The 125,167-nt window shown below is 42.8% G+C and overlaps 2 protein-coding genes and 2 long non-coding RNA genes across 15 annotated transcripts in view; 2 read left to right on the top strand and 2 right to left on the bottom strand.

Annotated features, from left to right (window-relative positions):
• Positions 1 to 11,197: 11,197 nt before the first annotated feature.
• LOC120760917 (protoheme IX farnesyltransferase, mitochondrial) lies at positions 11,198 to 104,147 on the bottom strand. 3 transcript variants are annotated; one of them, XM_040081684.2, is made up of 7 exons: positions 103,915 to 104,147; positions 102,694 to 102,818; positions 100,925 to 101,249; positions 92,492 to 92,616; positions 42,149 to 42,219; positions 26,574 to 26,806; positions 11,198 to 13,455 (listed from the first exon to the last, which is right to left on the bottom strand). In XM_040081684.2, the coding sequence occupies exons 1-7, from the start codon at positions 103,955 to 103,957 to the stop codon at positions 13,013 to 13,015; spliced, it is 1,365 nt and encodes a 454-aa protein (XP_039937618.1). In that variant the 5' UTR covers positions 103,958 to 104,147; the 3' UTR covers positions 11,198 to 13,012. The 3 variants fall into 3 exon arrangements, with proteins under 3 accessions (XP_039937618.1, XP_039937617.1, XP_039937619.1); XM_040081683.2 differs by having other exon boundaries at positions 102,694 to 102,821; positions 103,915 to 104,113; XM_040081685.2 differs by lacking the exon at positions 103,915 to 104,147 and adding an exon at positions 103,622 to 103,811.
• Positions 104,029 to 111,029, top strand: LOC120760920 (uncharacterized). Of its 7 annotated transcripts, XR_005703508.2 has the most exons (5): positions 104,029 to 104,464; positions 106,889 to 106,971; positions 108,270 to 108,599; positions 109,751 to 109,886; positions 110,903 to 111,020. It is a non-coding gene; the product is annotated as an uncharacterized LOC120760920 (long non-coding RNA). The 7 variants fall into 7 exon arrangements; XR_009208418.1 differs by lacking the exon at positions 109,751 to 109,886 and having other exon boundaries at positions 110,903 to 111,029; XR_005703503.2 differs by lacking the exon at positions 109,751 to 109,886 and having other exon boundaries at positions 108,270 to 109,188; positions 110,903 to 110,995.
• A 797-nt stretch (positions 111,030 to 111,826) lies between these two features.
• On the top strand, positions 111,827 to 119,670 carry LOC120760919 (uncharacterized). Of its 3 annotated transcripts, none has more exons than XR_005703500.2 (6): positions 111,827 to 112,532; positions 113,343 to 115,877; positions 115,984 to 116,025; positions 116,116 to 116,251; positions 116,366 to 116,445; positions 116,523 to 119,670. It is a non-coding gene; the product is annotated as an uncharacterized LOC120760919 (long non-coding RNA). The 3 variants fall into 3 exon arrangements; XR_005703499.2 differs by having other exon boundaries at positions 116,362 to 116,445; XR_009208417.1 differs by having other exon boundaries at positions 113,343 to 115,900.
• A 4,925-nt stretch (positions 119,671 to 124,595) lies between these two features.
• Positions 124,596 to 125,167, bottom strand: part of LOC120760997 (uncharacterized) — a 1,656-nt gene continuing 1,084 nt past the window's right edge. The window contains exon 2 of one of the 2 annotated variants that reach the window (XM_058422934.1): positions 124,596 to 124,908. The gene's annotated coding sequence lies outside the window, so the exon portion shown is untranslated. The remainder of the gene's footprint in view (positions 124,909 to 125,167) is intronic. The other variant, XM_040081808.1, reaches the window with a different exon arrangement.

The raw sequence follows: 125,167 nt of genomic DNA, 5'->3' as shown, positions 1-125,167 counted from the left end.
AAGACAAACTAAGAGTACCTGTCTGAGGAGACGTTTCCCACAATACCATTAGCGGTGGGACCCTCCTTTCCAGGACCAGATCACTCCAGCATTCTCCAGGGATGGGGATTTTGCACATTCCATGGAAGTGCTTTAGCCAGTATTCTCCCAGCAATCACATAACTTACAGCTCCAATGCATTTGGGCAGCTTTTCTATCATGTTTTTATTAAAAGATGCATAAACATTTGTACAAAATTTGCTGCTTTCAGAGCACTTTTACTTTGAGAGGAAGTGAGGTCTTGCTGAGACCACTTTATCTTTACATTTTCCTCCAAACAAGAGGAGAATCTTTTTAACCATGAAGAGCCTTAATTTTTTGTGTCAGAAGCAACAGCATTGTCCTTATTCATATTATCAACTGTACATCAATTCCTGGACTGTTATGCAAAAGTGAACTGTTTCCATCACACTGGCTGTGGTGTGAGAATCTTGTAAAATAATCTGAAACTACAAACGAGTTTACAAACTAATTAAACCAAGCAGATTGAAGAGGGAAAATAATCCCAGAGAGGTGTATGACTTCTCTAAAAGCTGCACAGTGGCCTGACACAGAGCTTGGGCCACCCAAATCTCCATCAGTAACAGTGTCACTCATCCCCATTCTCCCCAGGACCAGGTATTGGCAAAGCAGTTTTTGGGATGACACAAGGAGAACTTTTGTACTTCAGCTACAGAGTCAACAGCAAAGAGTTTCAATGTTTCTCTTCTGTGAGATGGAATAGGTGGCACTGCTGGGCTCTGTGGTATGAAGGGTGATCCCAAACCAAGCAGAGATGGAGATGCCAAGCTGTGGCAGGAGGAAGGAGGAATTGCTTTCCAGTTCCCCTCTGTGTTCTGGCAAAGCTCTGCCAGCTGGCCTAGATGGGCAGTTGGGAGGAGAATCAAAGAGGACAGTTCCCAACAATGTATGAATCACAGCTGTGGGCAGAAATTATTCCACGTGTGCCTCTCCAGCACTCACATTTACTCACCTGTGTACTTGGTGTTTTGTACAATTCTGAACAGAAAATCTGCTGCTTCCACACATGGGTTGCTCCACTGCACATTCCCACACCCATGAGCTAACAGGGAAACCCTTCAGATGGAATAATTCTCCTTGTTCCTTACATCCACCAGCACCAGCCAGGATAACACCAAAAATGTCACAGAGATTGCTTTAAGCCTTTAATATTTGTCAGCTGTAGCTTGTAAAAGTTGGCTTGGCTTTTTAAGAAAAATAGCCTCAAGATAGGTTTTACCGGAATCATATCTTCAACAGGTGGATGCCAGGTGTCTTCCCTCTAGGAGCGGCAAACAGGTAGGTGATTAGAAACGGCATCCAATGCAGAAGTACGTCAGGAAGAGGCTCTCCCTGGAACACGGAGTGTGGGTGAGAGAGGTTTCGACCACTGGATTGGGAAGCAATTGTGGCTCCATCCTCCAGACTGACCCACTGGATACAGCAGGAGCCCACACTGCTGCTTGGCAGGACACAGGTAGTCTCCATTCCTGCTGCTATCTCAACAGCAGGGCTCCAGCTGGGCTCAATACTTGCTCTTGGCTCCTGGAATTTGCTTAACATGCCCCAGGCAGCAGTTGTGGCAGAAGCATGTGTCCTGTGGCCCCACATGGGGGCATAGGACAAGAAAAATTTTGAAGAAACAGAGCTGGAAAGTAATGGGCACAACCAGAAATGCACATCTGGGTTTGCTCCGTGCCCTAGAATCGGAGGAGTGGTTGTCTTGCTGGCTGGTTAATCAATTGAAGTGCATCAGTACAGTCTCCATACCCTATTTCCTGGTGATTATTGATTAAACAGAAGGTGCAGCTCCTAACAAGGGGTTACAGTAGCACTTAGTGGAGCACTGCTGAGATGGGCCTGGAGAGTGCCCAGCTCTGCAAAATGCACTTCTTAAACCAGGGCAGAAAGCAGAGGACCCAGTGGGCCTTTAAGCCAATATGACGGCTGCCCAGAGAAGCTGTGGATGTCCCAGTTCTGGAAGTGTTCAAGGCTGAATGGGGCTTAGAGCAATCTGGTCTGGTGGAAGGAAGGTGTCCCTGCCCATGGCAGGGGGCTGGAATGTGATGATCTTTAATGTCCTTTCTAATCCAAACTGTTCTGTGATTTTGTGGTCAAATCCACAGTGAGGAGAGAGGAAGGGTGGGGTCTGTTGGCTCACTTCATCAACATCTACCCTGAGTGACTCTTCCCAGGCCATGTGTCCTACAGATGCAGCCATGTGCTTTCCAGCATTCTCTTGGAGTCTTGACACAAGGCAGCAGTTTCCAGTGCTTCTCCTGCCCTGTCTGGATGCTGAGTCTCACCTTGTTGCTTTATCTCTTTCTAGTCAGAGTGTCTGTACGTCCTTTTAGCAAATGTATTTTTCTGACACTGAAGAGGCCATTTCTGAAATGCTCTGGAAATCTCCTTCTTCGGAAAGATGTAGGTTTCACACCCATCTCTTAGGATATCTGCAGGAATAAGCCCTGATGGAGTGATAAATAGGAGCAGGTACCCAAAATCAAGTCAGTGTGGTTTTGGTCCCAATCCAAACAGGATGCACTTTTCCTGACATGGTCAAAGTTCTGTTTTGAGAAAAGTAATTCACCATTTTCATTATGCTAATCAAGTGCATGGTCATGGGAAAATGAGACATTCTAGAGCATGTAACCCTGGAGTGCTCTGCTGTACAGTGACCTGGCCGGAGAGGAGGTGACTAGCCAACACCACCTCCTTTTTGGGAACATACAGCACCCAGAACACTGAGGTGAAGGTCTTTAGTGCGAGACTTCTACATTCCTCATCCACCCATATGTATCTAAAATGGTATTTTGTCCTTATTGCAATACTCTGAGATGTTCTTCAGTCACAGAACCATCTCAGCCCTCTCCCCCTTGCAGGGTCCCAGGAAGAGAAGTCCTGCACTTCTTTATTCACTTTTTCCCACCCTAGGAAATCCTTATTGCTGTCTCCTCTCAGCACCTCTGCCACGTCCTGTACAGTGCACCCTGTGCTGTTCCAGAGAATACAGGAGCTGAGGATCACTGACGGATAAATCTTGTGCGTCTGTCAACAACCCTCTCTCCACCACTGCACACATTTTCTGGTCTTGTCCTAACATCACAATAGTGAGGTAAGAGCTGGAGGAAAGGCATGAGGACATTTGGGACTCTGTCCTGAAAAACCCATGTACTTTAACCCACAGAGGTGCAGCTTGCAGTGAGTGTTCTTGGATCAGGATTGCTCGACCAGCAGGCAGTGGCCATCTCAGCTAGCGGAGATACAGGCCACAGTACCACAGACTGTGGGTACCATCACTGGGACTCAAAACAGCTCAGCCACTGGCAAGGAAAATGCCCAGGACTTTATGCAACCCCTCTGCACCCAAGTCCAATAGCCACGTAATGCCTTAGAGCCTTAGCTGTGGTTTCATAACCCCACTACTGACCAGAGATCCCAGGAGCATCCTAGGGAGACCCCAGGGACATTGTAGCCTCTCCCAATGTCCCACTGCATTCTCCTGGGCATGCTCCCACCAGGACCATGGGCAGCACTGCCATACAGATGTAAGAGGAGATTTTGTTTCTCTTAACCTGAAACCATTTCCTTTTCCCCACTGCCCTCCCTCCCCTTGCTCCCTAATTCGTCCCTGGGGTTTTAATATCTATTTCTCCAAGTGCCACAAGCCAGATTTACTGCTCACATAACTGCACTGACTTCAATGGAGTAGAGCGTTTAGGGTGCTCCAAGGAGGCATAAGTAGGAGTGATGTGATGGAATTGAGTAAAGGAAATCATAGTCTGACTGTCAAGAAGAGTTTCCTACCACTGAAATCTATAGACTGTGGAAGTTTCCCATGGGAACAAGCAGAAACCAAGTTGCTGAAGTCATTTTAAACCAGCACAAGAGAATAGGAAATCAGCCTGGTAACTGGCCAGAAGGAAAGGAGAGATGACATAACAACTATTTCTCCCATCTCTAATTTCTGTGGCTGCATTGCTTTGTCCAAGAAATTATTTTAATGCAGCTGGATTTCTCCTTCTTTTGGGTGATGCGATGGCCCTTGCTGTTTTTGGAGAAGTTTCAGTTCCTCTGCCCTGGATTAAATTCTGCCCTGGATTAAAGCAATAACCACTGCAGTCCCCATTAGGTTTCCTCTTATTTCTGCTGCTTGCAAACCCCTTCTGGGGTCTTCCCAGGCTTTTTCCCTGAGTTACCTGAGCCTCTGGCTCCAGTCCTGTACTTACTGAGCTGTATAGAGTGGACCAGTCACTGGGAATAGTGGGAGGGCTCATCCAGGCCAACAACGCCATGTGGGGCTATGGAAGGTATCAGACATGGAGCTGTAACTCACTGGCAAGCAGGAGGGAGCCCACAGATGGAAATTTTCCTGCCTTCAGGGATTCTTCAGGTAGATTCCTTGTAGATAATTTGCTGGAAAATCATTAAGGAATGATTTTCATCACTACATATTTCCATCATTCTATATTATTTTCACCATTCTCTATTTTCATCATAAAGGAATGAATTTCATGCTGCTTTCCCTGGTGACCTCTGGCTCTGGTAACCCCATGCCTGCCTAATTTGGCTCCGTGAATAAAACCAGGGCTGCAGATGCAGCGGCCATGCCCTGCTACCACCCAGTGGCTTTGGCAACCTCTTGCCCACAGAACTTCCTAATGTATTTTTGAATGACTTAACATTTGCTCACAGTCTCAGCAAAGCTCTAGTATGAGCAACCTCCTGCCTCGCACAGTTCCCAGATAATTACAGATTAGAACTGGCTAATTTTTATTTTTATAAAGCTGTCAGAGATCTATGTTTGTTATTATTGTCTCCTAGGTTGACAGTTGCACAAATACAAATGTAAAACTCCCTTTGATCTCTAAGTATAATGACACAGATTTATCAAATGTTTGCCTTTTCCTGTCTCTTTGAAAAGGCTGATTTACGGAGTGCAGTCCCTACCTCCCTTCCTCTCTTGAAATATGAAGTGTTTGTGATCAGTCAAGGTAATATTTAATATCCTGCCAAGAATCCTTTGCACTTCTTAACAAATGAACTACAACCTAACCAAATGGTTCACATCTGTTCAGCCTCTCCTTTTTAACTAAACAAATTAGCATTAGAATACCTGGGATGAACCCAAGATCCCTTTCTAGATGACAGAACACACAATTATTAGCAAGGGGAGTGATTGTACTGAAAGGAGCAGGCATGGACCTAGCAGATGTTTTCACATCTCCTGTAGTGTTCATGAATGACCTGCACCACAGTGGACACACTGCCATGGCCTTTTGAAGTGGGTGAGGAGTCCATTCACAGTCACCTTCTGAATGAAATTAAAGGCACCAGCCACAGTGAGTTAAGTGTTCCATTCAAACCACTTACAGCAAAGATGGGTTTTGCTGGGAGCTGTGGTTTCCCCCATAAATGGCTAAAATAAAGAGCATCACTCCACTCCTCCCCACCCATAGGCTCAGAATGTTCAGTACGCAACAGCTCTGGTTTTATTTCTGTATTCACTAGTGCTTTCTCATCCCCAAAACATCAAACCATCCAGCCTCACCACCCTTCCTCACTGGGAAATAAGGTGTGATGGGTTATTTGGGGTTTAGGAGAATGCAAAACACAAACGAACATCTGCAAAATATAGTTGGGATTATTACAGCCTTCTGCAGTCTGCACATGGGCAATTACAAGCTCACACTCCTCCAATCACACCGTGCCTTTCAAGCACTCTTATTCTCACTGGGGTCCCAAACACCTTTTAATCAGAGGTTCAGGAGAAGCCCCGGGGAGGAGGCAGGACAGGACCGGGTGAGACGGGCTCTCCACAGAGCACGCAGCTAATTGTATTCATCGCTGGAGGAGGCAGCCAAAGGAAACAGATGTGTTATTAGGGCTAACACTTAGCTTTTATTGTAAATGTTTTGAAAAAGAAAACACTCTAAAGCTTCACAGAGATACTGCTATTAATATATCATCCAAATAACAAGTGATTAAAACCAACAACAGTTACTATGAAAATGTGGCTTTGCAGCACTGGACTGCGTGGGATGCAGCAGGGAAAATCATTATGAACAGATCAGCGGGGTGCAATTATAAATAAAAACAGCTCTGCAAAGGCTACAAAAGCAGCAATAATCAGTCTGCTCTGTGGTTTATTGAGGGCTACAGACTTACAGAAGGCGCTGTTTATTACCGGAGCCAGGGACACCGCTGAATGAACGGATGCAACTTCGGGAGAAGTCAACAGAGGGAGTTCCCACCACCGCAGACAAACGAGACTGGGCCCGCACATCCCGGCAATCCCCGTCCCTCTGGCCGTCCGTCCAGCGCGGCATTCCGGCAGTCCCCACGCTAAGAAAGGCACACGAGCGGCGGGCGGCGCTGGACCGTCTCCAGAGCTCTGAGCTGTGTGGTCCGACGGCGTCTCTGGCGTGGTCACGGCTCCAGAGACAGACGCCACCAAGGCTCAGGTCTACAGGTATCTCGTTCAGCTGCACCTCCTCCAGCCCGGTGGCTCCTCACCTCGCCCACGGGCACCTCCCAAACACCCCCACGGAACAATCCCTGCAGGAAGCAGTCGCTCCCGGCAGGAGAGTGGGACGCAGTGCTGGGTGACTCCTGGGGACCTGCCGGGCAGCAGTTACACCACAGAGAACAGACACCCTCCCACCCTACAACACAGGCATTCGTCATCAATTGACAGCCCTAGAGGCACTGCCTGGACTGGCAGGGGTCCCACAGGGTGTAGGACTGACCTACACCCTGTACAGAGCTCTGAGTAGCTCAGGGAAGAGATGGCGTGGGAACATCTGCCTGCAGGTGTTTCCACTACACTCCCCTCAATGCTCATTTTTGAAGTAAGAAGGGTTAATAAGCCTCACTCCCAACATATTAACAGTTCCTGCCAGTCCTTGCTCCCGTTGAAAGCCAAGTGCAAGTAACAACCAGGCCAGAGCAGTCAGACGAGGGAGAAGAGACCTAAACAATATTCCTCTCTGCTGCTGAATGACTATGTGACCCCAGCCATCCTGCTTCCCCCTGGCATGCCTGAATTTCCCTTTAGTGCTGCTGGGAGTGGTTCAGTGCAGGGATGGCCTTGGCAGCTTTGCAGCACAAATATCCATCCAAACCTTGGAATGCAGCTGATAAACCCAGGCTGCTCCTTTCCCCAGTCTGGACGCAGTCCAGCAGCTCTCCAGGAAGCACTGCGGAAATGCCTTAATTACTTTATTTGCATCGCTGTTTCAACTTTAATTTGATACAGTGTTTCCTCTCCACGGAGGAAAAAAAAAAACAACCAAAAAACCCAAACCCACACCAAATACCTCTCAGCCTTTCTCAGCAGCAAAAATCTTGATCTTTCTCTGCGATTAAAAAAACCCAAAAGATGGGTCTCTGAACCACACACTTCTTTGCAAATGAGCTTTGAGTGCCATGTGTCCAATCCTGCACCAGAAGTTCAGTGCTGGAGCCCATCCTGTCAGGCTGGGAGATCCCATGGCAGCAACTCCTCACCAGCTCCCCAGTACAATCCATGTCCACCACAGGCAAAGCATCTCTTACGAACGCTCAGCAATGCTCAAACAAGCATTCGGGAGCCACAACCTTTCAGGCACCAGGAGAAACACTCAGCACCTTCCCAGAATGGTTTAATGTGCCAACCTGAGGCCGCTGCCAAATCGTCAGTTCTCGCTCCAGGGCCTGGGGGTGCCAGAACTGGTTAGGAACGGTAGGAAAACATCTCCACAATGTGGGAAAACAGCTTGTTTTGCCCACCCTGTTCTGTGAAACAGATGAACTGTACTTTTTTGAAATACTGGAAAGTAGCCCAAGGTGCTGAGCCAGGCTGTAAAATCTTCAGCACAAACAGGTGAAGTCTGGAAGCAGAAAACAGAGGTGACAAACGACGGTGCCAGACTCTTCAAGTGGAGCCTAGTGACAGCACAAGGAGCAGTGGCCATAAACTAAAACACAAGAAGTTCCACTTCAATATGAGAAAGAATTTACTTCCACTGAGGGGTGGCAGAGCACTGGAATTTCCAAGGAGGGTATGGACTCTCCCTGTCTCCCTTCCAATTCCACCTGGACACATTTCTGTATCACCTGCTGCTCTGGGTGACCCTGCCTTGGCAGAGCATTGGATGAGGTGATCTCCAGAGGACCCTTCCAACCTCAGCTATTCTGGGATTCTGTGAACAGAAGGGTTCAGAAGGCAACTCTGAAACTCACTAAACCTCCTGCTGGAGACGCAGAAGCCTGTAGTACTTTTATTTCAGGGGTCTAAAAAACATCGAGGGAATCACCCAGAAGGGCACAGTCTGAGGGATCTCAGGGAGGAGGGTTGTCACAGATGACTCTTCTGAACTCACAACACAGTTGTGACCTTTGACTCCAAACTAACCCCACGCTGTTTGGGAGATAATGAACATTAGAAGCAGACTCTGACTTACCTTGGGCGAGACCAAATGCTGGGCATGTACCCCTGGGGGACAAGCCCTGCCCTGCAGCACTGACCTTGCCACGATGGGAAGAAGGAATTGCAGCACCAAGAGGCAAATAACTGACTCAAGGTCCCACGGGCAGCACAAGCTGCATCCTGCATCCCATTGAGCCCTCACCAGGACCGACTCTTTGCCTGGTTAAGAAATTCCGTGACTCAAAATGCCACTGGAGACATACAGCAATGGACCATATAGAATTACCATCTCCAGCAGAGCTGCTTGCAGGAAACAGTGCTGGTATCTCTGTTTTAATAGTAAAGTGGTCTGTAGACACCCTGCATTTCCAAGGAAGAGGGAATATCTAATCACCTCTGCAGAGCAACCAGGACATGCTTTCTATCTGTAACGGTAATGATTTCTAACAGTATCACCGTTTCCATTCCTATTCTCCTGGGACTGTTAGAACTGAAAAGGACGTTTTGTCTAAGCCTTGAAATGCCATGGCCTGGCTGAGTGGGGAGTGCTGCTGAAGCCAGGAGAGTGTGAATGTGTGACTCTGCTGGGCCAGATTATACCAGAGACTGATACAGGGAGTGAGAAAAAAAAAAAAAAGCCCAGTGGGGGAAAAAAGAAGGGAAGTGCTGTGAGCACAGGGACTGGGTTTCTTCGCTCATGCTGGAAAAAAGAGCAGAGCGTTTTTTTCCATCAAGTGCCTACCGTGCTGGGATGCCTGCTGTGCCAGGACGCCTCTCTGGCAGGGGCACCAGGATGCCTGCTCTGCTGAGGTACCACAGACAGCTCACAAGGCCTGGGGCTCCTTGTGAACCTGAGGGCTCAGGGCAGCTTCCAGTCACATAGCTCAGCTCCCCACACCACCCTGTCAGGCCAGTGCTGTGCTCCGTGATCTGCTGAATGCCAGGGCAAGGGAGAGAGGAAGGGACACAGTCTCCCTGCAACTCCTCAAAGCCTTACCCAGAGCTCATCTTGCAGGGCTGTTCAGAACAATGGGCTGACAGAGACATGAGCTGTTCCCTCCTCCAACAAGAGGTACCTCCATCCCTATTTTACAGCTGGAGCGCATTTCTTCTACAGAGATCTAGAAAGGATGAAGATCTCCTGAGCCTCATGGTTACTGTTTTATCAACAAAACCACATAAAAGATTTAAAGTTCAAATAGACAAAATCCAGCTTCATCCTCTTGAGTCACTGGTTCAGATTCCTCCATGAGCTCCAGTGCAGGCTTCTGGTGATGCAGAGCTGCCTCCTGCGACAGCAACACTGAGATGGGACCCTCTCAGCTACCAGCAGACCCAGGGCTAGGAGGGACACAGCACACCACTCCTGTTTTTTTTCAGTACCACATAAAGAACAGGTATGCCACAGCTGGGGGTTGGAACAAGATGGTCTTTAAGGCTCCTTTCAACCCAAACCATTCTGTGATTCTGCAGGACCAGCTCATGGGGAGTTCTGAGTAACCAAGAGAGAGTGACAACCAACCATACTTGAGTTATCCAAATGGGATAAGAGAAAAACAACATTGTATTCCCATGCAGGAACTGCTGTTTCAAGTTCAAGCCCTCAAAACCTGATGTTTGCCCAGCCCAGCATAGAGATGCAGAAAGCCCAGGTTTATACACTGTGCAAAGCCATCCCAGCAAGGCACCTCATACACCTCACCTCATGCCTCTTTCCTTGCAGAATTTGGGCAGCAATATCAGCGGTGCTGGAGGGGGGGGATGGCTGGCATTAGTCCTCCCTGGAGGGTCACAGGGACCACAAACATCCTTGGGTGATGGCAGACAGTTCAGGAATTTTCATTTTCCATAGCGACACCAGCAATATTGAAAAAGAGACCTCGGAGCACCTACTGCAATATCTGTCTCCTGCTAAGTCTTCAGTTTGGCAAGGTGTCTATTTGCAAAGCACATGCAACAGCAAAACTTCCTCAAGACAGTAAAATGGCAGCATATAGTTTCATCCACACCTGACACATGGTCAACGTGCAGCACAGCTGAGAACACTTCCTAGGTAAAGAAAGTGTTTCTTTTTAAATAAGAAATTTAAATAAGGTGTAGTCTTACATTTAAATCCCAGATCCACTGATTCTAAACCCACACCTTCCCTCAAGGCCAGACCCACTGGGTGTGGAGATGTTGGTGCAACCCAGTGACCTGCATTTTGCAGACATTCAGTGATGATTACAAAGCTCCTGTCCAGCCCTAAACTCTGTGAATGTTACACATTTTGGTCCAAGAAATTAAGATGACTCTTCAGAACACAACCACAGGCATGTCCTTGAGACCTTTAATCAGAATGGAATTCCTCAGCAGCACGCAGGAATTGCAGGCCTCTGAAACGTGGCTCTATAATGACTTAGGAGAAACCCACAACCCTCCTGTCTCAGCACCACTTTGACCCTCTGGGAGGAAAATCTGTGGTTTTCTGTGAGCCATCTGCTCTTTTCAGGTTTGTCTCCCACCTAAAGGTTGACCAAATTCTTTGGTTTTGCACAAGCCCTTTCCACTCACATGTGATTTAGTTTCAGTGCGCTGCTTACCCAATAAATCAGTATTTCACAAGCTGTCCTTATTCTTGCAGTGGTCAAGAGCATTGTTGCTGTGAGAAGTGCCCCAAAACTACCAAATACCTTCGCAATTAACTGAATCCGACCAGAGTTTCAACAAGAAGTGAATAGTTTCAAACATATTTGGAGCACTCATCTCTTTTTGGACAATATGCACTTTATTGCAGAGAAGACAGGACACATTTTTAAAACAAATTCAGGAGTAGCACAGTTCCCATACAATTCCATGAAGTGTCACCCACAGTAACTTGAGCGAAGTGGAGTCTATCAGACAGTGAGGGAGCGCCATCTTGTCACCTGCAATCACTCAAGTCACCAAATCTTGCAGGCAGTTATTTAAGAGCCACAGAAACAGGTGGCCCTGCTCCTGCAAGCACCACTGCCAGAAAACAGAGGTTAAACTGTGTCACTCCTAATTTACACCAGCATAACTGAGACCAGGAGCCAGGCTTGGATCATGACAGCAGCCAGGGAAGGTTTTATGTCAGTGTGATACACGGGTGGTGGCAGATTTGTGATATTTCCTGAGGGGCCTTATGTGAGATCAAGCTCGACAGTGTGTTCCTTTTCAGGTATTGCTGTATCTTTGTATCAGTGATCATCCTTCTGCCGAGGATGGGAAAGAAATTTTGGCATAAAAATACACCAAGACATAACAGGCACCACCACAATAAACTATCGCTGTCTCTGTCTGCCCCCGATACTGCTGTGTTTGGGACCACACCAGGAGGTCACAGACAGCTCCAGGCAAGATGAGGGTGAGCCACAGCTGAGCAGCAGGATCACAAGCATGTTAAACTGTGACCAGAAATGTTCTTCAGCATATCATTTAACAGAGATAATGCATTCTTCTCAGGAGACCATCCACAATAATTGCTTTGGAGAGACACTGGCTGCATCAGCAAGCGAACATTCTGTTAGATCAAAATCCCCAGCCCTTTTTCTGTAAAATCTATTAATTACCCCCAAAGTGAAACCTTTCTGAGCCACCACCTATACTGTGACATTAAACACAGCTCAAGCTCTTGATGCCAGTCCAGAGCATGTCTAAGGATGCCGAGACTTAATGGGCTGGCATAAGACACATTAACATGGAAAAGCCTTACAACCACCTGGCTCTGGGATACGCTTCTCACATACTCTACAATTCACAGCCTCTCTGCCATAAACAATAATGGTAATTTTTACCAGCTGAAGATCTGACACACAGGGCTCAAACACTGACGTAAAACCACACGGGAGTCAGAAGTTCCCTGTGATGGAAATAGAGTAGAATGGCTCAGTGTGTCCAAGGGATGTGCTGTAGGAGAGCTGTTTAAATGCTCATGTGTGTTGTGCTGAAAGACAATTTTCTTCGCTCCTTTAGCACTGTGCCAGATGTATGAGAGCTAAAAATCTACAGACGTGAATGGGAACCTTGGGAAGAGCAGCTGATTGAAAAAAGCCCCCTAAACGGACGGCTTTGGTGTAATACCAGTGCAGGGATGGCACAGATTCAGAGAAGAGTTCACCCTCTCATGTGCCTCAAAGCTTAAATTAAAGAAAAGGGTGCTTGGGAAGAAGGGTGAGAAATCATTCATGGTCACCTCCTGATGACTTCACCAAGGCTGCCAGGGCTGATGGCGGCACATGTGCACATGTGACTCCCTAGCTTTAACTACCTCAACAGGACAGAGACCATGACTCACAGGGACTTTGGAAGGCCGTCCCAAAGTGACGCGCTTCTGGCACATGAACCATAGGCTAAATCAACCTGTGATGAGTTAAGGGGCCTAAGGCCCTGAATGCTTTAAGCTCTCCTGACTATTCCCTTTCAAAAGAAAACAGAAAATTATCACATGAAGTGGTTGCTAGGCAAAAATGATTCCTCTTCTAACAGATTACCACAGGATTTCCCCTTGCAATTACTAAAATATACTACCTGATGTGTCACGAGGATGACAGGTATTGACATTTAAGGCAATCTGATTTCCATAGCTGTCTCATGACTTCCCCCAGGTAGATCGCCTTTGTCTTCCTTCTCCAGAACAGATTTCTTGCAGGTAAACATGACAAGCAGCAGCATTGGCAAGTGCCACAGACTGCAGAAGAAGAGCTTCCTGGAGCTGCTGCGGTCAGCATCCCTGTAGAACCGAAAGCCGAGGTAGGAGATGTAGAGGTTGATAGGGAGCGAAACGATGGGGAAAGTCCACGTGGTGATGTCGAGGACAGGAGCCACCGTTGAGAGTCCAATTAAGGCCAAGGAGTGACGCAGAGCCACCCGCCTGCACAGCCCTGGGTGAGTGACAGACATCATACAGTATCCTCCTCGGGAGTAATCTTCCCGCAGACCCCAGCTCAGGGCATTGAAGTGAGGGAACTGCCAGGAATAGAGGATCCCTCCTAACAGTAATGCACCTGCAGTGGGAGAGAGAGTGTTAGAGGGTCCCCAAAGGAAGTGTCACACACAGACCTCAGCTGTCACACCCTGTTTGCTACCACCTGTGACACCAGTGACACTGCACACCGGTGGCACTGCTCTCTACAGAGACAGGGCAGCCCCATAAGGAACCTCTGGTTTTCATGGCATTCACACAGGGTTTGGAGCATGGTGGTTTGTCTGGTTCTGGAGCACTTAATTTGAAAAGCATTTCAGCAAGTCACTTCTTTCTAAAGAACTACTGCTAAATGGTTCCTGCACCAACTGTCTCTACCTGAGGGAAGATTGGTGGGAATTAAGCGAAATTGGGCAAGAGACTGTATTCCTGGGAGCCTCTAGATTCTACTCTCAGGTTCCTGAGTTGGTGTGTCCAGGGAAGAAAAAAGTCAGTGGGCAGAGCAGTGGTTGCACTGACCAGACACAGGGAGCCCGGCTCAGTGACAGAGGAAAAGGAAGACAAGCTGCTGCTCCTGAGACCTGGGGAAACACCACATCCTGGTAGGCTGGAGCAAGGCCAAGCCCTCTGTCTGCCCACTGCATGAGGAAGGGAACTGCTCCTGGCACAGGACAAGCTCCATCATGGACCTGGGCAGGGGGCAGAACTGGCAGAAGCTGTTAATGAACTAACAGGAGATGGAGAACTTACTCCTTCAAACCAAGTGCAGAAACTTCTAACCAGTTTGATGAAGTAACTCTATACAAACTAATTAACTACTTTCACATTTAAAAAGAATCTGTGGAAGCGCCTCATTTCCACAGCTCTTCCTAGGACACAGTGCAGGGTTTATCAAAGCAGAAGCAGCTCATGTGCTAATTTCAGTGAGCCTCCAGGAGGCCCTTACACCAAGCTCCCTTCACTAATTTTATCTGAAGACACAAAAAATCCCCCAAGGCTCTTGCAATGTTATAGGCATTCTTGGGTTTTATTGTTGTTTCTCCAGCTCCCAAACCCTCTGCTCTCACATTAAAATACTTTATTTGCAACTCCCTGCCTCCATGAGCTCATTCTCTATGGAAACTTCTCCAAATGGAGCCACGCAGACAGCATTTTCCTAATGACCTGAGAAAAGCAGCAACAATTATCTGCAAACAGGTTAAGGTATTCAAATTCTTCCCCAGCAACTCCCCAAGTCACTGTGACCTCTGAACAGCTTCATGGTTCAGATCTCTTCTCCATCTATTCCTTGGAGCTGAGCACACCTAGTTCTTGTCTCTAACAGCACAACTCGCACTGGTGCTGTCATGCAAATAATCCTGGTTTGCAAAATTGCCTTTCTTCCCCCTACCTTATCACCAGTGAAGGAACTCTCCATTAGACTTCATGCAGGTTTCCAGCAGCTTATAAATCCAGTAGTGGTGAAAAAGACACATCTCACTGCTTTTTTCAACAAAGAACAATACTCCGTGAGGTGTGTACCTCTGGAAGTCGATTACATGAAGCACAGAGGTAGACACACATACTTTGGGTGTGCAGCTTTCAAAACAACATTGTCTGCCACGATTTCCAGGTGATGTAATGGGAATCACAGGATGGTTTGGAAGGGACCTTAAAGGTCCTCTCATTCTACTCCCTGCCATGAGCAGGGACACCTTCTACTACACCAGGCTGCTTCAAGCCCTGTCCATCCTGGCCTTGGACATTTCCAGGGATGAGGCAGTTACAGCTTCTCTGGGCACCCTGTGCCAGAGCCTCCGCACCCTCACAGGGAAGAATTTCTCCCTCGCATCTAATCTAAACCTGCTCTCTGTCAGTGTGAAGCCATTCCCCCTTGTGACTCCAGACCTGTGTAAATCGTCTCTCTCCATGTTTCTTTCAGGCCCCTTCTGGTACTGGAAGGCCACAATTAGGTCACTCCATTTCCTGATTTATGGCCCAAAATGCTTCAAATCCAGCTACTCAATCCTTCTTAAATCAATTTTTTGGATGTGGATGTTAGAACCTTTTCTCAACTGGAACCTTCTGAGACAGTTGAAAATGGTGTACCCCAAAATTACCAATAATTTCAGAATATCATAGCCAGAAAAACCATTTTGGCCCTAACAGAACAGTGTTTGATTCAGTTCTGCTGAAACCTGAGGGAGCAGCTCTGCTGAAATAAACCAGAATTAAACTTACTGAAGGAGCAGTTCTCCCTACATCAGAAGAAACAACAGGGAAAATGTTCTTGTCATAAGTCACTCTTTAGCTTTTTCCTATTCTTGTAAAACACATGAACGGAGGCAATATCCTCAATATGCTACACCTAAGAGAGCAGTATTTTTCAAGTATCACATCTGAAGTGCTTTAGAGACACTAGCCTGTCACTGTTCAGAACTTAGGTAAAGGTAAGCCACAATTATCCATCAGCTGAAGACTCTTAAGCAAATGAAGCCAGGGCCTGTCCCTGCTTCCCACGGCTCCAGACCTGTGTCTGCATCCCTGTGTTTCAACTCTAACGCAGGTTTTGCTTATTCAGTTGTTCAAATGTTGTGCGCAGCCAAGCTTGAAACACACCCTAAACCTCAAACACAGAAAGCCCTTTAACAGTTCTCTAATGATGACACCATTAAAAAAAAGTCATCTGGAGAAACTTTTAAACACAAACAGACCAACTAAAATACTTGAGGCTGGATTCCCATTTACAGAGCTCTGGTTTTTACATGCAAGCCTTTGGAATTTAATTACTTTGATTACATTACAACCATTGAGATAATTGATATTTTACAGAGAAGTTGAACAGTGAAACAATTTAACAGCCTATTATGAGGACTTTAACTGACCCAATCTTTTTGTTCAGTTCCCATGTGCCTGGACATCCTGTAATTTCCTTGGCTTAGGCAGAGATTGCCAGGTTGTCAGAGACTTTTAAGTGTCATGTAAGACTGATGACTTGCAAAGCACAGTACACGGTACAGTCCAATTCAGCATCAAATGAGCTCACAGTCAGAAACCTGTCAAGCCCAGAGCAGACATTGTAACACTCATTAATTACCAGATGAATATTAACTATGTCATAATAGAGTCAGCAGTGTTTTTAAGCAATATTACAGTGAGACAAGCTCGGGAGACTAATCTGCTTCCAAACACAGCTGAGTCTACTCTACGGCCTCTGTGCCATTCCCAACAGTTTGGGAACTCAGCTTAATCATTGCAAATCTCCCTTTTCTCTACAGAGTTTATAATTAAGTGAACATCAGACAAGGCTGTTCCCAACTGGAACACTTGGACCTGGCTCAGAGTTCACAAAAGCAAAGCCACTGCTTGGGCAGTGAGAGACAGCCAGCACCCAAGGACACCCAGGGACATCCAGCACCTTTGGGTCTCTTGGGTCCTCCACAGCTTGTGGAAATCTGAGAACAGGCAGACTGACAGGAACTCAGATCTCTCTTTTTTGCAACAGTTCATAAACTGCAGGACCACAAGGACCTGGCTGGCTTGTGGATATCCCAAATTCCTTAGTCTTTTTGGCCAAATTTTTAATTGCTGCAATTGAGCCCATTTATGACTAATTCTTCTCTCCAAGTGTGAGAACCTGGGACTGATTCAGCAGACACTTAGAAATCCCAATAATGTGTCAGATCAGTCCTGTCTGATTTTGGAAAAAAATGAAATCACCTAAAGAAAACAAGGGCCAGGTCTCCAGAACTCTTTCACTCTTGTATGCGAAACAGGAATAAAATATTTTCTTCCTGAGTTCCTATTCTTCCATCTCTTTTCACTGTGTTAAATCATCTCAAAATTTCAGCGATCACAGAGAACCAGGTAGGTCTTAAAGCACCCACAGAGCTCAAGATAAATAACAGGTTTTATTATTCCTCATGAATTTTAAGTTTAAACTATTATTTATTTTCTTAAACACTTTGTGATTTATTTAAATAGTAATAGACCTCCTTTTTAATAATCAAGAACAAGCTGAGATTTTTTATTTTAATATCTAAGATAAGGCAAAAATGTCAACTGGCATTCAAGAAGATAGAAAATGGTTCTTTCTGTAAATATATTTTTATCTAGTGAAATACTGAAGCTTTATAAATTGCACTTGTCCTAAAACAAACAGGATACTAAATTTCACAGTCATTCAGCAACTGCTTGGATGTTTTACAGTTCAATAAATTTGGGTAAGATTTGGAAATATGTGTGAGATGAGACTTCCAAAAGCAGCTAGTGACTTTGAGTTTGCAAACTGCAGCAGCTGACAGTCTAATTTTCAGAATTAAAAGAGCAAGAAGCACACCCTTCTGAAGTTCTGCTCTTTAAAGTGTCAAGAAGGCCATGCGGCTCTTCATAAATCTTTATTAAAATTTCATGGTTTGCTCCTTCTAGAGCATTTTATGATGATCTCATTTGATGGATGGTCCAAATCTCGGGTGATAGAGCAATATCAATGCAGGAGCCAGACTAAGTCCTTGGGCAGGAAGAGCCCCTAAGAACAGGCGGCCAGAAAATGGCTTTTAGGGTTTAAGTCCTTGCAGGCCATGAGCTCTGACCACTAGTTAACATGAGAGGAGAGGAGAGGAGAGGAGAGGAGAGGAGAGGAGAGGAGAGGAGAGGAGAGGAGAGGAGAGGAGAGGAGAGGAGAGGAGAGGAGAGGAGAGGAGAGGAGAGGAGAGGAGAGGAGAGGAGAGGAGAGGAGAGGAGAGGAGAGGAGAGGAGAGGAGAGGAGAGCTAACCTGTAGCATCAGTTCAAGAACAGACTTGCTGCTTCTCTCTTTGCTTTGGTGCTACATATGCATAACTGGGAAGCGGCCAACCAGGCATTAAAATAAACATGGAATAGTTAAATATCAGCTCCAAAACAGATGTTGAAATCTTAACTGCATTTCCCAAAGCTGGTGTTTACTGCCTTGGCAACCTAAGAATGCTGTTTTGCTTAAAGCACAATTTTAGTAATTCCTCTGCCTTGAATAACGTGAAGGAATTTTAAAATCATTTCCAGACATTGGTAGCTGTGATTTAGGAGAGGAAAGCACCGGCCTTTTGTCTCTAGGAAACGGGTACGAGTTTGGCTGCTGTAGGGAGGGAAAGGCTTTGGCAGTGTAAACTCAGCCTCGTAATGGATCATAGTTAGGAAACAACCACACACCGTTTTACTTGATAGCGCACAACTGGCTTTCTTCCCTTAAGAGACGTTGAACAAATTACTCTTCTTTAATCCACACAAGGTAGATTAGAGCTCAGAGATTTGACTTGGTCAGCTGTATCCACCTGTTTGTGTGCACCCGTGCTGTCTCAGGCTGCCTTTTCCACCTTTTCTACAAGAAATTTTCACACAACCAGTCCCAAACTCTTCACCACAGTCCTACATAAATTTTACAGGATATTACATTCACGAGAAACGTAGAAAATAGACTCCAAAACCTTTATTTTCTCTCTTTTCTTTATGTTCATTCACAAGTTTAACACAGTAGTTTTCCCTGGAGATTTCCAACTATGAGCAATTCTGGGGGTAAAGAAAGAAAGATTTTAAAATCTTGTCAAAGTCTAGTTGCCCACTTCAGATTTAACCCAATCTTAAAGGATTATTTGGGGCTATTGGCACAAAGATTCACGGTGGTTTGGAGAGCCATGGCCAGAACACACTGTGATGTCCTGATTCATCAGGACTGGTTTGTTCAGCTCTTGGCTGCATTTTTTGTTAGTGAAGGAGAGCTAGAAGGAACAATCATTACTGCCTTTGCTTCAGCTTGTTTTGGTGATGGAAAATGATTGTTAAATCAACTGACCTCCAGTTACGAGTTTTTTTACAAGATACTGTCCTAATATCATCCCTCCTGAAGAGAAATGTTACCAGCTACTTAATTCTTCCCACTGTCTTTGGAATTAGGAACGGGATTAGCTAGTCAAAATTTACACCCTAATTTGCAATTATGAAGCCTTCTCAAACACAAAGACATTCGGGAATTACCTAGACACTAATTTTAACCAAACTGATGCAATTACCCTCCTTTTTGCCCACATCAGCACCATAGCAAGACAACAAACAGCACTTCTGCTCCCACTGGAAAACAAAAGCAGATGCTACAGCTTGTGCTGGATGGCACGAGAGCGGCAAAGCAGCCTTGAGAGGAAAAAGGGAAAATATCACTTGTAAAGCTCCACACAAGGTCCCTGGGCTGGGACAATGGTCCCGGCTATCAGTGTGGGATGCATGGCCCAGCTCGCATTGTGCCCCTCCAAGGTTACACCGTCATGGAAACCAAGGGCGATGAGAGGAAAACACTGGAAAACTCAAAAGCTTCAAGGTCAGGGGTTTCAATAGCTGTTTCTTTTGAAGAATGGCACAAAAGGCCTGTGGAACAGGAACATCTAGGGGCTGCAATAGACTCCTCTGCAGCAGCACTGAAAGGGAAGGGGATGCTGGCCATGTGTTTGGCTTGTCTGCAAAACAAAAGCATCCTCAGCATCCACCAGGAATAGGAAATGAAGTTGGCTGTGGGATTTTTCACCTTGAGAGAGTGTTTCTGGCTTCTGCCTTTAACAGAAGGAAGCCAGGTGTCCTCAGGTACGCTCACCACATGGAAAAAAGCTCTGTGTGTACGGATACGTACAGGCATGCACACTTCTTGTGTGACACACAACAGGTTATTGCAGCCAAAAACCTCGCAGGGCAACACCTTTCATTACACAGGCAAGGCTGGGGAAACAACACCATATATAACTCTCTTTAGCTAACCCCAGCAACAGATGCTATTAAAGAGCCTGTTGGGTAAGATGAAAATACAGTCTTCTGCAAATATGTTTAGGAAGCATTTACCAAAGGACGAGACCCAGCAGAAGACTGCAAGCCTGCAGAGCCATGCAGTGGCTCCTAATCGGCCATCTCTTTCAGGCTCTGGCATGGCTACCACTAGCCCAGGAGTAGGAGTCCCCCCATCCTGATTTCTCTGTGGGTGTTGTGTTTCACACCCAGGGGCAAGGGGCTCCCCCATCAGCTACACATGGGTTAGAGAACCAGGCAAAGGGCACGCTGCCTGTGAACTTGTGGGGTCAGCTCCCAGGTGCCCCAGCAGTGGAACTGCCATTTCTTTTGTCTCTTATGAAGATGGAAGGGAAGAAAAAAACAGCCCACTGGCTTTTGTCCTAAATTCAGACCAGCTGCTCACTAGTATTGTCCCTCTGCCTCATTTTTTACAGTTTTTACCCCCACAAAGCATACTACTGGGCCCCCAGCTCCAAGTCTCATATGTCAGTGACATGAATATCTCAGTTTCCTCTGCAACAGACCACAAATTCTGCTCTTTCATCTGGGAAGCGAAACCCTTGAAAAGCTGAGTTTACCAGTGGGAGTTTATAGCCAGAGCCTCCTCTCCTCCAGCAGCAGGACACTGGAATTGCCCTGCTCTGGCAGCTGGCTCCCAGACCTGTTCCCACTTCAAGGGGCTTTGAAAGCTCCAAGTTCTTAACTGGAAGGGACACAAAGATATCCAAGCTTGTTTTGCATGCAATTAAGCTGTTGTTTTGCTCTCCCTCCTACTGTCAGACAAGTGCTACACCAGGGAAGGTGTGAGAGACTCCAGCCTTTGGCAGGTTGGGCAAAGGCCCCCCTCTTTCCTATTCTCCTTTTTTGGTTACTGAAACCATCCATCTGCCAAATGTCACTAGCTGATAAGAACTGCCCGTTTTTAAGTCCCCTTTTGTAAATAGATGCTGGCTGACATAATTAATGTCTACCATACAACACAATTTGAATTACAAAGTAAAGGCAATTTAAAAATCAGCCTCCACATGATTACAGTTGATACTGAGTCTAAAAATTCCATACCCTGAGGAATTATTGAAATTTCTGAAAATGAATGAAAATCAGTACAAGATGTCTTTCAGGGAAATGAGACCAAGAGTGAAGCATCTGATAAACTAAACAGTCTCTTGAGATAAACATTCTTTGGTGCAGTAATACCTATGGCTCCTGAGCCACTACGGCTCTGCAATGTCTGCCCCACTGTCACGGCCCTTATCTGCTCTGCCACCACCTACTCAGAATAAATCCCTTTAACTGATAAGCACATTATGTTGAGGAGCCCTGCTTGTCACTTGCATCTCACTGGGTGGTTTGTATGAACTCTGTGGCACTGATCCTGCTTGCCAGCGGGATCCAGCCTTCAGCAGAGAAGAGCACGGTCAGTGGAAGAAGTACGTAAGTTCTTGGTCCCCTAGGGTAAGAAGGACATGGGACTGTTGGAGCAAATCCAAAGGAGCCCACAAAGTTGATAAGGAGACTGAAGCATCTTCCTTATGGGGACAGGCTGAGAGAATTGGGGCTGTTCACCCTGGAGGAGGAGAAGGTTGTATGGAGAACTCACAGCACCTTCCAGGATCTGAATGGGCTACAAGGAAGCCTGAGAACAACATCTGCAGGATAATGTAGTGACAGGACAAGGGGGAACGGGCTTAAATTGAGAGGGGAAATTTAAATGTGATATTAGGAAGAAATTGGCTGTGAGGGTGGTGAGGCCCTGGCACAGGTTGCACAGAGAAGCTGCTGCTGCCCCATCCCTGAAAGTATCCAAGGCCAGGCTGGACGGGGCTGGAGCAACCTGGTCTAACGGAAGGTGACCCTGCCCATGGCAGGGGGCTGGAATGGGATAATCTGTAAGGTCCCTTCCAATCCAAACCATTCTATGATTCTACGAAATGCAAGGCAAAAAATGGGCTGTGGTATTTGGAGACATTTACTCCAGATTCAGTTATCTGTTAACTAGAAATAACAAATTTAAGTGGACATTAGTCCGGGGAGAAAGAACAGCAGTGCAAGGGTAATTTAAGGTATGAATGCAGTGTGCCTCTTTCACACCAAAATAAATAGCTCTGTTTCTTTCTAAGGATCCCCGTGCACAAGCTCAGCAGCATTGTGGCACAGCCAGGAGTTCTTCTGCTTGTGGATCCCATGCAGGAGGGGGATCTGGCACAGAACAGGAGACACTGCCAAGTTTGATCTGTCTTCATGTCTCTCTGCTATCACTTAAGGTTTTAAGCGAATGTCATTATTTTCCTGCTAGTCATTTCCTTGTAAAATAATTTGAAGCTATCTTTATTTACTAGAAAAACAGATCTCTTCAGAAACAAATAGTCCCACGAAGGAGCAATGAAATCTGCTTTCAAGGAAGCAAACATGTTACTGCAAATCACAGGCTGGCAGTTAAGTTCTGCATAAATACCCCGAATACATGGCAGTGATATCCATGTGATAAATCACATTTATCATGCACTTCTGACCATCTCACCTGTACTCACTCCCCCAGCAAGGATATATTACCATTCCCCATCTTTCATCAGTTTCAAACAGCAGCCATTAAAAAAACACCCCACCCCCCCGCCCCAAACCCACAATAAGGAATTCCACATCTTCTCAGAGATAACCTTATCTTTTGCTTTTGAAATGGGAGGTTTTCCCTAAATTACATTGGCACAAAATCCAGGGTTGGGGGAAGGAGGCTCAATCAGGCTCAAGAGCATATAATTAAAGTTACCTGTCAGGGCAGAAATGGAACCCAGCATTCCTGGGAAGTACCATGAGATCTGCAAAGATGTATAGTATAAGAAATTTCTCAGAGGGCAGTGAGGCCCTGGCACAGGCTGCCCAGCGCAGCTGCGGCTACCCCATCACTGGGAGTGTCCAAGGCCAGGTTGGATGAATCTTGGAGCAACCTGGTATAGTGGAAGGTGTCCCTGCCCATGGCAGGGGGTTGGAACAGGATGGTCCTTAAGGTTCCTTGCGAACTCAAGCCACTCTATGATTCTATGATTATTCTATAAATTACAGTAAGTGCTTGCATCACTGGAAATATGAGGGTCCAAGATTTCTATCGATAAATACACAGTATTAGTTTCTTGTGCAAGAAACTGCCAAGGTATTAATCTTTGAAAGCCACCAACAAAATGAAGACAAATTAAAACAAGGCTTCTCCACTCTGAGATACTTTGTTATTAGCTCTGAAACTGGAAATAAGGAACCATCTTGAACTCTCTAAGGAACCATCTCCAGCTCTCACAAAGGACAAAATATCTCAGAGCATCCGTGCCATGGAATTCCTGAAGGAAGCAGACATAGCCGTCCCAACTGTTATACAAAACAGTTTAACACTTAGCTTCCCCCACAAATGGTAATAAAAGGGCTTAAATATCGTTTTCCCTATAACCAGCAACACGTACAACAATGTGGCTGCTGTGAGATGATTACAAGGAAGGAAAATCCACAGGAAAATGTAAACTCAAAAACCCACCACTTTAGTGGTGAGAACTTTCCTTCTCATTAGTTTCCTGCCTCCCTTCTTTCACATTTTTTGTTATCGGGTAGAATGATTTTTTTAAAATGAGGTGCAAAGGCATTTTCACACCTCTACCTAAAACTAGGTTAAGTCTCCCCACTAATTGCACATTATTAATGAGTTCAACAACCGAGATCAGGCTGGTTAGGGAAGGGATGCAGGCCTGCACGTTGTGTATGGATGCCTGCCTATATTCTGCATGGATGCGATGCTGCCAGGGACTGAACTCTCCTATTTGCAAAAGCAGAATGTTTAATGCTGAAAATCACAGTCTAAAATGCCATCCTTTTCTTCTAGTTACTTCTTTTTTCTGTCAAAGTGTTTGTAGGGTTTGTGTTGGGGATTTTCTTTGTTTTCATTTAATACTGAAATGTACTAAAATATTACATTCCAGTCCCTGTTTTCAAGAATCTCCCCAGGTGTGATCCATTACAAGCACTAGTATCAGCTTAATAACATTTCTTTCTCTATTAAATAAGCCACCTAGCCTCCCTGACGCAGATTGGGAGGTGATTATAAGAAGTTTTACCTACACAGAACACACTAGTTATGCACCAGACTATCATGTTCTGACAAAGTCTGCTTGGGTGGCTTAAAGTTATCTTCTACTGACGGCATCATTGCCAGGGATCATTCCCTCCACAGCAGAGCTAGCATAGGGACACATAACCACATTTTAGTTGCAAGTTAGAGAGGAAGCGCTTACTTGGGCACCAGTGGGGCTGCCTGCTGCCCTGTCTGATGCTGTACTGGGACAGCTTTGCTCTTTGCGAAATAGGTCTCAAAGGACAAGTTGACAAATTAAACCTAAGGACGATCAGTGTCAGTTTAACATGCTGGGCTTTCACTGGCCTCTACAGCAAGGGCTTTTGGAGACATGCAGCCCTGCACTCTAGCTCCTCAGGCTGAACTGTGCAGGTGAAGCACAGGCACACGAGAGTCATCCTCAGACACTAACTCTATAATAGTGTTAAAACCAACACATTAAGCCCCAAACAATGTTAGAGTCAAGGTCTAAGTATCTGCAGCCAGAATTACAAGGATCTTAAAAATATATATTTTGGCTTTAATTAATTCTGTAGAATCACAGAATCGTTAAAGTTGGAAATGTCCTTTCAGATCAAGTCCATCCATCACCCCAGCACCATGTTCACTATTAAACCATGTCCTCAAGTACAACATCCACACATTTTTTCACTTCCAGGAATGGTGATTCCATCACTATCATGGGCAGTCCGTTCCAATCCCTGACCACCCGTTCTGTGAAGGAAATTTTTTCCCTAATATCCAGTCCAAACTTCTCCTGGCACAACTCAAGGCTGTTTCCTCTCATCCTGTCTCTTGCTCCCTGGGAGCAGAGCCTAACCCCCACCTGGCTGCCCCCTCCTGTCAGGGAGTTGTGCAGAGCCAGAAGGTCCCCTCTGAGCCCCCATTTCTACAGTTTGAGCCATCCCTGCCAGCTCCCTCCCGCTGCTCCAGCCCCTCTCCCAGCTCCATTCCCTTCCCTGGATATGCTCCAGCACCTCAGTGCCTTTTTTATCATGTCCCCTCTTCTCCTCTAAAGTACAGCGCTGCTAACAATGTCTGTTATGCACTCCTTAACACAAAACACTATAAATATTCTCACATTTAATTTCTAGGTCTAAGTAAATTTCAGAGAAGCAAACATTTGCATTGAAGCAGTGCACAATGAAAAAAAAAAAACCAACCCCACACCACCTTCCATCCTTGGTCTGGTTTAGATCTGTGTGGGAACATGTGGACACAAAGCCAACTCAGATGGACTTTCATTAGGAAGTGCATAAAGAACAGATTTCACACAAATTCTGATAATTTCTAGTTAAAAGCCTTGTTGTTGAAAGTATTATTCAGCCTTAAATATGCCCTCCTGTGGGATGAGTGTGCGCTAAACCAATTCTTAACAGACCTATTAATTGCACTTCATTAGTTGCTTCAGACTGTAAGTTTGTAGAGCCACTTTGATTCTTGAGTTTCTAGCTGGCAGGAAAAACAAGGCCTGATTGTGCCAGAGTTGAGCTGCTGAAGAGATCAGTGTTTTACAAGGGATGTAAAAACGGTTCACAGTTACTAAAACAGAAATCTTCGTTTGCTTTTCAAGGAGGGAGGAAGGAGCATTTATAACTTACAGTTCAGCAATGGGTAATTAAGAAATATACCAATAAATTAATCTTCTCAGGATATTTTATTGCTTGTGGAAACACAGTGAAACACATCTGGGAATTTTCCAGCTGCAAGTTCCTTGCAAGTTGGATCTTACTGGATATGGTTTTAATCCTGAATACAGTTTGAATCCTGAAATTATGTAACATTTTCTCCTATGTGAACAGCAAAGATACTGTTTTCCTTCTGTTTTTTGTTGTTGTTGTTGTTGTTGTTTGTTTGTTTGTTTGTTTTGGGGTTTTTTTGGTGGGTTTTTTTTTGGTTTTTTTTTTTTTTTTTGTTTTTGTTTTTTTTGTTTTTTTTTTTTTTTTTTTTTTTTTTTTGTTTTTGTTTTTTTTTGGTTTAAGATGGTCAAAACATATATTCAATAGGACATGATGCAGGTTTGCCCTGAAATACCTGTGTAAGGAGAATGTTACCAAAATTAGCTGCTTTCGAAGCTTACCACAGGATTACAGAATGGTTTGGGTTGGAGGGGACCTTAAAGATCATCTCTTTCCACCCTCTGCCATGGGTAGGGACACCTTCAACTAAACCAGGCTGCTGCAAGCTGTGTCCAACATGGCCTGGTCAGGTCAACAAGCATAAAGAACAAAGTTTACTGCCTTTTGTGTAGGTTCTTTAGCTACCCTGGCAACCACTCGCCCTGATGAAAGGGTTTTATACTCACCAGCATCCAGACTCCCGGTAGCTGCAGTCCAGCCCATCACGGGGGGAATGGCCCCGACAACAGCTCCCACCCATGTGTTGACAATGCTCATTCTCTTCAGTGGTGTGTAACAGCACGTGTAGAGGAAGATGTTGAAGGCTCCCAGGGCCCCAGTGAGAGGGTTCACTCCCAGAGTGAGCAGGGCAATTCCCGGGATTCCGCAGGAGGCAGCAAAGCAGACAGCAAGCAAGGGGCTGTGGGGAGACATGTGGCACATGCTGAGCAGGAGCTGGCCTTGGAGAACAGCTGTTGTCCCTTTCCTTTGGTCTCCCCCTCAAAACTAAGATTGAATTTTTGTTACTGTTTTACTCAGCAGCCCTACATTTTCCTGTTTGAGCCCCCATCCTAAGAAAAGCCTTTCCAAAATGTTAAGACAATCTTGCTACAGCTCTGCAATGGAAGTGACTCTCAATCTTGTGATCCCTGTGTTTACCAAATAAATCCAAGCTCTGCAGGTAATGGAGAATCCTTCTCCCTTATGGAGAACTGCTGCTGATCTTCCTCCTTCATTTTTATTTTAGTAAATTTAAACCTCTGGAAAAAGCACTCAGAGTTTAGAGTAAATTAAAATGGTTGCAGTTTGTCAGATTTTTAACTGACTGCAGTTAGGTACCCTTCAAAGTGCAACAGGGTTAGACATAAAATTAGGAAGCACTTATGAGAAGAAAAGTACATTCAATCATTTTGAAATTACATCAATAAGAATAAAGTACTCTTTGACTTTACTGAAAAAAAGCCTGAATGTTCTACACCTCCATTTATCTGATGCACTGGACTAAGCAGAGGGAACACACCAAACAATGCCGGCAGCAGAATCAAAACTGGTTATCTTGTAAGCATGGCGGGAATTAACTGAAGATATTTTATGTTTGGTCAAAAGCAGCAAACAACAGAGATGCAAATTATCTCTGTGCATTTCTACTGCCCATCAGCTGAGAGCTCAGGAAAGGTTGGAAACATATTAAAATCTGTCAGAAAGTGGCTGGAGCTATGCAAACTTCTGCTAATTAATTCTACAATAAACATTCAAATAGGATGAACAAGAGTTTTTTGTTTGGCTACCAGAACCACAATTGACAGGCAGCATGATGTCACAACCCTAAGGAAGCTTTAGTTGCGGTTCCCTGTGCCAGATCAACATGTTTGCTGCTGGTGGGGATCTCCTCTTGTGTGCTTGTTTAAGGGGTCTGGTATAACAGGAAGAGAGAACGAAAAGCCTCTAAGAAATAATGTGGTGTGGGTAACCTCTGTAAAGGAGGAAAATGCCATTTCATTAGTTGTATTTAATAACCCATGTGGCTAAATACACACTCATAGTAATCCGTGTAAAACCAGAAAATATGTGTGCTTGCAACAAAGGTCTCTGCATGGAGTTTAGCTTTACACCCTTTGTCTAATTGAAAACCATGCAGCCTTTGTGTTCTACAATCCACTCTGCCCTCTGGTCAAATCCTTAACCCTAAAATACATGTTGCAAGCACCGCTCCAATTCTCATAAGAAAAAATTGCTGGTGGGGATGAATTTTATGGGAGCTTTATCAGCAAAAAATCCCACCAGTCAAATTTTGATATTGGTGTTTGTTAGACCAATACAGTACAGAGATCCTAAATAACTTGGAAGAAATAAAATGAGCAAATCTTATGCTAAAGATCTGCCTTCAATTTAAATTGACTAAGTAATTTATCCAGCTTTTCCAAACCATCAAGAGATTTTAGATAACGCAGGATGCACAGAGCACATTTCTGCTCACCATTACCAGCCCTGGTATTACCAATTCAGCAGGAGTTGAGGGAGGGTACATCATTGCCTTTTACTGACAATAGGATGTATAAAATTTGAGGCTGTTTTCAGGAAAGGAGCCATACAGAGCTGTGCCCTCTGGTTCTGCAGCCTGTGGTACTTCTTTGCAGAAAGGCAGCAAAACATAATCTGTACTGCCAAAGGTCCCAACGGCGACCACAAATGCTGGAGTACATCTACTTCATAGATGTTGCCCCTCTGTAGTGAAAGCCTGACTGGGCTTGGTTTAGCAAATCTATCTTGACTGATTCTTGAATACCATACAGTCAGGCAATAAACACCAGATTCACACAATACTCACTCCTGAGGTGACAAAAGACCAGTGTGACCCTATGAGGCTGGGCTGTTCACATCTGCCCTGCAGGGCTCACAGACAGAAATGAAGGCACAGTTTGATCTAATGCAACGAGCACTTTTCTCACTAATCAGGAGTGAAGACTAATCTATGTGACTCCAATTCAAATGAACTTTTGAACCCATCGTTTGAAAGTTCTTTTTGAACTTTCTACCTACCATGAGCAGGCAACAGCTCTTCATGTCTCTTCTCAGACAGGAAGGCAAAGGGTGGGAGGGTAAAGCATTCCTCCATGGATGAACCCTGTTTTGCCTCTCTTCCACAATGCTTCCCTGCAGCACCAACAGCCCTCGGTGCCAGCTCTGATCCCAGGTGTCTGCTGCCCTCATTTCCAACCAATGGATCAGAAAAACACCTTGAAAAAATAATGCTTTATCAAAGGGAGTGGTGAAGTTATGTGGCTGAAACCTTGGAAAAGATTTGCTGTGATCCTGGTGGATGAGAACACATTTTTGTTTCTTAGTTTCTTTCTTTTTGCCTCTTTAAAGGAAATTCCTGGAGGCACAGTCCATAACCATAGAATCACAGAATGGTTTGTGTTGAGAGGGTCATTAAAGCCCGTCTTGTTTCAACCCCTCTCTGAAAGGCAGGGACACCTTCCACTAAACCAGATTGCTCCAAGACCCATCCAACCTGGCCTTAAACACTTCCAGGGGTGGGACAGACACAACTTCCCTGGACAATTTGAGGCAGTTTGATCAGTGTCTATAATTGTCCTAATGCTCTCAGGGGAGGGCATAAGGTCAATGGGATGGTTCCTCTTAAGCAGCTGAAATACCTTACTTTCAGACATCCTGAAAGCATCACATCTTCTACTTCCCCCTAGTGCTTCCTCAACAAAGAAGAGTAACCGTCTGACTTACAAAGGCCTAAACTCCAAATGAGTTCAAACCGTGATCTGATGACTCAGCTTTGTTATTTCTGCCCCTTAAAATACTACTTGGCATCACGTAGACACTGCAAGCAGAAATCAGGAATTTTCTTTCATGGTGAGACATGATGTAGAAGAGAATTCAACTCACTCTCATGTAAACTTGTCATGTTTATAAGGTTTAAGAGAAGTATAAGCAACTCCTCACTGCGGCAAAGAAAATATTTGAGGAAAACAGAGAGATTTCAGTCACTGATGATGCTCTACCTGCTTCAGTGACACTGTAGATTTTAAGACAAGATTGAGCCTAGGTTTAAATCACAGCAGTTTAAAGGGTATTCTGATTTCTACTAGTTCATGTCTTCTAGGTAACAGTGTGCATGTCCACGCTCACGTTGTTTGTCAGTACTCAGGTACATGGGGCTAACATGATGTTAGCTGATTTGATGCACTCTCTGTTGCCAGGAAGCCCACATCTATCAAGGGACCATAGGAGACCAGCATCTCATCTTGGAGCAGAAAGACACTGAGCTGTCACTGAATTTACCCTACCACCTAATGTTCACACAGTTTCTCCCACTACAGCCTCATGCCATCATGCAGCCCATGTCAGCACTGGGTAACCCACTGCCAGCAAGTTCTCACATGGTGCTCAAAAGTGGCTGAGGGGTCTCTGATGGTTTCTTTCATCCTTAAACCATCCCAGGCAGTAAGTGCAGGCTGGTGACAGATGCTGGTACAATATGCCTCATTTCACTTGGGCGTTGATGTTTGCTGATGGAATCGTTCCCATGGGAAAAAAAGGCAATCTTCCACTGGAAATCTGGCCAAGGAGCTAGCTCAAAAAGTAAACATCTTGAGTAAGAAACTAAGTTTTATGATGGATTCTTGGGAGGAGTTGGTTTCAGTTATATGGCTGATTAAAATCAGGCTTTGGAAAAATACTGTAAGTGCCAAATGAGTTCTCTTCAAATTTCAACTCTAAAATACCTAGTATGCCACCACATAGGGCACCTCCTAAAGGCAACCCAAAACCCAGTAATTCTGCTTCATCCCTCTTCTTTCCTCTACCGACAACAAATATGCCCAAATCTACCTAATGAAAGTGCTAAAAGCTTTTGAGAATTTCAGCTTGACTAGTGAATAATCAAACTTTTCCTGATACAAAGGAAATGTGTTGCCATTTCTTTCCCAGGGAGATCACCCAAGATGGCCCCACCCCAGCCACACTCCACTGAGAGCATCCAAGAGGAGAATGAGAAGCAAGAGGAAGATCAGGTCCACATTCTTCTCATTCAGCTCTGGAGAGATGCTGTAGGTTGGGCTGGGGAGGATTGCTCAAGGACAACCCAGAGCTGCTGGGGGAAATGGGAACAGACAGAAGGAATTCAACACGGGTTCTATTCAGGTATCTCCTACACCTGCGACCATGAGACATCCGTTTGGACTGGACCCTCATCCAGAGAAGTGAGGAGACTTTGGATGACACAGGAGCATATTTTAATTCATGTGCAATAATATAACCTCTAAACTAGTTGTCACTTACAGATGTTCTGGTTATACGTAAATAATGAGCTTACACACATGTGCAGGAAATAAATTTACTTAACAGGCTCTGGAACCATGGATAATAGTACTTACTGACTCACAGCCTTACTTGGAAAAATTAAGAGGCAAAAACAAATTAAAGCATTTGCCCGTCTATAAAATTAATGTAGTATTTTACCTATTTCACAGCAGCATTAGCAAGCTTCATGTATATAATGATCAACACTGGAACTACTTACACAGGCTTTTCTGTGCTTCTGTTTCTGTTTGCCAAAACATTTTCTGAAGACGACTGTCAAAGTAGTTTGAACTACACTCTAAAAAACAGTGCTAAAAATGAGGAAAAAGTTTAACAAATTAAAAAAAAAAAAAAAAAAGACAAAAAAAAAATCCCTCTTAAAACCTATGAATTGTTAAAAATATGGAAAATTCCTGCATCAGCATCTAATGCTTTAACCTATTCCCATGAATAGATCGACATTCCCATACAAGTGCAGACACAAAGCACACATGAATCCTGAACAGGTGCATTCATTTAATCAGCAGTTCTATGTGATTCATGTTCAGACGTTATATAAATGCATAAGAAACTTAATTTGTGACCTGTGTTAATGGGAAATTAGGCATACCAAACATATTTACATAAAAGCAGGTGAAGTATAAGTGCATATATTTGAAAATTAGATTCAAAGCCTAATACAAAATATAATGAATCCTGTCTTCTCCCTGTTTGTCAAAAACCCTTTACAGACATGTCACCCACTTCTAAAAGGGTAAACTGAAAAAAACCGCTAACAACAATGCTTTTTTGTTTAGCTGCAGCATGTCTGGAGTACCTTAATGGATTGGAACATTTAAGTTCCCAGTTGATTATTCCGTATTAGATCTCATTAGTATTGACAGCTGTCCCTCAGGCCACAAGACCATGGATCCGTTCTGCCATATGCAGGGTGATGCTCTAAAATAAGCAGAGCAATGATGGTGAAGGAAGAATCCAGGCATGGGCTTGAGGGACAAGGAGGGTGCAAAGAGAAGAAACTTTATTTAGATTAATTTCCATATCCAAATGAAGGCAAATACATAGTTGTGTTCCTCTGTGTGGGATTTTAGTAACAGCAAATACTCTGCACAGATTCTGCCCTTTAATTAAACTGCAATTTACCTACTTTTTGATGAGACAAAAACTGGGTTTGAATTTTGGTGAGTTTTCTGTGTCATCCAAGACATGGGTTCAGCAAGACCACTGTGCTTCTTCCCCTTGCTCACCCACAGAAATGGTACTAAATTATCCCTGACTTCAGCATCTTCCATGGTGGCAGATAAACAATGCTGAGACCATAGAGGTGAGACTGATGGCTCAGACTAATTTCAACACTGCTGCTCTGGGCCCAAATTCTATCTGCATATAGTATCAAAACAATTTGTTGTAACAAGAAGAGGGACAGCCTGAACCATGTTCCTGCACAGACGGGCTGAAAATAGCAGGTGCTCAAGAGAAGGTATTTTGGCAGACAAAGAACACAACTGTGATCCTCATCTGCAACTACATTTCACCATCACAAGCTGAGATAAAAGTGCTATTCCAAAACCATAATTAAAATCAGATTTCAGGAGGAAGCATCATAAGTTGCTTATTATTTCTGGAATCTCTAGGTACTAAAAATGTCCCCAGAATACTCATCAATACAAAGCTGCCGGAGGAAGCCCCCTCTTCATTTCTCTGTTTTTTTCCAGGTCGGCAATAAGTTCTTAAGACTTCTGAAGCCACTTAAAAATTCAGACAAAAGCATCCATCTGAAGGTTTCACCTTTTTCCAACAGCAATGAGAGGTTATACAAAAAGAAGTACTACCCCTTTGATGGTTTCTGTGGCTGCAGAAACCCACAGTCATGAATGGGAAAGGATGTCCATGGAGACTTCTACCTACACTCATGCAGAAAACCATACTCCTCCTTAACTGCTGATTTAGCTTTGCTCATCTCCTGGCATCTTCTCAATTCCTGCAGCCAGGCAACACTAAGAGTTGCTGAAAACAAGTCCTAGGGCAGGAGCTGTGCCTGTGGTCAGCATGACTGTGTTGGCAGCACTGGGTTATGGCTTGATCACCTCCCTCAGTGGGAGGAGCATCAGTCAAAAGTATTTTTTTTAACTTACATTTATTTTCTTTAAGATCAGCAACCAAGAACTGCTGAACTCTGCTCAGCAGCTTTTAGAGATCCACCAGAAAAATCAGGGAAGGCCATCAATCAACCGCAGGAGTTAGAGCAGGCAATCCCATCCCATCTGGAGAAAACAGAAGGAGCTGAAGGTGTTACGAAGACTGTTAGAAGCCCTCCTGCTCCCACAGCTGAGGTAACAGGGATGTGGGCCCATCTCCTTCAAGCACACATCTGGACTGGAGTTGTGTCATTTCCAGCCCAGCTTCCCCTGATGGACAGATGCTTGGAACTGGCAATGGGGTCATCTGCTGGCACAAGCGCCACCAACTCAGCTGACTGCGAGAAAGGAGCCAGAAGGCTGGAAAAGGCACATTTTGCCCTAAATAGCAACAGTAGCAACCCTGAAATTATTTTTGATGGAAGGTTAAAAAAATCACCTCATGCAGTTTTTATGTTCAAGGTAAGGCCCAGAGCATTCAAAAGAAATCAGTATTCACGGCAGAATGCTGAATGATGGCAATCTACCAACTCTGAAATTAAATTTTAACTTTCCACACAAATCCTTTCAGGCTGCGTACTTATATATTTAGTAATAAAAACCATATCCATGACCACTGTCAGCTGTAAAAGTTCTATTGTAATAACAACACTACTAATGGGAACTGGAACAACACTGCATGGATCAGTAGCTTTGTTGCTGATGACTTTACTAAAAGCGCTTCCAATTTTTTTTACAAAATACATTTGATGAAACTCCCAAAGAGCTCTACAAACAGACTGAAGATGTTCCTGATAGAAAAAAACATCCACATTCAGATGTGAGATTCTGAATCAAAGTGGTTACATGATGACCTGATCTAGTGGGTGGCAGCCCTGTCCATGGCAGAGGGGGTGGAATTAGATGGTCTTTAAGGTCCCTCCCAACACAAACTGTTCTGGGATTCTGTAATACAGCATGACTCCTAATCAGTATAATTTTTGAGGCTGTGGTTTTTAAGGACTCAAAGCAAAATATTTTTACGTTCAACTACAACTTTCAATTACAGATTGGATTAGTCTCAAGGAAAGATTTCTTTCCAATTAAAAGGAAAAAAAAATAGCTGTAACACTGGCAGAATGGACATACTGCCAGACATCTATTTCTTTCATGTATTTCTGATTCACCATCAGTCAGAAGCCTTACTTAACACAAGCAATTCCTGCCCTCAACTCAACTTTCTCTTTTACAGGTACATAGTGGCTGAATATTGCAAAAAGCCCAAGAACCTTAAGCTTAAACCTGCAAAGTACCAGAATTATATTAAACTGAGCAATATGTATCAGTGAGCTAAAATGGTACTATTTTAAGAGAGAAAATATTGAGAAAAATCTTAATAGATATCCATTTATTCTCTTTCATTCATGCAAGAAAGTTCATGAATCATGACAAGGGATGAAGGACAATGCAGTTTAAAACTACAACATGAGACTAAATTACACTTTTAATTGGGAATTCAATTTTTCTCCATCAACTACAAATATCAGAATACAGCTTGTCTATCATTTAGCACTGAAGACAGACAAACAAATGGGGAGCTTTGTCAAGTCTTTCTCTTTTTTTCTTAATGAATTATTTAATTTTGTCTTCACAGGTTAAGAAGTAGTTTCTCCATTCTGTCAGTGTCTGGTGTTTCATCCCCAAAACCACATTGCTGTGGCCGATCAGATTCCACATGTACTGCAAGTATCGAATTTTGTATCAGATCCCTTTCAGCTAGGTGTACCATGATTTTTAAGACTCCCAGAATACACTTGTTGCTATTCTGCCCACTTGTGGTTTTGTGTCTTTTCTGCAATTTGATTTCTGGTAATGACTATGATAAAGATGTTGCTAATCTCAGATTGGACAGTACTTTTCCCCAAATGTGAGAAAAAAATAAATGAGGAAAAAAATGGAAAAGCTCTAAACCTAACTTGTAATATGAAATCTGAGCTGAGGAAGAATTCAGTGTTAAGAGGAAGTATGAGAGTGGTAGGTGCTCCCCAAAAATCTAATGAGCTGGGTTAACAGGTATTACTTTAGCACAGGTATTACTTTACACCACAACTGTGTCTGCAGAAAAAGAGTTTACAGACTCAATCCTCAAGTAAACCTCTTTCAAATTCAAATTTCTCTGAAAGGAATCACTCCCAATACCTTTGCTCCGCCCATAAGGCCCAGCCAGGCGCATCAGTGCGACAGCCAGAGCTGGTCTACAGCTGCACAGGCAATTTGGTTTAACAGACACCAAGCAGCCTAGCTCCTTAGAAGATGGAAGCAAACAAGTCCCCAGGCATCGTACCCATAGGTCAGATTCAAACTCATACAGGGGACCCCAGCCAATCCCTTTGAACCAATGCGCCCATACCATTGGCCAGTGAGCTGGGCGGAGTTAAGACCCTCATCTAATTGCATGTAAGTGCGGGAAATTTGAAGCCCCCATAAAAGGGGAAGACTGACAATAAACTTGGGCTGCTGCTGCGTGATCTTGGTGCGCTCTGTCGCGTGCCTGTCTCCATCATCAGCGACACAACAGCACCTACCCGGACGTGATTTTGAATGACAGCTGGACCATCCACAGGGAAACAGAGAAGGATGAGCAATGTCTAAATCTCCCAAGGAACGTCATACAGGGAGAACTTAGCATAAAGGAAGTTCAGTGATGCATAAACACATATCACTGGCTAAGTCTCATCATGGAGTTACCTTTTTGAGTTTTGCCTCTAAATTGCTACCAGCTCTGGCTTTGCCATCAAATATACTTGCTTAAAAATGTATTTAGTGTAAATAAACACAGACTACAATAAAATATTGCCTGTCTGTACCAATTCATTCCTCTCCCAAAGAAGAAACAGACCAAGCATGTAGCCCAGGCCACCCTGCCACGGGTGCATATAATTGTATAAAAGCATAATCAACACTGCATTATACACAAAGTGGGGGCAATTTGTTCTCCTCACTCCTCAAGAACCCAAGCTGCAGATGTTCTGTCTCCCCTGCCAGCTCGAGGTGCTTTAAAACTATCATAAACAAACATGACTGATTTAAAAGAATCATTTAATCCTGAAAGGGACACATCACTCTTTTTTATGCTTGAGTAAATCAAGATTGGCTTGATTGATTTTGCTGAAGGTTTTGCTAAGGTGATGCAATAATTTCAACTCAGTCAAGCAAGGAGAGATCGAGAGTCCCACCCTCAGCATCGAGCTTTCTTCTACACATCTGCTCTCATTTTTACCAGTTTAACTCCTTGCAAATGATACCAGGACCTGTTTTTTTCATGCTTTCATGAGCCTGCCCTGAGGTCTGAGCCCAGGTCTGGGATGCAATAGCTCAGTGCACCATGGGGAGACTTGCAGTTAGACAAAAATAAAACTTTTATGCTGCCCTTTGTTATTAAGCAGACACTCCAATCGGGCCTCATCACTTCACTGGGAAATAAAGAATTAAAAATGAAAAGGACCTATACTTACGAAATGTTTATGCTCTCATTACACTTGATATCCACATCAGAAAGTTAATCTTAACAATCCTGAGCAACCCTGTGGAGCGTCAACATGCTTGTGGTATATGGCTTTGTTAGGAAGGAGTGAAAGGGTGACTAATAATATTCACAGCTTCCTCACAGTCATGAAAATGTAAATATTTTTTTAAAGTGCTTACAAGACAAACCTACCGTAAATCAGAAAAATGTCGCCCATAATATTTAAATCCTCCTCTTTAATCTAACCTTAGAGAGTGGCAGTTAAGTGATTCTACTCCAAAATCTCAGTTCTCTCTTTAAGAGCCAGATACCACCCGACTAACCGGATGGATAATTTGGTCTCTCCAGAAACATTTTTCTAATTTTAGAACAATTAAATATAACATGTGCTTCTGCTGAGCCCTCAGCCAACATTTGGAAAGCAATCGGTAAAGAAGTCTCAGGCCAGATCTCAATCCAATTCAGACAGAGAAAACTGATGTTCTAGAGTATTTATCAGCCTGCTCTTTAAAAAAACAAACAGAAGATAGTCCAGTCATCTCAGCACAGGAACACTGCTTCTAAATATATTTCCAGAAGGAATGAAATTGAAGGAATTAAGTTATTCCTTACAGCAAAAGAGAGCAGGACAAGAAGCAAAGGTCTGCCATGGGAAGAGGGTCAGTCTCTAAATACCAGCCAATGGAAAAGCAATGGGGCAGATTAAGCCTGACAAATTTCAAGTTCAGCCAGATCTTTTCTGCCCATCTGCAGATTCTCCTGCATCATTGTAAACATGCTTTTGACACCCGCAGCATGGGAGAGAGAACTCTTAGCTGGCAAGTCTTATCTCAGAGGTGAAGAGGATGAAGATGGTTGTACTTTGGGATTCCTGTATTATTATCCAGGCAGATTATCTACAGTTACCATCTGGAGTTACGGGGTTTTTTAAGTGGAAAAACAAAGTGAAAAACCCTTCATATACCATCAAAGTTCATTAATAGAATACAATTATTGTCAAACAGGCAGCAATAGGAGTCACTGTAGCTCCCTTCCAGCATGATTTATAATTTTATATTCCTTGTGATTTTATATCCCTAGCAAAAAAAGAACTAAATAAAACATATCAAAGTGGTTCTCCACATATCTCAACCTCAGGAATGCAGCTTTTCTAGTCATAGAGACCAGAGAGCAAGCATCTGTGTTCGCACAGCTAACTAAAGCACAAGAAAAATAATACAGGGAACAAAGCGTTAGGGTTTTGACTGCACTAAACCAGAATTTACAAACACAAACCTGAAATGTTTGACAGACATGGGAAGAAGAGCCATCAGGAGAACACTGCCCCCAAGATGGGGAAAGGATCTTGGGCTTCCAGTTTAAATAATGTTTGTTTGTAAAAACTCACTTTAACATCACCTTTGGAGAAAATTACTCATCACTAGTCAATTATAGAAGAAAAGAGGCAATGGCTGCAATCAATGTCCAAGAGGCCCATTCATATTAGACACAAAGATGGCAGCATTAGCTCACAATGGCTCGGTTCCCTCCAGCTCCCATGGCTCTACTACCCACCTACCCCCCAACAAGGAGCTGACACAGAGGGTAAGACAACTCCATCAGGAGCCCATATCACTTCTCTGCAGTGCTCCCCACAAGCAGATGGAGCAGCTATTTAGCCAAATGCACCGCGACTCCAGCTTTGTACATGAGCATGTGGGACGTTTCCTAATGTGGGGCAAGGCACAATGTACTCCGATTTATCAACTGTCCTGCATACAATTAAAGATTCAGATAAGTAATTTGGGCATAAAGATCCATAGACTGAGCTGAAAAGCAGCAAGGCATGAGGGGAGAAGCATTTCTGCAGGATTTATATTTACCAAACAGAGCTGCCTGCAAAGGAATGTCTGTGTTGAGCTGTGACAGAATGAGGCCTGGGCCGGAACGAGCTGGAGAACCAGGAATTGCTTCATTTCAATTGAAACAAATTTAAATGTGGAGTTAATAAAACAACCCTCTTCACTGCCCTAAGAAACAAAATATATATGTAGTTAGAGCCATATAATTTCCTCCTAACACATTTTGATCTGAGATTGATAATGTGCAGTATCACCATTTCTCTGTGCATTCTACAAAAGGCCTCTAATACCTTAGAACCATTTAATCAACATCCCATGCAGGCAGTGAATAGATAATTGAAATATAAGTACTGTCATCCATATCCCCTTTGGGAAAGAGACACAGTAAGTATTATATCATTGCATTAGACCATCCTTTGATGTGTGTTTTATTCTCAATTAACTATGTTTTAGCCCCAAGGTTTCTCCCCCCACACCTCTCTGTGACACAGACATGCCAGAAAAAAAATTTAAAAATACCCTGCTGTTCAAAAGGCAAGAAGTACATTTTTACAAGCAATTGCACGTGTGAAAAATATAAAGCTGCTTTTAAATTTCTTGTTTACCAAACACAGTCAATGACAGCTTCTGGAAAACACAGGGTGGAAAAACAAATGAAGGCAGGAGGGTGGTGGTGGGGAAGGAATGAATTTACTTGTTTTTAAATAATAAAGCCTGAATAGAAGCAGGATAAGAAACTCTTGAAAAGGCTGTCGTGATGGTGTCTGCTTTGAATTGTGCCCTGTTTAAACAAGAGGAAAGCCTCCCACTGAAAAAAGAAACATTTTTATCTTTCAAATACATCTCAGGGCAGTCCCTTTAAAATGAGGCATTTTCTAAACAAAGCATCAGAATGTTCCCCTGCAGGGAATGAGCATCTGATCTCTTAAAAATTAGTATTCTTGAAGAAATGTAGATTTATAGAGCTTTTGTTTTATTTGTTTTATCTTAAGTAGAATGAAACCTGTCTGAAATGACCACCCAAGGGAGCTAAGCCACCAGCTAAGCAGGGGCTGAGCTCTAATGGAGACCCAAAGTTGTACCAAGACCCTTGGGGAGGTCTTAAATCTCTGGCTTAACCAGAGTTAGCAAAACACTTAATGCAGGTCTCAGTGTAAGCCCAGGACATGGATTTTCCTTCACTTACATCCATGCAGCTCCACTACCATCAGTAGGAACGGTCCTGATTTACATTAATGTTAAGCAAAGAAAGAAGCTAATTACTCTGAGTTATCCAGTGACTACAGGAGAAATTTTGTTTTAAAATGCACAAATTTTTCAGCACAGGTTGCTTTTGTTACACTTGCAATAGGAGGTCTGCTACAGGCAGCAGAGTGGAAAAATTCAGCTTTACACAGAAATTGTCTAGAGTCTCAATGTGCTTCTGAAAAAATAAAATTTCACATATTGCAGTTTTCTATTAGTTCATGAACATCCAACTTCCATATCTGCATTTGTGACTATTATTCACAAATCTTAGCAATTGGTGAGAAACAGTACTAACATTGGAGCCCTTTTTTGGTCTGATTCTTCAAGTGTTTAGCTTATAGTTTAAACTGAGCAAAGTCAACGCTACACTCAGAAATACCAATAAGTGGAAGTGTTCCTACGTCCATTAATTGCAGTAACTATCAACTGTGAACATGAGAAGCAGAAAGCTCACAGACAGAACACAGCTCCTTGGGCATTGCTAAGGGAAAAGGTTAATGGGATTCTTGGAAAAAATATTCATCAAACAACACAAAGCTTTATTTCTGTTGAAACATTCAAGGTATCAGCTGAGTTGTGCCACCTTCTGCCATTTTAATAGATTTAAACTTCTTAAATGTGTATAGAATAGTAGCTCGAGTACAAATAATCTCCCTCAGGAGAATATCAATAAATTCCACAGGATGTTAGTTTTATCATAGAATCCCAGAATTATTTGGATTGGAACGGACCATAAAGCTCATCTATTTCCACCCCTTGCCATGGCCAGGAACACCTTCCACTGTCCCAGGCTGCTCCAAGTCCTGCCCAACCTGGGCTTGGACACTTCCAGGGTTGGGGCAGCTACAGATTATCTAGGCAATCTGGGCCTGGGCCACCCCTCCTTCACAGGGAAGAATTTCTTCCTCAAATCTAATCTAAATCTACTCTTTTGCAGTTTGAAGCCATTATATTGAAGGGTTTTGAGACAAGACCTGGAGTAACCAGAGCCAAGACTACTGTGAGCAAGAGATAATAATAATAATAATAATAATAATAATAATAATAATAATAATAATAATAATACTATCCTGCCATCATTTTTCTTCCTAATAAGTGTTTATTCTCCCTGGGCCTAAGGACCACATGCAAAGGAAACAGAAGTGCAGGTCCCCTGAACCACACAATTAAGCCTTATTTACTGTATATCCAAAAGATGGCCTTTCTGTAGTGGTCCCTAAAATATGCATTTAAGTAGAATTAACTCAGGAATCCGCAATTAGCACCACCTTTGAGAACAAATCGGAACAAGTTTATTGAAGCACTCTAACCATTTACCACAAGAGTGAATTTACCCCCAAGGTTCACTTGACTATTTTGTGTCAATTTTCTTGTAATTTCATCTCTCATGGTTTTTTCAGTCCTCCAAAGGTAATGGATAAAATACAGAAATAAATAGGACCAACTGTTCACAGAAGCCAAAGGGAAAATATGATTTTGTTATAAACACTTTTTGGCACAATTCATGGAAATGCAATATTAAAAATTATTTGTTGAATCATTTATGAATTGGGCCTTCAGATACAGTTTACAAATAAGTTAGAGGTCTTTTACTGATGTTCTTTTTCACTTTGCTTTCTTAGTTGCGAAACAGCCTTTAAGAAACTGAACTGATACACAATCAAGAAAACAGACGGAATGGAAGACTTTTATTTCAAGGAAATTCCTATGCTAATGCAGGACTTTTTTTGGTGAAGGGAGGAATTTATGTATAGATAATGACAAACTTTATGATGACAAATTTTAAAAATAATTTTCTAGGATGCCACAATTATGAGTTTTCCACCAGCTAAACATGTAGAAGCAACACATATTTTTGTGTTTGTTTTTAGGTGGGAAATTTTTAAGATTTATTATCACAAAGCAAAAGTTCAGTCGAACATAACTGCATGCTGCCACACTGTGCACAGGGTCACCACACATGAAGAAATATATAATATGAAAGGAAATTCTACTGTATTGAGAAATTCAGTATTTTACAGCTCTGAGTGCCCAAACGCCTCACATGAAACTTACAAACATAAAGAAATAACAAGGAACACAGAGGTGCATTTCTTTTGTAAGTGTTTTGTTTCCAAGCGCTACTTTTCATCATCTGAAGAGGGAGAGAAACTTGGAAACAGATAAACGGTTTATTACTCCTCAGCCAGAGCAGGTGTGCATTGCCTTACCTGATCTGTCCTCGCACCAGTGGTCTGTTTTTAGTCCTGTTCATATTTGAGTCAAATGGAACTTCAAAGAACTGTAATTAAAAAAAAAAAGGAAGAATAAGAATGAAAGGGTACCTTAAAACACGCCATGCATGGAATGTCCTATCTGCAAATGCTTTAATTTCTGTTTTTGAAGGTTCAAGGATACAACGAAAATGGCAAATGGGTTTTATGGAGCTTTGATAGTCTGCATTGATGCTTTTGGCATCCCCTTAGAAAGAAAATTACCCAGAGGACAAAATTAGTCTGCACAAGACCCCAAAAGTTCATCATCTGAAGTACAGTTTGATTCCAAGTTCTTTCCTCAACAGGTCTGACACATATTTTACACATGCACAATTGCATATGCGTACACACATGGAAATAATGGAATCGTTACGGATGGAAAAGATCTTCAGGATCATCCAGTCCAAACACCACCACCACCACTGTTCACCATAAACCACATTCTCAAGTGTCACATCCACAGGCTTCCTGAGCACTTCCAATCCACCACCCTCCCTGGGCATCCCCTTCCAAACCTTTCAATGAAGACATTTTCCCTGAGCCTTCCCCAGCACCAGTTGAGGCCATTTCCTCTCCTCCTGTCCCTGCTCCCTCGGAGCAGAACCAGACCCCCACCTGGCTCCCCCCTCCAGTCAGGAGTTGTGCAGAGCCAGAAAGTTCCCCCTGAGCTTCCTTTTCTCCATGCTGAGCCCCCCACCCCAGCTCCCTGATCCCAGTTTTATATTAACAAAATGCAAATGCTGCACTTCTGGTCTTTAAAAGACAAACACTAAGGTTTTTTCCAAGTTCACCTACCTTGCCAGAACCTATAACCCACCTCAAAATCATTCAACTCTTGTAAAATGCTACGGGAACTGCTCTGAGCCTCCAGTTGGAGCAGGAGGGAGTGAACACACCATATGGTGTTATTTAATGTCACAACTCAATTTGACTTTAAACATGGCCTATGGAAAAATTCAGGCAGCATTATCTGCCCATTCGGAATTCCTTCAGGCTTCTACAGGATCTGTTTTACAAGAATATTAGTGGAAAAGCTGAATGCACTTCGCCATCCAGACAAATCAAAAAAGCCATTCAGTTTTATGTGTGCAAAACAATAATACAAGTAATAAGCAGAGATTTACTTACAGAAAGAGTAGAACATATTTACAGAGAGGATATTTTTTACTGATGTTATGTTCTGAGGTTTTGAGGTAGGATCCCAATCATAGTGAATATTTAGGAAAAGTACCATAACAAATCACAATTCCAAACAGCCAGACTCACAGTCAGCTCAGTGTAGCCAAACTGCAGACAGATTTTAGGTGATCATATGATAAAGGACTACAGGATAAAATCTATTCCAGCAGGTTGATTTAACATTTTATGCTACAAAACAATCGATTAACATTTTTATTTTGACAGTCCATGTTACTGGTCCTGCAACTTACTGAGTGCTCCCACGGGAATGCTAGTGGACAGAGACCGTGGGAGCAGCAGGAACCTGCCAGACCCCTCCAGATGTACATCAAGGGAAAGATGCTCCATACCCAGGCACGTGGAGTTTCCAGGAACTACCTTTCCCATCTATTGCCTTGGTGTAATGACTATAATACAACTGGAAATCTCTGCCTTCCAATCTTATGATAGATATTCCTGAAGCAAACTCTGGCTGCTCAGCCAAGAGTTACAAGGGAGGAAGGAAGGAAGGAAGGAAGGAAGGAAGGCAGGAAGGCAGGGAGGAAGGGAGGGAGGCTGTTTATCTATCTTCTGCTTTGCTTGGACTCTGCACAGTACTGGACAGCTCTTACAGTGATTTTTAGGCAGCTGACAGGGAATTTCTCATCCACTATTTGCTATGGCTGATGTACAGTGGTCAGGTCACTCCCAATGACCACCAGAGGTGGTGAAGAACCTGGTTTGGAAGAAAAGCATTGAGGGGTCCTTGCCTTCCACCTAATGCCAGAGGGACAGATCAGATCTTCTTAACTACAGCACTAACCTGGAAGTGTTGGATGTTTCACAGAGAACTTCTATGGGATACGGACAGAAGTTCCGGAGCAAGGAAAACAGCCCATTTGGATCCAAAACCAGTGATTGCTTCTGACGGCTCAATGTTCTGCTAATGGTTTGTTTCACTGATATATTTCAGAGGCAATTATGAGGCAAATTATGAAAAAAATTACAATTGACATCAGACTGAAAGAGCAATAGAAGGGAAAAAACTCTATAGGGCTCAAGTCTGTTCTCCAGAAAATATCTGGGCTACAATTCCTTTTTTTGTGGGCTCAAGTCTGTTCTCCAGAAAATATCTGGGCTACAATTACTTTTTTTTGTAAGTCCCAGGTTTTATTTCTACTTGCAAAGGTCTGACTGTTTTGAGTTACTTCCAGTTTAAACTTGTGCACATGAAGAGATTTTTGCTTATTTGACAGTATTTAAGCTTACACATAAAGGTGTGCAATGGATAAAATCAAAATAATATGCAAGTTTTAAACTCAATGTGTCTCAAACACAAAGTAGCTAAAAAGAAGAACAGTTGAATAGTCAACACCTGGAAGAATTTAAACTTACGCAGTTGGGTCGTCAATATAATATAAGCTGATGATGACAAGCTTAGTGTATCAAATATTTCTATATATTTAATATAATAACCTCAGAATATAAATTTTGAACAAGAATTCCATCTGCTGACTTCAGTAGTCAAAAAATGTCTGTACCTATTGTATACAGACATGGCGGCTCCTGAAATTAAGACTACTGCATGACTTAAGACTGAATTTTTTTGCTTCTTTAAATCTGATAATTGGAATAATCTGTTACTGTCAAGTATACGTATACAGCATAGTGCTGTACTTCCAACTGAACTAAACTTTAAAAAATCCTTTTACTTGCAATGTCCTAGATTCTTTCACTGAGCTAGTTGTTATTCCATGTCAGAAAGATGTCATTTATCGAACCTTCCCCATTTTGCTCCCAGATGTTCAGCAAAATTCTCTCTCCATTTGAAATTATTTTCCCCTTGATATCCTAGAAAAAATGAAAAAAGCCATGCATCTCAAATATCATTCCATAGGAACGAAAGAGTGAAGTCAAACATATTATCTCATGCTGGGCCAATAAAGTCCTGCCTATTTCAGCAAACAGTAAATTCAGTAAGATGAAACCTAGATAAATAAATATTTTAGAAGCACTCAAGAGGTTTTTTCCTCAGGAAGTCTGAATGCATCAGTTCAGCTGGACATGGCAAATATTATCTGCCCTCAGTATCTGAGAAACTGGTTGCCAGAAGGGCAGACTGAGGGTTAAATCTATAGCATCTAATAAGCCCTGAGTGACAAAACTTGGCAACAGCTCTCAAGAACCTAACCTAAATTTTAATCAGTATGCATAAACAGTTAAAACATGATGATGGCAAAAAAAAAAAAAAAAAAAGTCAGGCCAGCCAGTACTCTGTGATTTATTTCTCCGGCAGGTGGATCATGCTTTTTGTGCAGATCTCATCTCATTACTATACAGTAATTATATTTTAAACATCTCACAATTCCTAGCATAGCTGTCACATTACTGCTCAGAGCTCTTTACACCCATGGGCTTTCTGTCCTTCAGCTTCTTCCCATTGGTTTCCATTTTGTTTATAAGTGAAATGTTAAAGAACATTTAATTTCAAGGTACCTCTTGGAACCAGCAGTGCTTTGCAGAGGGTGGCTGAGCACTCACACCTTCCAGAGGGCTCACAGACTAATAATTTTGTTAAGACTACACCAAGATTTCTGTAACAACACCTTGCAGGTGCAGATTACACTATGCCAGCACTTTCAGGACTATTGACAGGGAGAGAGGACAGGTGTCCAATGCCTCCCCAGGCGACTTCTGATCCTTCCATCAGTTCACAGAATCACAGAATCTCCTGAGTGGGAAAGGACCCACAATGATTATCAAGTCCAACTGCTGCCTCTGCACAGACATCCCAAGAATCCCTCTTGACTGAGAACACTGCCCTAACGCTCCTTGAGCAATAGCAGCCTTGGAGTGTGACCATTCCCTGGGGAGCCTGTTCGGTGCTCCAGCACCCTCTGGGTGTTGAACACCAAGACCACCTATTGCTACCCAAGACAGTGCCTGACAACTTTCAGTTAATTAGGCCAGCGGAGCCCTGAGCACATGCTGCATTTGCCATCCATGGTCCTGCGGGAGAGATCAACTCTACTGAATTACAACAGTCCAACACCTTCTACTCCTGCTCACATGAAAACACCAACAGAGCGCTCTAAGAGGAACAATATGCCGTAGAGTTTATCAAACTGATCTGCCACACTTCAGCTAATGAATGTCTTTCACAAAATACTTTGGATTTCAGTGTATGAAGGACCAGTCTGGCCACTGGCCCGGCTCTAATTGGTGACAGGTGGTGGAAACAGCAGCAGGTGAAACAGGCAACCAGTGTGCCATGTACAGACATAACATTTTGCTCTAATGCTAAATACATATTTACAGCAGAACCGATAATCCCAGGAGACTAAGGATGGAATGGAACCCTGACATTAGAGGACAATTTAATTCAAGGTAAACTCTGAGGTCCTCCCATTGCAAAACCACCCTGGAATCCAAGCAGGCTTCCATGTGTTCTTTGCCATCAGAATTGCCCTCTGGATCTATCTATTTCTCTTCAAAGCCTCCCAGAAGGGCAGTTAGGTAAATTTTCAGCACTAATGAGTGAAGCAGTCACCTCCTCCTGCTGGGCTTCAAAATCCCCCCTGCTTTGTACCACATGAGGAGGTGGAGATGAGCTGTAGGTGATGGCCAAAGCTCCTCCTTGGCCAAAATCTCTAGCTACAAACCCAAACATTAATACAGTACAAATAAAAACCACTACAGCTGGATGCTCCACTACAGCACTTCAATGAATATCTACAGCCAGAGGTGAAGCTGGGCTGTATAGGGCAAGTCTTGCAAGTATTGATCCTGTTGAATTAAGTGTTTCTGGGGTTTTCCCAATTCCCCTGAGCTACAGAGAGCTCTGATTCTCTTTGGTTTTCTTTGGTATTGCCCAAGAGCAAACATTTTACTAGAAACACCACTGAAACACATGGTGGAAACCAAAAATGTGCATGTATCAAGGAAAGCACAGTGGCAGAGCAGACTGTGGATACCTAGTCAATGACCCGCAGTTTTCTGGGAAAATGACATCCAGAAAGCCATTCCTCACAGCTGGCCATGCAGCCCCCAAATTTCAGCACTAGCCTTTCACATGAAATCTCCTGCTGTTCCCACATAGCCAAAGGAAAGTTGCTTTAAGCAACGCTGGAAACCCACCAGACCACAAAGCATCAAGTACTTTCCTCTGAGACTGTTCTTCCTCTCCATATTACCTAATTACTTCTCTTCCTCATGTTTTCAGTGATTCATCTTATGTTGTCATAAAGTAATATATAATTTCATAAATGGAGAAGAAAAACACAACATAGAATTCATGGTAAATAAGACTGAAGTCAAGATTATTATAGGTTTCCTTCTGGTTTACTTCCAGTCACTTTTATAAGAAAATAACAAATAATAATTAAAGTATATTACAAAAGTCTTTTTACTCAATTGTACACATGTGACTTAAAAAAAAGGTGGAGGGAAGGATTTTCAAAAGCACTCGTGCTGATCTCACTTGATTCTCACTGAAGTCAATGGCAGTTTGACTTCAATGAGAGCAGAGACAGACCAACACTGAGTGATTCTGAAAATCCCACCTTAATTGTACAAACAAGGGGGAAGGCTTTGGAGACTACTGTATATTTAAGAATCATAAAGGGCACACAGCACCTGTTTGTCTTCAAGATATGAAAATAAAGCAAGGCAAATATTTTAAGGATTAGAAATAGCTTTTGTTTTGTTTTGTTTTTTTAAGGCAGTATCTGAAAACCCTCTGGCTGTGAAGTTCCCTGTCTTACTATAGATCTGCTCTAATATTTTCCATCTCAAGGAGGATTCTAATTAAATATGAGACTGATGCAAGCCTGAACAATGTTACTTACAGACAGAGAACGGCAGCTAAACCCCAGACTGCCATGTCCCACAAAACTGGAAAGGTCTGCCACATAAAGGAAGTGACACAGTTTATATTTTTTCTCCCCACCAGACACATTCCTATTATTAGTAGTGTTTAAAAGCCTATTGCTCTGTACAGGGAATACAACAGAAGGAAATTCCTAAAAAAATGTTGATACTTGTGACTTTAGAGATTTTCAGGATGGAGAAGGCAGACTCACTGGTATGCACCCATCTCACCTGTTGGACTCACAACCTGTCATGCTAGCTTGGCTTTTAAATGCTCAAGATGTGATGCTGTTATTCTCCTGACCACTGACAAGTGTGGCTTTCCAAGGATTCCCAGAGACACTTTCTCCAGAATGGGACATTTTTTAGGCTTTAAACAGCATTTAGTATTTCAGTATCCTTATCTGGCATCAGCGTCTGGAGCTGCCAGCATGCCTGGCACAGAGCTCCGTGTTTCTTTTCAGCTCATCCAAATCCTTTTAGTGGCTCTGACCAACAAGCGGTCACTGAGCTCTTGCAGCTTGGGCCTCTTCCTCAACACTTTGTCCAAACAACACCCTTTGTGGATACCACAAGTATCCACATTACGAGGAGCTTGAAAAGCTCACGGCTGTGATAACGTGAAGTGTCACAGCAACGTGCTCCTAATGCTGCTGCATCTGTGGGGCTTGTCACAGCGATGAGGGGTTGGGATAGAGGAGAGGATGATGGATACACCCTGAAATACACTGCTGGTAACTAGGGAGGCCCAGCTGAATAAACTGCTGGCTTTGCAGGTGTGGATGTGCTTGTAGCACTCACTTGAGGAAGAGCAGTGAGGGTGGAAGGAAAGACCCTGGGCCTGCTGTGTCCAAGCTTGCCACAAGAAGCAAGGAATTAACAATAATTAAGGAGTACATGTCATCTTCAGTGTATGAATAACTTCACAAGTAAAATTAAGGCACTTGTACCAAAATTCTTTATCTATTTTACTCCACATAAAATTTTTTTCTTGTCTTCCTCTTTGAATGAAGTTTTCTAGTACCAATGCATGAAAAAAATAGTTCATTTAATCTCATTTTTTCAATGCACTTGATGCCCAAAGCTTGAAATGGGAGAAAAGACATGAATCTCCTGGTTTGGTAAATGAGAAACAGATAGGGTGACCACTGATGAGCCTGTCTCTATTCATTAAAATCATATTTTGCTTAGAAGATAGCATAACAAAAATGAAATAATAATAAAAATAAAAGGAGGTCCTTATAAGCTGTTCCATCTTGAAAACTGCTGACTTTGTGAGCCACCTAACTAGTGCATTTCCAAGGCCTCACCGAGGTCAGCCACGGCTTAAGGGGAAATGAACGCTGGATACCACAGACAGGCTTCACCTCATGTGATCCACATTGGAGAAAGAACCTCCATGGGAAGGAATACTGCTTTCTGGCCAGCTGCCAAAGACTAATAATATTATACACTTGTCACTACTAAGTTCTATTTAGCACACAATTAATGCATCCACAAACAAAGCTCCTTACTCCAAGCCTTTCTTGAGACCCTCTTCCAGGAGGACACTTACACATCAAGCTTTTGGGCTTCTTGATCAAAGGAGGCAATTTCCAAGTGCAGGACACACTGCACTGAATATCTCACTGTCATTTCAGATTTTGTTGCTGTTGTGCTGCTCCCTTTCAGCTTAAAATGAAAACTGCTGTAAAATGTGTTTCACTTAGATAAACAACTAATGCCTTTCCTGCTCCCCCAACCACCTGCACCCACAGAGCAACCTGATCTGGCTAAAAATCAGCTGATTTCCCTCTGGATCTTTCCATTTTTTGATCTGTGTCACTGCGTCAGGTCACCCTGGACACAAAAAGAGGAGGGAAAGGCTAAAGCTGTTACGCAGCTCCTACTGCCGTGCTGGTGCATTGTCCCCCAGGAGAGAAGAAGCACCACAATGGTGTGCCTCCCACTGAGGGGCTAAAGTGTTCTTTCTTTCCAGGGTCATGGAGACAAGGCAATGAAGCAACATTCATCTGTGTTGTGCTGCCCTGGAATAAGAAAAGAAAACTTCACCTCCCCACACACACTTCCACAACTGAGCTCTGATCACCCCACATCTGTTCCCTACCTCTGCAAGTTTTAAATTATGAATTATCATCATTAAATAGATGTCAGAAGCATCTGACACCTGTAACATGGTTTCTTCAGGAACTACTTTATTACAATGTATTTTAGGAATCATTTTTAAGGTTGAAGAAAATTACCATCTTTATGCCTTGCCAAAATATCCCCTGAATCACTTTGCAAAGACATTTTCTTCAAGAGATTCCTTTGCATTAAATCATATTCGTCACAATGCCAGCATGTGCAACGTATAATTTTATACGTATAATAATGTATAAAAATAAACAAAACTTCAAATAAATAACAGTATCTTTGCTGAAGGTAGGTATTGAACAAGGTCAGTATCCTGTTTAAGTTATTATATGTCCTAAAATACATCAGGCCAGGTCCTCTGGACGCAGTGCAGCTGCTTTGAGCGATACTGCAGATAAAATCTGATACTGAAGTTGACAAATTCCTGTGATGGAATAAAGTCGTTACTCGGGAACTCTAGGGGAAGTATTTCTGCTGCTCAATGCAGTGCTTAAGTCAAGCAGGTGACCCCAAGTCAATCAGGAGACACAAATCTCTTCCAGGAGTGAGAACAGAGGCAGGAGCTGCGAAGACTTTATTTCTCCCTAGTAAGAACAGCAGGATCCTGAGCTCTTGGAGTTAGCAAGGGGAGTTGTAGAAAGACCAGGTCACTCCAGACCATCGGTATCAGCTGCTTTCAGTCCCCTGTGACTACTAGAGAGCTATAAAATCAAGCAGCCTTGCTGTGCTCTGCTCTTGCCCAGGAGATTAGAGCAGGGAAGTAGGAAAGTGAGATTTAAATCACTTCCACACATCTCCTTGCTCCAACCCATGTGTCCCAGAACCAGGTCATTTAAATCAGCTTTTTATAAATTGTCACTCAGATGATAAGAATACTAATCCACCACAATGTGCTTCCTGCCAGGAACCTGAATATTAATCCATAAACTGTTTTCTTATATCACATGGAGATGTGCTGGTTTTAACTACTCATGGCTGACACATCCTATTAGTGAGGCTTTTCTTCTTTCAAGACAGAACAAAAGTAGCATTGTAGACACAGTAGCAGGCTTGCCTGCTTTTGGGGAGACAGAGGTTATTTCAGTAGATGCAAACATAAAGTGCTTGTTCAAAATATCTTTTGGTTTCAGAAATAAATTAATTTTTATATTTGAAGTTCCTGGCATCTGTGAATGAGAATTTGCTTTGGTCTGACCATATCTGGCAAAATGAAATCTACACCTACAGCTCCTTCTGGCCAAAATATTAAAAACCTCAAAGCCCCCAAAACCCACAATGGATGAAATGCAGGAATGCTGTAACAGAATCAGTAAAAAAGTTTAAATGTGAACCAGGGTGTGAAGTGGCATAGGCCTTTACTGATGTGCCTGAAAAATGCAGCATGCTAACACTGTCTAAATGTCATAGTGCTGACCTGCTTCACTTACCACAGCTCAAACCCTCCTAATAAAATCATTCCTCAGGAATTACTACATTTGAATATTAGGAGATCATATCAACGAGAGCTTCAAGTTACCTTTTTATATACAGCACACTTAGGGAATTGATCAAGTCTATAAGAGAGAACTGACAACAAAATTTAAACCCAACTTTCTCCTGTTGTTCCGATATCTAAAAAGAGAGCAAGGGAACCCTAAGGGGCATTTCAGAATTTACACTGCACTGGCAGAACAGCCTCATTGTTGTCCTCCACTGTGTGCTCCCAGAGCCAAAAAGGAGCCCAGTTCCCAATATACTGAAGAGTTTTAATTGTTAGGGGAGAGTATCACAGGCACATTGATGAGTGCAATGTTGTAACTTCATTTGTATGACAATGGTTTCATTTAGTTTTAAATCTTGGCAATAAAGTAAATTAAAAGAAATCACTCTTCCATCTGTATAGAACTTGCCAGAAAGGTATCAATATATTAATAATGTATTTTTTCTCTTATTAATTTCACAGCTATTTAATGTGGAAGGCCACATGTGTGGTATTTTCAAGGCATTCTCTCCTCCTAAGGCTATCACAACTCTGCAGATCAAACGACATGGAAGAGATGCTGACAAGTATCTATATATAAAGATCCTGGTGAAACCTAAGGATTTTGCCCATAGGAGGTTAGTTTTGGTGAGGGATTTTTCTTCATTAAAACATGATTTTTATGCAGAATGTGTAGAACTACCAAATAAAGTAACAATGCAATATAATAACAAATATCCAAGGTGTAGCTAATCACTTAGCACCAGCTTTGCAGTAAAATCCAGTAACTTTTCTAAAGGTAAAATGCACCGAGACCATGAACTGGAGATGACCACCACTATGCCCCTCTGTTGAGGGCTGGATGACAAACCTGTATACTGAGAAGTCACATTACAAAAGACATCTCAAACCCATAATTAAGTCTCACTTTTCCTTCCTCTTCATTAAGAATGAAAGTAAAGCAAGAGTCTCACAATGACCCATCACAAAGCACAAACATCCAAACCTGTTGCAGGGTCATCACACCATCCATCTTTCTAAAGCTGTCGAGAAATATTTGTCATCCCAGTACTGCTTGCGTCTCCCAAATGCTAAGATAACACACCCATCAATCTCAAAAGAGGAGTTGAAAAACAAATAGTTCTGAGTCATGTTACTAAGAGGGATTCCACACACTATTAATTTTAGCATGGAAACCAATTAAGACACCAAATCAAATTACCGCCCCTCTTTTTAAGATATAATGACCTATTCACTTGCGAAAATTTATTTATTTTGTGCCAGTGATCCTTTCAAAAGCCTTAGAAGCTTAAACAACATTAATTTTAATGTGACATCTGCCAACAGGAAGATTTTTGCCAAAAAACAAAGATATGGACAAAACAGGATAATTCTCTCAATCTTAGAAGGCTATTCTTGAAATATAAGCATAATAAGAAACATAATGACATATAAGCAAGAATTGTTCCAAGCACTGCATGAGCATCAATACGTTGGAACAAATTGGTGCTTTCCACACTAAACCTGTGGTAGCTTTTGTTCCCTTCAGCCCCACTGCAGCTTCTTGCTCACAAGTGCTGTTACAACAGCACTTCTCCACATCAAAGAAAGTGTCCAAAACTGCACACCAAGAAGGGTTATTAAAGGAGGATCCCTGCCCAGTCAAAGGGATCAAGCTCCTGCAGGTGATGCCATGGATATTACCAGAGCAGTGAACTCCCAGCAGTTTTTAACATGGACACGGAAATGCCACTCTTGTCAGATTTGTCTTCCAGGTGCCTCAAATGTCACCTTTGTTTGCTAAATGTCAGTCCAATATGAATTTTTCTGAGTATCTATTGGGAAAAAAAAATAACCAACCTCGCACCTCAGTGGCTTGATTTCCTCTGGGGGCCAGTATCCACTGAGAGGATGGGTCTTCTGGGGGGACTATTTCCAACTCCTTCCTGTTGGTGCAGCCGTAGGGATGTAGAAGCTTTGACTTGCTCAAGTTGGATGGTTGGGACTGGATTTTTCCTTGTTCAATCACAAGGAAAAAAGGAAAAATCATCTAGATTAAGCAGGACACTTGACTGAGGCACTTCATTCAAGGTGTTAAAGCCAGACTGTACCATGGGCGTTTTGGACATTGCCTTCACTCTCCATGAAACTAAACCCAGAGTCATGAAAAGCCTTTTTGTGGTAATGGAAGTGCATTATAGTATCTCATCTTGGATCAAAATCTTTATTTAGGCAAGTAAGAATACATATATAAAGAAAGACAGGGACTTCTTCCAAGGACATGGAGTGACAGGACAAGGGGAAATGGCTTCCCACTGCCAGAGGGCAGGCTTACACAGGATTTTAGGAAAAGATTCTTCACTGTGAGGATGAGAAGGCCCTGGCACAAGGTGCCCAGAGAAGCTGCAGCATTAAATATGAAGTGGTGAAATGAATTGCAACATGCGGTGATGCTCCTTATGAACTAAGATTTATAGAGGAAGCACGAAATAAAGTGATCAAAGCACATGGTTACTATATCTATGCATGTTATACTGGGGAAAAAAAAGACTAAATAAATAAAAATAATAGTTGAAAATTATAAATATGTGGGCAGAGATATTTATATTACCAAAACTGCTGCAGAAGGTAATGCTCAGCCCACCTATTTAACTGAAGTATTAAAATGAGAAAGAAATCAAAGTGCATTTTACAAGTAATTTAAACACTGAATGAATCATGAAAACAGCTGACAGAATTGTGTGATTTAGTAAATACAATTTTTTTTATTAGCTCTACCCTTAGGTGCTTGTCTAAAAAGTTGAGGTAAACTCTCAGTTTCACTATGTAAAAAAATTCCCGTTTTCAAAAACAATCAGAAATTGCACAAATAGCTCTGTTTGTGGTCCCAGGACCAGCAACTACAAAAATAGAAGTACCAAGAAGAAAAAAGAACATTGCCTGTTCTTGTCATAGCAGAACGCTGGGCACCCACCCCTGTCACACTCCTTGGCAGTGTCTCTCTAAATATACGCTCATACAAATAAAGGTTTAAAATACATTTTCTAAACTAAACCATACCCAAGGTATGTTTGGAAGATCACTCATAGGCTGTACAAGCACTTCATTTGCCCACCAGCATATGCATTTAGTATATAAATAGGTATAGTTTGGCAGCTCCTTCTCCCAACCTGCAGAGGTTTTCTCTGTTGGGTTTCATCAGTGATATTTCTTTTGAATTTGCACATTTCCAGATGCTTTGCTCAGACAGCCTTGATGGAGAATAATTATGCCTATTAGCAGACAAGCTGCTGACAACTAAGCCAAGCTTCTAAAAGCTGGCAGGGAGATAATGAAGGGAAGGGGCAGGGGCACGGTGACTTGCAAATACTGAGATGCCACAGAAAGACCTAGTCAAGCCCTGAGCCTTTCCTCGATGTATCTCTCCTCTCATTCCAGAGTAGTTCAGTCAAACCCCACCTTAATCAACCATTCCATTGCCCAACACCACTCTGTCTTAGCAAACACAGCCTTTGATTAAAGAAAGGAAAGATAATGTTGTTCCAATAAGTTATAGACTGCAAAACATACCATATTTATAGATACAGAATTACAGAAACATAGCATGGTTTGGAAAGAACCATAAATCCCATCTTGTTCCAACACCCTACCACTGGCAGGGACACCTACCTCTAGACAAGGTTGCTCCAAGCCTCAACCAGCCTGGCCCTGGACACTACCAGGGCTGGGGATTTCACAGCCCCTCTGGAAAACATGTGCCAGGGCCTCACCATCTCTATATAAATATATTCTAGAAGGGCTGTTTCTCCTGCTTGACTGTTCAAAATAAGGCAAAGACAAAAAACCGCCAGTATTTAATTTTGCTGTATCCTCTTGTCTTTCCTCCCCACAAATAAGCAGATTATGATCTGCATTTTACAGAAGATCTCTGTAAAATATCTTCTGGGAAAGGAAAAAAGACAAGTGGGACTGGAGTGCAGGAGATGACTATCTGCACCTTCCCTGAAACTCTCTGAACACAGAACAAGGAACACAGAACTCTCTGAACACAGAACACTGGTATTTTCACCATCACCAAGCCATGGTACTACAGGAAAGCAACACAAAATCAAACCAAAGGAGGACAAAAAGTAATTCCACTGTGCATTCCCAGCTTGTATTTCCTTAATGTCACAGTTTTCTGTTTCTCACATAACATCAGATTACAGGGCACTTGAGTTTTATCTCAATACAAACTGGCTGGGGCAGGTCAGCGCAACTGGCACGGGCACACTGGGAGCTGCTCCTGCCCCAGCAAAGACAAGTTCAGACACATGGTGCTTCACCCATCCCAGTACTCACATCATCACCGTTTCCCCAAGGAGGAGCTGCACCAGCGCTTCCCAGCACTGTGCCAGACCAGACAGTGGTTTTATGCAGGCAGTGAGTTTTTTCTTTAGGCAGCACTGGAATTCTTCCAGGCTCGATAAAATCTAAATTTTTCCATGCAAAGAATTAAAATACTCATAAAAAACACAAGAGCACATTTACATTCTAATACTCCTCAAGCATTCAGTTTTGGCCACTGTTGAGACAGAATTTCTCTTTTTTTGACCCTGAATGACCTTCCCAATGCATCTTACAGGTGAAGGAGGTTCTGGCTGCTACCCTCCCACACACTCCTTAATTAAACATGCGGAGGTCTGACATAAACGATGTTACAGATTAAAATGGACTGTGATACATAGGAAGTAAGTATGTGGATAGGTTTTGGAAAACAGACTGTTAGTGATTATTTTTGGTGTTCATTTAGAATCTTTAATTTGTTTAAAATAGGTAACAAGAAGAATTGTTGCTATTTAACAACAGAAAGAGGAGAAAATAGCAAGGAAACCTATCTGCCACTTCCAAACAACTGCCAGGAATTGTGGATCTCTTTAGGAACGCAACTAATTACAAAGATATTTTCTAAGTAACATGGAAATGCTGTTTAATCAGAATTAGGTATCTGAGTTCAAAGAGCCATGAGAAGCAGGAACGGCACCCTTGTCCTGACACCCAGGGACTGCTGCTCTCCCAGACATCAAGGCACTAACAAAGCCAAGCTGCCTCCATGGTCAGGTTCATCCAAATACCTTTTCCATGAACTAATCAAACAGGCATTTATCAGCCTGAGGAATATGCAAACCTAAGGGGTTTTACGGAGGAGTTTTTCCCTTCATAAAAAGTCCCAAAACTTTTAGTCCAGAAGGTCTTAGATTATCAGGCTACAGCCAGACAAGTACAAAGCATCCTTGATGTCTAGACCAAATGAAAAGATTAGCAGATCTGCCCCAGTGCTGATTACACCAGGCTCATACTATTTTTCCAGCAGATGCTTTCATAATGAAATACCAAGTAACAAGAGGCACTTTAACATTTATGTCACTCTTCACTTATGAAAACAGTGTGAAGTTTCTTTGCATTGAGAACTATGAAGCATTAAAACACATTCTATGGCTGCAACAGCAACCTGTCAAGCTGTAAAGAGAAATCTAGATTTTAGTGAAGGGGATCCCTTGGGAATGCCGTGTATCCACAAAGCAGAGGGGCAATCACATTCTGCCTGTAACTAATATGGACAAAGTGGAATGAGTAATAATAGCAAAAAAACCAAAACAACTTTCATTCTGATTAGCGATCACAGACTAATAAGGCTTCAATTGCAATTTAAAATTAGGTGGCATCATCATTCACATGGGTCTCTGCAAGCAGCAGCCACGGCGCTTGCGGAGGAGGCACCAGGGATGCCCTGGGGGATGGATGAGATGGTAGCTCTGAGCTCTGCCAGGGAGCAGGGCTCCTCAGACACAGCAGTTGTGATGACCTGGAAGACGTGCAACCCCAAAACTTCCAGCACAACAAAGGGACTCCAGGAAAGCTTCCCCAAGCTCCCAGTTTTTGATCTAGTTAATTCTCTTGGTCCAGGAAGGCGCATCAGCTCACTGGACTGAAGAAACATGACAGATTTTAGCTGTTTGGAATTGCTATTGCTCAGCATGATGCAAATGCATCACATTTTAAATTCAGTCTAGGGCCACTCATAGGGGAAAAAAATCCCCCAAAACTAGATTTCCAAATGGACTGAGTCTTTATTAGAGGAATAAACAGGCAAATAATGGACCTATTAAACAACATTCATGCTTTTTTGGTAATTTCATCAAAAGACAACAACCTAGGCTTTTATGGGAGTTTTTTGTTTTAAACAGCTGGGTGTAGAACCTGAGCAGGTTACTCAACCTTCCGGTGGAGGCTGAGCAAAGAGAGGGTGAATAAAGTACTAAATAAGGGGAAGGGGCTGCGCTGCCCCTGAAGCACAGGGAACTATGTGATATACAAGAGATCACTGTTTCATAAATCACTAGTTTATGATTCATTAATCGAAGTTTATGGTAATTGGAAACCTTCATCTCATTTCCAGCTTAAATTTACACACAGCTTATTTCTGCCCATTAATTATTTTGCCAACACTGCTCTCCAGCCACAGCAAGGTCCTCTTCCTCCTGGTACTTACCCCTGGATATATTCATGGAACAATCAGATCCACATCAACTTTTGTTCTACCAGGCCGCACAAGCCAAGCCCTTTCAGCCACCTCTTGTAAGTCTGTCATCTCCTTGTCCCCTCCCACATCCCAGCAAGTTCTTTTCAGCACCTGTTCCAATTTGAATTATTTTTTCTTGGACATGGGAGACCAGAATTTTGCATTTATACAGATGACTATGTGCTAATGGCATTAATGGTACCCAGCCTCCATGGAAATGCCTTGCTTGAGCATTTGCCTTTTTCACATTACCTCACAGTCATGCTCTAACAAAAGGAGAAATTTTTTTTCCTTTTTTGTTCCTTCTGCCTGAGAAACCTCCAGGCTTGATCCCAGAGTAGATAAAACTCTGAACTAAAAAGCCAAAACCTGGCTTTTAACATAGGTCAGGTGTTAATAGCCCACAGAGTGACCCTGAAGAAGTCAATTCATTTTCTTATTTTTTCATTCCCACACTTACCTATTTAAATTCAGAACTCATTGAGGCCAAGCATCACCTCAATCTAAATTACCTCAGTGCCTTAAAATTATTCTGCCTGTGGCTGGAAAAAAATCCTCATGCCTCCCCAAGCTTGAAAGTTTAATGAAATGATCTATTATTTTGTCTCAATTATTTTCCTGGTTTGTCATTGTTTGGAAAGATGTATTTTAATGCAAAGCCACACAAGCATATGTAAACAGGATGGTATTAGTAAATAAAAAGCAAGCTGCTAATGGCTCACTGAATTATGGCAAAATCCAAAGGTATTTCCAGGACTTTACAAGTTTTCTGTTATTTTTGAGAATGTTCCTATAAATGTCCATTACAAAACAACCTTTGGGGGACTGCAGTGGCTGTGAGATTTACTGAAAATAAGAAGACAAGCTGGATTTGGGGGACATAAATCCACAGAGCACTTTGCCATGTCTGCTGTAAAACCAGAAGAGATGGGGACAGCGCTGGTCAGGATTACTCCAGGCTCCCAGCACGCTGTCCCATCATAAAAATGAAATTATGAAGAGGTGACGATCTTCTTGGAGATTCTCCACAAGTTTTTACAAATTATACAAGTTAACAGTCAATCAGTCATCACAAAGAAACACATAGAAAGTGAAAACCCCCCTCTGCACTATGTAAACACTTCATCCAAAGGTACACTGAGAGGAAATCAATCCTTTTGGACTTGCCATAGGGCACAGGAGATCTAAGCATTATTAGTAATTGCAGAATCCCCGAATGGTTTGGGTTTGGGTTAGAAGGAAACTTAAAAATCATCTCATGCCAACCCCTGCCAGGTGCAGGGACACATTCCACTAGACCAGGCTGCCCAGAGCTCCATCCAACTTGGCCTTGAACCTTTTATCATAGATAAATTATATTCTTCCAACCAATATCCAGATGGGAATTTAATGTCTCCCAGGAGAGTGCAACACTACCATCAGTCATATAGGTTGTAATTTAAGTGCACACACAAACTCCCCAGAATTCAGACAACCGAAACCCAAAATAGGTCTCCACCAAATGCAGGCTCTAATACTGCTAATTAAAAATACAATAGTATGAAATGTGTAATTATACTAAATAGAAATACTTCTGAATTGATAAAGTTTCAAGAGCTAATACTTCAAGTGTTTTTGGTTTTTTTTGTTTTTTTGTTTTTTTGTTTTTTCCCTTTTCTTCTTCTTTTTTTTTTTTTGTTTTTTCCCCCTTTTCTTTTTTGTTTTTAAGTCATTTAAAACACAAGTTGAGTGGGAATAGCCAGCAAGGAGCTGTGAGATAACCCAGGGTTTAGCTGGCATTTGCACTAGCACCTGAAGACGAGCATTCCCATGAATCTGAGCTAGAAAAACCCTGCGCACCCACAGAGCTGGGCAGGAGGACTTCCAAACAACACATTAAAAACAGAACACATTTTAGAAGATTTTTTTATCTTACTATTGGAGCAAAAATGTGTCCCGTGTGCTATTCATGCCATGCTGCTTCAGCCATAACGGTGGGCTCAGCCTCATCCTCAGCCCAGACACGCTGGAGGTGCTGAGGAATTCCTGGTGGGAGCAACATGAGGTGCCAGCAGCTCTGTCCAGCTCCAGCAGCACAGTACCTGATACAACTAACACATGGTGGGTGTCTTTCTAATGGCAAAATAAAACTTCTCGGGACAGCAGGAACGTTGAGAAAGAAGCTTAAGGAGATATTTCAATGCGTGATTTTAGTGAAGGAAATGGCTGATCCTGGTCCTTCTTACTTACCACTCCTACAAACCTCACATTTCACAGTCACGCTGTTACACTGCCGCAGTTAGGTGCCTTTGTGAAAGGCCTATTTGATTTTACTCTGGACTCCAGTTGTCTGCTTCACCAACACATTGTCCTGAAATATGGCTAAAAAAAGAGCCAGCTCCCACTTGTCTCTATGGCTCATCTGGTCTTCAGTATTCACCCTCATTCACAGTTACTAATTTAAAGGCCTGTAGGAAAGAAAAGTCTGGCAAAAAAACCTAACCCTGAGTGTCTGCTGTGGGAATAACTGCAGAAAGAGCCAGCAGACATCCCAATAGTTATCACCAATGGGATAACCCCAGTACAGCAACCAAAAGCTCAGCCAGCCTAATCACGGCGAAAGCTTAGGAATTAATTACGCTGGAATGACAGCTCAGTGGTTTGGGCATCAGCTTCCAAATAACTGGACCTGTTGGGAAGTCAACAGTTGAGTTCCAGACAAAGTGTTTTGAAAAATATTTAATGGAAAAACACAACTTGTTCTGCCAGTTTTTTTTAAAAAAGTAAAAGGATTTTTTAAACTGGGTCTTTCTGCCTGGTACATGACTGACAAATTTGGTAGCTGCAGAATTTTATTTCTTTTCTCAAGGCATATAACAAGATAAACACTCCACTGTGAATAAGAGGAATTATTTAAGGAAATAATTTTTATTTCTCATTATATGGAAGATTACCTGAGCAGTTGCTATTATTATTATTATTATTGTCAGTTAGCACCAGACAGCAATTTATAATTTCCAAACTCAGATACAAACATTAACAATTTGCCAAGAGAAAGCCATGTGTTATTCCCATTGCATGGGAAACAAACTATAGAATTCAAGTGATCTGTGCCTTTACAACTGAATTGGGAAGGTTATACAAGAGTTACACAAATAGGGCACTGGGGATAGTTTCAGCAGACTACAAATTATTCTTTGTCTCTGGCCCTCAAACAAAATATTCTTAGTATGAAGCCTCTAATATATGGACTTTGCTACAAAGGAAGAAAACTTAAGAAACCACTCAGAAGAAAACACTAATAAAATTTTATAAAGAAAAATCACTTGTAAAACCATCTTTATTAAGAATTATACTTTGACTCCGGGCAGAGAACTTAGCTGATGTAAGTCTATCCTAATGCCATTTAATTGAGTTATAGAGATGTAAACCGCAAAAGAATCTGCTCCCGAGCCTACCAGGAAAACAATCCCTGCTCACATTCTCTGCAAATGCTAGTCACTATAAATACAGAATAAATACGTAAGGATGAGCCACAGATGCAGGGATTTGGATGGACTATTATGTGCTCAAAAGTACAGCTATAATGCTTGGAGCAATGAACGTGGCTTTGTATCATGGGAAACCAACTTGCCCATGTGAATCGCATTTCTAACCTCCCCGTATGGTCAAGAGAAGAGCAGTTAAGAGTCTGAGTTTGGGAATGCTTTATAAGTGGAAATAAACACACATTTCCCATACAAGAAAAGAATCCAGGCTGGGGCTGAAGGTGCACCTCAAACACCACCAGCCTTGGCTGTGCAGACCCATGCAGACTCATCCTCCTCACTACGAAATTTGGGCTCTCCAGCACAGCCAAAGGCAGACCCATGGAGGAGCCACTCATGGGGCTTGAGATGCAACCTGTGCTCCTGGGCTGATGCAGCACCACAGCACCCACATCATCTCAGGCCTTCTCCTGGTGCTTCTCCTACGTCAGAGAGCAACAGCTTCCCAGGGAGCTGGGAAAAGGGGCTCTTTTAACAATAATTGATTGACCACGGTTCATCCAGTAAGTGACAGCATAAACAGTACTTTTCAGACAGAAGCAAAACATCTGACATTTTGTCCCCTTGAATAACTAGCAAAAAGCTGAATTTTAGAGTTACAAACCGAACCACTGAAGAATAGTAAGGAAAAAGCCTGTACAAAGGGATTTCTCAGCAGAAGAATTACATACTAGACAAAAATAAAAGGATATACCATATGTTGAGTAATAAAATTGGCAAACCTAGTAAGGCTCCAATTCTATTATATACAACTGGGCAAAACAGGGAGAAAAAAAAAAAAAATCATTAAGCAATTTGAGAACCCCCAAAGAAACTGTAAAATTCTGAACTGTAAAGCAAAGGAAACACACTTAATCCCTTGGGAGTTTAAGTATGTATTTCAACCGAGTTATACCATCCCTCACAAGGACGTGGAAGCACACAAAAACCTAGAGACACAAATAGCCACTGTGCACTGCTGGCACAAAGCCAACTGGCTCCAGTACCCTCCAGCCCAGGCACCTGTTGGGTTTATCATCGGCACATGCACTACCTCCTTGGGGCACCCAGGGAAGAAAAAGGCTCAACCAAGCGTCCATTTTCCAGCAAAATGCAAGATTGTGTACTGATGCTATTTTAAATCAGGATTTCCAGCTACAAAACAAGCCACCCTCGATGCTGAAGTCATAGTGACTTTTGCACATTTCAAAGCAGTAAGAAGAAATACAGAATCAAGCAGTAAATAATATCATCCTGGCCTTGTGGAGCTGTTTCATCTATAACCATAGATGTAACCTCTTCTCGGCCTCCCCAGAGGCTAATTTATTTATGAATGTTCCTATTAAAAACAGGACTACTACTTGTGTAGTAGCTTAGTGTGCAGGGTGAGTAGGGGAGGCAGGAAAAACACAATTTAATGAGTAAATGTCTTGGGACAAGATACCTCTCTATGGGTATGTGAGGTCTGGGTTCACCCTGCCAGGCTGTTAAGGGGTGCCTCACTAACACTCCCAGCACACCCAACCATGTAGGCTTGATATTTTGGGGATCTTTCTTTGTTTGGTTGGTTTTTTTCCAACTCAAAAGTCCTGTGCCCATATCATAAGCTTAACAGGAAACTGCACACTAGGAGCCAGCTACTACTGCCTTGGATAATTACGTAAGGAATAATACATATTTCTAACAGTACATCAACACAAACTGCCTTTTTTTTTTTTTTTTTTTGGCAGAGTGGTTTATAAACTAATCCCGTGACTCTTGGCAAGATGGAAAGAATTCTGCTTGTTGTAAAAAAGGAGGAGGAGGGCTTTGCCCTATCAGGCACAACAGGACAAGCCAAAATGGGAGCAGTATACAGGGTAATGTTATAGCTCACTTGAAATTGTACTTTGAGAAAAGGGAGTCTGGGGGAATCAGGGGAGATGGGGGGAAAGAGAAAGAGTGTTGCTGTCCAACAGCACTGGGGAAGCTTTCCAGAAAATAAGAGATGACATGAAATAAACAAAAGGAAAGCAAACTGTGATAACATGATGTAAAGGGACACACAAAGGTGGCTCTGAACAATTCCAGAGTGTGTGGGGATGAGACAGGGCTAAGATGCCTTTGAATGCAGAAGGCACAGAAGGGAAAATCTGTGCCACGCTTTTCATCCCTACAAATTCTGTTTAAGCCTTCTGGAAAAGCATGTAGTGGATTTGGAAAAGTTTCTAGCCACAGAGAAAGACCATAATGGAAGATCTTCATTTAGGGGATGAGCTGGCAAGATCCTGACAGCTTTTGGCAGCTGTACTCAGAGTCCCACTGCCCGCCTGTGGCTGCCCTCATTCCCCTGCCTGTCATTCTCAGCCCATATCAAATGATAGAGAGATGGGGCAACCTTGGCAGAATGTGTGACAGACGGGCAGGACTGGGACCACAGGAGGAGCTGCTGAAAGGCCTGAAATTCCTGATGTGTCCCACAGCATGAAGGACACTTGCCATGCATAATGGATAGGATGCTGAGTATTTTCCCAGTATTTCAGTTGGCCTGTGTACTACTTGATGCCTGCTTCTCCAAAACAGAGGAAAGGAAGAAAAAAAAAAAAAAAATCCCCGTGAAATTCTATGACGTGGTATCAGAACAGCTTCCGTGTTTTGAAAGAGTCAGTTGTGTGTTGCCGTCTTCCGGAATGATAGGAAAAGAAGAGGGAGGGAAGGTTGTTCCATTTGTAAGGGGACCTGCCCAAGGAAGGTATGCACCAGTCCTGGTGCCACTGGCATGGACCAGATCTTGGGGTCACATGCTGATCTTTTTAGTGCCCCAAAATAAGCACGAAGATGCTCAACTCTGCATAATTTCATTGATCTCATTAAGTTTTCCAAGAAGTGATGTTTCACTCCCAGAGATAATCTCCACGTTGAACATAATACTTTATATTACTTTTCTTCACATTTTCTCCATTTTCTTTTTTCTGGTTCTCATTTTGAAAGATTTTAGAAAAATGCAAAGATCACCTGATGTTAAGGAACAAGAATCCTCACAGGATTGCTAAAATATTGGATGACTTTGTCCAGAAGCTGCTACAAATACTTTTAGTACATTATTTGTAGGTACTGTAGTGAGTGAAAAGCACTACTATTTGATTCAAGTGCTGAAGATTGCTTTATGCCAAGCTCTGTAGGTATTTCATTACAGACAATAATAAATACAATTATTATTGTGCTCATCAGAATTCCCAATTTCCAACTGCAGTGAGGAAAGACCCATAAAATTTCCAGTATCACATACAAGATACTAAAAGATCTCACATATAAGGACAATTTGCTAGTGACTTTTGTTTTACTCCGTGACATTTTTCAAGGATACTTTGGACAGCTATTTCCTACACATCCTTTGCAACAGAAGACAGCACAGGAAACAAAGATTTTAGGATAAAGAAGGAGCACGATCTCTAAACCCAATCCCTGCTGGCATTTCCCCCAAACAGGACGCACCTGAAATCTGGTCAATCAAGAAACCAGAGCTGTAGACTGCCTTGCAAGAGCACGTAAGAGTAAACAAACAAATCTGAAGGCTTCAGGAAAAGGAAAGTGGAGGAGGAGGAAATAATATTAGTCACCCTGCAAGCAGCATTCACAGTTGGAGTAGGAGAAACTGTGAATGGAAATATTGTAGCTTCAGAGGTCCTCAAAAGGTTATAAATCTTCTGACCCTTGGGAGCAGGTAAAAAAAGTATTTCAATCATTAAATAATGAAGAACAGTGCTGAAACTTTCCTGGTGATGGCACGTGCAATCAGGTGCTGGCCAGGCAGATGGAAAGTGATTTTTAGCCACGGCTTTGGTGAGGAAGGAGATTTCTTTTTTTAAGTACAAGAAGATGGATCTAATTTAGGAGTATTAAAAATCAACATGTAGATTTGGATAAATTCACTAATCTTGCAATGAATTTTATCACTTCAGAGTTCTTGGCCAAGTCTTTGTGGTTTCTTAAATAGTTTTATGAGGCGAGGAAAATGATGAACGAAATTTTTCAGTTGTAGGAAATGCAATGGTTTTAAACCTTGATTTCAAGCTAAAAAGAAAATACGTTAAACATCGCACACCCCAAAGAAAAAACTGGTCATTGCAAGAAATAATATGAAAGAATTACAGCAGCTTACACATGAAGCAATTCTTTCTTGTAGTCAACTGGAAACAGTTACAGACTGCCAATGAAACGAGGCAGAACAAAGAGAGTTATCAATACTACATGACCTTTTATATAAGAATTCAAAGCTAACAGAAGGCAATTAAAATATCAGATCAAAAGTAAATTCAAAGATCACTCTGGACTCCACTTGTATCAGGATTTATGCCTTACAATGCTATTACAAATCCTAGAAACCCAAACCTCCTCCACAACTTCCTTCACAGTATAATAGCACCTCCACAGTATAATCCCCTGCACACAATTATTACAGTGAAATAAAAATATACAGATATAATAAATTACTTATAACACAGCTGAACATGTGAAACATTAAGTGGCAGTTGCTAACAGGAACAGTAGATTTCCACATTTTTGAGAAATGCTGCAAGTTGTTGACAGAAGACACGGAAAAAAATTCTCCTCTTAGTGGAATTCCCAGAGCTCTTGCTCAACAGAAAGAGTCTGGTTTACTTAAAAAAACTTTAAATAAAGACATTTTTCATACAAGCACACACACTAATGAGCTGATAATGAATTATAATTTTGACTAAATTATTTACAATTCTAATTAAATTACACTGCAATATAGGATTTTTTGCTGTTGATTTAACTCACCTAAAGCTGCATGACAGATGATTCAACTGCAGGCAACAAAAACTCTTGATTTCAGGAGTTTTGTAAACTCTTAAGAACCCAAACCTCAAAATTAAACTTAGCTCACAGTTTTCAATCACTGCCTAGAAGAGACAACAGTAGCAATCTTCCACTCAGTAAAATAATTTAGCTTGTAATCTGATAATATCTCCAGGTCGAATTACATTGATTTTTCAAGATTATAAATTTTACAGATATCACTGATGTAGCAAACGGGTTTATGCCCCCTCAGATCCATGTTTTCTTCCAGGAATTTCTTAAGCCATGCCTTTATAGAAAAGGGAGAAGTAGAAAAACAGATGACAGATGAGGAAAGGTGCTGCTGAAGTTACACCATTGGCTTTTTTTGCTCTGAGATACAGAACCTATAATTTTCGAGTTTGTATTAGTGAAAATCAGTAGAAATAATCTCATATTAGCCAGACTGGGAAGGTAGCTCAAGCTATTTTATTCATTATCTAGTTTCTGATGCAAACTTTTGGGAATCAAACATGAAAAGATATATCTGTGTTCTTTAGGTGTTCGTAAAACATCAGAATAAATGATGGGTAGTAAAACCTAAAGAAAATCTCACATATAAGAGCATGTGTGAGTAACACGCATATTTAACTTCTAAATAAACGCACCAAAACCTGGTGGGATCTAACTGTCTGGAGACATTACCTTTGTGGAGCTCTATCCCGCAAGCACTCAGGGACAAGCAAGCAGGGCTGTTTTATGCATACAGGGTAAGGGTTACCCTCTGCCATGACTTGGCTGACAAGTCCTCAACACTGAAAAGGTAGTCTTACAATATTATCATAGAAAAAAACCCCAAACATTTTGTATGTATGAAACTGCTGTATTTCCATAAAACCCTCTGTTAGATTTACTCACCTCTCAATATAGCTTACTTGCAAAAACATTGATGCAGGCTCTCTCTGCAGCAATTAGCACTATTATACCTTTCATCAAAAGATGAGGGGGCATCTCTCATCTTCGCACAGCATGATTAAGGGCCAGAAATTGTATTGATTCTTCTGTTAGCTTGATTGCCCGCAGCCATCTTACCACCCAGAATGGTGCTCCTTACCCTGCTTACTACCCAAGGAACCTCAGCTTCTCCAGAAACACTTGTTTATACAACACAAAGCTGTGCTGCCATCGATTCCTTACAGAAATCCAGAAGTTAAATTTATGCTGTACATTTAGGTGTTTGTTGCTAGAAATGAGCACCAGCACTGCCAGCAGTACACACATGGGCAGGTCTAGACAATCTCGCCATCGAAAGCAGGACCTTCACTGCTCTCCCCAGTAAAATTACAGCCACATTTTGGAACACATTTTGAAGCTAAGCACTGAGTGTAAAAGCTTAATGTTAAACACAAAAGCCAGGATTAAGTGATATTAATGCAGAGCTCAAAACTCAGGAGGCATTTAATGAACAACAGCTTATGCCCCATTCCCAGCTGAGTCCAAGCCCTGGGTAACACTGCTCAGAACTCTTTTTTTTTTTTTTCCCTCGAATCTCCCATTCCAAATGGGAGGAATTCTTTTACAAGCCACATAATGGATTTAACTGAAAATATGGTGGTTTCATGTCTCCACAGGCAATCACAGCTACGGGTGAAAGAAAGGAAGAAAAACGTTTCACGTCCATCCCCTAGGTCCCAAAAGTCCAAAGTCAAATCAGCAAAACCAGATAGAGAAATTTTAAAAGTAACCACTGCATTTTTGTCTAACAAGGTCACCAAAGAGCCCAACAGCGAAAGTTATTGAACTCTCCTGAGCAACGCAAACAGTTATGAATATTATGTATTTTCTTAACCAATCCTATTTTACCTTCCTCAAAGAAAAGCAAGAGGAAACAAAGAAAGCAAGACAGAAAAATATGAAAGTTGTGTCAGACGTATTAACAAAATTTTTAAGCAGAATGGAGCAAACTGACAACAAAAGGAAAGCTCTGATTTCCACAACTTACATTTCTTTTAAAAAACTGATCCACACTTCTTGTGTGGATAAAAAAATATTTAAAACTTTGTGTATCACAAAATGCTCTTACTGAACCTCTACTCACAGAAACATATTTCTCCACTTCTGTCAAGTTTCATTTTTCCTACTGAATCTGGATCCTCACTAAGCCAAATATTTTTTTGAAACTTATCTCTCTTTGACTCCACAAATGCATGATTCTCTGAAAAGACCCCAATGTTCTTATGAGGGCAAAGATGCTGAATAAACACCGGATTGGGTTTTATTTATATGAATCTTTAAAATAGCTCTTAAAACATTCTAGGAGAGACAATTTTTATTTATAGCTTAGATTTTTATGTGTCACATTTTTAAACAAAGGGGAGAATGGAGCAAAGCTCTGCTGGTTCACATTTGTTGTCAGGCGGGCATCAGAAAGGTGGGCCATGTCAGAATAGGACAGACCAAATTATAATGTTGTACTTGCTGTGTTTCTGACTTCCTGCTCTCTAATTATAGCTGAAATTCTGTGTTGTGGTGCAGGATTTTCAGAGCAACACATATATCACTGAGAAATCCTCCCAAAACCTTCACAGCACCATGGCAGCTGAAAATAAGGACTTAGAAAATGTGACATTTGACAGGCAGCAGATAACAAGGTGTAAAAGCTGCAAAGTTCCTGTAGGTAGAAAGAAAGCAAAGCAATGTAGTGGAAGAAAAAATTCCTGACAGCTCTGACACTTGGCATCTATTTTTCTCCTCAATGCACATGTAGTTCTCCTACGAGTAAAATAAGTTATGCACATATGGTGGAGAGGAAAGGCTACTCCACACAGCCAACTGCCCAGCCACCCTGCTTTAAAAATATTACGGCAAAGGAAGTATAAAGATATTTTTAATAGCTTTTTGAGGCAACTAACCTGTTTGGGAAAGCCTCCAGATCACTTCGAAGTAGAAGTAGGAAAAGGTAAATATTTATAATGTCACGGCGAATGTCTAATGCCTAAAATCAATCACTTGTCCACCCAAAAGATAACTCCCCCACTTCCAGTACCCAAAGTAACATCAATCCAACAGAAAGTAACGATAAGACAATTGATGGGAAAAATTGAGATTTCAGTGATTAAAAAAATATTGTTGAATAGCTGAATTAATGATATGCCTCCATTTAATGTCATCAATGTACTACTTCAGGAATGGAGATAAAAATTCCTTGTTACTCCAGAGCAGTAATAGAAGATTCCAAGAAGAGTAATTGAAGCACAATTAACTGCGATTAAAATACTTGTACCTAAAACTGCAGAGAGGCTCAGGCACAGCCATGCATTACTCCAGGTGTGACAAACACATCTGGGCTTACAAACCGGAGTTGCCACAGCAGCTCTGCAACTCAAACTCTTCTCTTTTACCTGGGTCACAGCTATAGGGTTAAACTTTTAAATTATGAAATGCTAGTACCTGATGAACATGATTATCTGGATTTGGACACACTTTTTCCTCCTGAATGATAAAAAAGCCACTCTTCTTTTCTCTGCGGAGCAGCGCAGGTCCCTCAGCACTGCACTTTTTACACCCCAAGAATGCAAAATTACTTCAGCCATCAACTTGACACTGAGAACATACTTTTTCATGCTTAAGTCAAAGGTGATTATATTCAGAGCTGGTTTTCAGAGCTTTAAGCTTGTTGAGTGTTTTAAATCCACCCCTAGAGGTTCCAAAAACTTGATATTCTCCTGGGTGCAGCAGCATTCCTTCTCCAGGGCTGAACACATCTGTGGCACACAGAAAGCAAGCCCAGGCTCCCTGCAGAGCCCCACTGTGCTTGGAAACCACGTCTAGGAGAGGAATTGGCTTTTCATCTCCATCACTGAACAGCCAAGGAACACTTTTTCAACACCCCTCCCTCTCAGAAACCTTCAGCTCATACTTGCCTGCACACACGATGGGGCAAGACAAAGGAGATGCTCTCCAAGCTCCTTGACACCCAGCAGGATTTCCATCCCAGTTTTCAATGGACCACAGACAGAGTATGAAAAAGGCTCCTGTCTGGTGGAGGTGTGGAAGCTCCAATGCTAGGTCAGCACTCTGAAAATTCAGAAGCTGTTCTGTTTAACTGATCTTGACACTGTTTAATCAAGGGGAAATCCAAGACCTGTGATTGTTCACCATAGGACTGCTCCAAGCAAGATCCTTCATGGTCAAATCTTACTTCTTCTAAAGTAGGAGACTGCAAAAACAACACCACCTCAGCCTATGGCTGCAGAAAAATAAAACCCATTTGCCAGATAGATGTTTATACAGAACAGAGCTGAGGTTGATTAAATGTCATTTCTGCATATTTTACAGATGTCAGAACTTGAAGTCTCCATACAGCATTCTACATTATAGGATGCATTTTTTACATTAATTAAAAATGCTATAATGCCATCCTTTTTTAAAAACTATCTTCACAGATTTTTTAGCTAATTCTAAGAAGCATTTCTCAGCTTAAATGCAATTTCATGCTTAACAAATAATCTTCCCAAATGAGGAAAAAAAATCACCAAGCGAAAAAACCCACTCTATGATGAGCAACACAATCTAGATAACTGCCTCCTGGCCAAGATGTGAGCTTAGTTTAAGAAGTTCTTTAAAATCTGAAGCAAATTCATTCTTAAAGCAATTATTAAAATGCCAACTATATAAACATTAACTTCACCAATTCCTATACATTCTTTCTGCAGAGTTTCCCCATAAACAGATTCATTTTCTCACTAGAAATTACACAAAGCAGAGACAGAGGTTTCATTGTCCACAACCCAGAGACATTAAGCCAGGGTGTGAAAGAGAGTTAAGAGAAAAAGGAAAAATACAGTAGAAGTTACTTTAAATGGCAAAAAATTCTAAAGGATTTATTTCAGAATTGTCACTGGCCATTCTGGACTTCAGTGTTGAACCACACCCATGAAACTTCAAGGCTGTTTTGAAAAGTTTGCAATGAACTCCAAGTTACTTAATATTCTCCTTTTGTAAAACAGGTGGGTAAAGTGCATGTTGGCACAACACATGAGAAGTTGGGACAGGCTCCAGGGAAGACATGCTGAAGGACCTCAACTCCTGCCACCACTGTCCTTCCAAGTCAGTCATGACTGACTGCCTGCACTGCCCTAAAATCTAAAATACTTTCCAGATGGGATTCAGCTTCCCAGTCCAGACAATCCCTTAGAAGAGTTGATCTGGAAGAAAGAGAATGAACAGTCACCAGCATTCTGGTCCTTCCATAGGCAGGTGAATGTGTGTTCACCTGAAACCGAAGGGAAACCTGGTCCTGTATCCCACACGTATGGACCTCCAATGACACACACCCAAGTATTTACAGACACATCCTGTTCCCTTAAAATCCCCTTCGAACCATTTTCAGAATTTCTCCTTTCCTCCTCTGTGATTAAATAACTGAATTCCTACATATTTGTAAATTAAAACTCATAAGGATTTAATAAACTGAGCTGATATAAGGATATAAACAAGGTGGTCTGTTTGTAATCCTACACCATGGTTGTTGTAAAGAAATCTGGGTGAGTACCCAGCTCACATCTACAATTCAGTCCTGTTTCAGTGAGCACCCAGTGAAGCAAAACCACAGAAGCCTGAATGACAAATACTATTTTAATACATAAAAGATGCACCGAAGTATCTCTCACGTAAGAAAATGAACTTTAGAAAAGAAGTCAGAGCACAGACAAAAGAACTTTCTCTTCTGAAGATGATAATTAACGTGGTTAATTTAACTGTGCACTTCATTCTGTATGGAGTCACCTATGATTTAAGGGTTTGCTGTAATCTGTCCCTCTCAGCAGTCTCAAAAGCACACACAAAGATTGTTCAAATTAACCATTCAAAATAATCAGTCAGTGCAGAAATCCTGGCTCATATGAGAAGTACTGACTAATACGTAGTCCACAACACCCTGTATAATGTAAGTCAAAATTGCCATATTACTGAAAAATGAGAAAATGTTACCATATGTGAAGATGAGCACTTCTATAAACTAAAACAGAAAAAAGTCCTGTAAGCAATATACGCCAGTGTGGTCTAAATATAACTTTGCAACTGTCATGTAAGAACCCTGTTAACTTGAATTAAAAGCTGACACCACCCAACAGCAGGATAATTGCTCACAGCAGCATGTCTCGCTCACATTCCCCCTCACCCACAGCCCGGCCCACTCGTTCCCTTGTGCCTGGCCCCCGGCCCCGTCACACCACCGGAGGTGTAGGACACAGGCATCATCACCCTGCAGGACAGCAGCTTTGGAACTCTAACCCAGCCAGATCATGATTTTCATCCTCCGGTGCTCACTCAGATTTAAATCAATGACTGGTATCAAAGTGCATATGAGAAAGGCTGGTTTGCACAGTTGTCAGCATCACCAAGAATGGAGGTGGGGCTGCCAAAGAAAAATACGCAAGACTGGATTCAACATTTCACATTGCTAGAGCAAAATATCCCTGAACCCATCCTGACACTGGTGTCTGCCCTGCTGCAAGCTTGGCAAGAGATATCTGGGATGGGAGAGGACAAATTCCAAGGACCGGACACTGCAGCTTTCCCCTCAGCATGGGCTCCATGGGGATCACAGCAGTGCCAGCATCAGTTACCATGGAAAGAGAAAACAAAGTTCATCTGCTAAGTACAGCTCTGCCACAGTCTTAACCAGGCACCACATACATGAAAAAAACACTTCTAAAAATAATTTATTAATACAAATAAATTTAAGACTTAAAAAAAAAAAAAAATCTTCGTAAGAGTTTTCTAAATGTGTAGTGTCCTACATGCCAAGTTCTCCTGATCAGGTAACAACTTCTACTTTTTACTGCTGAAACAATAAAGTCATGCTACCTTTTCCAGTAATCAGAGGCTTTCCAGCAGCACAGGATGAAGCTTAAGCAGTAAGTAGTAGGTAGTAGGTACAGGCTTTCCCTGAAGGAGCAAGTTTTAATTTCAAAGATATAATTTTGAAATGTACTTTAAGCTTTAAAATGCATTGAGAAACTCCAGACACTAAATATTCAGCAGAGCGTTTCTGGTAATGTGTGCAGAATGTGTTTGGGTATTTTAACACTAAAGGGAAAACACTGCTAGCAGCCCTGACTTTTCTCATTCTGGATTTTGGATCCAGGGCAGTTTTGTCAGTTTGAAACAAGCTCTAGCCCGGATCCAGCTTATGCAAACACAACATGTACCCCCCTAGCTCTGGACAGCAGCAGGTGCATGGGCACCTCCACAAACCTCTGCACACTTACAGCACAGGCAATAGTGGACAACACACACCAGCAACTTACAATGATTATTTAACCAAGTTTTCCAAACTATTCGGGAAATCACCTCTTCGTCCACTACACTCCACAATCTATATTGTGATTCTAAGTTACTCTGAAAGAATCCTTTTCAAGTTCTCCACTGTAGAAAACAAGGGAAGCCAGTCAGCTTTACATACAGGAACAGCAGAATCTGGGCTGGGAGCTTTTTGCCTTTGCGGTTTGCTGCTGTAATTCCAAAACCACACACAGCACCGGAGCTTTAGACCACTACTAGAAATGTAACTTTGGAATAAATTAAGAACACTCATGGGAAGGGAAATCAAACCTTTATGTGGCTTCCTTGAGGCTGTTCTGGCACTGGCGAAAAATCAGACACTACACAGTAGTGGATTGGTAATAAACTAACCCGGAGCAGGACTTCCAGCCACTGTCAGGCACGTGGTGCCACAGACAAAAAAACCCATGTAGGATGAAATCATGGCCCCACGTCATTCCATGGCACAAAGCAGATTTTTCAGTGCAAGCATAAACACACAGCTGTATTTGTCCATGTTACTAGGGAAGAAAATTATAAGAGCTTTAGACCAGGTCTTTGATTTGCATCTTCCTCCCTATTATTATTTACTGCACTGAAGATAACTGTTCATTTTACATGCCCCCATATTCACTAGAATGAACGTATTGTTATTCCGGTAAAAAACACAGAGCATAGGCATAATGCCAACTGTAAATCTGTGAGACAAAGCAGAACCATTCAGGTTTTCAAAATCAAGAAGCGCTTGGTGGTTACTAGGTGTAAAAATACAGGCACCCCAAAATACTTTTTTATAACTAAAAGCTCGATTTCTAGCAATTACCATACAGTTTTCACGCGTTTTCCATCTTCCTGGACAAGCAACGATTTAATTCACATTTTAGTTATGCTACAGAGTGACTATTATTCTGAAAAAGATAAATATCATTAAGTCAGTTAGAAGTTATTTCAAGCACTACAAAATTACTGAGACTCCCTGCTAACGTTTCATTTCTTTCCCAACTTTTCTCTGTCCCTTACTAATGTAAGAAAGGCCTACACAATCAAATGAAAAACGCAGTACATACTTCTCAATGGGAAACCAAAATTGGCTGCACACCAAGCACATCAGTATTCAGAGATTAAAAAAACCAAAAAATACAGTTAAAAAAAATTAACTTGACTGTCTCCTAGCACTTTTGATTATTCCAATTATAAAATCAAAGCCATTCCCATGTTTGCAGTGATGCCAATGGGTGGATGAATTAAATATGTTTTCACTATGAGATGTCTCCTTTTGAGGTTCACTGCCCTCCTGTTTTCTAGCAGCACATAAAAATATTCATATTTAACTCTGTAAGCTCAATCCTACGCCTGTTAAATGCAACATAAATCGACCACTGATTTCAGTCCAAAAATACTTTGGCTAAAGCAAATGTGAATACAATGAACTAACACACTACTCTGTGCAAGAGAACAGAGCACAATACTAAACAAGGCATAAATGAACTTCAAACATCAAAAAAACCTATAATTTTCTCAGACCTTTCACATGATACAATACATAGCTCACTTTTTTATTAAAATCTTATTTTGCTAATTAAAAGTAGGGTTTTTAATATTCCCCCCTCCAAATCATTCCAAAGAGCATCTGAAGGCTCAGATGTGTTACTCAAAAGATAAAAAGTAAAAGTCAATGCTAGAATTTATCTGGTTTCTAAAATATCCTAGTTGTTAGCAGAAAGCTGTTCAAGGCATGGACGCAATTAGTTCTGATAGCATACTTTAGAAAGGCTGGAAAATCCCACGAGATTTCTAGGGAGAAATGAGAACACTAAGGGCATGTTGCTCAGTGCAATCCCCCCCAGCCAAACACAGATATCTGATTAAAAGGCCAATTAAAGGAACATTAACCTTTAACCAAAAATATAACAGTAGTTTAAATTAGTCAAGAAAGCCAGAGCAGAATGTTATTTCAAACTCCTTTTCCTCTGCAGACTTTCTTCAAAGTGTTATCCATTCATTTTTGTTTTATAAGGGTAACAGTGCCCATAAAACCAACATTTTTTAAGTTAACACTTGGCTAACTTGGAGAAACAATGTTGTCACAGGAATGTCAAAAAAACAAAAAAACCCAAAAAAACCACAACCACCCCACAGAACATCAAAAACACCAGACTGCAACCATGTATCTGCAACATACATTTTACACCTTTTGAAAGTTAGGGTGGGGATGAAAGTTTAAGCCATGATTCACCTTGGAGTAAATTTATCAGCAAAGTACCCACATATTCACGTAGTACAGTCTGCCACACATTTTTAGCATTCAATCCTGTAATATTAAATTTTGATTCCAAAAAACAATCATAAATGCTCAGATCCAAGGCTTATACTGCTATTTAATGGTTAAACAGAGGGTATACAACCATTTATTGCATTAGGTGATTAAAGGATATACTGCTTAAAGTAAACTTGGAGTAATATCTACAATGGAGATGAAATTTCAAAATGCATTGAAGTTGCTTAAAACCGAGAAAGCAAAGTGGTGCACAAAATACAGGGAGCAGGAATAAACCCAGGAATAAACAGAAGCACCTCTGATTAACTGCAGCGCCCTCTCACTGGCATTTTTCTAATTGACACCAAATAAGCATTTTACTAACCCAGAAACCGGTGTGGCACACACTTGAACGGGGTCTCCTTGACGGCTTGGCTCCTGTTCGAGGTGTAACCAACAAGATTTAGGGAGCTCCAGGCTGGGCCGGCGCTGGCAGGGAGCTGCACACCCTGCCCTGTGCCCTAGCCCCACACCCTAAAACAATGCATTAATTCTGCTTTCACCCGGCCTTCGGAGACTGTGCTTAACATGATTAGTGCTGCTGTCTATCCAACTTAAGCGCTAACTGTGCTTTAAAGCTGAAAGTAGAGCAGATGTCTTCTGCTACCCAGAACATCGGAGCTGAAGTCTTCTCAGAGGGCAAAGAACGAAGATGAAATCTTTTTACAAGGGGCATAAAAGAAATGCCAATATTCTTGCACACACTCCCTGTAGTACAGCTCTGCCTTGTTTTCTGCTGGGTTGCCTTTTTTTTCTTTACTATAACCAGCAACAAAAGCTATTTTCCTTTAATTTTTTAATCAAAATTATTTTATGGTTTTGTGTCCCGCTGACCCTGCCTAAGTGTGCCATCTAATATATTTTCTCTAGCTTCCCAAGTTATTTTTCCAAAAAAATAGTTTAATAATAGTAGCTAACATTTGCTTTTTAGACTGTATTAGCAGGAAAAAAGAGTAAGTCATTAAATTAATGACTTGAAAATACCTACTGTAAGTAAAAAGATTTTAAGAAGTATAAAACTGGCCTCTAAAATCACTTTGATAGTATTTTTGTGTTTAATACTGTACTTACCACCTTGGCTATTTTAAATATCTGTCAAAGGAACATTTTATTTGTGTGCATTTCCTTGCAACTAATTGCTGAGGAGACTCTAAAGATGAAGCTAAATGTTAATTAAGATTAGCTTTCCAGAAAATAAATTCTACAAACATCTCAGGAATAAATTCATCATGATTTTGAATCTGTGATCTGCAGAAATAAAGGCCACTAGCACAGCCAATGAAATTAAACTTCAAAGGGAAAACTTGATGTTCCCAATTGCCTTAGTAAAATGAAAGAAAAGGGCCACTTCAAAAGTTAGTTTTATTAATTGTATATAGGATCCTTGAACAGCTCCTTGGCCACACACTCTGGCTGCTGCTATCTTACATGATAAATCTGCGGTGCTGAGCCCTACGCTGACAAGACCTGCCGTGTGTACACTGATTACAGCTTTGGAAGGACCACCCAGAAAGGCAACCCCATCGAACACCTCTCCTCCAGCAGCACCAGCTAACAGGGAATATGCACACCAAATATACTGCCTGAAAAATGAAATCCTTGCGAACAGTTTCAAGAAATCCACCTATTGCAAAAAGACAGACTAAACCCCCTTACTGCTCCGTGCTGTCGAATGCTCATACTACTCCAGTCCGCCAGCAAATCTGCTTCTGTCCCAGCTGAAATGGTCCTTGGCAAAGCTAATATTCCAGAGTGAGGAAGCAACTTGCCTTTTACATGTATAAAAACAAATCCATGCCTTGGATAAGCAGTGAAGCTCTTTTCTGGTTGCTATGCATTTCTACTGCAGGAAAAGTCTGCTTGATGAGTGGTCCCATCTTCCATATTTCTGCTTATTTTCACTGCATCTGTTTCAAAATGTCCCAGAAGCTTGGTGTTGAAAGCAACTGACCACACGAACACCCTGTTCTCTCCTCATTCAAGTCTCAGCTATGTTTCTCACACAGACTGATGATGAAGCATCTTTAATAGCTCCCCAGTCCCAGGAACATGCTGGTCTTTGTGCTCCTCAGGGCATCACTCACAACCCTGCAGTTTCCCAAACCAATGTCTACATAAAAGCAGAAAACAGAGACAGAACACTGTGCACTTCCAGTACCTGCAGCTGTTACTTTGGAGCACAAAGATTAAAATTTCAGCAAGCAGGTCCTTCCTCCATTCCACTGCTGGATCCTGCGGGACACTGAGCCACAAAAGCACTGATGGGAGGACACAAGAAAAACAGCCTGGACGCATATGGTTTGACTTAACATTAACTGATTAAAGTTATTTTGACTAGTTCCACAGCTGAATTACATGCACCTGTTACACACACTAGTAGCACCTACATCCTATACCAGACACAAAGACATGGGCCTGCTGATATAAGACTCAAGAAAATTACATTTCACATATTTAGCACTGGAACAGACTAGATTTATTTATCAATTTCACAGTCTCCTTGAAATAACCATTTACATTAAAACAATTCCACCTAATATGCCATAAAAATAACATTTGAATACTCTAATTTATACTTTTTTAATATAAATTTACTGTTTATTTTATGATCTGTGCAGAAACAATTTATCAGCATCCTGTTTGTAGTATGGATTTTTGGGGCCAAACCAAAGGAATCACGACAGAAAAATATTCCTGCCTTTCTAATACCTTTAATTTCAGTAATTAACCATAACCATGCCTGTTAGAGGCACTCTATCTAACATGTCTAAACTTTTTTGATGCTTTCAGCTCTGTTAGTAAGGTCATCAATGGATATGCTATTTTTCTGCCTAGAACATGCCAAATCCATTGGTTCACACACTACTCTGATACTGATTTGGCTTCAGTTTTGGGTCCATTTGGGGTAAATAAAGAGATAAAGGGATATGGTGAACACAAACATGATAAACAGTGTATTGGAGGCGCAACAGTACAAGGTAGCTAGGACACATTTCTTAAATTCTCTTTGCCGCCAGGCTACTATAGAATAGCAGACAGGAAAAAAAAAAAAAAAAAAAAAAAAAAATTTTATTGGAACAAATTATATAGTTCAGGGAGTAAAAAAAAATAAAAGGGACAAGTTTCTGAGCACACCCGATCTGAAACGGATGCAAGTGTTCAGCTGAGTTGGGAATGGGAGGAGAGAGACATCTTATTAAGCCTCATGAGAAAAGTCAACATGGGGGTGAGAAACATGGGATGAGAGCAGTAACACTCTGGAAGGCAGCTAAAACATACGCATTTCCTCCACCAAATAAAAAACCACTCTGGAATGGGCACTAAGGACCAAGAAAAAGACTGCAGTGAAGCCATTCTTCCAGTCAGCCACATGGAGCACATTTTGGATCCCTTAGATGAGGGGTTAACCTTGAAGTCACCACATTGTAACTTGCTGAACCTCCCTCCCTCCACACAGCAACTGAACATCTGACTTCATAACAATGATTTTTTTAAAAAATAAAATCATTGCTCCCACATGTCAAAACCAGCATTTCAGTCACTTTTGAGCGGCAAAAGCAAGTAACTCATGATAAGGCTGCCCAAAGTTATCTGTATCTTCTGCAGCAGACTTGGGATCACACCCCCCAGCTGGCTCTGCTTAAGCTCAGCACAAACTGCACACGCTCAGCCCATGTAAATCAGATCTTTTATTGGCATGATCACATCGGAAACACAGGCTATCTAGATGTATAATTCATGCCTAATTTTAAAATATATGGTTCCTAATGCACAGGTTTGAACAATGTTCCTAAATGCTTCTGTAATACATAAGAAATTCCAGACCTTTAAGGGTGGAAGCTGATAGTGAAGAATTCCAGTAGTTTGTTAGATACCAACTGAGAGGCAGAAACTGGTGTGTAGGTATAAATGTCAATGTTCTGTTAGCCATGAAAAAGAAACAAATCAACTCTTTTTTTCCTGGAGAAGGACACCAGAAGGTATGAACGGCTGGGTCTGTGGAAGAGTCAGTCACTATTCAGAAATTATTTTAAAAAATAAGAGAAACCAAAGCTAGAGATGCCATACCAGAGATCGTTGATTGCTGGGCTGACTGCTGCCCCAAGAGATCTTATGGTATTTTAAGTATCTTAAGGATTTGATTGATCTAATTTGCTGTTGTCAGTTGCACTCACTAACAGTGTGTGTGTGCCTACAAACAGATGTGCCTGTCGAGGAAGGGATGCTGCCCTGCACATACACAACCACTGTATAAATCCCTCCTGTACTGTCCTGTATCTGGGCCTCCATCCTCTGGGGATGCAGTTTGGGTCCACCTTTCCCAAAGAGAAGCTCACAAACCAAGCAAAGATAAAGACAAGCACAGGTACAGAACAGCTCCATAAAGGAGAACCAAGACGGAGCAGTCTTCCTCAGCCTGGAAAAAGAGAGGATGAATACAAGCAATGTCCACAAAGTCATAAAAGGCATGGAGAAACAACTGGGAGGTGAGTGGCCATTGCCTCTCCCAATGCTAAAAAGGGGAACTGGACAAATCCATGGAGTGAAGTTTGCACAGATACAGATACCATTGTTGTCTCTGACAAAAAAACCTGCTGGAAAGTCTTCTGGAGACTGATCCCCTCCTGTCTGTACACACCTTAAGGTTAAATATCTACTACCATACAATTTTACGGAATTTCACCTTCTAAAGAAAAATATCCTTTTCCATCTCCAGTCCAAACAAGAGTTGCAGGGTAAATTCAAGGGACAATGAAAAGGAGAAGGAACCTCAACAGTGCAGAAGTGGGGAAGAGCTGGAGGCGCCAGCCAGCCTTTTGCAGACCCTCACTTGCCAGGAATTCCCATTATCCCTGCAGGCGCCCAGGGAGTAGGTGGGAGCTGCCCAGTTATGCTTCACGGAGGACAAGAATAAAGTCTCAGCTCCTACGAGCTCCAGAGTCCAGCATCCTCCTTCCAGTGATGCCAATAGGCAACAGGGCAACGAGGAGATAAATGAGAAGACCCAATGGGTTGGAGACAGAGGGTCATCCATGAATCCTGGTGAATAATGATTCCTTGCATCAGATAGCCTTTGGCTTGACCACCCCTGGGTTATTCTTTCTCACTTGAGAAACTAAAACAAAGCTTGCTTATGATTTAAAACAACTGGGGAAGGCTTTTTGTAGTTACTTGTAGAAGTGCTGTTTATGCTCAGCACTGAACAAGTACCACAAAGTTGAGCTTTTCCAAATTTTTCTTAGGGGACATTAGGCAAATCAGCCCTACCACTCCCCATGTCCCAGCTGTGACAATGACAAATCCCCAGCTTCAGAGAGGCTCTGCTGGCTCTGGAGTTAACACTAGTGGTACCTGAAGCCATTAAAAGAGACTTACGGACAGTCACTGGAGCATTCCGCATCCGGCCATTCAAAACAACTCCGCAACTGCCCTCAAATGTAAAAACCTGTTCATAAATAAGTTGGAACCCATCATAATTAAGCTATTTCAGTACTGAAGATGGTAATTGAAATCAAAGAGATGATTTATTCCAAAGACTTCAAGTGACATCTGCTGAAATAAAAATACAGTTTGGAAAAAGATTGCTAGAAGATGACTACGTTATTACAATAACTTTTACATCTGTCATTAATTTTCACTTGGTTTTATCTTCTCTCCTAGTCTGCATCCAATTTCACATTGACTTGTACTTTATTACAATCCCAATGCAGATCCCATCAACTGAAAAGACTAATAATTGCTTATGAAATGCAGCAAATAGTGCAGATATTGTTTCCCTTTCCTCAGCAAAGCACAGCTTCTTGAGGCCACCGGCACAAAGGAGGATCGACAGCCTTGAAACAATCTCTTTCCAGAATGTAAAGCAGCTACAAACACATATGGGTAGACCAGAATGTTTCCCCCCAAACCTGGAAAGAGTTAATCAAGTTACACGGCTTGAATATGTTAGTGAATGATGTTGAAATGGCACAGGAACTATTCTCTAGCCCGGCATATCCCAGACAAACTTCCCCCAGTGACCATAATTTAAAGCAACATTTTAAATGAGCCGTTTAAATCTCAGCTCTAAGGAGAACTGCTGAGGCCTGTAACAGAACCTCTCTTGCCATCCTCTCCTAACAACACACCGACCTCAAAAGTGTAAGTTCAACTCCCAAGGAACCTACCTGTCTTTAAGGAATTTTTATAAAGTAGATGGCTACCTCAGGGTGTTTAAGTACTTTGTAGTAAAGACATCAATGGCTTGTATAGAGACACTCCTTTGATCATTACACCAGTGGAAATAAATAAGAAAACAACCCCTAAATCTTCACCATATAAATCTATGCTTGGAACTCACCGACATAAGAATCATCATACCACAGAACCACAAATAGCATTCAATTTAGTCTCTGTGTTCTCACTCACGTGATGGCCTTTGATATTCCGCCTGATGAAAAATTAATACATTTTACTACAAAGATGATTTGTGAAAAAAGCCCTTTTTATTTTGTTTTCCTACTGAAGAACAAGAAATCTAAGGTTAAAGGAGGAAATCAATAGCTGGGCTAATTATTAGCCAAAACCAACAATAAATGAATGAAATGGAGATTTTCTCTTTTATAATTTCTAGTAGTACATCTGAAAACTTTCTTTTTATTGTTCTGCTTTTCAGTTCAAAATTCACATTATAATTTGAGGCAGAATTTAAACTGTTTTCATTGCCTGCATTGAAGATACAGAACCATCTTCCTTTCGCTGTATAACTAAGCCTCACCACATGAAATGTTACACCACTTTTATTTTAAAGGCTGCTTTTGATGAAAGAGAGGATGTGAACATCTGTGAAAAACAACTGCAGAAAGAAGACTAAGATATGTAGATAAATCATTAGTTATATTAAGATATGAACCAGGCACCCAAAGAATGGCATAAAATGTAAATGAACTTTGGGATCTGGTCTCTTAATTTGACAGCTGTTTGACAACTGCAAAATGGTAAACTGACCTCAGACAACTGTGTATAAATGAGACTATTAAGCAGAAGAATTTCATATGGAATGATACAATATACACTGCAGTAACTCCTCACATGGGAATAGATAAATGTAGACTGGAATTTTATTGTCTTTGAAGATGGTGATGTTAAAAGGCTTGAATTTCACAAAGAGGAACTCCATGCTACATTATCACAATTAATGCCAATTTCTGAAATACAATGACTGTCGCCTGCAGAAAGAATGCTCGCACAGAACTCACAGGCATTTGAAAAAATGTATTCAAGCATACGTGTCCAGTATATCTCCAGTGTCTGGAGTCACAGAAGAAAAAGTCTTCTGCACTTGAGCTGCAAATCCAAAGGTGGCAAAATTATACAGTGAATAGCTCATGAGATAACTTATTTGAAGGGTTTCTTTGGAAACGTTGCAGTCACAATTACACATGGAATCTGTATCACCAAAGCAGCACTAGAACACACACTGATCCATGGAGAGAGTGGCTTAAGGAAACGCTCTGCAATTTTGGCCCCTATGGATAGATCTTCTTGGAAAGAGTGGTAAAGCAGTAAGGGGGAAGCTTCTACCATGACTGCCTGAAGCACGGTTAAAATTTTATATTCTCAGCAGTAACAGAGAATTAAATGTGAAACAGACAAAGCCTACTTTTAGATGTAACCAACTATTTCTACTAATCGTTCTGCTCTAGATCCCACTGAAAAGGGCAAATCTTCCAAAAGCATCCCCAAGCACCACTTCTTCACATTCTCTGCCAAAGCAAAGAGCCCTTTGTGATAAGTATGTTTCATTTCAAAGCAGTTAAGCACTTCGCTCTTTATTCTATTCTCTGGCAGCCTCAGGTCCATGACCATTCCCTGGGAAGCTTTTTCAGTACCCAACCACACTCTTTTGTTCATTTCTAACTTGCCTTTTCCTAAATGTTCTCATTCTTGTTTTCAAGAGACACTAAATAACCATCTCCTAAACATCTTCTCCCAGCCAGTTGTGTTTTTACAGCCCTTCATGACACTCTGCCTCACTGTCACCTACTTAATGCTACCTGGAAACTAATTATGACATTGTTATAATACTACTGATTTATTCTTACACAATCCTGGCATAAAACCAACTCTACTCCAACTCTGTTCCAAGTTAATCCCAGATATGACCAGAGCTATGGAATCACATCTGTATGATGACTTCAAGAAAGTTTGTGCTTTATGGGTTATCCATTTTCTCTGACTCTAGCAGTAATTCTAATAAAATGCTTGAAATCTCCCTACAAAACTTGCACTGCTCATAAGCCTCTATATCACCTCCTGGCCCCACTTCAAAAGAAACCTTAGAAACATCCAGATCATTAGGGAGTTTAAGTCAACTGTCATTTTAAGGGGAGACACAAATGACTTCCACCAGGAGTGGTCCTCACCCTGAAGACTTTAATCAGGGATGAAGAATGTGCACTCAAAACACAGATCACAGTTCAACATCTCCCCATTATAGGTGGAACTCTGCCAGGTGATATTCTCCACTTGTCCCTTCCAGACGTGGCTCTGCTACTTACCCTCACCCCAACAGGAACTTTCCTCACTGAGGAACACTCAACTGAGCACAATAAGCCTCCCTGGAGGAAGGCTGGCTCTGCTGCACACTCCCACTGCCAGGAAGAGGCCAAGAATAACGGTAAAAAAACCTTGGGAATCAGGCTGTAACCAACACAGGCAGCAAGAGAAACACAGCAGACACCTCCCCTCACTCTAACTTTATTTTTTATTACCTATTCTGCTCCCTCGCTGCCTGAGGCCATTTCAGATAAATACTTTTATAATGGATGCCCTTCAAAGATATTTTACTTTTAATGCCCTTTAATAAACACAAGGCATTCCAAGACTTTAAGCAGCTAGTAAGAGGTTATTATTTTTAAAAGTATCTAATTTCAGAGCATAAAAATGAGTTTAAGGCCGAACTATCCAGCCTGCTCTCAAATGCCAACACCTTTATAGCACTCTCTGAAGTTACAGCGGTTTGTCACGTCTCTATTGGGAGCACCAACATAAATCTCAACTGTAATAAGAAGTCTTAAAAGGAGAATTACAGGAACAGATTTTCATCTTCTAGAAGTCTGTTTTACTTCAAAAATTTACATAATCTATATAGATCCAGGCAGAGTTAGCCTTTAGTGACCTGAGAATACCAAACCTCCGAGATTTGCAGACACGTCTGGTTTAAAGTCAAAGCTTATATTATTAAACTGCTATAACTCTTACATCTCCATCCACATGTCCCATTTTATTTCTTGTCCTAGTTTAAAGATACTTGCAACATGCCCTATGCTTTTTAATTTGGATGATGTACCTAATGATTTTGGTATTGAAAACTAGCCTCCTCCTTCAGTTTCCATATAGATCTCATAAAAGCCCAAAGAAATGGATTACTGCCCAGAGCTGTGGTTTACTTGTTCATTAAACAGCTTATGCTTAGAATCCTCTTAAAAAGTCACTCAGCGGCAAATGGCTATTCAACACTACAAATAAAAATTCTCTAAAAAAAAATTTACTTCAGCTTTCTATTCATACCGGTGTTATAATCTCACCAGGGATACTGCTGAATTTTTTTGTGCAATTTCGATAGCCATTTCCCACCAGAACCCAAGAAATCGTGGTGCTATAGGTATGTGTGTATATATATATATATAATATACACCTTCCCAAGGAATGTGTCATGAATGATGAATTTTAAAACAAAAAATCCAGCCATTAGCAAGTACGGGTCAAGAGATCTTTTTAGGACAACTGACAAATGCCCCAAGAGTTGGCAACATGGATGCTGTACATGCCATGTGTGCTCTTTTACCGTAAATTAGGCAGATCACGTATTGGAAAGCTCTTGCACAGCCTAAGCACAAATTGAAGATTCAACATACCTTGCTAGTGCCTAGAGCAACATCCAACACAATCTGTGAACAGGAAGCAATACAGGGAAAAATTAAAAAACATTCTATGAGCAGGAATATTAAACTGCATAAGCCAACTCTCAGGGAGTTTTCTGCTTCTTGTAGGATGTGACGTGTGTTGACCTTCAGTCAGCTCTCAACTGGGCTAGTCAGTAACTAAAGCAACACTCGCAAGCTTTGACAAATTTTAGTAATTCCTGCAGCACTTCCAAGGTTCAGTTAAGTCATGTCCAGGAAGATGGATGGTCCTTGAGTTTTTACATGCTTAAAGCAGCTTATTTCCATTCAAGACCATATCTCTCACAACAACTATCTTCTTTGATTTTTACAGACTAATCAACTCGACTTTCAATTTTCTCTCTATTGCTCCCATGAAAAACTGAAGTGTGTGACTAGCAGAATTGGTTTGGCTTTTAGAGGCAAACCCACATACTTTCACACTATAACTTCCCAGACTGCAAACTCGGCAGGACACACATCATTACCTTCTTATGCTGGAAAACCAGCAGATTCACAAGACACTACTGCAATTCATATAATAAATAAGAAAATTCAGTGCTACCACCACAGACATGAAGGGAAGACTCTTCTGTTACCTATATCTGCTGCAACCCACACACTCTACTTCAAAGACCTGTTACAGTGCTTTCAAAAATGTTTAAATGAGCCCTGGCATAGGAGCAGACAACTGGTATTGTATATGACGGAGTTTTCCAGACCGGAAGCAAACCCACTCACCGGTGCATCCCTTCTGTCAGAGAGTGCTTTATCAGGCTCACCATGACATGCCACCCTGACACCCCTGGAAGGGCTTTTCCAACAAACTATTTATGGAGTTTGAAGTAAAAATCAAAAGAATTATATCACTGTGCTGTCTGTGCCAAACTCCCAGGACAGTGAAATTTTATAGAAAGATAAAAAAGGGTCAATGTGACAAAAGAAAGAAGAATTGCAATAATTAAGTACTTCATACTAATGTCATCACACTTTCTGAATCAGGGGAGGTTTAGGTTAGATATTTGGAAAATGATTTTCTTCCAGAAGGTGGTCAGACACTGAACAGGCTCCCCAGGGAACAGTCACAGCCTCAAGGCTGCCAGAGCTCAAGAATTTGGACAAAGCTCTCAGGGACATGATAGAATTGTTGGGGTGTCCTGTTGTTGCAGTTTGACACTGACCAAACACCAGGTACCCATGAGAATCACTCACTCACCCTCCCCTGGTGCATCTGGGCAGAGGAGAGAGATATTCATGAGTTGAGATAAGGACCAGGAGAAAACACTCCAAGGGCAAAACACGCTCAGCTTAGAGGTACAAAATAAATTCATTACTAACAAAATCAGAGGAGGATAATGAGAAGGAAAAGAAGCCCTTAAAAACACCTTTTCCTCCCCCAACCCCTCTCTCCTTCCCACTGATAGCACAAGGAGACAGGGTATGGGAGGTTTGGTCACCCAAGCTCTTCTTCTGCTGCTCAGGGAGAAGAGTCCTACCCCTTGTGAGGCCGTGGGGTCCCTCCCAGGTGAGACAGTTGTCTGTGAACCTCTCCAGCGTGGGTCGAATCTCAAAAGCAGCAGTCCTGCCACACCTGCTGCAACAGGTGTGAATCCCAAATGAGCAACTGGGAATGTGGGAGTGTGGCCTGACTGAGCTGATTGACATCCACCATTCCAGGAAAATGGTAAGCGCCTGCCAATGGGATCATTCCAGAGGCAGGAGGGGAAAGCTGCTATTAGTCAGGCATGAATTATTCTGATCTGGAAAGCCAAAACCTTGAAAAGTCACTTTGGACTATTTCTAAATCACTTCAATCATTCAACTATATTATTTTTACATACATTGTATGGGGCAAATCTTGTTGGATTCAAAACAAGCTCTCTCATTCCAACATGACAGTGCAGTTATCTGTGAAGGGAAGGAACAAAAAAATAAATTTTCAAGAGATTTCAGAAGTGGGCAAGAATGAACTTTGAGGAATTTACTTAGCAAAAACCTCCTGTACTAAATGGAGGTGGCTTGCATGATCTGATGGAGGTCAGCTCCTCCAACTTGGAGCAGAGCATATTAATAATATTACCATCAGAATTAAAAGTTCCCACTCCATGGACATTCAATAAAATACTTCTTTGGTAGGAGAAGTTTGATATGGACATAACACCAAAAACTGTTCCCCTAGTTTTGGGGAACTATTGCAGTTCTCTTTTGTGTTGAATTTCTTTACTGGGATTAAAAAGAAAGGGGACAGAGGGACTACCAGAATCATGCAATTTTTATTTCCCACTTCATCAATAACCCAGGCACCTATCACTAGCCACCACTTTCTATTACTTTAACCCTTGGTGTGATGGGGTGGGGTTTTTTGGGTTGTGGTGGTGTTTTTTTGTTGTTTTGGGTTTTTTTTAACACTAAAAGCAGTTATTTGTTTGATTCAAGATTAACATGCAGTGTTTACAAGATGAAACCCCAGAATACATTTCTATTTCCTTATCATAACTACAACTAATAAGACTCATCCCCTCTTAGGAGATTTTCTGGAGGTTTTGGCTAGCTTAGTAATGTCACAGACACAACGTGTCTCAATCCAGTCCTTGGTAAATGCATTGGGTGGTTTTTTTTTTGTTTGTTTGTTTGTTTTTTGTTTTTTTTTTTTAAATTAAAACCCACTGTAAAATAATGGTTATTTTCAAAAGACAGAGTAACAATAAAGAGCACCTGACCAAAATAATTGTAAGTTACTTCAATGATGAAAAAACAAAAGAATGCCGTTAGAAAAAGAGGGGGAAAAAGACAAAAGTAGTTTTAGCAGGTGGGACTGAGAAGTGGTGACATGTTGCAGTACAATTCCAAAGGGCTGGAGGACATAACGTGGTGTTGGATGACGTGGAAGAGAACCAGGGAGCCACTGCAATGCTGGATTAGGTGTGAGGTACAACTCTGAAGTATTGTGATAGGAAGGAGTGAGACAGAGGCAGAAACACTGGTGGACAACAAGAGAAATAAAACACTATCTGTTCTCTGGCACCTTCCCATGGGAGTTTCCTCCCTTACAGCCCAGAGACCTGACACACTCCACAGGAAAACCCAAGGACCCTCTGATATTTATCCAGATCCCCAGAATTTATAACATTTTCCACCAGCCCAAGTCTGTTGCTGTAAAACTTCTGTCTGACATAAATTATTCCAAGATATTTTACTTTACATTTTTTAAACAAATGTCTCTAGAATGACCTTGCAGGCACCACATCTCCCTTTTGTCATTTTTGTCTGTATTTCCAATAAGACTTTGTCACTCTCACAAGCTCCTTAAAAATCACTGTCCAATTTCACAGAATCACCATCAAAATGTGCTCTATTTGCCTTGGAAAGCACAGCTAAAATTTTGAATTTGTGGATTGTGAAACATTTTTCTAAACACACCTGGATAAATATCCAGACTGTAATTCTATAAGCAATGAAAAAATACAAAGTCGTCAATTTGAACCAGGGTTTTTTTATTGCTTTCTTGTTAGAAACAGTGAAAGTGGGGCAAGAATCTCCATTTAAGCACATTTTTGTAACTTTCTGGCCCTCGCAGACAGAAAAAATAAGTTTAAAGTATGACATGCAACCATCTGAAAACAAGGAGAAAGTGATAATTAGAAAATTGTTTCAGACCAACTTTGAAAAGAAATAAAATACAATGTTCTGGTGTCTGTGTACCACTTAGCACAAGCCTGGCTTCCACCCCAGGACTTAAGTCAACTTAATTCACTGGGGGTAAAACCATCTCGGCTCCTACTACATTGCTAAAATCAAGTAGTTGAGAGAAGGGGGAAAAAAAGGGGAAAAACCCCTCAAATCTCAGAACCTGACCGGTTACAAGTTTCCATCAATACTTCCATGAATTTTACAGAATCTTCATTACATTTTCACAGGACCAGGCTCCTCACATCCTGTCCTAAATCACAGGCAAGAATCTTACACAATTCACACTTCACCTTCCCATGACATATGGGGAGACTGTAAACTGTGCACACAGATTTATCAGAAAAATGAGGAGCAAGAAATATGAGTTGCCCTTAAAGATGTTCAGATTTATTGCAACATGGAAAGCAGAAAGACGGTTATCATATAAAAAGGTCCTTAAGGGATAGCAAGGAGCAATGGGGGAAACATGAGTCATGAGCTGCCAGAGAAGTGTACGCATACTGGGAGCAATGGACAGAGCGAAGTAGCCATAAAGGAAGTTCCAAGTCTAACGTGCTCCTTTCCAGCGGTCTGGATGGATTACCGAAGCCTTAAGGATTTATGGAAAACTAAATTCCCAACCAGTTCAGACACAGTAACACTGGGAAAAGGACACTCAACGACTAAAAGAATCCACTGATAAACAACAGATCACCAACCACAGTTTTCTTTTTGCTTCCTTACCAACTCTGTGCCTTTCTCCTACTAAAAAAAAATAATCTGCCTTCAAGGCCTCTCTACACAGGCAAGTGGCTTAACATGACCGAGTGTGAAAATTTAAAGTGTTAGTTGAACTTGCGAAAGGCAGTTTGACACATTGTGAGGTTGGAGTAACTTGCAGTGAGTAAAGAGTGAATTACGAACCCCAGTACAAAGTTCCTACTCTCCTCCTAACTCCCCTTTCCTATCCCAAGTGTCCAACTCCAAATTACAGCACAGAATTCCTGTACTCCTGAGTAATTCAAGAGTTTAAAAATGGCTTCCAGGAGTTTTAAAAGTGCCTACTTTGGGACAAAATACAAAAAGCAATACATGGAAGCTGAAGACAAAGACCAGTTATTTGTGTGTGAATGTCACCTCTTCAGAAGATCTAGCAAAATCTGAAGACAAGGTGCACAGGTGTCTCTAAATAATCAATCATTAATTCTCTCAGTCCAGTAGTATCCAAAAGAGAAGGTACATATGACAGTAAATATTTCAAAGGATAACTCATAAAATTAATTTTTAATCTTTAAAAGGTAGTAAAGGAAAAAAGGCTACATCTAAAATTGTATCAAAATCCAGCAAAACTTCACATTAGTTATGACAGTGTTTCTACCCAGACTTTGTGTGAAAAATATGTACATGATAACTAAAGGTATTCTTTAGAAAATAGCATCACTTACTTAAAAATATTTTTTAAGGCTATCTGTGTGTTTCCAAGTTAGGCAGGCTACCTAAACAATTCCAAGCAATTAAAAATCATGCATCATCCTTCCCATTTTGCAGCAAAAACAGTTAGCTGCCTGCCCCAATTTTGAGCTCAGTGAACTAAACACCAAAACCTGTAAAAACAGTTAATACAACTTACTTCAGACTCAGTAAAATGCATGCTGATGAGTGCAATCCCCAAAACCACATCACGTGTCCACAACTGAGGTGTTACAAGGTGTAACCATCAATGAGCCGGACTCAACCAAGTTGACTCCAGGGTGTGGATCACAGGAAACCTCCACTACTGGAGTCCCAGGACTCACAAGCGATTGCTGAAACCATGAAGTACTGTCAAATGCCAAGGAGCACTGCTGCTGCTCTTTCTTTTTCCAGGCCACATTTACAACTGAAAGTGACCATGGCTACTACACTTTGAAACTCCATTCAGCACCCGCAAGTGTTATTACCCATTCACTAGTTAGGCTTTCCTTCGGGAGGTCAGGAGAGCCCAAGAACCACTGTGCTTCCCAACTGAGTGCATGAGACCCAAGATCAGCACCAAGCTCCACAGGCATGTTGACACATGCAGGGAAGCTCAAGTTCAGGCGCCTGGAATATCTCTGTCATGGAACCTCCATACAATGGAGGTTCTCAGTATGTTCTGCAGATGTGAAGGAGATAACATGATCCCAGCCTAGACAAAATCCCACTGAAGTCCCACTACAGATGTTTTAAGTGGATCTGAGCCACTCTTAAGACAGATCCAACAAGGTCATACAGTAAAACAACCAAAGAATCCAGCCCATAAGGCTGGAGCCCCACTGGCTAATCTTACACTCCAATTACCCAGTTCTTCCTGTCATTTCCAGGGACCCAGGCCTGGGTATTACCAAGACAAACATTATTATTGGGAGGCTTAACACCTCATCAACTCCATTCTATATAAACACCCTGTGCCTAGCAACTCCACTTGAATTCTCAGGCATATATTAGTTTTGTGGTGTTAGTTTTAGCAGCTCAGAGCTCAGGCAGCAGCCGAAGGCACGGGACTCCTGACAGGATTTCAGAAGCCAGGACGACACCAGTTTGCTGTACAAATGAAGAGATGGACTGACCTGATTGATGGAGTTGGCAGCACAGGATGCCAGGCCAGTTCCAAGGGAGGCAAGCAGGAAACAGGTGAGCTCAAAAGGGGCCGGGGCCATGGCAAAGCCAGCAGACGTGGTGCTGACAACCAGAGCTGCAAAACATGTGAGAACACAGTTCAAAGCATCAACAAGAAACCATCTTTGTACATAACACTAAAGTTACGGCTTTTAAACCCTGAAAGCACTTTTGTGCAGATTAACTTCTGGCTACTTTTATGGTTCACAGTGGCTCCAGGAACTGGGTACAATTAATACGAACACTCCGTATAAAGAAATCAAAAATGAGAAGGAGAACTGCCAGAGATGAAATAAGAAACTTCAGCACATTAGCAGAAGATGTGACGATATAACTTGTGTCTCTATATTCCCTATTTCAGGGATTTGCTACTGGACCAAACTGCCCCACACAACATGCACAGGACAAATATTTGTTCCAGTAACCCACACATCACTGCAAAGTCTAACACAGATGGAAAACAGTAAGAAAAAAATCCCACACTGATATATATACTTTATATCAAATTATAGCAGGAATTTAAGCAGTGCAGAGTCAAAGAAAGACTTGGGGCACGTAGCTGCAGTAATTTCTCTGCACAATCTCTGCTCCCATTGCTCCTATTTGACATGCATTTCGTCTGAAAGTATAATCACATCATCACAGAGACCCAACGACAGTTAATGGCCTCAAAATTTGAGTGAGTTCATAAAAATCCATTTCAGTTTTGTCATGCAAAATTGTAACTTTAGTACAATACTACAAATCGCATCCTTAAAATAAAAATTACCCAAGTTTCAATCCTAATATTGTAATTAGACAAAATAGGTCACAAGCCCCTCACTTTTGGCAAGAAATAGCATGACATGACAAATTTCTTACTATAAAAGTCAGCACACTTATGGAACATCTTGCTCATGACCTTGTACCTTACAATCTGAAATTATTAGTTATTAAACAGAAGGTATTTAAATTATATTCTGATGTAGTTACATGTTTCAGACCTCAGCTACCTTAAATCAAAGTATCAAAACGTTCTTATCTTCCTGATTCCTACAAAGTCTCCCTTTCGGCTGAAGTTAAATGACAAACAAATAATCTTTGCTGACCAAGAATACCTGGATTATCTACTAAGTAGCACTACTTGAGACGAAAAACTAAACATCATGGCAGAGACCTACCAGTAAGTATGCACATGCAAAGTGCTCATTTCAAGAACTGTGCCTGCAGAAGAACCTTAGGATTTAATTCTGAAAGCACAATGGAGAAATCTTGCTGCTCATCACAACTTTTCTCTAAGTATTAAAATCCTTTCATGGCTGAATATAATTACAATAACATGCATATTACAGTAAGTATTAATTACTTAGCCTTTTTATGGATTCACAGACAACTTCTACAATACAGTGAATTTACAACAGAACTTTACCCTTCTGAGCAGCTCTGAAAGAACCATAGATTTTGCTGCCTTCCCAGACAAATGGACATGAAGGTACTGATCATTCTGAAAGACTAGATCTTATTTATTATACAAATACAACACCGTGTTAAGTTTCCAAACTCTTGAATCCTCCTTAGGAATGCACAACAAAACATGAATTGCATTAGTACAGCTGAGAAAGTTTAAAAAATGCACTGAAAATGGCATTGAACAGTGGCATTTGTATTTCCAAGAATGATTACATTCTTTTTTTTTTGCATAATAAATCACACACTCACTTCTGGACAAAAATTTAATTAAAACTTATCTTAGAGAGCACTTTACACCAATTTATTATGGGAAAACACCAACTCATTTACTGGAGAAGAAAGGTGGAATGGATTGGCAAACAGTCAGGGTAACATTACCACTACCCTGACCCCAAAGAAATTCTAACACTGTACGGTTACAGCACCAATTAAAGTCCCCATTGATTTCTCCAGATTAATTTTAGCCAGTCATTTCAGCATGACTTATCAGGATCTCATTTAAAAAGGCTGCAGTACATCCTCTTCCATATGCCATTAAAGCAGGTATTTTTTCTTGTTTGGGCAAGGTATGCACACCAGGCATCCCCTGCTTCCCCCATTACCCAGATATTCCAATACAACACATTAGCAGTAAATAGGAAAATGTTCCCTTTGGATTGGGAAGTTTATTTTCTTTAACTGTGGAAGCAATCATTTACTCTTCAACTTCCCTCATGGAGAAATATTTAATTGAGATCACATCAAGGGAATGAGGTCATTGACTCTGTTTGTTTTTTAATCCCCATTAGTTTAATGCATTAGGGGCCAAATTAACTTCACCTTATTGCATAATAGATGGAACTGATCCTTTTAACACTTGTTGATGGGAGCTGGCATTATACATGCTCTTCAAAAAGAAGCCAAGATTTAAACTTATGATCTCAGCCTAAGCCTTATTTTCAGTCTTTTAAACATTTTTAGCCATAACAAGAATGAACAGGGGACATTTGTCTCCCACGTCAATGTGGATGAAAAAGAAAATACTAATGGATTGGTGACAAAGAGTGAATTATTATGTTTCTGGCATAAAAATACAGTCCAAAAGTTTAGTGTGTTCTTTACATTCCTTTTCCACTTCATCACAATGTGCTCTGCCTGCATAAATCCTTTGTATTTATAACATGTGAATCACTACGCCATATTTTGTTTACCTACTATTAAAAAGTAGCAAGACAAAATAAAAGCATAGAAAGCCAAAGCAAATCAATCCTGCTCTAGAAGTCCCTTCTACTCCTGTACTGGTGATATAGCAGTATATAAGGAAGGAGAAAAGCAAATGCATTTGTACTTTTGAAGAAAAAAATTTCACTGCTTTACTACAAATGTTTACATAGCCCTTAAAGGAAAGTAGTTTCCCAGAAGCTGTAGAAATATTCTTTTCTGATTTCTGGAAAGCCAACTGTAGCAGCAGTACTTCGTGCTACCTGACCAACATGTCCTTTGTAAACCCAGGTTTGTTTGGGCACATCAAAGTTTTGAAGCAAACTTAAATTTGGAACAATGATTTGAAACAAGCCTGCATGAAGTCATGCAAAATTCAAGTGCAATATTACAAAGAGAGCAGATAACCTCTTCTTACCACCAAACAATTTTAAAATACTTTGCTAAAAATGAACTGCCATAATAGTTTATTTTTCTTTCATTCATTTTTCTTGTAGCATGGAAAGCCAAATGCCAGAAAGCTACCACTATTCAGCTTTAGTTTCTTTGATGGAATAATAGCCACTGGTTTAATAATCACAAAAGAACTACTTTGACAAGTGTATGTAATTTAGAACTGTTAATAAATGTACACTAGCAACAATTAGAACAATAACAACCAATAAATCTTTGTCAAAGTTTCTGGCTATATTGAAGTTACCGTTTAAAGAATAAATGCTATTATTTCAGAATCATCTGGGAACATATGGGAACTCCACTAAAGCAAATGCATTTTTTTACTATACTAGCTGTTACCGGACTTTCAGCCTACAAACGCAACCCAGGCCCCTTATCTAACCATTGTTGCAGTTTGGTAAGAGTCAAGAGTCATAATGCAAAACTGGATCTTCATCTTCGTGTCACCGATACACAACAGACAAGAGATGAAGCAGGAGGTTCACAATCATCTCAGGCTTCTGATTTCAGGTTCATCACATCTGTGCTAGAGGATCACTATTCCACAGCCACAAATCCATACAGAAGCAACACATCCAATAAATTCCATCTCTTTCCTAGTACACACAACAGAATTATACTCTTATAACAAGACATACGAAAAAAAAATCTAGTTTAGTCCTCAAAACTGAAAATGCTCAGAAATTAGCATATTTGTCCACCCATGTTTATCCACTTCTCAGACAGGTGCTATGAAACCACATATCCAAGGAGATTGGAAAAGACCTCCAAGATCATTAAGCCCAACCTTTGACTGATCACCACCTCGTCCATCAGACTAGAGCACAGTGTCATGTTCAGCCTTTTCTTAAAGAGACAGGGTGCTGTACATCACAGAATCATAGAATCACCGAATGGTTTGGGTTGCAAGATCATCTACTTCCAGCCCCCTGCCATGGGCAGGGACACTTTCCACTGTCCACAGGATGCTCCAAGCCCCGCCAAACCTGGCCTTGAACACTTCCAAGGATGTGACCACCTGTTACAATTTAGCTGCTTGTCCTCACAGAAAGACCAACATGCTGTGGGAAGACAGGCAGAGATAGTGGTAAAGGCAATCTTGCCCCCCAGCCCCCCATATATTGCAGCTGTGTTAATTATCAAAGAGTGGGAACAGCCTTGCCCTCACAGCTATAGGTGATAAAAGAGTGAACTGGCTGGAAGAGGAGTCAGTTGGAGTTGGCTGACTGTGCTGCGAGGAGGAAGGGACAGGAAGTTGTGCAAGGGACAGACTGGGTCAAGCAGCCGTGCTAGGGACAGGAAGGAGCGAGCTGGAAATGCAGAAGGAAGGTAGAAGAAGGAGAGAAAGAGCCAGAGCTGTCTGGAGCTAATCGTGGGGCTACAACATAGAAAGGGTACGAAAGACTTTTAGATAACAAGGTACTGATACTTGGAGTCCCCTAAAGTTTTTAAAGGAGCGTTCCTTGTTGGGGAGGATGAAGCCAGAAAGCTCTATAAATATGATTGCTTAGATTCTGAGAATGTGAAGTCTGTAAGTGAGATAGAATTGAAAGTAAGTTTTGATGTTTGAGATGTCCTAGCTACTGGATGTCTGGGAAAACAGTTCTGTGACCAGCTGAAGGTCACCTGCAGCCAGACCCAGAGGTCAAATGGGATGTTCTGTCTCACCCCCAATGCAGGGTTCATCCCACACCCTGCAACCCTCCCCTGAAGTATCAGGTATCTGTAACCCCACTGGCCCAAGTCCTGTTCCAGCCCACCTTGGAGGCCCCTGATAAGGGGTCCCAAGGGGGCTGGACGGTCTCTTTGCCTGGCACCCTTTCCTAAGGACTTTCCTCTCTTGGAATTTCCTCTCCCTACCACCACTTTCCTAGGCCTTCCCACGAGCAGCAGCCTGGCAGCTCAAAGCAAGGCCTCATATCCCTTACAATAAACCTCATCTTCTAAAACCCAACTTCAGAGATCTCTCGTCTACATTCATCCACGCCATCCTGGAGTCCACAGCAGAGAAGTTATTTCTACAGTTCCTGAGTGCTGTGGCCATCTCGACAACAATGACATGCTACAGGAGCAACAACAAGGAAATCTTCAGAAATCTTAGAAGTGTTATCTAAGGGAATACTCGGCACTTTTCATACCATGCTTTGATCAGTTTGCCCAAACTAAAAACTGAACTTTGACTTTCCTGTGGCTTTATATGTAGTTCATCTAAGTTTTCATCTGTAATCCTTGGAGAAAACATTTCTTAAATCTAAACTTGAAGTTAAATTTAAGAAGACGAGACAACCTGAAATTCCGTATGTGTGTACACATTATGAACCGCAAGAATGTCCTCCTATTCCCATACCTCCCCTTGTCTCTCTCCTATTTTCAGTTACACATCAACTTTAGGATCAAGTTGAAAACAATGCATTTATAATTCTGATAACCTATCAGACACATGCATTAGCTTTCCAAGTGCCTAGATGGTAGGATACAGCTGCTCTGAGAGCAGCCACCATAAAACACCACAGAGAGGGGAATTGATGGAAATTGAACCCAAAAAGGTAGATTATGGGACGTTTAATTAAAAGTTCCCTAATTGTTTTCTGTGGCAAAAGAATACAAACAAAAATCTACTCCTGTTTTTAAGGCAGAGCTTCTAATGGCAGAGTCACAAAAGCTGCAGTTTACATGAAGCCAGGAGGGTATGGAAATAGAAAAACTCATTTCCTTTCCAAGGTGAAATACAGTTCATACTACAAACAAAAAATCTCCTTTCAGAAGCAGCGGGAAAAGAACAGAGCATAAGGAAGTCCCATTTTAGCATCATGCAGTTTGTTTTTTTGTTATTTCATACTCCAAAAAGTATAAATAAAGTGTCTGCCAAAAACCCCACACAGGATATGAGATCTATTAGAACTTCATGGGCAAAAGGAAATGAGCTGTATGACATTTGCAAATTAAAAACTGACCTCAGAAAATTTATTCTTTAAAATGAAAATCAAAGAACTACAACACCATAGTCTTTACAGAATATATAATTTGTCTAAATGATTACACAAGCTGGAAAAAACTTGCCTTGCTCTGCATGTTACAGACATTATTATTCCTGCTTATCTCCTACACTATCCCACAACCAATAAAGACCAACAACAGAACTCCCCTCCTATAAAGTCTTCCTCATCCAACTTACTCTTTTACACTTTCCACTTCAAAAAAAATCTGCACACCAAATACATAAAGATCACAAGGAGAAAAGAGGTTAAGTTTTTTTTTCTATATCTCTCTATACCTTCTCAATAGGTAAAGTTTACCACACTTACCTTGGATCAAGAACTCTTCCAAGCACAGCAGAGACAGAGATAAACTAAAATCAGTCCCTTTCCCAACAGGTTTGCAAGCTGGATTAAAAATTGCACAGCTGTTCAGAAATTAGCAGTCAGACTTACACCTGAAAAGGCACTCTCATAGAAAAGAACAGTCCTGAAGGGAATGAAATTCCTTAACCTTTGCCTTCTATTCATTATTTTAAATCCAGAATGGTGCTTTCCTAGTTAAAAGAGGCTACTAGGAACTGTTGAAGAGTTTTGCAGCAACTCTGAGGCCACATAAAAAAGTACCACATTAAATTGTTTTCTCTTGACAATGACACATCTAGCTTAAGCTGTTGAAACTCCCATTTCAAGGAGCACCAGTAACCCTGAGGTGTGGTACAAGCACTGAGCTTACACATCAGCAAACATTAAAAAAACATTTCAAGTGTTTTCAACAATAGTCAGTTCTCTCTCTCTCTGGTCCCTTAATCATAGTATTATAAGTTTTCATTTCTGGATCTAGTGCAATTTTTTATTTAGTTCTACTTTGACTGCTAACACAGCATTCAGTTTCATGTATCAGACACTTCAATCAAATCACCTCAATGAAAATATGTCAGAAGAGCTAACTGTTCACACAGCACTTCCAAGTTACCCATAATGAGCCCAAGAGAAGCAAAGTATTACTAAAACTGATCAGCATGGGTGAGAAAAAGACAAAACCTGTATAACACATAAAGAAAGATGAGGCAATAATTGAGGCTGTACGTACCACAGAGTTGCTGCAGATAATACTGATAATTGCTGAATGTGCTAGTGAGAGCTTTATACAACCTGAGTTTGAAATTTCCAAGTCTAATATGTTAGTGACATAGTAAATATCAAAACACATGTTTTCGTCTCATCAAACTCTTTACCAGCATAAAATAAATGCCCTCAGGCCTTCTAAAAACAATGAGGAAGAAAATGTGGATGTGCAAACAAGATCAGTTGTGCCAAATCAAAAACACTTGATGTACCATCAACACTAAGATGAAAATATAAGTTACCATTATACAGTCTATGTGGTCAGCAAGATTTTTCCACAGAAAAAGAAATAATGAAAACTTATATATTGCAAGACAAGAAAGTCTTTGAAAGTAAACTTAATTCAGGACATTCATTATAACAATATTTTTATGACAAAGAACTGTCTTGTTATCAGGAGTTCACTTGACCCACTGCAGAGCACCCAGGCAAGCACTTAGGAAATTACACTCCTGTTCCTGGACTTCATATCACAAACAAGATGTAAGGCTTTAGTTAGATCATTAGAGCTTCCTTAGAAATAAAAGTATACACAGCACTACCTATTGGCAAAGGGGTAATTTATAGTTGTTCCTATAGGCAAAGGAGTTACTTGTAGTCATTAAGTATTACTACTTGAACAAGACAAAAAACAGTTAAGGCTGCAAGGCAATTCCTTAATAAACTGCTGGTTTCAAGAGACAGTATCACTGATTGAAAAGTAAATCAGATCTTCTTTCATAAAATTCATTGGTCAGACTCAAATATTTTCTTTTCTAGTATAGGAAACTATTTGGATTATCTTGTGTTGGGACTTCTAGTGCTAATTTCACAACCAGCAGTATTACAGTGAAAGGCATGTAAATAAGACAACTTCAAATACTGAACACATTATTTGAAAATTCACTTCCTTACCCAGTTTCACCATAGTCTGTCTACTAACACTTGCTTATTTCCCAGAAACTAGCTAACAACAGGATGCAAGCTCCTCTCATTGTTTTTATACAATTTTAAGAGGAAAACTATTAAATGCTTCCACAAAACAATTTTCCTAGGACATACATGATGAAATTGATCCAATTTAGCATCAGTAAAGTAGGAATTATCACATGAAAACCTAAACCATACCAGTAAGATCCCAAAGAATTCTGCTATCAAGTAGAATGAAGAGAATGAGAAAAAAATGACCAGTAATACCTGTAAGCTTGATTTTGGACAAGCGTGCCAAAATTCCTGGCAAATCATCCAGCCGTAGCTTCATTTCTTTCCATTGCCTGTCTTCCTTGGATTTGGCTCCCACTGGTACCATTGAGTCTTCAGTTTCTGCAGCTGATTTCATTTCTCTCAACTCATTTCTGATTGATGTTTCAGTCCTCGACTGATGAACAGGTGAAACTGGGCTTATTTCGTGTACAACCTTTTTTTCCTGATCCAATTGCTGAAGCTCATGAAAAGGAGACGCAATTGAATCCGACTTGGGTTTGGCTCGTTGGCTGAGGTCTTTGTTGCGCTGTGTTACATACTAAATATGAGGGGAAATGTTAAAACAAATAGATAAAGATCTTTCTGTCCATTTCACCTTATTAGCACCAACAATATTATTACTATTCTATTCTTGTTAGAATTACTTCCATGTCACAACTGAGTGAGTCTGAATTTCAGACACTTATTTCACAGAAAGGCTTCTGAAGTTGGCTTAGATATTACAAAAGCAGCTTTACAACTCACAGCTGAATCGATAATGTTTAAGTAAGCTTGGAGAATTGCATTTGAATAAGTTTACTTCCTCCCCCATAGCTGCAACAGCGAACTCTTTGCTTATATTCAAAACCACCAGGTAATACAACTTGACTTATAACTAATCAATTCCACAGAATAATAACGGTTGGAATGACCTCCAGTATTGAGTTCAACCTTTCACCAAACAAAATTCACCTTTAAACAGAGAAATACACAAATGCCCACACAACTTCAGTTTCCAAATCTAAGTACAATACTTGTGCATATTTAAGATATGAAAAAATTAGAAATACGGCAAAAATACAATCTACCACCTATGATATAAAATCATCTCCCCCATTAGTCTATTTAAGTAATTAGACAACAAATTTCAAGGGAAGATATACTGAACAACAAATTAGAAGAGTTATTTGCCCTCTTTTAGAGCTCACAGAATAAACACAGAATAAGAGAAAGACCATTTAGATTCACCTTCATGTTTTCTTCCCTAAAAATATTCTCTATATTTCAAGCGCCAGAAGCATAGAAAGACAGAACCTTCAACCAATCCTGATTTCAAGCACACATTAATAATTACAATTAGGAAGAGTGGTCTGCAATTTTGAATGAACGACATGAATACAGTTCAAATCAGCAGCATAATTAAAAAAAAAAAAAAATTACTGCCATCCACTTACATATGATACAACTGGTGAAAGAAGAAGACACAATTCCAAGGATTTGAATGATAAATGCAGCTCTTTTAATACCGAAAACTAACAGCACACTGTAAATGTAAGCCATTAACTTAATGAGTGCAGGAATTTTGACTCAAATAAATTAATTAACTCAGCATACACCACCTCCACAAGTGAGTTCCATCTACCACTTGTATGACTGCTAGACAGATGTGACTTTACTAGCATTTTTATAAAAAATTATTTAAAAATAATTTTATGCCATGTTTCTCAACAGATGAGTGCCCTATTTCAAGGGCACAGAAGCCTCCTGTCAAGCAGAGGAGACTTTGCTGCACAAGGCACTGTCCTTGCTACAAAAGGTTTCCTCCAGCCTCAGATGTTTTAGGATACCAAGTGCTTTAACTCTGATTTTCTGAAAAATGGAGATGCTTAAAACTGCCTGAGTTTGGCTGGTAGGAAAAACATTAATTTTATCAACTAGTCTCCATTCTGACATATCACATGGGATGAATGCGAAACACGGGATAAATAGACTCCTTGACTTACCATTCGTTTGAGAAAGTTAAAGTACTGAAAGGTAATCAACCTGTTGTTGGCCACATGGTAAAGGTGCACAAACCGGCACGGTATCTGTGGTATGCCAGTGTTCCTCAGACGCCAAACAAATAATCCTGCTTAAAGGAAAACAAGATAAAAGATTACAGTAGATTCCAGTTTCTTCTCTGCCACTGAGTTTGCTTCTAATTAAGACTACAATGCCTGTTGTCAGCTGCAACACAGGACACCCCAACAAATGGGAACCAGGGTCAAGTGAGGGAAAATGCTGCTCCAGGGGAAAGATCTGACGGTGTAGAATCATTAAACCATTAAAGATGGAAAATACCTTTAAAATCAAGTCTGAATATTAACCCAGCACTGCCAGGTCCACCACTGAACCACACCCCTAAGTGCTACATTCACAGGTTTTTTTGAACCCTTACAAGGATGGCAACTCCATCACAGCCCTGGGCAGCTTGTGCCAATGCCTGACCAGCCCCTCAGTGAAGAAATTTCGCCTAATATCCCCTGCACAACTTGTGGCTGCTTCGTATTATCCTGTCCCTTGTTTCCTGGGAGCAGAGCCTGACCCCCACCGGGCTGCACCCTCCTGTTAGGGAATTGTGCAGAATGGGAAGTTCCCCTGAGCCTCTTTTTCTTCAGGCTAAGGCCCGCCAGCTCCCTCAGCTGCTTCTGGTCCTCCAGACCCTTCCCCAGCTACATTCCCTTCCCTGGACACATTCAACCCCTTTTCTTTCCTATCCCTCAAGGGCCCAAAACTGAACTGTAGGCAGTCCCAATAATTTTGAGTGTTTCTTCCGAATTCCTGAGCTCCAATAAGATGTGTTTTCACAGAATATCCTGAGCTAGAAGAGACCCACAAGAATCAGCGAGTTCAATTCCTAGCCGTTCACAGGATACCCCAACCCACCCTGACCTTGAAAACGTTGTCCAAACGTTGCTTGAGCTCAAGCAGCCTTGACGATGGATACAGCATTGTCCCACTACTGCATACACTATCTACAAGATTATCTTGGAAAAGCAACGCTGAGAGGAAGCAGCTGCCATAGGACAGCACCAAAGTCAAACACGTGTGGAGGACACGCAGCGCAGTGAACGCCCCGCACAGGCATGGCCGTGCAGGCTCCGGGGAACCGCTCCACAGAGCAGCCCCGCGCCGCCCTGGCCCTGCCCGCACACCGGCCCTCTCGCCCGACGGCTCCGCGGTACCTGCGAGCGCCTGGGGCGGACAGCAGCGGCGGGTGGCGCTCATGACCGCGGCTGCTGCGTCGCTCTCCCATCACCGCCTGGGCGCCGCCATCTTTCCGGCGCGACCTCCAAACGCTTTCCGGGTCGGCGCTACGGCGGAGGCGGAGCGGCCGCTCCGGGGCCGTCCCGACGAGAGGGGCGGTGATGTCGAGATTACCCGGGAGCTTTGCCAAGGCCGCTGTCCCGTGAGGGGTGGCCGTGCCCCGTGCTGGTGAGAGTTTTTTATACCGAGGTTTGAAATTCCCCACGCCAGTATATAGAAGCGGCGTGGAAAGAGTCAAAACGCTTTTCATCTCTCTGCCAGTACAAAATAAACGAGCTAAAATAACAGAATCGTTTGGGTTGGAAGGGACCTCTGGAGATCACCATAACCCTACCTCCCCTGCGAAGACAGGGATCAGCCCAGAGCAAGTGACACAGGAACACATCCAGGTGGCGTTGGAATGTCTCCAGAGAGGAAGACTCCACACCCTGCCTGGGCCTCTGTTCCAGTGCACTGGCCGCCTTCCAGGTGAGAGGAATGACAAGATTTGTCTTTACAAACAGGTCCTGGGTCTGCTAGTAGATAAAACTAGCACTGAGAGATAAGACAAACAATGGGAAGGATTCTGCTGATTGATTAATGGAAAGAAAAAGATACTTGCCTTTACAAACAAACCCTATGTTTGTTTTTAAATGAAATTGGATCTCAAAAGATGAAAGTAACAATGGGAAAAACCCATAAATCCCATAAGAATTAAAAATTAGTGGGGGGTGATACATTAAAAGGGTTGTCTTAGGTCTTAAGCATTTCGGGAAGCCTGTACCTCTCAAGTACCTCAGCCCATGGGGAAAGAGAGAGGGAAATGCAGCCGGGAAATTAGGATAAAAGGAGGCTGCGTCCTCTGAAAAACTGAGAGACCCCAGGGGAAATACCCCATGGCCTCTCCCTTTATTCCAGTAAAGTAAAAGGATTCCTCTGTCTCCTTTTTGGACATAAACCTCTGGTGTTTGTGGATTAATTTTCTAACACAGGGAGAGTTCTTATTCATACTGAGGTGGAATTTCATGTGTTTTGGTTCATGGCTATTATTCCTTGTCCTGTCACTGGGCACCACTGAAAAGAGTGTGGCACCATTCTCTTGGCGTCCTTGGAGATATTTATATTCAATAATGAGGTCCCCCCTCAGCCTTCTCCAAACAGGCTCAGCTGCCACAGTCGCTCTTCATATGCAGGTGCTCCAGACCCCCCATCATCTTTGTGGCCTCCACTGAACTCTCTCCAGCAGTTTGTCTTTCTTCTGCTGAGGAGCTCAGAACTGGACACAGCGCTCCAGATAATGAGGAAGAAAATTTGGATGTACAAACAAGATCAGTTGCGTGAGTCCAAAACATGAGATGTATCCTCAACACTGAGATGAAAATGTAAATGATTGTTATACACTCTGTGTGGTCAGCACACCTTTTCCATGGATAAAGAAACAATGAAACAAAAAGTTTCAGAAACTAAACTGAATTATGGATTTTATATTACAAAAAGTTGTTATGGCAAAGAACAACAGTTCTTGGGGGGAGATGAGAGTGAGATTGTTCCTTCAGAACAAGTGACAGTGCAGTTTTCCACCCAGTGAACCAACCAGTGATGCTCCTTGTGAAACAATAATGAGGATTTAGGGCACAAAAAAAGTCACATACCCATTTGAGTTGTACCACTAAAGCTACTCTTAGAGAAAAGCTACTCTTAGAGAGAAAATAAGTAATCTTAGGATTTTTAGTGGACCCAAGTATCCAAATACCAGGGTTGTATTCTATCCCAAAAGAGCTCCACAGGCTTCGGATCTTATTACTCAACATTTGGCTCTGCACAACACTGATTCCAGAGGAGCTAGCCCCACATAATACTTTAGAAAGCACCAGGAACAATGGAGTACAGAAGGGGAGCATGGATCTTCCAGGGACCTCCCAGAATCCTCCCCACTCAGCTCCCGCCATCTAGCTCATAAAAGCCCATCACCTCTGTCACAGGACCAGGAGGAGGGTTGCCAGAGACTCATTTCTTGTTGTGGGGCTCCAAGGTCACCATTGTAGGTCAGAACAATTCCTGAAGCATCTCTAACATTTTCCTGTTAGTTGGAAGATGGGCAGTTGCTCAGCATCTGTGGTGCTTTCCTTGTGGTTATAAACTTTGCACCTTCCCATTTGATCCGAAGAGTCTGCAAAGCCAGAAGCAAACGGTCGTGGCTGGGGCCTGTCAGGGGTCAGCATTATCAGCAGGAAGGAAATGCGGCCAGAGGGGCTCAGGCAGAACTTGGGCTGGCTGTGACCTGTACTGGCCACATCTGCGCTGTCCTTGGTAGGGTGGGCAAAGGCAAATGTGGCAGCTGAGGATGTGCTGGAGACTCTCCCTCAGCTGTCCTAAAATCTGTCTAGAAAATGAAAGTGTACTTGGCTTGACTTGGTTTGTAGCACTTCAAAGTGGTCTTCAACGATTGTTCAATAACTGTGACCTGAATTAAGGCCAGAGTTCTTTTGTGCCAGCATTTTTCTAATGGACAGTGGTTGTTCCCCTGGAGTGGTTTTCATGTGTGTTTTTTTCTGAAGTTCCCGTTTATTTTGCTATATTGCTGTGGATGTTCACTCTCATACTCTGGACAGTGGTTGGGGATTTTTCTTCATTCCACAGCTCTAATGTTTTATTTATTTATTTTTCTCCATAGCAGTCAAATTCTCCAAAGCACTCACCTGGCTGCAGAATGGCCTTTTCTCAGAGAGTCATGCTGCTTGTCCCAGGCAGCACTGCCCTGTCCTGGGTGTCTCGGTGGAATTTTTCACTGCATCCTGTAGGCCCAGAATCCATGGGTGTCCCTCAGGGTTGTGAAGGAGCGCTGTCTTTGGATTTTTGGCTTCAGAGTGGGAAGTGCATGATCTAAACTGTGGCATCTCCGCTCTGTTGTAGGAAGCCTGGAAAAGCAAGGTCTTGTTCACGAGGAGCCGCTTCATCTTGAAAGTCAAGGTGTCTCACAAGAGGTGCTGCAAAGGGTGAGATTGAACCTTCTGTCCTTCTTTGTTTAAATCACCTCTGTGAAACCTTGGTACGCTTCAATAGTTTCTGTAGTTTCACATTTATTGGCCCTCCAGTGCAGGCCGCAGACCGGAACGGTTTCAAACGAGCGATTCCCCTGCTAACCCCGCCCCGGGAGCAGCTGGAGCCTCCAGGCGGGACTGAGGGAGGAAACACTTGGGGGTGACACAGCTCCACACTGAGGGTACTTGGGGACAGTGTGTAGCTTTGTCCTGGATTTTTTGGGTTTTTTTTTTTTGCTTCCTCCAAGGTTTCAATCATGGTAAAAAGATTGGTAAAAAGAAATGGTAAGGACTGAAAGCATGAGGGGCTGGCGAGTTACACCCACCAAAGACAACTTTTTTTAATAGCTTGAGACTTCTGTCTTGATTTTGGGACTCTTTTTTGGCCAACTGTATTATAAGAAGTGTTGTTTTAAGGTAACGTGCTTCCATCCTGAATTTATTGTAGAAATACCCTGTAATGTCAGAAGGTTAAAAGCAGTAACACCAACATGTCACGTCCTTAATTTTCAGCAGCAAAACTTGATCTTAAGTCAACGTCCAACTTAATTTCTCTGTGGCTAATAAGTTGATAAAGGAGTTTATCAGCTTTTGCTGCCCTTCACTGATTGCCAAGGTCATGAAAAAATGGCTCTACTGTTCTAAACTAAATACAGAACAGAGCTCTTTGCATTGGTGGAAAGGAGAACACCAGGGAAAAAGTGCTGCTTGTGTCCTCAGAGAGCAGTGGGAAGAGCCCAAGAGAAATGCTGGCTGGCTGAGGGATCCTTGCGTCCCCTCTGGAATAAATCCTCGGAGCTGCTGGTTTGCAGTCCGGTTTGGACACATTTTGCTGCCGCTTTGGTTCTGAGGAAGCGGAAATCCGTGGATTGCTGGATGATTTCCGTAGCTTCCCCTATTTTGTAGGAGCTGCAGGGTGAGGTCAGTATTCTGAGGGAGCATCCAGGGGGCTTCTCCCAGCCGAGTTTCTCCTGGAGCTGGGTGCTGGGTGTAATGCCGGATGTCTAAGCTGGCTTTGGGGCGTTGTGCAGTCCCAGCTCAAAGCTGAGCCCGGGCCTGGCTGTGTCCCAGCACTAAAGCCGGCAACTGGGTGTGCTTTTCCAGCCCTTCCATCACGCAGGCGATCCCAGATTCCCGGAGCTCCCCGGCGCACGGCCTGGGCTCGCTCCCGGGGAGCTGAGCTTCCGTCTGCCCGAAGCCAGGGCGTCCTGCCCGGGTTTGAAACTTTATTGCTGTTGTTTTTCCTCTTCCAGGGAGCTGGCAAAAAAGGAGAGAGCCGCAAGGAAGCAAAGAAGCCGCCCGAAGGCCTTATCCCAGCCCAGGGTTCCCACTTTTCTCTCTGACTCCTGAATAATTGCTTGAGCATAACCAGGGAGCATCCATTTGATTTCCTGCCTTTTCCAATAAATCCTTGCCTTCAGCTGGAGCGCGTTCCTGGTGTCCTCCTCCTCCTCCTGCTGCATGGATTTGTAAATAAAGTTCCTGACTTCTGTCCAACTGAATTTTGTTATTCCAGCAATTGTGGCTCTCTTGTTCCACTGAAACTTCCCCGCTCTGCCGAGAGTTTGAGATGTCAAATCCAGGTAAGACTGGAGTTTCTTTGGGTTGCTACTCCCACAAAACACAGATAATTCTTGGAGAAGTGTAATGTGCCATGTTTAGTTCTCACTTCCCTTTAAAATCAGAGCAGAGGAGGCAGACTTTAAATCATCCTTCCATGAACTTCCACCAACCTCCTGACTGTTGCAAAAGTTTTCAATGTTAGAAATTCCCGAGCTTGTTTTCCAGGCAAGCTGGGATTTGGGTGTTATTCCTTCCTTTTATTTCATGGTTTTCCTCTCTCTGATTTCAGTGAGGGGGTATTTATTGCAAATGCCAATTTTCCATCCCAGTTGGAATTTTTGTACCTCTTAGGGCACATTTGCAAGGAAATTTGCCAAAAGAGTGTCGGTTAATGGGCATTGTGGATCACCGTACCTGCAGGATGCTGTAAATTCCCAGGAAAACTTGCTGCGTGTTTAATTGCCGTCATGAATCTCTCTGTAAAGTCAAATTTAGTGCATTTTTAATGCCATCAATCCCATTACAACCTCACTCCTGGCCTAATTGCTGTTCCCTGGACACAATGGGGTGGATCTTTCCTGCCTTGGCACATTTGGATGTTCATCCGAAGTGAGTTTCCCTCTAAAAAAGAATTTGTTTCCAAGCAAAACTGGGAATTGTCTCAAAACCTTCTTGTCTGGGAGGCACTGGGTTTGTTTTCCCCATCCCTGCGTAGTGCAGGATCCTCCCAAGGCTGTGTTAGGCAGTGGCAGGAGAGGAGAGCTGCATTTATTTTTGTATTACTATTTATTTTATTTTTTACTTTTTTACTTTTGTAATTTTATTTTCTTGAGTTTTATTTTTTCATAGAATTTTTTGTTTTGAACTTTTAAAAAGGTTTTGTATTTCATTTCTTCTCTATTTATAATTCTATTTATTATTTTTACTTTTGTTGTTATTATATTCTCTACTTTTAAATTACTTTTAATTTTTAAAATATTAATTTTTATTTTCATGTTATTTTTATTTTGTGGGTTTTTTATTTTATATATTTTTATATAGCATTTTATTTATTTTATTTTTCTTTTTTACTTTTTAATTACTTTTATTTTGTTTAAATTCCCCCCCCCCCAATGGTTTCTTTTTTTCTCTTTTTTTTTCCTTACCCTTTCTTACCCCGAGTATGTGGCAGATTTTCTGCTGGCAACAAAGAAGTTGGAAAATGACATCCGTGGCCACCCACCGAAGGCCTGGATATAATCAAGATATTATCTCTGTACTTTCTGCTCCATTGAAGAACCCGAAGGGAGAAAGCTGTAAACGCCACGGTGCCGTTTTTTTCCTTTTTATCCCCTAACAGGTCTCATTCTACCCACGAACAGTGTTAGCAGCAGTCACTTGATGTCGGGGTGTATTTCAGAGGCAGCAATAAAAGAAAGTAGAATTTTTATTCTGTAACTCTCCAAACCTCATTGTTTAGTAAGAAAGAAATCCAAAACAAAGCAAACAACCAAAATTAAAAAAAAACCCGAAAAAAACCCCAGACAAACAACCCTCCATCCCACCCTGAAATAAAGCACAGAAAGAGAAAATCTGCCACTATTATTTTAATGAGAATGAAATCTTTACCCCTTAGAAAAACAGGCTCATTTAATTCTAATTGATTGTGGTTCTGATGTGTCAGGTTAATGAATTTCTATAGTTTAAAATATCGTTTACCATATAAACAAACAGAAAATTTTAAAAGTCAATACCAAAATAGGAAAGTATAATTAATAAAAAGAGCAATGTAAAATACGAAAAATAATATCAGCAATATAAATAAATAAATACAATCTCTATTATGACACACTATGTTATTATATCTAATATACCTAGATACAGATATAAAACAGAAATGGTAATGATAAATACAAACATAATAAATACTAAAATTTAAAAGGTAGCCTAGCATGAAGGCTTTTTTGGTTTGAACGTGGCGAGTGGCAGGGTTGTGGTAGTTGCGCTTGGGGGTCTTTTGGGGCATTTCTTTGAGAGGATTTTTGGGCGGGTATTTTTGGGCCCGTTCTTTTTTGCCTCCGTTCTCTGCCCGTGCCCGAGGCCGGGCTGAGCTTCGGGGCAGTGCTGCCACCGTGTGGACAGAGAGCGGTACTGCAGCTCCCCCCGTGCCCGTCCCCGCCGCGCGTGGGAGCGCCGGGCTGTGAGCTCGGGGCAGTGCTGTGGACACAGAGCGGTCCTGGGAAGTTCTGAGGGGATTTTGAACTTCCGGGGGGGAAATCTGAAGGAAGTTTAGGACTTCTGGGGGACTTGTTGTAGGTCCAAACCTCTCCCTTTTCCCTTTCAGGTCTGGTTCTGTCTGCTGTTGTCATCGTGGCCAAAAAAGAGGGGAGCTGAGGGCGCCAGGACTCACCTCCCCCCCCCCAAACCCCAAATAAAAGCCCTCAAAAAACTACCAACAAACGAACTTGACTTTTGGCCCGTCCCGTGTCGCCCTCCCCACATTCGGATTTCTGGGGTCTCCCAGCGCCCTTATTGGGGCTCCCCCCTCAGGGCTCCCTGCGCTGCCACCTTGCCACGAGGTCGGCGAGGATATGATGGCCCCCAGACGTGTGGGAGCAGCGGGGCTCAGTTGGGAAATCATGACAGGAAGCACCTGCAGCTGCACGGGTCCGGTCCCCCACCCGCCATCTCTATGACTTCCGCGTGGCGAAGGGGAGTCCCGGTACTCGAATAACTGTATGATTCCGATCGGGCAGGGGGCGTTTCCGGTCCTCTACTCCTTATCTCTATGATTTCCGGTGCTCCTCTTTGCTATCTCGATGATTCTGAGAGGGCGGGGGCGCTTTCGGTCCGCCAGGCCATATCTCTATGGTTTTTCTGCGTGGCGGAGCGGCCTTCAGGGGCCCCTCTTTGCTATCTCGATGGTTCTCAGAGGGCGGGGGCGCTTTCGGTCCGCCACCCCTATCTCTATGGTTTTCCTGCGTGGCGGAGCGGCCTTCAGGGGCCCCTCTTTGCTATCTCGATGACTCTCAAAGGGCGGGGGCGCTTTCGGTCCGCCACCCCTTATCTCTATGGTTTTTCTGCGTGGCGGAGCGGCCTTCAGGGGCCCCTCTTTGCTATCTCGATGGTTCCGTGAGGGCGCGGGCCTGGGGATGTTTTGTGGGCGCCGTGGCCACATCCCCCCCCCAGCGCAGAGGAAGGAGCGAGGAGGGGCCCGTCAGTGGGGCGGGCGGGGGCCAGCGGGCGGGCGGTCGGCTGCCCCGGGCGACCTCGGGCGCGTGGTGAGGCTGGTGCCGGCGGGGCCGCTCGTTTGTAGAGTGTGTCTGTCTTTCCCTGTCATTGCGGTGGTTTTGCTTTTGCCTGGGATTGTGAGAGAAACGGTAAAGAGGGCCCCCCAGGTGGTGAAGCGTCAAGGCCCATTTGAAAGAGTTGCAGAGAAAGACAAGTTAGTCAGGATCGCCAAGGAAGCATTGTAACTGAGGGGTGAGGCTGGCTGTGCGATTTGCTTGGGAGTGATGAACCTGAGGCCCGTGGCATCCCAATTTGAGGCTGGGGCAGGAGAGGAGGGGTCCTTGTCGCTAGGAAGGAAAGGCTGGTGGCCCTTGCTGTGAGGTGCAGGCAAGGATGTGTCCAGGGAAGGAGCAGCAAGTCCCCCGTGCCCCTGCCGTCACCCAGGGAACGGCGGCAGGTGCTAGCAGGTGTAAGGCGTTCTCATGATGAGGGCTGAGTGCCTCGGTGAGAGCAGAGGCAGGTGTGAGGTGTTAGGACAAGGAGGGGGTGGCTCCTGCCAGGGCTGGTTTAAGAGGGCAACGTCAGGTGACTCTGGTGTGGAGCTTGTGGAGATGAGGGGTTGCTGGTGGGTTTCTGTGGGGCGGCTCATGGAGTCTGGGGGAGCTCCTGAATGCACTTGGATGCAGAGCACAGGTTCAAGGAGGTGCTAAGGGACAGAGCTTTGTGCCAGGCAGCAGCAGCAGGTGAGTCTGTGTGGGTTTGTCTAGGGAGACTTGTGTTGTTTTCCTTTTCCATTTTGTCTTGTCCATCCCTCCCTGATCCCCCCATCCAAAAAATGGGGGTTGTCAGGGAAAATAAAATTGAAATGGAGGGAAGAACCTTCTTTTCTGTTCTTGTCTGTGTTTCAAGTGGGGGAATTTCCCTTTCCAGTGGGATTTTTAGGGTCTGGACTGAAGGAAAACTTGGGTTTTCCAGAATGTGAAGGGTATAGTGTTGAGAGGGAATCCCTGGGTTGTATTTTAAACGGAAGGGGGAAAATAGGGTTGTATTAGGGGTTTGAATGGAGGGTAAGGTCCCATTTTCATTGTGCTAAGGTTTAAAGTGGGAGGGAAGCCCTGTTTTTGTTCCTTTTAAAGGGTTTGCAGAGAGGTGAAAAACTTCTTTTTTCCCCTCCTTGGAGGGATTATATTTGAGAAAAACCCCTCCTTTTCTGTTGTTGTTGGGGGTGAAATGGAAGGCGAGAATCCATTTATTTGCCATTGTGTTATTTTAAGAGAAGGGCAACTTGGCCGGCAGAGACTGGGGTGATTTTTTAAATTCAATTTTTTAGATTTATTTTCTGTTTAATGATCTTTAACAATTGATGGTGCCGTTTTATTTTGTATGTCCACGGCCTACGGTAAGGGATACGGTCTATTGACTTAAGGTTGTATTTCTTAGCGGCAGTACGTTTGTTCCGAGAGGGAGTAAAGCTGAGTATGTGCAGTAAAAGTCAACGGAGGGAGGCGAGCGGCGGACCGAAACAGCGGTTATCGCTTAGGTCTCCCTTTCAGGTTTGGATCCGGCAGCCTGGAAGCAGCCACAGGCAGAGAACATTGGGACACCCACGGCACCGAGGCGTCGTTTTCCGTCCAGGCCGGAGTTTGTGGGCTCATCTTCCGAAAGCTAAGTGTCAGGGATGGGGGTGAGGAGAAGAGGAAAAATGTTTTCAGTGGCAGGGGGCAATTCAAAGCTAGCTTAGGGCAGAGGGCCAGAGGCCCGGTAAGTAAGGGTAGAGGGTTCGTCCCAGGCATCAGCAGAGCTTTTGCCGGGCAGGGCAGTGGCGTCCCCTGTCCGCCTTTTAGGGAGCCGGGTGTCATCCGCCCGGTTGGAGTCCACAGGGTTAGGGTGCAGCCAGGGATGGGCAGCCCACGCCGGGATCCCTGTGCCAGGAGCGTCTGCAGTTGTGAGGCGTAGGGTGGAGCAGGAGCACTTGAGAGAGACCCAGTGAGGCTGAGGGAGGGCTTGAGAGGTGAGGGAGTGTCAGGCCAGAGAGCAGGAGGTGAAAGTAAGGCGTAGAGGCTAGGATGCAAATTTGAGCACAGGTGTATGAACCCTGAGAACTGTCCTGTTTCCCTGAGAACAGGTGCAGGCAGCCAGGCTGTGGCAGGCCAGCGGCAGAAGAGCCGAGAGGGGCAGGCAGGAAGCGTTAGTGGGGAGCAGGGTCCGCAGGGCCGGGTCTAACCGGGGGTTTCCCGCCCCGGCCCACCCTGGGATCTCCTGTCTCCCCGCAGTCGAGGATGTCTCCTCCCATTCCTCGAGGCGGCGGTTGGTAAGGCTTCGTGCCTTTGCCACCGCCAAGAGCGCGGCTCTGTCAGCCTCTGCCCTGTCTCAGGGCCAAAGTTAGTTAGGGTAGGGAGAAACTGTGGATGACTCGTCCTGCCCGCAGGACAACCCTTGGGACCCTGGATCAGGAGCATCCTCGACTGCTAGCATAGGGCCTTAGAGAAGTAGGGTGAAGCAGGGCACTTGAGAGAGACCCAGCGAGGCTGAGGGAGGGCTCGAGAGGTGAAGGAGAGCGTCAGGCCAGAGAGCAGGCCATGAATGTAAGGTGTAGAGGCTAGGATGCAAGCTTGAGTGCAGGTGCATGAGCCCTGAGAAGCGTCCTGTTTCCCTGAGAGCAGGTGCAGGCAGCCAGGCTGTGTCAGGGCAGTGGCAGAAGCGCTGAGGGGGCAGGCAGTAGGGCTAGGGCTAGGCAGGAAATGAGGAGGGGGGGCAGAGTCGACTGGGTTGGGATTGAGCGTGGGATGCCCACCCTGGTATCTCTGTTCTGCTGCAATCAGGGATGTCACAGCCCTAGTGGAGGCCAGGGTGGGTGAGTGGGCTTAGCATCCATCATGCCACCAAGACTTTGTCCGTGCAGGTGTCGGGCTGTGAGCGAAGCCAAAGCAAGCTGCCCAAGACTCTGGGCATTGTTAAGAGACGGGGAGCCCCAGGATTGGTGTTTTTTGGCTGATGTGCTGCAAAGTTTATGCTTTAATGTTTGGTTTTCTTTTTTATAGCTGAGGAAGAGACACGAGGCTGGTGACAGCAGGACTTTCCCAGAGGGCGAGGCAGCATTCATTGGCACCGGATGTGGATGGCGATCCCTGGACCTCCCAGAGCTAAGTGGAGGGCTCAAGCTGCAGAGGGCATGAGAGCAGGGTGCTGGGTTGGGAGTTGCTGGGGGGGGGAATTATTGAGTCTGGTTTGGCTAGGGAGATGTGCATCATGTGAGCGCTTAGGGCACCTGAAGGGCAAGTGTCATTTTTGCTGGCCATGCTGAGCTGTGGAGGGCAGAGCAGTCCCGGGCACGTGGTGTCTGTTGTGTGTCGCGCACTCTGTGTGTGTCGGGCATCTCATCTTTCACGTCTTTTCCCATGGTCCCCCAGGGGTCCTATGGGGAACCCCGGCATCACGGTTAGCATTTCTGATGTCTGCCTTCGTGGCCCCAGCAGCTTTGACGGGAGGGCTGAATCTTGTGTCCCTTTTGACTCATCCAGTGCGATGTCTTTTGAGGTCTTGTTGTGAACTGTACAGACAGCCGTGCCCCGCCACGATCCATTTTGGCGGGTTAGGACTTGTTAGAAGTCCAAGCTAGGTCTGGGCTTGTGAGCGGAGGAGCGTCGGGCATCCATCTTTGTGATTCTTGAAGTGATTCATCTTGTTAGCATCATCTTCCTGCAGGGTTCTGTGAGCCTGGCCAGCTCACCTTATTTCTTCCATTTGTCATCTCATTCTGAGTTCTCTCGGTCCTCCCGGTCGTTCTTCTTGCGGAGAGCTTTTTGTTGTTGTGGTGTCCCCTGGTTTGTGGCGTCCTGTGTGATGGATGTTGTGGTGTCTTTGTCCCGGAGCTGCTCTGCCCTGCCGCATAGGTGGGTGTAGGGGTAATAGAAGGAGCCCCTGGGGCCTGAAGTGGGTGATGTCAGGTGGAGTTGTGGTGTGGAGGGCATTCTCGGTTGGCAGCATGTGTCTGTCGCTGTCAAATTCCCTTGTTGCAGTGTGACTATTTTCCTGTGTGTGTTTCAGATGCGGAAGCATTCACTTGATGGCAGAGAGCCCCATCCCAGGTGAGGGGGTGTCCCCAGAAGAGGTGCGTCACCCCTGCGTTTGGCTTTGCAGGGGTCACGTGCATGGTGAGTATGTGACAGCATTTTTGTTTGTGTTTCCTTTCAGGAACTGAAGCGGGATGTCATCTGTCAAGGTGAAGCGGAGCAGGTGAGCTGTGATTGTTGGAGAGAAGCAGTTGGTATTGCTGAAGTGTCAGTTGCTGGTGTGACTCTAATCCTCCATTACTGTGTTTTTTAGGAGATGTCACTTTCCACGGAGCTGCCCTCAGCAAGCAGAGGATGGATGCAGTTTGCCTGTCTCCTGAGACCTGTGGGGAGCAGAAGAGGAGTGTGTGATGAAGCCTTGATATTTTCCATTTGAAGGTGCCATCCAGGTAGGCTTTGTTTAAGAGCCTGGGAGCTGAGGTGAGTCGGGGAGGCAGGGAGGAGGAGCGAGGGTGGAGTCAGGATTGAGCTGCACCACATCACCTGCCGTCCTCTTAAGCCAGGTCCACCCCGTGACGACGGCAGGGGGCTCGGAGCGTGGCCGAGACGTGCGGGGCGAGGACGTGGGTATTCTTAGGAGACGGTGAGTATCCTAATGGTGAGGTTTTGGTCCATGTGCTGCCATGTGCATGCTTTGATGTTTGGTTTTGTTTGTTGTAGCTGAGGAAGAGACACCAGCCCGGTGGTGGCAGGACATTCCCAGAGGGCGAGGCGGCGTTCCTTGGCACTGATGTGGACGGTGATCACCGGACCTCCCAGAGCTAAGTGGAGGGCTCGAGGCACAGAGGGGATGAGAGCAGGGTGCTGGGTTGGGAGTTGCTGGGGGGGATTGAGTTCAGTATGGATCTGGAGATGTGCAGGATGTGAGTGCTTAGGGCACATGAAAGGCAAGTGTCATTTCTGATTGTAATGCTGAGACAGGCAGGGCAGAGCAGTCCCGGGCATATGGTGTCTGTTGTCCACTCTGTGTGTGTCAGGCATCTCATCTTTCACGTCTTTTCCCATAGCCCCTCAAGGGGCCTGTGGGGAATCCTGGGATCACTGTTAGCATTTCTGATGTCTGCCTTCCTGGCTCCAGTGGCTTTGACTGGAGAGCTGGGACTTAGATCTGAACCTCATCTCTGTTCAGAGTCATCCAGTGCGATGTCTTTTGAGGTCTTGTTGTGAGCTGTACAGACAGCCGTGCCCCGCCACGATCCATTTTGGCGGGTTAGGACTTGTTAGAAGTCCAAGCTAGGTCTGGGCTTGTGACCGGAGGAGCGTCGGGCATCCATCTTTGTGATTCTCAGAAGGCATCATCTTGTTGGCATCATCTTGTTAGCATCCTCTTCTTGTAGGGTTCTGTGAGCCTGGCCAGCTCACCTTTTTTATTCCATTTGTCATCTCATTCTGAGTTCTGTCGGTCCTCGCGGTCGTTCTTCTTGCGGTGAGCTTTTTGTTGTTGTGGTGTCCCCTGGTTTGTGGTGTCCGATGTGACGGGTGTTGGTGTGGCTTTGTCCCGGAGCTGCTCTGCCCTGCCGCATGGGTGGGTGTAGGGGTAATAGAAGAAGCCCCTGGGGCCTGAAGTGGGTGATGTCAGGTGGAGTTGTGGTGTGGAGGGCATTCTCGGTTGGCAGCATGTGTCTGTCGCTGTCAAATTCCCGTGTTGCAGTGTGACTATTTTCCTGACTTTGTTTCAGATGCAGATGGATTCAATCCATGGTAGAGCGCCTCATCCTGGGTGAGGGGGTTCCTCTGTGAAGGTGTAAGTCACTGTCTTTGCTGGGGTAGTGCAAATAGTGACTGTGTAAGAGCTTTTTTTTTTCTCTTTACTTTCAGGAAGTGATGGTCGATGTCAGCTCTCAAGGTGAAGTGGAGCAGGTGAACCGTGATTGTTGGAGAGAAGCAGTTGCTATTGCTGAAGTCTTACTTGATCATGCATGTCTAAGCATCCCCTTTTGTGTTTTATGGGGTCTGCTTGCATGACGCCATTCTGTCACGAACTAGGTGCTGGTTTCTGTTTGGAATTTAGTGTGGAGAATCTTTCTGTGGAGAGTTTTTCTGATGCATGGCTGCACAGCAAGGGTCATGATACTGTTAAGTCGGTTGGAATGTAACTATGTCTATGTGGTGTACGTGATGATTAACAAGGATATAATATCCTTGAGCACTAGAATGATACAACAACAAAGGTGTTGTTAGTACAAAAATGCTGAAAAATGCTAGGCTAAGGAACTGAAAATGCTAGATAAAGAAAATTGTAACCGCAAGGCTGATTACAGAAAGAACATGCATCAAAATATCATAAGCCAATCATGAGCTATAGTTTTGTAATATGTATGAACTAATTATTGACACTATATATTTGCTATTAATCTAAATAAAGCTGAGACTTGTCGATCATCATCGGATGTGGCTTGTCTCCCGTTGTTTTCCGACAATTTTAGCTGGCTGCCATCCATTTGCTGGCCCATAGCCTTTGACAGAAAGTGTCCCTTCTCCATGGGCATGCCAATTCACCCTCCCCTGTTCCTGATGTGATTTTGTAGGAGGCATTTGGCACTCCAAGTTAGACATGTAAGTGTTGTCTCTGCCAGCTTTTGCCAGCCCTGTAAGCCTGATTCCCTTCCCTTTCTGCAGCATGTGTCTGTCCTGGTCCTAGGATTTGTGCATGCTTTGAAAAGGAATGTTTCATTTAGCATTGATCATGGGCATTGCTGAGCAATTGTGTCTGTGTCTTCTTTCACACATGAACTCTTCACCACTCGATGGGGACTCTCCCAGACATTTTATGATTGAAATCTGTTCACCCATGAGTGAAGAACACAAAGGGCAAGAGGTGTTTCTGCTTGTCCTGTTTTTTTTAAGGTGTAGGTGAAGTCTAATCTCCAGTACTCTCTGCCGTGCAGCTCCTTTGGCCCGTCCCACAGTCCTTGAAGTAAGCACGTGTAAAAGCTGGGCCAAGTTTCCCTGCACAGTTTTAGTTTGTCTGTTGCAGCCCTGAGCAGGTGTCTAAAATAAGTAAAAACCCCCTGGTGCCTCCGTCTCCCCCCTGGGCAGGGATGCAGGGGCAGCAGCACCCCTGAAACGATGTCCCAAACGGAGAGCCTTCCCAGGCCCCTGGAGAAGAGCTTGTGAAAAGTGCATATTATATGGCTCTACACAAGATATTTACTCTATGTGTTGTGTTGTGTTAATTGTTAATGTTGTATTAATATTTTGATAGTGTAGTAAATGTAGTTTTGTAGTTAAAATGTAGTTTTTATGTACCAACCACCGGAAAATGTAAATCTTTGAAAGAAAGAAAGAATTTACTACTTCCTTATCAGAAGAGACCAGCTCCTCCTGCTTCTCTCAGCCTGGTGGATGCCATAGAGATTAAAGGAAAAAAGTGATACTAACCATAGACAATTCTTTGTTTGAATAGAATTTATATATATGCATCATGTATAAATTGTATGAATATTGAACAGGCTATTGCTTTTAAGAGATAATCCTTTGTTAACAGGAGTCCTTCTCCAGAGCTTGTGGCTCGGGAGAGGCACCCAGACGTCTGTAACTTTGTTTTTATTGTCTTGTATTGTCCTAAGTCTAAAACTGTTCAATTTTTTTACTCTAATTCTATTATTATAACCATCTTATTTACTATTAAACTTTTAAAATTTTAAAAGAAGTGCTTGGCGTTTTTCACAAGCTGAAGGGGTAAGAAGAGAGGGCAGGAAAGCCTTGGTACCTTCCGTGAGAGCGCCTGTGTCCCCGTGCCCTGCAAAAGCAGCAAGGGCCAGCATCCCTGTGATTTTGAGATGAGGCCGAGGGAAAACTGAGGCACCGTGGGTTCTTTGTGCAGTCGGTCGTTTTCCCGTTTCCCCATTGGTCCGTTTTGGATCCTTGCTCCGATTGGTCGCTTTGAAAGTCATTCACCCCATTGGTCCGAGTGTCAAAGCCCCCCACCTCGTTCGCTGTGAAAAAGGAGTGTGGGCCGAAGGTCCAGAGCTTTGTGTGAGGCAGCAGCAGCACCGCGGGTGAGTGATCGTGGGTTCGTGGGGAGGGCGTGTTTTCGTTTCGTTATTCCAGAGGCGCGGCGGTGCGAGCCAGGGCACGGCGGGGAGTGTCCACTCCGGGGAGTGTCCACTCCGGGGAGTGTCCACTCCGGGGAGTGCGCACTCCGGGGAGTGTCCACTCCGGGGAGTGTCCACTCCGGGGAGTGCGCACGGCGGGGAGTGCCCACTCCGGGGAGTGTCCACTCCGGGGAGTGCGCACTCCGGGGAGTGTCCACTCCGGGGAGTGCCCACTCCGGGGAGTGCGCACTCCGGGGAGTGCGCACTCCGGGGAGTGTCCACTCCGGGGAGTGCCCACTCCGGGGAGTGCCCACTCCGGGGAGTGCCCACTCCGGGGAGTGTCCACTCCAGGGAGTGCCCACTCCGGGGAGTGCCCACTCCGGGGAGTGTCCACTCCGGGGAGTGCGCACTCCGGGGAGTGGGCACTCGGGGGGAGTGGGCACTCCGAGGAGTGGGCACTCGGGGGGGAGAGAGCATTCGGGGGAGCGGGCACTCAGGGGAGTGGACACTCAGGGGACACGTCCTGATGGTGGCTTTGGCTCCTTTGGGCTCTGGTTGGGCTCTGATGTGTCAGTTCTTGGCTGTGTCATGCCATTTTTGGGCTCTAAAATGTCATTTTTGGGCACTGACATGCCATTTTTGGGCTCTCACAGGTCACTGTTTGTCTCTGATGTGCCATTTTTGCCTGTGCCTGCCGTGTCATTTTTTTGGCCCTGCCATGTCAGTTTGGGCACTTACATGGCTCAGGGATTTTAAATGACTTTCAAGGAATTCTAAAAGGCTTTTATGGGATTGTAAAAGGCTCAGGAATTCTTAAGTGGCTTTTCTTTTAAGGAATTCTGAATTACTTCTATGGAATTCTGAATGGCTTTCAACGAATACTGATGGGCTCAGAAGTTCTGAATGGCCTTCAAGGAATTCTAGATGGCTCGAGGGTTTTAAACTACTTTTAAGGAATTCTAAACGGCCCAGGAATTCTTAAGTGGCTTTTGAGGAATTCTAAATGACTTTTAAGGAATCCTGAATGGCTCAGGAAGCATTTTCCAGCTGGAAAGAGTCATGGAAAAGGCCCCAAGTGCCAGGAGCAGTCAGGGCACTGCTGTCCTAGCTGTTGCAGGAGAGGGGCACAAATCTAATTAACAGCTACAGTCCTAATTGGGAGCTCTTAGAGCCACCTGTCCCCTTCTGCTCCAGCCTTTCCTGGGAAGAAGAATCCCTGGGAAGAGTAGGGAGGAATTCTTCCTCTTTTCCAGCTTTGCTGTTGCTGGGAGCATTTTTTTTAATGCTCTTCAGCGCAGCAGAGAGAATAAAATACGGAATATTTGTGGGCTGGGATTCACCTGCTAGAACTGCTGCAGCCCAGGATATCTTTGGCTCAATATTTGTGGTGTTTTTTCCAGAAGGAACAGCTCAGAGGTGACAGATGTTTGTGTGATGAGGGGAAGGGAGAATTTGGATCCCACAGAAGTTCTGGAGGAATGCAGAAATGTTTATTCCTGTGGCCATCCCCGTGCTGGGAAAAAACAAAGAGTTCACCCTGTTGTGCTGGTTTTTCTTTTTGGGGATCCTAATAATCTTTGCCTTGGTGGTGGTTTTTTTTTTTTTTTTTTGTTTTGTTTTGTTTTGTTTTGTTTGTTTGTTTGTTTGTTTTTTGGTTTTTTTGTTTTGTTTTTTGTGGGTTTTTTGTTTTGTTTTGTTTTGTTTTTGTTTTTTGTTTTTGGCAGGCAAACGGTGAAAATCTTCTCCCAAACCTCTTGTTCTGAGTGAAGCTAAAAAGCAGTTGCTGATCTACAGACTACCTCAGGTCCTTCGGCTGCACCTTAAATGCTTCAGGTGAGGCACTGGGCCCTGAATTTTTGGGGGAAATAGTGGCCAAAAGTGTGCCTTTAACTTCCCTCCATTGCTGCTAAAAGCAGCTGTGTGACTTTTGAGCCATCAGATTTGTGGAACTCCCTCAAACAGGGGTTTTCTGCCAGAACTGAATATTTTGTGCATATTAATCCTTAATTTCATTGGGTTTTACTCAAGTTTGCAGGCAGCTTGGAAGGAGAAGTCAGTAAGCTGATGAAAGATTTGGTGAAGATGGGATATGGAGAGAATTCAGTGCCAGTATTGGCTCTTTACCTGTTGAATAAGCTCAAAATATTAGAACAGGTGTCTAAAGTAGTTAGACTGGGTGTGGGAGGGGGGGATGTTATTGGTAGAACCGAGGATTTTAAAGGTGGTAAGAGGAAAAATCTGGCTCAGAAATACTCCACCTAAAACAAAACATATCAGTGGGAGACCCCACCTGAAATAAAAATCATCAATGGCAGAAGGAGACCTGACCTAAAACAAAAGCCATCAGTGGCAGAGGGAGACCCCACCTAAAAGAAAAATTATTAATGGCAAAGGGAAACCCCACCTGAAACAAAGCCCATCAATGCCAGGAGGAAGAGAGCAATCAGCTTTACCTGCCCGAACAGCTCCACTTTGGCCCAGTTCCTTACGTTTGGTGCTTGGCATCCAATAATATTTCCCATGGGAGATACATTTTGGGAAATTGGGGATTAATTCCCCTGATTTGTGTGGGTTTCCAAGTGCCAGCAGCAGTCACATTCCCTGCCCGTGTAGATGGAATTCCCCTGCAATTCCAGAAGCCGAGTCCATGTTTGAAATCCTTGGATTTGTAATAATTCCAACACCTGTTCCCAGGGTGCAGGACAGGTAAAATTGGAATTTTAAGGTGGTGGGGGTTTTTTGTTTGTGGGGTTTTTTTTTTGTTGGTTTGTTTTTGGTTTTTTGTTTTTGTTTTGTTTTGTTTTTTTAATGCCATCCAAGCCTCTCATGCCAGGCCTGGCCTGGAAATGTGTCAGAGCAAGGAGAAAAAATTCCAGTGGGTTTTTTTGGGATGGGAAGCACCTTCTGTCCCTAAGCTGATGTTAATTCGTGGCTTAGAAATGGGGAACAACCCCCCACTTTCCATTATCCTGGCAGTGTTTGCATGGATTCTCTCAGCCTGGCAGGTTCCTGGGCAACAGCTCCACGGATTTTTGGTGTCTTGTCAAACCAATATTCCATTTATTGCAGCTGGATTGTGGAGCATCCTAGAATCTGCTAAATTCATCCATTTAAGTCATAAAAATCCGCATTCATTCCATATACAGTGAGTGATTTATTAATTGATTTTGGGGGGGTGTCAGAATGAATTCCACATGAATTCCATGTACTATTAATGATTATTATTGATTTTGGGGGCTGCTCACAAACTGATTCCCCAGCTTCCCATCCAGGGAGGGAACGAGGATGAATTCCCAGGAAAACACTTGCTTAAAAATTTGCTTTTCCATGCAGGATGGGCAGGATTTTCCCACTCCTGAGGGCATAGTTAAGGCTGTTCTCCATCACTTAAAAAAGTAAATCACAGACTAAATTCCAGATTCCTGGCAGGGAAGGGAAGGTGTTTTCCCTCATTGTGGAATCCCCTGGCAGACAGGAGGGATGTGATTCCTTTGGACAGAGGAGCCAGGCTGGAGTTTGGGTGGATTCCACTCCATTTTTCTGGAGTGGTTTTTTCAGCAGTTCTAAATCAGATATTTCTGGAGTTCTTTCAGCAGGTCTGTATCAGCTTTTTCTGTATTTTCCCCAGCAGCTTTAAACCAGAATTTTCTGGATTTTTCAGCAGTTTTAAGTGAGATCAAGTTTCTGCTCCAAGCTCATTCCTGATGTCACTGCCAGTGCAGACCTAGCATGTCCTTCTGAAGGACAGCAGCAAGTGACTAGAGAATCCAATTAATTAATTAAAGGCTACAAAGGAAGGACCTTGAGGGTCCGAGGAGGAGCCAGGGGGGATTCACCCAGGGCCGATCCTTGTGGGTCCCTTCCAGCTTGGGATATTATGGAATTCCTGACTTTTCCTGGCTCCTCAGCAGCTTTTCATTCATCCAGGTTTGTTCCAACTGCCCCAAATTACGCCTGGATCCTCTGCAGGGCCTGGCCCCAGGCTGACCCTGGGCTGGGGGGGATTAGTGGGACCAAATCAAACCTGAGATGAACTCCAAAGCGCCTGGAACATCCTAATTAATCCCCTTTTCCCACAGAAACCATGTCTGCCAAATGGGAATTATCCCCACTTTACACAGAGCTGCAGTTTTTTTATAGCACGTTCCAACAGCACCTTTGGAAAAGAGCCTTTTGGAAGGTTTTTATGGGGTTTTTGAGGGCGGGGGGCACGAGGGGCTCTTGTGTCCCTAAGCCTGAGGGCAGCTGCTCCCACAATGTCTCCAACTCCAACCCCAGGGAAAAGACCCAAATAATGTGAATTCCCAAGCCCAGGAACCCCAGTGGCACTGCCTGGGACTGGGAGCTGCTGCTGCCCAGGGCACTCATTGCACTCAATGCTATGCAACACTCAAAGGCTTCTCCTCCCACCTTGGCCATCATTCCTTCACCTGTCGCAGCTTTCTGCAGACTTTTCCCAGGAAGCTCTGTGCCTGGAGTTTCATCCCAATCTGGATTTTCCCTCACAGAAGCAGCTGATGGGTCTCAGGGTCGAGCTCGTCCCTCTGGCTCTCGGGTGTGAAATAGAAATCATGTTTTTATGTTTTTGGAGGGTTTTTAAAAAATCTTTAATCTTTTTATGCCTTGCTTTTTGTAAGCTGAAGTTTCTTATTAAAATAAAAAACAAACAAACACCGAACCAAACAAAGAAACAAAATTTCAGTGGGCTATGTCGTTATTCCATAAACTTTAATAAACATCTGGGGGTAGAGGGCACAGGAGGAAATTCCACGCACATCCTTGAGGAAACAATTCCCGAAGGAAGGAACGGATGGATGGGAAACTAAGCTCCCTTTTGTCCCTGTCACTGCTCCAGGCAGGACAGGGGTGATCTGACCAGCTCCAGGGGGGATCTGAGCAGCCCCACAGCTCCGATCCTGGTGGGAGGGCGAGCTCTCCTCCTGGTGGCTCCGACTCCTTCCTGGGACAGGGATTCAGCATAATCAGGGGAGGTGGTTCTGCTTTAAAATCTGTGTAAAGAGGGGCTTCTGTGGGTTTTGGGGTGGGCTCGCCCCTGATTTATGTCACCTCACAGGGTGACAGTGCTGTCCTGAGGGGGTCAGGGTGAGTTGGGGGGGGGTTGTTCAGCCCTTAGGCCTCAGGTGGCAGGGACAGCAGCCAAGGGCGGGCTGCATTTGGGAGATTTCGGATGGAGATTGGGAAAGGCTCTTTCCCCCAGAGGGTTCAGACACTGCCTAGGCTCCCCAGGGAACGGACACAGCCCCAGAG

This window comes from Hirundo rustica, chromosome 18 (genome assembly GCF_015227805.2).
Source record: "Hirundo rustica isolate bHirRus1 chromosome 18, bHirRus1.pri.v3, whole genome shotgun sequence".
Taxonomy (NCBI): Eukaryota; Metazoa; Chordata; class Aves; order Passeriformes; family Hirundinidae; genus Hirundo; species Hirundo rustica.
This window is presented reverse-complemented; position numbering and strand designations above follow the sequence as displayed.

Bases quoted from the DNA above. Each gene is read 5' to 3' on its own strand.
- LOC120760917 (XM_040081683.2), bottom strand. From the start codon at position 103,957: ATGAGCGCCACCCGCCGCTGCTGTCCGCCCCAGGCGCTCGCAG. The intron at 42,220-92,491 runs GTCAGTCCATCT...TTTTAATTACAG, and splicing joins CTGCCAACTCCATCAATCAG to TTCTTTGAAGTTCCATTTGA. The intron at 13,456-26,573 runs GTGAGTATAAAA...CTCCCACTGCAG, and splicing joins TACCGGGAGTCTGGATGCTG to GTGCATTACTGTTAGGAGGG.